Source organism: Callithrix jacchus, chromosome 12, assembly GCF_049354715.1.
Source record: "Callithrix jacchus isolate 240 chromosome 12, calJac240_pri, whole genome shotgun sequence".
NCBI classification, from domain to species: domain Eukaryota; kingdom Metazoa; phylum Chordata; class Mammalia; order Primates; family Cebidae; genus Callithrix; species Callithrix jacchus.
This window is the reverse complement of record NC_133513.1, coordinates 28,970,210-29,079,717: the sequence shown is the minus strand read 5'-3', so window position 1 is coordinate 29,079,717 and position 109,508 is coordinate 28,970,210. Positions and strand designations below refer to the sequence as shown.

General features: G+C 52.1%; 6 protein-coding genes, 1 long non-coding RNA gene and 1 pseudogene across 34 annotated transcripts; 5 read left to right on the top strand and 3 right to left on the bottom strand.

Annotated features, from left to right (window-relative positions):
• Positions 1-1,392: 1,392 nt before the first annotated feature.
• ATP2A1 (ATPase sarcoplasmic/endoplasmic reticulum Ca2+ transporting 1) lies at positions 1,393-24,842 on the top strand. Of its 2 annotated transcripts, XM_078345059.1 has the most exons (23): positions 1,393-1,687; positions 1,997-2,014; positions 2,395-2,477; positions 3,795-3,899; positions 5,309-5,447; positions 7,451-7,531; positions 9,747-9,832; positions 9,984-10,281; positions 11,088-11,254; positions 15,739-15,827; positions 16,089-16,191; positions 16,426-16,557; positions 18,600-18,725; positions 18,850-19,068; positions 20,841-21,176; positions 22,252-22,472; positions 22,573-22,775; positions 22,962-23,047; positions 23,131-23,264; positions 23,376-23,493; positions 23,670-23,787; positions 24,040-24,083; positions 24,520-24,842. In XM_078345059.1, exons 1-22 carry the CDS (start codon positions 1,570-1,572, stop codon positions 24,042-24,044), a joined length of 2,985 nt encoding a protein of 994 aa, XP_078201185.1. In that variant the 5' UTR covers positions 1,393-1,569; the 3' UTR covers positions 24,045-24,083; positions 24,520-24,842. The 2 variants fall into 2 exon arrangements, with proteins under 2 accessions (XP_078201185.1, XP_035123166.1); XM_035267275.3 differs by lacking the exon at positions 24,040-24,083.
• LOC144578609 (uncharacterized) lies at positions 17,109-20,952 on the bottom strand. The gene is made up of 2 exons (XR_013524765.1): positions 20,814-20,952; positions 17,109-17,256 (listed from the first exon to the last, which is right to left on the bottom strand). It is a non-coding gene; the product is annotated as an uncharacterized LOC144578609 (long non-coding RNA).
• Positions 24,763-41,723, bottom strand: RABEP2 (rabaptin, RAB GTPase binding effector protein 2). 10 transcript variants are annotated; one of them, XM_035267281.3, is made up of 13 exons: positions 41,110-41,723; positions 40,409-40,621; positions 36,332-36,489; positions 33,312-33,422; positions 32,877-33,227; positions 30,337-30,432; positions 30,139-30,237; positions 28,670-28,825; positions 26,418-26,595; positions 26,266-26,277; positions 26,103-26,158; positions 25,741-25,854; positions 24,763-25,389 (listed from the first exon to the last, which is right to left on the bottom strand). In XM_035267281.3, the coding sequence occupies exons 1-13, from the start codon at positions 41,168-41,170 to the stop codon at positions 25,288-25,290; spliced, it is 1,707 nt and encodes a 568-aa protein (XP_035123172.1). In that variant the 5' UTR covers positions 41,171-41,723; the 3' UTR covers positions 24,763-25,287. The 10 variants fall into 10 exon arrangements, with proteins under 10 accessions (XP_035123172.1, XP_035123173.1, XP_035123176.2 ...); XM_035267282.3 differs by having other exon boundaries at positions 40,409-40,618; XM_035267285.3 differs by lacking the exon at positions 41,110-41,723 and adding an exon at positions 40,917-41,041.
• A 5,773-nt stretch (positions 41,724-47,496) lies between these two features.
• On the top strand, positions 47,497-55,035 carry CD19 (CD19 molecule). 2 transcript variants are annotated; one of them, XM_035266075.3, is made up of 15 exons: positions 47,497-47,609; positions 47,871-48,140; positions 48,456-48,659; positions 48,782-49,060; positions 50,846-50,956; positions 51,842-51,890; positions 52,213-52,301; positions 52,721-52,834; positions 52,968-53,072; positions 53,154-53,222; positions 53,324-53,380; positions 53,468-53,524; positions 54,357-54,449; positions 54,553-54,659; positions 54,822-55,035. In XM_035266075.3, exons 1-14 carry the CDS (start codon positions 47,522-47,524, stop codon positions 54,642-54,644), a joined length of 1,677 nt encoding a protein of 558 aa, XP_035121966.1. In that variant the 5' UTR covers positions 47,497-47,521; the 3' UTR covers positions 54,645-54,659; positions 54,822-55,035. The 2 variants fall into 2 exon arrangements, with proteins under 2 accessions (XP_035121966.1, NP_001254698.1); NM_001267769.1 differs by lacking the exon at positions 54,822-55,035 and having other exon boundaries at positions 47,520-47,609; positions 54,553-54,657.
• A 5,986-nt stretch (positions 55,036-61,021) lies between these two features.
• Positions 61,022-61,953, bottom strand: LOC128929198 (small ribosomal subunit protein uS2 pseudogene; annotated as a pseudogene).
• Positions 61,954-66,482: 4,529 nt separating this feature from the next.
• On the top strand, positions 66,483-82,629 carry NFATC2IP (nuclear factor of activated T cells 2 interacting protein). 3 transcript variants are annotated; one of them, XM_035267273.3, is made up of 9 exons: positions 66,483-66,876; positions 67,614-67,686; positions 70,295-70,412; positions 71,941-72,021; positions 72,114-72,300; positions 75,017-75,161; positions 75,290-75,399; positions 79,857-79,953; positions 80,964-81,917. In XM_035267273.3, exons 1-9 carry the CDS (start codon positions 66,490-66,492, stop codon positions 81,032-81,034), a joined length of 1,269 nt encoding a protein of 422 aa, XP_035123164.1. In that variant the 5' UTR covers positions 66,483-66,489; the 3' UTR covers positions 81,035-81,917. The 3 variants fall into 3 exon arrangements, with proteins under 3 accessions (XP_035123164.1, XP_002756056.1, XP_054098702.1); XM_002756010.6 differs by having other exon boundaries at positions 79,857-82,629; XM_054242727.2 differs by lacking the exons at positions 75,017-75,161; positions 75,290-75,399; positions 79,857-79,953; positions 80,964-81,917 and adding an exon at positions 72,579-73,101.
• Positions 82,630-89,444: 6,815 nt separating this feature from the next.
• Positions 89,445-99,871, top strand: SPNS1 (SPNS lysolipid transporter 1, lysophospholipid). Of its 9 annotated transcripts, none has more exons than XM_078345024.1 (13): positions 89,445-89,757; positions 89,845-90,049; positions 90,154-90,219; positions 92,837-92,973; positions 94,395-94,546; positions 94,651-94,717; positions 96,405-96,550; positions 96,848-97,003; positions 97,275-97,464; positions 97,779-97,844; positions 98,114-98,212; positions 98,878-99,049; positions 99,279-99,617. In XM_078345024.1, exons 2-13 carry the CDS (start codon positions 90,028-90,030, stop codon positions 99,371-99,373), a joined length of 1,368 nt encoding a protein of 455 aa, XP_078201150.1. In that variant the 5' UTR covers positions 89,445-89,757; positions 89,845-90,027; the 3' UTR covers positions 99,374-99,617. The 9 variants fall into 9 exon arrangements, with proteins under 9 accessions (XP_078201150.1, XP_078201151.1, XP_078201147.1 ...); XM_078345025.1 differs by having other exon boundaries at positions 89,841-90,049; XM_078345021.1 differs by lacking the exon at positions 98,878-99,049 and having other exon boundaries at positions 99,279-99,865.
• Positions 99,872-105,976, top strand: LAT (linker for activation of T cells). 7 transcript variants are annotated; one of them, XM_078345031.1, is made up of 13 exons: positions 99,872-99,998; positions 100,463-100,604; positions 100,797-100,824; positions 100,927-100,961; positions 101,208-101,289; positions 101,428-101,492; positions 101,586-101,615; positions 101,703-101,766; positions 101,845-101,939; positions 105,085-105,147; positions 105,324-105,389; positions 105,483-105,569; positions 105,719-105,976. In XM_078345031.1, exons 2-12 carry the CDS (start codon positions 100,505-100,507, stop codon positions 105,560-105,562), a joined length of 708 nt encoding a protein of 235 aa, XP_078201157.1. In that variant the 5' UTR covers positions 99,872-99,998; positions 100,463-100,504; the 3' UTR covers positions 105,563-105,569; positions 105,719-105,976. The 7 variants fall into 7 exon arrangements, with proteins under 7 accessions (XP_078201157.1, XP_009007614.1, XP_009007613.1 ...); XM_009009366.5 differs by lacking the exon at positions 99,872-99,998 and having other exon boundaries at positions 100,228-100,604; positions 101,431-101,492; XM_009009365.5 differs by lacking the exon at positions 99,872-99,998 and having other exon boundaries at positions 100,228-100,604.
• Positions 105,977-109,508: the final 3,532 nt, after the last annotated feature.

Genomic DNA, 109,508 nt, shown 5'->3' with positions numbered 1-109,508 from the left:
CTGGTGGTAACCAAGAGACGCCCCCATCCTGGAGCAGGGGTTGGGAGGAGCAGCTCAGAGCAGCTGCTTCTCTGAGGAAGCTGACACCAAGGCCAGCGGCTCAGCAACAACTTGTGGCTTTGCACCCAGTGCCGGGGTCCCCGCCCACCTGGCTCCCTGCTGTCCCTCTTCCCTAGGGCTACTTGGACTTCCTTCTGACCCTGGTGGCCCTGAGTCTCTGCTCCCTCTCCCTCCAGCTCTAATCTGTCCTCATTTCCTCCAGACCTGTCCCTAGAAGTCCATCCCTCCCTATTCCTTTGGTCTGGAGCCCCTGCTTGGTCTGGCTTTCCCAGGCCCCGATGCCTTTCTGTGGGACCTGCCTAGCTTCTGGGCACGTAGCATGGGCCTGATCTTGTTCCCCTCATGGACAGATGCAGCAGGGCAGAGTGCAGCACAGACTGCAGGCCTCCAGGGCTGGCCACAGAAACCCCATGGGTTAAAGAGAGCACAGTGTAGGATGAGGTGACCCTCACTGCACGACTTGGGGTGACCCCTACCTCCATCCTGAGACAGTTCCTCTCCCCCTCTGCCATCAGCACATTCTGTAGCCTCTTGGGTTACTTGGCTGCCTTGGTGTCCCATTTTCTTGGGGGTGGGGGTGGGGATTCCCTGTCCAGGATGGGGGGGCCCCAAGGGCTGTGTTCCCAGAGGCTGAGTTAGAGCGATGGGGAAGGGGGGGCGGTTTCTGGGAGAGACAGGCAGTGCTGGCTTTGCTCACCAGGGCCTGGACACTAAATCCCTTGTTGATGGCTGTGGCAACCCCTCCCTAGGGTAGGGTTACCATCTTCGGCCCTGTCCCCTTGACCCTCTCCCCTCTTCACTTCCCCTTGTCCCTCTAGAGCCACTTCCTCTGGCCCCCAAAAGATGTTCTCCCTTCATCAGTCCCCCAAAGGCTTGGGGAATCTCTGCCCCTCCTCCAGCAAGCTGGGTGGGGAGGACGACTATGGCAGTGGAAACAGGCTCTGGGCAGATGAGGCAGGAAAGTGGGTGTGGGGAAAGGGACAGGTGAGGCCGGGGATGGAAGAGGGCTCAGGGAAAAACTCGGAGGGTGAGTTTGGAATGGGAAATTCAATGCTACTGGGGAAGTCGAGGCAATGGGAGGGGCGGAGTCAGTAGCAGATGACAAAGTGAAGTCTCTTCCCTACCCCACTTCCCTGGGGCTGGGGCCACCTTTGCTTCCCTCATGAGTGACATCTCAGGCTGCAGCCCCACTGTTCCCCCTCTGTCAGCAGAAATATCTCTCTCTTCTGACCCCTCCTGCTGGAGTCTCAGCCAGCCAATCCCTGATCTGGAGGACGGGGGAGCCCAGCCCCCCACCGCTCCCTCATAAGGACCAGCTGGGGGCTGGGGGGTGGCCGGCTGCTCAAGTGGGACGGGGGTCAGAGCTTCGTGGAGGGAAGAAAAACCTGGGGGGGGCAGGAGAGTAAAAAACCCAGGCAGACAGGCAGGTGGACACACTGAGGAAGACCCCCACGAGTGAGAACCCCCTGGAAGGAACACACCGGCCCCGGCCCCCAGGAAGGGAGCGCGATGGAGGCCGCTCACGCTAAAACCACAGAGGAATGCTTGGCCTATTTTGGGGTGAGTGAGACCACGGGCCTCACCCCGGACCAAGTTAAGCGGCATCTGGAGAAATACGGCCCCAATGGTAAGTGTCCCTTGGAAGAGGGTAATTAATACCCTCCTGCACTCCCAAAACACACCCACACGAAGGCACATGCATGCATGCGTTTCTCCCTCCAGGGTATCTTAAGGAAGAGCTGGGCCGTTGTCCAATGCTCGCAGGGGGAAAGGATACAGAGTCCCAAGATCCAGAGTTTTGGGAAGTTTTAATGGGATAACCTTGATGAACCTCAAGGTGGCCTGATTCTCTTACCTTAGCCACAAAGTCTTGGGTTGGGGGGACATGAGGTTGAACCTCAAATGAATCTGTCCTTTTCTTCTTTTTCCTGGGTAGAGCTGCCTGCTGAGGAAGGTAAGTTACTGGAATCCCTGAATTCTCATAAATGACTCTTCCCTCCCCTCTGTCCCACTCTCTCCTCCCTGCCCTTTCTTTAGATTCCTTGGGCAAATATCCCTTCCCAAAAGGCAAATCTCCCTCCCCAAAGGTTAGAGTCCTGCCCGGAGCAGAAGTCTCCCAGGCACTTTCTCCTTGAAGCATCCAGCCCTTGAACTGCCACTTTGCAGAGTCTGTTTCTGGACTCCAGGCGAGCTTCTTAGCCCTTCTCTGGTCACCAAGCTGTCTGCACACCACCCTAGAGCCTCCTTACTGCAGGCTAGAGTCCAGGGCGCTCCATCCCAGACCTTCATCCTCTAGACCTTAACCCGGGGCCCTCCCCTTGCCTCCTCCCCCAGGGAAGTCCCTGTGGGAGCTGGTGGTAGAGCAGTTTGAAGACCTCCTGGTGCGGATCCTCCTTCTGGCCGCCTGCATTTCTTTCGTAAGTGTGGGAGCGTCTCTGGGGATTAGCTGGGGGTATGGGGCGGGGATCGGGAGACTGCGGAGCTCGCGGTAACTGGGTCCTCGGTTTCGAGCCCCGAGCATCCCATTGTACATACAAGGAGGGCTGGGGAGCAGCGGCGTGTGTGATTCGCGTCCTTTTCTCTCCTCCCCCGCACCCCACAGGCAGGTTTTATTTTAAGCTTTAAGGGTGTTCTCAGCCAAAACACCGAAGCTAAGCCACCCTCGCGGCTTCAAGAGCTTGGAGGGCTCGGGTTAACCCCCCCGATCGCCGGGCTCCCGGGCCCGCTGCGTTGCCGTCTGCAGCTCGGGGGCCACTACCACTACCAGCATGCCCCTGGCGGGCGGCAGCTCCGCCAATCCCCGCGCCCGCCGGCGCCCCTGCCCCGCCCTCCCCGGCCGCCCGACGTTGATTGGTCGAGGGGAGGACTCACTCCTACTGGCGGGAAAGGGCGGCAGTGCGAGCATGACTCCAAGAAGCCCGGCGCCCGGTCAGGGAGGGCACTGGCATCCCTCGCCTCACCTGCCCAGCCTGCCCCTAGCCCTACCCCGCGCTTCCCAGGTCCCCCCACGGCGGCGGGGCATCCCCAGGGCCCTGCCTCCTCTCCTGCTCTGGGGGCCGCCTCCCAAGCCGCAGTCCATCTGCATGTCACGAGTTCTTCCGCAGCATCTGAGTCTTGCTGAGGACTCTGGAGGCAACAAAAGCCTCCCTGTGCCTCGGTCTCCTGAACGCAGGCCCCGCCGCGTTAAGTACAAGCTGGCAGGGCCTCTATTCTCCCTTCTCAGATTTGCTCCTTGACATTTGCCTGCTGCCTGGCGGTGGCAACAGCTGGGGCGGGGCGCGCGCAGGAGGCCCTGTAACCCTATCCCCGCTCAGGCTCCCTCGTGAAACCGGAGCTTCCCTGCCTTGGCCGAGGGGGAGGGCTGCGGGGGCCAGGCCGCCTGCGAGGACCACAGGGTTTTTCCTCTCGGGTTTTGGCTCCTGTGGGATGGATGTGGCTGTAGGGGGAGTTGGCCTGAGCTTCGCTTCTAAGCCAGCAGCTTGGTCAGGGAAACCTGAAAGCATTCACAGCTAATCCTCCAAGTGGCAAGTCTGTGCCCGCCCATCCCGCTGAGTAAGGCGGTGGCAGGATCTGTGGGGGGTGGGCAGACCCTGGGATGTGGGGCCACAGCGCCCCCATGCTGTCCTGCCCTCCTGCTGGCTCCCGCACAGTTCTCCCCTCTGCAGTGGCCCATTTCCTTTATCTGCCCCTTCTGGGGCTTCATTTCTTGTCATTCTCCTTTCCCTGCTCCCCAGGTGCTGGCCTGGTTTGAGGAAGGTGAAGAGACCATCACTGCCTTTGTTGAACCCTTTGTCATCCTCTTGATCCTCATTGCCAATGCCATCGTGGGGGTTTGGCAGGTTAGCTTTGACCCTTCCTCACCCCTTCATGTCCCAACACTGAAGGTGAGGCCAACCCTCCCTCCAGTCTCCTCTTGTTCCATCACCTCCCCTGTACTCACCTCCTCCTCTGGTCCTATCACCCTGTCTGGAATGAGATGGAGTGTGGGGAATAGGTGGGAGACTGAGACCCACTGTCACTTCCTGGCTGTGTGACCCTGAGCAAGTTCCTTCATCCCTCTGAGCCCGTTTCCTCATCCATAAAATGGGACTAGCAATCCCATGTGAAATCGACCAAGATGATGTGTGTGGCTGATAGACAGTAGGAATTCAATAGATGCTAGCTTGATTTCCTTCTTCCTCTGACCTGACCACCCTCTACATGTCCTGTCCCCTGCTTTCTGTTTTTTTTTTCTTAAGGTCGTTTCCAAAGTGAAAACCCAAATGCTACCTTGCTTTGGCTCTAAGAAATGTCAGGCTATAAGCCACTTTTTAGTGCTCACTGGTTTCTGAACACTGAGGATTGAAATAGCCACTTTTGCACTTTGTGAGACCAAGGCAGGTGGATCACTTGAGATCAGTTCAAGACCACCCTGGCCAACATGCTAAAACCTTTCTTTACTAAAAATAAGAAAAAAAAAATTATCGAGGAGTGGTAGCAGGTGCCTATAATCCCAGTTACTCGGGAGGCCGAGGCATGAAAATTGCTTGAACCTGGAAGGCAGAGGTTGCAGTGAGCCAAGATCACACCATTGCACTCCAGCCTGGGCAACAAAGTGAGACCCTGTCTCAAAAAAACAAAAAAAGAGAAATAACCGCTTTCTCTTTGCCCTGATGTCACAGGCATAGCAAAGCCACTGTGTCTATGGTGCTGGCAGGTCCAGGACAGCATCTGCAGGGCAGCCTCTGATTTTCTTTGATTTATTTACTTTTTTCTTTTTGAGACAGGGTCTCATTTTGTTGCCCAAGCTGGAGTACAGTGGCACAATCTCAGCTCACTGCAACCTCCACCTCCCAGATTCTAGTGATTCTCCTGCCTTAGCCTCCCAAGTAGCTGGGATTACAGGTGTGAGCCACTGTGTCTGGCTAGTGTGTGTGTGTGTGTGTGTGTTTTCTTGGTAGAGATGGGGTTTTACTGTGTTGTCCAGGCTGGTCTTGAACTCCTGACCTCAAGTGATCTGCCTGCCTCGGCCTCCCAGAGTGCTGGGATGACAGGCGAGAGTCACCAAGGCTGCCCTGATTTTCTTTGATTCTTCCTTCTTCTCTTCCCAAAACCCTCTCACCTGTTTTCAGCTGTAGGTGACAGTTTCCTCAACACACATGCACTCCTGCCCCCTGTGTGGGATTTTGTTGTCTCCCCTGTACCAGAGGCCACAGCTCCATAACCCTGCCTCCTGTGTATAACCCTGCCTCCTCCACCGTCTCCTCAGGAGCGGAATGCAGAGAACGCCATCGAGGCCCTGAAGGAATATGAGCCTGAGATGGGGAAGGTCTACAGAGCTGACCGCAAGTCAGTGCAAAGGATCAAGGCTCGGGACATCGTCCCCGGGGACATTGTGGAGGTGGCTGGTGAGTGACAGGGACGGCTGGTCCAGGATGGGAGGCCTTGGGGCCGAGGCCCAGGAGACGCTGGGGGCTGGTGAGGCCTGGATCTCAGTGTCCAGGACGATGGCGGAGCCTGCTTCTTCCGACTCCTCAGAAGGTCATCCCAGGCCACTCTGGCCAGGGTCCCCCCCTCCCTAGTGGAGTCTCAGCAGGAACAGTCAGTCCTGTCCCTGAGGCTGCAGGCAGACCCCCTGCTCCCCATCCTCTCATCCCGCACTTGCAGGCAACAGGTGGAACCTGGTCCCTGCCAATGGCCCCGTCTCCACCCCCTCCCGGGGCCTGGCTACCTCCTCCTTCCACCCACCCCCAAGCTTGGTCAGCTTTCAGTCTTGACCTCTCTGTGCCCTTGAGGCCTCTCAAAGGGGAAGGAGCGAGGGCAGAAGGGAGGAGGGAGGCTGAAGGCTCAAGCCCCCAACCATGTAAGGGAAACTCAGGCCCAGCACGGAGCACGGGACCGGGGAGGAGGGAGCTCAAGGAGGGCCCCGCCCGTGGTGAGGGACACTTAATGCCTGGCCAGGGAGGGTGGGGGCCGGGTGGCTAAGATTACTGGGATTCTGCCCCCTTCAGCGGTTTTTATATTTGCCCTGAGCAGGCCTTCCCGAAGCTCCAGGCCCCTGGCAGAGGGAATGGCTCCTCCAAGGCCTCCTTCCCTGTAAGGGACACCCAGACACCCGAGTCACCACCCCAGGGAGCCTGGGGAGAGGGATCAAAGGCAGGCTGAAGACCCTGGCGCCCCACTACAGGGCAGCTTTGCTGCCGTGACAGCGTGGAGTCAGCGCCATGAATGTCTATAAATATCACTCGGGCTTGGGTGACAGGGTGTCCCGCCTGTCTCTATCCTGACCTCCTCCCTTCTCCCTCCTCCCTCCTCCCTCCATTTCCTCTAGCACAGGAGGGGGCCTTAGAAACAGAGGGAAAGGAAAGTGATTGGACCCTGTCCCCAGTACTGGCTATGGGACTACTAGGACGGAGTTAAGCAGTGGCTCTGGGAAGTTCCTAGCATCCTCCTGAGGTCTCTGAGTCTGGCTGGGCATCCACCTCTCCAGCTGCCTCCCCAAAGGTGGTTTCTGTGTGCCCACCCACCCACCTGTGCTCTCCCTGGCCTCATCTCCCCCCATTCACTCTCCAGCCTGTGCTGCTCACCAGCTCCTCCACACCTGTTTCCTGTCCACACCCCCTTCTCTCAGCCCCATCCCATTCTGGCCTGTCCTTGTCCCAGCCCACTCTCCCCGGCTCCCCACCTCCCTGAGATGCTCAGGCCAGGCTGTCAGGTTCCTGATATGTGGTCCCCTCCATGACCACCCTGTGCCCCCTATTGCCTTATGTCCTGCCCACTCACACCTTCCACTCACTCACTTCTCTCCCTCCTCACCCTCAACTGTTCCTCTTGGTTGGCCTCGATTTTCTCAATTTCTATATTTTCCCTTGCTTCTCCCTGCCTTCCGTGGTCGTCCACTTCATTCTCTCACTCCATCACCCCTTCTCTCTAACGCATCGTTTTTACTGAGTTCTTTCCTTACTTTTCCTCCTCGCCTTTCTCATTCCTGTCTCCCATTCCCAATTCTAGCTTCTTGTCTTACAGTGGGACTGTTCCTAATTTCCCCTCCAGTCATTCAGTGGGCATTTATTCAGCACATACTATGTGCTGAGCAGTATGCCTGCCTATCCCTTCTCAGGGCTCACAGCAAGTGGGAAGAGATGTGGGAGTTCAAGACCAGCCTGAGCAACATAGCGAGATGGAGTCTCACTATGGACACGGGGGCAGAAGGGATGGGTGTCATGATGTGTGCTTGCCAGCTTCAGGAGCTCATGCTGAGGGTCTGATGCAAGCCCAGGGTGAGATCTGGAGGCCTCCCTGAGACATGAAGGATGGATGAGGAGAACGAGTCAGACACAGATTGGGTTTTTCTTAGGAAGGAAGAAAATTCCCTGCCTAAGTGACCTCCTATTCCCTACTCTCTCCACAGTGGGGGACAAAGTCCCTGCAGACATCCGAATTCTTGCCATCAAATCCACCACCCTGAGGGTTGACCAGTCCATCCTGACAGGTCTGCTGGCCTGGGTGGGAAGATGCATGGGGGTGGGATGTGGGGAGGAAGAGGCAACAAGGGGGAGGTGAGTGGAAAAATAGGGAACCCTCACTGTCTGAGCAAGATAGCGAGAACCTGCCTTTACAAAAAAATTTTAAAAACTAGCTGGGCACGAGTATTGTTGACTCCTAACTACGTCAAGGTGTGTGTGGCCCTTGGGATACTGTGGTGGGAGGATTGCCTGGGTCCAGGAGTTCAAGGCTACAGTGAGCTTTGAAAACACCACTGCACTCCCTCCTGGGTGACCCTGTCTCTATCAAAATAAAAACAAAAGGCCAGGCACAGTGGCTCATGCCTGTAATCCAAGCACTTTGGGAGGCCGAGGTGGGCAGATCACTTGAGGTCAGGAGTTGGAGACCAGCCTGGCCAACATGGTGAAACTATGTCTCTACCAAAAAATATAAAAATTAGTCTGGCATGTTGGTAGGCACCTGTAGTCCCAGCTACTCAGGAGGCTGAGGCAGGAGAATCACTTGAACCCAGGAGGTGGAGGCTGCAGTGAACTAAGATCACATCACTGCACTCCAGCCTGGGCAATAAGAGCAAGACTCCATTTGAAACACCCCCTCAAGAAAAAAAAAAAAAAAAAAAAAAAAAAACGAGCACTGGGCCCTCCCCTGGCTTGCTAGTAGCGGCTATGGCAGTGGCAGCACTGCTTGATGTTTTTATTCTGTCCTAAGCCTGAAATGGGAGGGGTAGTGGGGGAAGGCTGGATGCTGGCTCTCTAGATGGCCGCCAGCCCACCCCCTCTACTTGGACATAGGGCCACACACACCATGAGAACTGTCCTTTCTCCTTCATCATCTTTAAAAATCCTCCAGGGAGGAGCCATGAGATTCTAGGACAACATGGAGGGTTCAGATACACTGAAAACTGTGGCTGTTAGGCCAGGTGTGGTGGCTTATACCTGTAATACCAGTGCTTTGGGAGGCTGAGGCAGGAGAATCACTGAGGTCAGGAGTTGGAGACCAGCCTGGGCAACACAGTGAGACCCCATCTCTAATTAAAATAAAAATTTTTTTATTAGCTGGGTGTGGTGGTGTATACCTGAAGCCCCAGCTACTTGGGAGGCTGAAGTGGGAGGATTGCTTGAGCCCAGAAGTTTGAGGCCACAATAAGCTATGATTACCAAAGCAGTCCAGCATGGACAACAGAGCAAGAGCCCACCTCCACACAATTTTTTTTAAAATTAGCTGGGCATTGTGGTATATACTTGTAGTTCCAGTAGTTTGTGAGGCTGAGGTGGGAGGATCATTTGAACCCAAGAGTTTAAGGTTGCAGTGAGCTGTGATCACACCACTGCATTCCAGCCTGGGCAACAGAGCAAGACCCTGTCTCAAACCACTGTTGCTGCTTCTGTTTCTGCACTGGCAGGGAGAGGCAAAGAAGAGGCAAAAAATATTCCCCATGGTTTCTGGGGGTGGGTCCTAAGGGTGGGTCTCCTTCCTCCCAGAAACATGTTTGAAGTTGAAAATGTGGTTCCAAATACATCTGCTTATTTCATTTTTGCCCAAGACATTGTTCTGCAGTTTACATGTCCTTGTCCCCATTTTACAGAGGAGCACATGGAAGTTAGATGATCAAAGTCACACAGCTTGTCAGTGGTCAAGCTGGGTCTCAGGTCAAGGTCTTTTTAAGAGCAGTGGACCTCTGGCCGGGCATGGTGGCTCACGCCTGTAATTTCAGCACTTTGGGAGGCCAAAATGGGCAGATTAATTGAGGTCAGGAGTTTGAAGCCAGCCTGGCCAACATGGTGAGACTGCCTCTCTACTAAAAATACAAAAATAATTAGGTGTGGTGGGACACACCTATAATCCCAGCTACTTGCTACTTGGGAGGCTGAGGCAGGAGAATTGCCTGAACCCAGGAGGTGGAGGTTGGAGTGAACTGAAATGGTGACTCTGCACTCCAGCCCAGTGACAAGAGTGAAACTGTCTCAAAAAAAAAAAAAAAAAAAAGAAAGAAACAAAAAAAAGATAACATTAAAAAAAAAAAAAGCAATGGACTTCCTAGCTGTCCTTCCAGTGGCTTCTTCCAGAGTCCAGACATCCCCCGGGATGACTCCTTGGTCTTTACCAGGAGCCATACTGATGAGCAGGGAGGGAGTTAGGATTGGGAAGTCAGGGAGGAGGACATGATGTCATCCAAAAACCGCTTGGCCCCTTCTCCACAGGGGAGTCTGTGTCTGTCATCAAGCACACGGATCCTGTTCCTGACCCCCGAGCTGTCAACCAGGACAAGAAGAACATGCTCTTCTCGGTGAGCAATCCGGGACCAGCTGTCACATGCTCAGTCAAGCCAGGCGGCCGGGTTGGGGACAGACATGGCGGCATGAGAAGAGATGGCATGGGGGGATGCGGCATGAGGGTCACTTCTTGCCTGATTTCCTGCCTCCTCTTTCCCTTCCCAGGGCACCAACATTGCAGCCGGCAAGGCCTTGGGCATTGTGGCCACCACTGGTGTGAGCACCGAGATTGGAAAGATCCGAGACCAAATGGCTGCCACAGAACAGGACAAGACCCCCCTGCAGCAGAAGCTGGATGAGTTTGGGGAGCAGCTCTCCAAGGTCATCTCCCTCATCTGTGTGGCCGTCTGGCTCATCAACATTGGCCACTTCAACGACCCCGTCCATGGGGGCTCCTGGTTCCGCGGGGCCATCTACTACTTTAAGATTGCTGTGGCTTTGGCTGTGGCCGCCATCCCCGAAGGTATGAAAGCCTCTTTTTTCTACTCCCAGTTGCTAATCCCATCCACAAAGACCACTTCTCTTTTCCTTTCTTTCTTTCTTTTTTTTTTTTGAGACTGAGTCTCTGTCACCCAGGCAGTGGTGTGATCTTGGGTCAATGCAACCTCTGCCTCCTGGGTTCAAATGATTCTCCTGCCTCAGCCTCCTAAGTAGCTGAGATTACACCACATGCTTGCTGTTTTTTGTGTTTTTAGTAGAGACGGGGTTTCCCCATGTTAGCTGGGCTGGTCTCAAACTCCTGGGCTCACATGATCCACCCACCTCAGCCTCCCAAAGTGCTGGGATTACAGATGTGAGCCACCACGCCTGGCCCAAAGACCCCTTTTCCAAGTAAGGTAGTATTTACAGCTCTAGGGATTAGGATCTGGTGTCTTTAGGGGCCATTTTTGTTTGTTTGTTTAATAGAGACAGAGTCTCACTCTTGTTGCCCAGGCTAGAGCAAGGTAGCACAGTCGTAACTCACCGTACTCTCAAACTTCTGGATTCACACAATCCTCTTGTCCCAGCCTCCTGGGTAACTGGCACCACAGGCAGTCACCACCATGCCCAGCTAATTTTTTAATATTTTCATAGAGAAGGAGTCTCGGTGTGTTGCCCAGACTGGTCTCATATTCTTGGCCTCAAGCAATCCTTCCACCTCAGCCTCCCAAAGTGCTAGGATTACAGGTGTGCACCAGCATGCCCAGCTGGGGGCTATTATTTAGTGGACCACACACCACATTCTCCCTCCCCTTGTGGGTTCCCTCATGCCCTCTTCCCTCCCCACAGGTCTTCCTGCCGTCATCACCACCTGCCTGGCTTTGGGTACCCGCCGGATGGCAAAGAAGAATGCCATTGTGAGGAGCTTGCCCTCTGTAGAGACCCTGGGCTGCACCTCTGTCATCTGTTCCGACAAAACAGGCACCCTCACCACCAACCAGATGTCTGTCTGCAAGGTCAGGAGCGGTGTGGGCAGCATGCTCGGTCAGAGGCTGCCTGTGGGGTGAAAGGGGCCCTCCCTTCATCACTGTGGCTTCTCATGTGGGCCTGCGAAATGCTCAAAGGGCAGTAGAACGCCATCCTGTCTGCTATGAAGGGGATCAGAGAGGACCCTTGTGCTCCAGCCAGACAGCTCACTATGGCCACGGTCTGTGCACCAGGCACTGCCACACATTGTCTCTCATCCCACAATAGCCCATTCAGGGAATGGTCTCATTAACTTAATTTTTTAAAATTAAAAATAAAATTATTATTATTATTTTGAGAGAGAGGCTCACTCTGTCGCCCAGGCTGGAGTGCAGTGGTGTGATCTTGCCTGACTGCAACCTCTACCTCATGGGTTCAAGCGATTCACCTGCCTCAGCCTCCCTAGTAGCTGGGACTATAGGCACCCGCCACCACACCAGGCTAATGTTTTGCATTTTTAGTAGAGATGTTGGCCAGGCTGGTCTTGAACTCCTGGCCTCAGATGATGTGCCCCCATCCTTGGCTTCCCAAAGTGCTGGGATTATAGGTGTGAGCCACAGTGCCTGGCCTAACTTCCCTTTTCAGAGGAGGAAAAAGGCTCTAAGAGATTCAATGACTTGCCCCAAGATGCAGTTAATAAGTAGCAGAGTTGAATTTCAAACCCAAGTCTCTGTGGCTCCAGAGCTCCTGCCTGTGGAGTGGACAGCTCTCCAGAATGGTCACCTGTAAGGGGGCCTGGCCAGCCTACCAACACTGACTGTGAACAGCTTTTCCTAAAACAGGGCTCTTACTATTTTATGTGCCTCACACCCCTTTGCAGTTGGGCATCTTCTCAGGATAATATTTCAAATGTGTATTTAAAACAGGCTGGGTGCAGTGGCTCACGCCTGTGATTCCAGCACTTTGGGAGGCTGAGGTGGGCAGATCATGAGGTCAGGAGTTCAAGACCAGTCTGGTCAACATGGTAAAACCACGTCTCTACTAAAAAAAATAAAATTAGCTGGGCATGGTGGTGCTCGCCTGTGATCCAGCTACTCAGGAAGCTGAGGCAGGAGAATCACTTGAACGCGGGAGGGTTGCAGTGAGCCGAGATCATGCCATTGCACTCCAGCTGAGGCAACACAGTGAGACTCTGTTTCAAATAAAATACAATAATAAAACAAAACAACAGACCAGGCATGGTGACTCACACCTATAATCTCTTTGGGAGGCCAAGGTGGGAGGATTGCTTGAGCCCAGGAGTTTAAGACCAGCCTGGGCAACACAGTGAGACCCTATCTTTATAAAAATAAAATAGAAAATTAAAAAATAATAATAAACAAAACAGGATTCTGGGGTTTTTTTTTTTGGTTTGTTTTCTGAGATGGAGTCTCACTCTGTTGCCCAGGCTGGAGTGCGGTGGCATGATCTCAGCTCACTGCAACCTCTGCCTCCTGGGTTCAAGAGCTTCTCCTGCCTCAGCCTCCTGATTAGCTGGGATTACAGGCTCATGCCACCACACCCAGCTGAATTTTGTTTTTTTAGTAGAGACAGAGTTTTGCCATGTTGGCCAGGCTGGTCTTGAACTCCCAACCTCAAGTGATCTGCCTGCCTCAGCCTTTCAAAGTGCTGGGATTACAGGAGTGAGCCACCTCGTCTGGCCAGGATTCTGTTTTAAAAATACATAGGAGGCTGGGCACAGTGGTTCACGCCTGTAACCCCAGTATTTTGGGAGGCCAAGGCAGGTGGATCACCTGAGGTCAGGAGTTCGAGACCAGCCTGTACAACATGGTGAAACCCCGTCTCTACTAAAAATACAAAAATTAGCTGAGTGTGATGGCGGACGCCTGTAATTCCAGCAACTCAGGAGGCTGAGGCAGGAGAATCGCTTGAACTTGGGAGGTGGAGGTTGCAGTGAGCTGAGATTGTGCCATTGCACCCCAGCCTGCGCGACAAGAATGAAACTCTATCTAAAAAAAAAAAATTAAAAAGTAAAAAACATAAAAACACATAGGAAAAATACATAAGGTTACAGAGGAAACCAATGATTGTGAAATACAGCTCTATCAAAATATTTTAAAAACAACTTTATAATTTGGCTACATACATGCTTCTTTATTAAGGCATTAAATAGGGAGTTCTCAAAGTGGGTCTAAGCACTATCATAATGTTGAAGCAGTGGTAAGCATAAATTATGCTATTTTGAGAGATCTACAACAACGGTAATGTGATAGGAGGAAAGTATCTGTGATTACATTGGTGACGGTCACAGGTTTTGCTAATACTAATGTGGTCTGTTGACAACATGCTTAACTGGAAGGAAATGCCAAATGTCAGCTTGAGGGAAAAAAGCTGTCATTTTTTTCTTAGCTGTCTCAGTTTAGGACTCCTCGAGGAGTCTTCCACTGAGCTCAGGGCAAGACCCCTGCCCTACACAGAGTTCTGTGAAAGAGTACACCTGTGAACTGGAAATTGTGGTTCTAAGAAGCAAGGGCTGTGTATCAGATCAGGGTGAGAATGGCTGTAACCTTGGCTCCTGGGCAAGACCCACGCCTGCTGGCATTTGAAAGCCTCAGAGGAGGCTGCCTGTGTAAAGAAGATGGATTCTGCTTTGTTTTACGCAGAAATTCCCAAGTTGTTTTATTTTTTATTTTTTCTGAGATGGAGTTTTGCTCTTGTCACCAGACTGGAGTGCAATGGTGCAGTCTCAGCTCACTGCAACCTCTGTCTCCCGGGTTCAAGTGATTCTCTTGCCTCAGGAGCTGGAATTACGGGCACACGCCACCACACCCAGCTAATTTTTATATTTTTAGTAGAGACTGGGTTTTGCCATGTTGGCAAGGATGGTCTCGAACTCCTGACCTCAGGTGATCTGCCCACCTCAGCCTCCCATAATGCTGGGATTACAGGCATGAGCCACCAGGCCTGGTGGTTCCCAAGTTTTGTTTTGACCACAGAACCTTTTTGTCTTGGAACCCATCGTAACCATCTCTCTTCATGAGAATGAAAAGCCTAATCTCTGTTGCGTTTGCCCGAGGTTCAGGGTAGCCCACTGCCTCCCAGGCATTGCATTCTCTAATGCACATAGGCCACAAACCCAGACCACAGACTTGTGTGACTTGGCTCCTGTTGTGTTTCATAAAAACAATTCTTGCACCTGTAAGTCCCAGCACAAGCCACCTTGGGAGGCCAAGGTGGGTGGATCACCTGAGTTCAGGAGTTCAAGACTAGCCTGGCCAACATAGTGAAACTCCGTTTCTACTAAAAATACAAAATTAGCTGGGTGTGGTGGCATGTACCTGTAGTCCCAGCTACTCTGGAGGCTGGGACAGGAGAACTGCTTGAATCTGGGAGGCGGAGGTTGCAGTGAGCTGAGATTGCACCAGCTTGGGCAACAAGGATGAAACTCCATCTCAAAAAAAAAAAAAAAGAATTAATTGCCCATATTTTTGAAAGTCAAGAGGCTGGGCATGGTGGTTCATGCTTGTATTCCCAGCACCTTGGGAGGCCAAGGCAGGTAGATCACTTGATCCCAGAAGTTCAAAACCAGCCTGGGCAACATAGTGAGACCCAATTTCTACCAAGAGAGAGTGAGAGAGAGAGAGAGAGAGACAGGCATGGTGGCATGTGCCTGTGGCCCCAGCTACTTGGGTAGGCTGAGGTGGGAGGATCACTTGAGCCCGGGAGGTCAAGGCTGCAGTGAGCTATGATCACACCACTATACTCCAGCCTGGGCAACAGAGCACAAGCCTATCTCAAAAGAAAAGAAAAAGTCAAGAGATTTCACAGGAAAATAACCTGAATTTCTAGCTCTTCCTGCAAAACTGCCAGATTGGAAGATCTAGCCACATGCAGTTGGAGCTACAGATGGTCCAGGTGCCAATAGGTGGGCTGTGTGCCACAGTCCCTGCAACACCTTGTTGTGTTCCATCTTATTTTATTAACTGATCTACAGAAGCTGCAGCACAGCCTGCAGTCACTCTTGTTTCTGTGGGTGTTTGTTTTTTTTTTTTGAGAGTTTGGCTTTTGTTGCCCAGGCGAGAGTGCAATGGCACAATCTCAGCTCACTGAAACCTCTGCCTCCTGGGTCAAAGCAATTCTCCTGCCTCAGCCTCCCAAGTAGCTGGGATTACAGGCGTGCACCACCATGCCTGGCTAATTTTTGCATTTTTAGTAGAGACAGGGTTTCAACATGTTGGCCAGTCTGGTTTCGAACTCCTGACCTCAGGTGAATGCCTTGGCCTCCCAAAGTGCTGGAATTACAGGTGTGAACCACCTGGTCCAGCCTCAGTAACTATTGTTTTAAGGCAGGTGATGGAGAATGATTGCAACAGCTTGGTGGGAAGTGGGTGGGGTGTACGGGGAGGGCAAGGAGGGGTGAGTAGGAGGGAATGGTGGGAGGGTAGATGTTGGTAGCTTGGGCCTCCCTTGATGCAGTCACCGGCCTCGGGATGGGAGAGGTGGACATCTGTGTGCCTGCCCTTCTCCCCCACAGATGTTTATCATTGACAAGGTAGATGGGGACATCTGCCTCCTGAATGAGTTCTCCATCACCGGCTCCACTTATGCTCCAGAGGGAGAGGTGTAAGTCACCCAGGCATCTTCGCCCCATCTCCTCACACCCCTCCCCACACCCCCTTCCTCCCTGGGGCCCTCCAGGTGGTTTTGCTTTCCTTTCTCTCTCCTCTCCCTCCCTGACCTTGTTCTCTCTCCTGATATCCAAGTTGGCTCTCCCCACTGTCTTTCCTGGCCCCCTGCTGCCTGCTCTTCCTGTGCCCTCTCTGCATCTCATTCCCTGTTCTTCTCCACTGTCTCTGTCCCTTCCTCCCCTGACCCTGCTGCCAGCTTGAGGAATGATAAGCCAGTCCGGCCAGGGCAGTATGACGGGCTGGTGGAGCTGGCCACCATCTGTGCCCTCTGCAATGACTCCTCCTTGGACTTCAATGAGGTAACCTCCCCACCCCCAAGGCAGCCTCTCTTTCCCCTTCCAGTTGGCTCAGAGTCTGGGCTTCCTCCACAGGCAAGGAGGAAGGGGTTGGAGGAAGGGGACCCAGTACACCCAGTCCTCTGCTAGGGTGTAAGGGAGGCAGTGGTTTGCTTCCTTCTTGCACTAGGTGGAAGGTGGGTGTGACAGGTGGGAGCCCAGGGCACCGACTTCCTCTTCCTCCTCTGCCCATCTCAGGCCAAAGGTGTCTATGAGAAGGTCGGCGAGGCCACTGAGACAGCGCTCACCACCCTGGTGGAGAAGATGAATGTGTTCAACACGGATGTGAGAAGCCTCTCGAAGGTGGAGAGGGCCAATGCCTGCAACTCGGTGAGCCTGGGGAGCCCCTGCCGCAGGGCTGTCTCCATTCTAAGCTGCACAGACCAGAGGAAAGACAGAGACCCTGGCTGGGCTGGGCAGAGCCTAGTGCCTGTGCTGGGACCCCACTCAGGCAGTGGACGGCCCCTCACAGCTTCTCTGCAGGCTAATGTGGGTGGGACCCAGTGTTCCTGGGGCTGCTTGGCAGCTATGCCCTTGACGGATCTATGATCACTTCTGCCTGCTGTGTCCTGAGTTGAATTGGGCAAAGCTGGACACAGAAACCACAAGGGACCCATCCAGGGGCAGTCCCAACTTCATCCGTTATCCCTTTGTTTCTAGAAGCACAATTGTTTTCAGCAGGTCTTGAGTTGTGGCTGCTGTACCTATAGGGAAAGCGTTCCTTGTCCAGATGAACCTGGCCAGTTCTGGGACTGTCATTCCCAGTTATTGCTGTTGATACTTCCTGAATGTCTCCATTAAGCTCCTCTCTCTGGGGAATTATGTTCCCCACATTTCTCTCTCTCTCTCTCTCTCTCTTTTTCTTTTTTGTATGTGCAAAATGCTCATTGCTACTTTATTTAATATAACAAAAAAGCAGGCCAGACAAAGACTCATGTACTCATGTAGCCTCAGCGCTTCCTGACGTGGGAGGATCACTTGAGCCCAGGAGTTCAAGACCAGCCTGCGTAACAGAGCAAGAGCCCATATCTACAAAAAAAGAAAAGAAAAGAAAAAAATTAGTTGGGTGTGGTGTTGCCAAACTGTACTCCCAGTAACTAGGGAGGCTGAGGTGCAAGGATCACTTGAGCCCAGGAGGTCAAGACTGCAGTGAGCAGTGATTATACCACTGCACTCCAGCCTGGGCAACAGAGAGAGACCCTGACTCAAAAACAAACAAACTAAAGCAACTTCAATACCTATCAATAGAGGATTAATTTTTAAAATTTATAAATGATAATACAAAACATAAATTTTTATTTATTTTTGAGATGGGGTCTTGCCCTGTTGCCCAGGCAGGAGTGCAGCGGCTATTCAGGTGTGATCATAGCACACTGCAGCCTTGAACTCCTAGGCAGGCCTCCTGTCTCAGCCTTTCAAGTAGATGAAGCTACAGGCATGCACCACTTCTCCTGGCTATTGATTTTTTGTTCTCTCTTTTTTTTTTTTGAGACGGAGTCTCGCCCTGTTGCCAGGCTGGGAGTGCAGTGGCACATTCTTGGCTCACTGCCACCTCTGACTCTCTGGTTCAAGCAATTCTCCTGCCTCAGCTTCCCAGGTAGCTGGGATTACAGGCATGTGCCACCATGTCCAGCTAATTTTTATAATTTTAGTAGAGACGGGATTTCACCATGTTGGCCAGGATGGTCTTGATCTCCTGACCTTGTGATCTGCTCATCTTAGCCTCCCAAAGTGCTGGAATACAAGCATAAGCCACTCCGCTGGGTCTGTTCTATTTTTCTATTATTTTGTGGAGAAGTATAAATGATACACTTGGTGAAAAAGGCTTTCATTTTTTTTTGTTTGTTTGTTTTGAGACGGAGTCTTGCTCTGTCACCCAGACTGGAGTGCAGTGGTGCTATCTCAGCTCACTGCAACCTCTGCCTTTCAGGTTCAAGCAATTCTCCTGCCTCAGCCTCCCTAGTAGCTGAGATTACAGATGTGAGCCACCACAGCCAGCTAACTTTTAGTAGAGATGAGGTTTCATCATGTTGGCCAGGCTGGTCTTGAACTCCCGACCTCAGGTGATCCACCCACCTTGGCCTCCCAAAGTGCTGGGATTATAGGTATGAGCCATTGCACCTGGCCAATAATGAAAGTTCTATGGGACAGTGCCACAATAGGCCATCCTGTTTCTTCTGTGCTTTAAACTGGGACCCTATGGTCCCAGTTAATGAGGCACCGTGGCAGCATTAGCCTTGGGATTTTCTCCTTTTGTGCTATAGGGGCCAGACTTAGCGTTCATCTCAGCCTTAGCTTGGGGTCTGCTCTGACCTCCAGATCCTTTTTGACGGTTTAAGAGGCCTGGTCTTCCCTCCCTGTCTCCTCTCTAGGTGATCCGCCAGCTAATGAAAAAGGAATTCACCCTGGAGTTCTCCCGAGACAGAAAGTCCATGTCTGTCTATTGTTCCCCAGCCAAATCTTCCCGGGCTGCTGTGGGCAACAAGATGTTTGTCAAGGTCAGAAATCGGAATGTGCCTCAGCCCCCTCTTTTTCCTACTCCTGGACCCCTGTCCTATCCCTGCCTGTCACTGTGCCCTGGAAGGAAGGTGGTGGTCTCTGAATGCTGCTCTGGTTTCCTAGGGTGCCCCCGAGGGTGTCATCGACCGCTGTAACTACGTGCGAGTTGGTACCACCCGGGTGCCACTGACAGGGCCAGTGAAGGAGAAGATCATGGCGGTGATCAAGGAGTGGGGCACTGGCCGGGACACCCTGCGCTGCTTGGCCCTGGCCACCCGGGACACTCCCCCGAAGCGAGAGGAGATGGTCCTGGATGACTCTGCCAGGTTCCTGGATTATGAGGTAAGCAGCTGGGAGACCCCCACTGTCATGGAGCTGGTAAAGGGCCAGGTCCCAGCCATCCACTCGCAGCCTCCATCACCCTTGTCATTTCCTACCACGTCAGTCAAGTCGATGGCTCCTTAGTATAGGCCATGGAATCACAGGACACTAGAGTTTCAAAGAACCTTGGGAGGCTGGGTGCAGTGGCTTATGCCTGTAATCTCAGCACTTTGGTAGGCCGAGGTGGGAAGAGCACTTGAGCCCAGGAGTTCAAGACCAGCCTGGGCAATGAAGTGAGACCCCATCTTTATAAAAAAAAATTTTTTTTAATTAGCTGGTTAAATTCATGGGGGTCTGGGTAAAAAGTAAAAAAACATTTTAAAAAAAATTAAAAGAAAAAAGATGAAGTGGACATGGTGACAAACACCTGTAGTCCCAGCTGCTGGGGAGGCTGAGGTGGGAGGATCGCTTGAGTCCAGGAGTGATCCTGGCTGCAGTGAGCCATGATCACACCACTGCACTCCAGCCTGCAGGACAAGCAAGAGGCTGTCTCTAAAAACAAAAGCAAAAAAAGAGAAAGAATGAATGAAGCTTGGGAATGTCTAGCCCAGTGTTACTCTAAGTGTGATCTGTGGTTGGTGACAAGGTGAGTCAATTGTACCAGGATGGAAGCCCATGCCACTCAGCACAAAGCGGGTGGGGTTCAGCTGTTTTTTCCTATAGCGAGTCTTGAGGCAATTGATCTGTGTTCTGGCAAAAACCAGCACCTGGAATGGCACCAGAGTCCCTCCTTTCTTTTTATACAGGGGATTTCCTCTGAGTTGCGGGTCATGTGGTGGCACTGCCAAAAGTAGAAACCACTACCTCACTTCCAGTTCACGTTCTTTCTATGAAAGACATGATTTGGGGCCACATGTGGGGGCTCACACCTGTAATGCCAGCACTTTGGGAGGTCAAGGCTGGCAGATCCCTTGAGGTCAGGAGTTTGAGATGAACCTGGCCAACATGGGAAAACCAAGTCTCTACGAAAAAATAAAAAAATAGTGGAGCATGGTGGTGCACACCTGTAATATCTCAGCTACTTGGGAGGCTGAGGCAGGAGAATCACTTGAACCTGGGAGGCGGAGGTTGCAGTGAGCTGAGATCGTGTCATTGCACTCCTGCCTGGGTGACAGAGCAAGATCCCATCTCAGAAAAAAAAAAAAAAAAAGGAAAGATATGATTTGGGCTGGGCATGGTAGCTTACTCCTGTAATCCAGCATGTTGGTAGGCCGAGGGTGGAGGATCAATTGAGCCCAGGAGTTTGAGACCAGCCTGGGCAACACAGCAAGATCCTTTTTCTACTAAAGATAAAAAATAAAATAAAAATTAGCTGGACATGGTGGTGCATGCCTGTAGTCCCAGTTACTTGGTAGGGTGAAGTTGAGTCCGGGAGATACAAAGCTGCAGTGAGCTATGATCACACCATTGCACCATAATGCATTCTAGCCTAGATGACAGAGTGTGACCCTGTCTTTAAAAAAAAAAAAAGCTATGATTTGGACCCATGATGGGCCGGGCACCATCAGCACCTGCAGGTACTTAGATGAATGAGACGTTTCCTGCCTCTGAGCTTCCAAGGCCCCGCTGAGGTCTGACACCAGGTCCTGAGGCTGCAAGCCCAGGGTTCAGGCTTCCTCCTGCCCCCCACCACCACTTCCTGACCTTTAACCCCATCCCCACCCCCACCAACTTCCTCCAGGTGGTTTTCCAGATCCCTGCCTGACCTGTGGCTCTCTGCTGTGTTTCCCCAGACGGATCTGACATTCGTGGGTGTGGTGGGCATGCTGGACCCTCCACGCAAGGAGGTCACGGGCTCCATCCAGCTGTGCCGTGACGCCGGGATCCGGGTGATCATGATCACTGGGGACAACAAGGGCACAGCCATTGCCATCTGCCGGCGAATTGGCATCTTTGGGGAGAATGAGGAGGTGGCCGACCGCGCCTACACAGGCCGAGAGTTCGATGACCTGCCACTGGCTGAACAGCGGGAAGCCTGCCGACGTGCCTGCTGCTTCGCCCGAGTGGAGCCCTCCCACAAGTCCAAGATCGTGGAGTACCTGCAGTCCTTCGATGAGATCACAGCCATGGTGAGGGGCCCCAGACAGCTACCGTCTTCTTAATGTCCAAGGACATGACCACATGACTGTGCTGGGGAGACTGGGGCCCAGGCAGGAGGGCGCTCGTGAGATGCCAGAAGGGTGGGGATTCAGAGAGGAGTCTGAAGGAGGAAATGTGGGCTGGGCTTGTAATCCCTGCACTTTGGGAGGCTGAGGTGGGTGGATCACTTGAGGTCAGGAATTTGAGACCAGCCTGGGCAACATAGTAAGACCTCATCTCTACCAAAACAAAATTTTTATTATTTATTTATTTTTTAAAGATGGGGTTTCACCATGTTGGTCAGGCTGTTCTTGAACTCCCGACCTCAGGTGATCCGCCCGCCTTGACCTCCAAAGTGCTTGGATTTGAGGCCACCCCGCCCGGCCTCAAAACCAAATTTTAAAAATAAATTTAGCCTCATGGTGGCACGTTTGTGTCTCCTAGCTACATGAGAGGCTGAGGTGGGAGGATCACTTGAGCACAGTAGTTTGAGGCTGCAGGGAGTTACGACTGCACTTCAGCCTGGACAACAGAGTGAGACCCTGTCTCAAAAAAAAAAAAAAATGCCAGGTGCGATGGCTCACGCCTATAATCCTAGAACTTAAGGAGGCTGAAATGGGCAGATCACCTGAGGTCAGGAGTTTGAGACCAGCCAGGCCAACATGGCAAGATCCTATCTCTACCAAAAAATAGAAAAATTGGTCAGGGTGCGGTGGCACGTGCCTGTAGTCCCAGCTACTCGGGAGGCTGAGGCATGAGAACTGCTTGAACCTGGGAGGTGGAGGTTGCAGTGAGCTAAGACTGCCACTGCACTCCAGCCTGGGCAACAGAGCAAGAGCCCATCTAAAAAAAAAAATGTGCCGATCTTTGTTCTAAACTGAGCTTTTGGCCAGGTGTGATGGCCCACACCTGTAATTTCAACACTTTGGGAGGTTGAGGCAGGAGGGTTGCTTGAGCCCAGGAGTTGAGACCAACCTGGGCAACACAATGAGACCTCGTCCCTAAAATAAAAAAAAGAAGGGATGTGTGAAGGTGCCCTGACCCCACCTCCTTCTCCTCCCTCAGACAGGTGATGGCGTCAATGATGCCCCTGCCCTGAAGAAGGCCGAGATTGGCATTGCCATGGGATCTGGCACTGCCGTGGCCAAGACTGCCTCCGAGATGGTGCTGGCTGATGACAACTTCTCCACCATCGTGGCTGCTGTGGAGGAGGGCCGCGCCATCTACAACAACATGAAGCAGTTCATCCGCTACCTCATTTCCTCCAACGTGGGCGAGGTGGTCTGGTGAGCAGCCCAGTGGGCGTCCAGGAGGAAGCCAGGGTCAGGGTGGGGCCGCTGCAGGTCTGGGAGGCAGGACAGAGGTGTGACCATCTCCTTCCCGCAGCATCTTCCTGACCGCCGCTCTGGGGCTGCCCGAGGCCCTGATCCCAGTACAGCTGTTGTGGGTGAACTTGGTGACTGACGGACTCCCGGCCACAGCCCTGGGCTTCAACCCACCAGACCTGGATATCATGGACCGGCCCCCCCGGAGCCCCAAGGAGCCCCTCATCAGTGGCTGGCTGTTCTTCCGCTACATGGCAATCGGGGGTGAGCTGGCGGGGCTCTTTGATCTTCCCCAGCCCTCGGGACTGACCCCTTCTCTGGGATACCAGCTCCCCCACACAGGCCCTGAGAGAGCCTTCTTCCTCGGCTAGCCTGTCTATGGCCACGTGAGGCCCTCGACATCCCCCATCTTCCCAGCCCTGACCCCTGACTCCTTTTTCTCCACCACAGGCTACGTGGGTGCAGCCACTGTGGGAGCGGCTGCCTGGTGGTTCCTGTACTCAGAGGACGGGCCTCATGTCAACTACAGCCAGCTGGTAGGGGGAGGCCACAGAGGAGGGGACCAGGAGGGTGGCATGGAGGTGGCCCTGGACATCAGTCTCCCATCCCTTCCCTGCAGACTCACTTCATGCAGTGCACCGAGGACAACGCCCACTTTGAGGGCATAGACTGTGAGATCTTCGAGGCCCCCGAGCCCATGACCATGGCCCTGTCTGTGCTGGTGACCATCGAGATGTGCAACGCACTCAACAGGTGGGCCCCTGCCACGCCTGCCACCCTCCGAGGCCACCACCCATATCCTCTACCTTGCTGCCTGCCTCCTCCCTTCTCACCGCATCCTCTCCCTGCCCTTCCCCTCTGCAGCCTTTCTGAGAACCAATCCCTGCTGCGGATGCCACCCTGGGTGAACATCTGGCTGCTGGGCTCCATCTGCCTCTCTATGTCCCTGCACTTTCTCATCCTCTACGTCGACCCCCTGCCGGTGAGACTTCTTCCACCCAGGACCACCCACCCTAGTGCTAGGGAGCCCAAGGTGGACCCATGACCGCTCCCACCGGGGGCACTGATATGGGAGGTCGGCGGGAGCAGGCTGGGCAGTTTGGGTCTCCGGCTCCCGCTCCGCCCCCCTCCTGAGAGGACGCTTGTCCCCTGCCCCAGATGATCTTCAAGCTCCGGGCCCTGGACCTCACCCAGTGGCTCATGGTCCTCAAGATCTCACTACCGGTCATCGGGCTTGACGAAATCCTCAAGTTCATTGCTCGGAACTACCTAGAGGGTAAGAAGTGCCCTCTCTGTCCCTAAGCCCTGGTCCCAGCACAGCCCCCTCCCCACAGCGCCGCCCCCACCCCATCCCCCTACTTTGCAGGTGGTAAGTTCCTCAGCCCTAGCAGGACTTGTGTCTCTTCCGTTCCCCCTGCGCTTGGAGGGGCCACATCTCCAGGGTAGTCCCACTGCCTCCTCAGCCCCCATGGTCCCCACACCACCTCCTTGCCTTGATAACGGTGCCTCTTGTCCTCTCTGGTCATAGGATAACCGTTCCCCCTCCTCCATCTCTTTGAGTCCGTGTCACAGGTATCACCCCCCTCTTGCCCTCGCCCCAGCTGCTGTGCCCCCGCCGCCCGCGCCCCCCAGCCCCTTGCACATCGCATCCAAGGTCACTTGCGCTCGCAGCTCCACCCGGAGCCATTGTCGCTGCTGCTGCGGCCGTCGCGCTTCCAGTTGGGGTGGGCCACTGGCCTCTCCCTAGGCAGCTGGGCTCCCAGGCCTGAGCAGTGCCAGCCTCTGGGCCCATCTGCTGCGCAGCGTCGCGCTGGCTGTGTGCTGGGCTGTCTCTGCTGTGGGGCTGCAATGGGGAGCGGGGTGTCTGGGGGGGGCAGGTAAATAGGGAAGGAACTGTGGGTGGTGAGCCTCTGAGCCTCCAGGTGAGTTTCGTGCCTGGGAGATGTAACTGGGAGGGACTTTGCTGCCCTCCTGCCGCCTGCCTCATCCCTTTTCTTTCCCCTTCCAGATCCAGAAGATGAAAGAAGGAAGTGAATGTCCTTTTGCCCTGTCCTCCCCACCCTGATAGTGACGCATCTTCAGGCAGAGCTGTGGCACAGACCCCTGTCCGTCCCCACACTCCCCCGACATGTTTCTGTTTATAAACACAATGTCCCCTTCCCTTTCCTTCCCCCTCAGCCACCCACCTCCCTCTGAACTGTGTAAATCCCCCTTCCCAACCCCAAGGGGCTTGCAGGGACAAGGCGACCGACCGCGCTGAGCTGCTTATTTATTGAAAATAAATGACAGAAAAGTCCGGCCTCGCCTCTGCACGGTTGGAGGCCCGGGTCACTCCTATGGTCAAGCGTCTTAGTGTCATGCAGACCAGAAGGCAGCTGCCTGTCCCAGGGCCGAAGCCCACCTCACTGCCTCTGATGGGGACTCCCAGCCCCCATGACTCGGCTGTGCCCAGGACAGGGGATGAGCTGGGGGCAGGGGAGGGCTGGCGCCCAGGAGGCAGCACAGCAGCCAGAAAGCCGCAGGCCTGAGCCTGCACCTTTGGTTCGGGGAGGGGCTTGGGCCCCTCACCCAGGTGTGATCCCTGAGAGCAGGAGGCCCAGCCACCCTGGGAGGAGGCACTGGAGGGCTGGGCAGTGGTGGCCCTGTCCGTCCCCTCAACCCCAGGCTCAGGGACAGTGGAGATGCCATCCAAGACCCCAGAGCCAGGCCTCATGGTTCTGGAGTGGGGAAAGGCGTCTTTCCCGGGGCGGGGTGGGGGTGGGGTCACCCTGACCCCTCAGGTATCCTTGATGTCCCTGATGTCTGTGAGTGGCGCCTCATCCATGATGCTGCGCACCTGCTCCAGGGTCTCTGCCTGGCGGATCCGCTCCAGTCGCACCTGCAGGGTCGGGCCAGGGGAGCAGAGGGCACTTGGTGGAGAAAAGCAGCCCCTACACCATCTGTCAGCCCCCAAGGGCAGGGCCTGGGACCAGTAGACCCAGAGGCCACCTCTGGGGGGCTAACACCACAAATGCCGAGCGTCCACACCATGCCCTGCACTGAAGGCTTCAGGTGACTGACTTGCACACGTGAGAACTTCAGGGTTTTTTGAGCAATAGCTCAGGACAGGACCATGCCAGCCTCAGGAGGAGGAAAGGACTCCCCTAACCAGGAGACTGCCCTTGCAAGACCAAGGAGAGGTCATCCAGAGTGGAGCCAGCCAGCTTGGTGGGGCTGGGACAGGCCGTACCTGCAGAGCCTGGGACAGTCGCACGAAATCCCTCTGCACTTGCTCGCTGGTCTCCAGCTCTGCCTGCAGCCGCAGCACCTTGGCCCTCTGTTCTGAGAGGTCTGGGAGCTGGGCCTGCAGGGACATGACACTGACCTGGGCCTGGCTCACCCTGGGCCAGATGAGAGGGTGCATGGCTCCAACATGGGAGGTCCCAATACAGTGCCCCCTTCTACACTGCCCCTGACTCCGACGACCTCTGGCTTAGCAAAGCCCGGCCATTGCCCCAGGGCTTCCTCCCACCTGGCCTGAGGGAGACACAGAGGGCGGAAGGGGTGGGGGAGGGTCTTTTCCAGTTACCCAGTCCCTCTCCTCCCCTTCACCTTGCTCTGTTCCTGCTGCACCCGCTCCACCTCCGTCCTCAGGCTGCACAGGGAGGCTGGGAAGTCAGGGCAGGGCAAGACGTCAGGGCCATGCCCTCTCCCTTTCCCCACCTACCCTAGCCAGGGTGGGCGATCCACAAGATCACCTCCAGCACACACTCACCCTCCAGCACCTCTGTGGGAAGGAAAGAAAGAGAGGTCAAGGCCAGTGGGTGCACCAATGCCTCTCTCCCCTCCCCGCTGCTATCCTTGCCCTGTGGCTCCCTGCAGGGACGTCAGGGGTCCTGGGCCCCCAGCTCGAGCCGTTCCCCTCACCTGTCTCCTCCCGCTGCACCCTCAGCTGCCCCTCCAGGCTGGCTCTGGCCGCTGTCTCCTCCTCCAGAGCCTCCCGCAGCGTCACAATCTCGATCCGTAGGCGCTCGGCCCCATGCTCCTGGGCCTGCAGCCGGGCCTGCGCCTCCTGCTGCGTGTAGCGCAGCAGCTGCTGCAGCTCCTGGAAGGGACACGAGGAGTCACCTGCTGGGCCGTGTACAGGGCAGGAGGGCAGAGGCCAACAGACAGATGGCAGAAGGGGATTGTGGGGAGGAACAGAAAAGGAAGGAAGGAAGGAAGCAAATGGCTAAAACAGGGAAGAACCCAAATGCCCATCGTCTGGAGGGTAGATAGGCGAGTTCCGACCCAGCAGAAGAAACTCAGGCACCACGGCCATGCCCCACACCGTGGAGAGTGCTCAGGAAGAGTATGAACGAAAAGTTCAGCAGATTACCTACAGCAAAAGTCCCTTGTCAGGCACGGTGGCTCACGCCTGTAATCTCAGTACTTTGGGAGGTCAAGGTGGGCAAATCAGTGAGGTCAAAGGTTCGAGACCAGCCTGGCCAATATGGTGAAATCCTGTCTCTACTAAAAATACAAAAATTAGCCAGGTGTGGTGGCCCACGCCTGTAATCCCAGCTACTCAGGAGGCTGAGGCAGGAGAATCACTTTAACCAAGGAGGTGGAAGTTACAGTGAGTCAAAATCAGGCCACTGCACTCCAGCCTGGGTGATAAAGCAAGATTCTGTCTCAAAAAATAAAAATAAAATAAACCCTTTTGTAAAGCTCAAGAACAACTAAAATTAAGCACCGCTCTGTTCATGTAACAAAAACAACACCAAAGAAGAGCTCAAAGGCAAAGCAGAGCCAAGGAATGGGGAGGGGGTGCCCAAAGTGGACGGATCTCAGGGTGGGGAGGGCGCCCCAGGAATCTTTTGCTTTTTCTCTTTTTTTTGAGACAGTGCTCACTCTGTGACCCATGCTCACTCTGTGGCCCAGGCTGGTGTGTAGTGGCACGATCACATCTTCCTGCAGCCTTGACCTCCCAGGCTCAAACAATCCTCCCGCCTCAGACACTTGAGTAGCTGAGACTACAGGTGGAGACCACCGTATCCAGCTAATTTTTGTATTTTTTTGTAGAGACAGGGTCTCAACTATGTTGCCCAAGCTGATATTGAACTCCTGGGCTCAAGTGATCCTCCTGCCTCAGGCTCTTGAGTAGCTGAGACTATGGGCACAAGTCACCAAGCCCAGCTAATATTTGTATTTTTATTTTTTGTAGAGATAGGGTCTTGCTTTATTGCCTAGGCTGGTCTTGAACTCCTGGCTCAAGTGATCCTCCTGCCTCAGCCTCCCAAACTGCTGCAATTACAGGCGTGAGCCACTATGCCCAGCCACCTGGTGGCTGTTTCTATTACTAATCAATTTATTAATAAGCCATATTATTATTTTTATTTTTGGAGATGCAGCCTCATTCTGTTGCCCAGGCTGGAGTGTAGTGGTGCGATCTCAGCTCACTGCAACCTCCGCCTCCCAGGTTCAAGCGATTCTCCAGCCTCAGCCTCCTAGTAATCCAGCTGGGATTACAAGTGCCCACCACCATGCCTGGCTAATTTTTGTATTTTTAGAAGAGATGGGGTTTTGCCATACTGGCCAGGCTGGTCTCCAACTCTTGACCTCCCCACCCACCTTGGCCTCCCAAAGTGCTGGGATTATAGGCGCGAGCCACCGCACCTGGCCCCGACTAATTTTTGTTGTATTTTTAGTAGACACGGGGTTTTACCATGTTGCCCAGGCTGGTCTCGAACTCCTGACCTCAAGTGATCCGCCTGCCTCAGCCTTGCAAAGTGCTAGGATTACAGGTGTGAGCCACTGTGCCCAGCTAATAAGCCGTATCATTGAGAAATTGAGTCGACAAAGGCCAGGCATAGATCCATGACGGCAGCTTGCTATGAACCAAAGATTATGATGAATTTGATCCTGTGGCTCACATGTCACTTAAAAATAGCAAACCAACCAAATGATTGCTTGCTTCCTGCAAAGCATTCTCTTAATTCCTTTTCTCTTGCTGCCAACACTGGAAAGGGCATATGATCCCACTTCTCAGATGAGGAAACCGAGCCTTGGAGAAGGCAAATGAGTTGGACAAGCAAATAACACAGCAGCCTGGCTAGTCCTGACCAGTGCTCAGCTCTGCCTGGGAAGGAGGGGACCTCACGGCGCTCCCAGGCTCTCAGTGCCCACACCCAGCTTACCGGCACAGAGCTGGGCAGTGATTCCTCCTCGCCCCGCTCCTGCTGCAGGCCCTGGGGGGCTGAGGATGGTGGTTGCTCGGCCCGGAGCCCTTGGTTTTCCTCATTCAATCGCTTTACCTCATTGTGAAGGCACTTGTGGGTGGTGACCAGCTCTGCCTGGGGACAGACAGTTAGTACAAGTCAATGAGGAGGACAGGGTGTCTCCAGTCCCTAGGAGGCCAAACCTTAAATCCTCCTCCCAGACTGACAGCAAGAGAGCCCATGGCCCCTCTGCTCCTGAGCAAGGAAGGAGTACTTTTTGCTACCAAGCTCTTTAGACACCCCTGTCCCTGCTGACTCAGAGGTTACATGCTGCTGCCAGAGCCCAAGGGGGTATTTATTTGGTCCATATATATATATATATATATATATGGACCAAATAAATATATATATATATATATATATATATATATATATACGTACACACACGTATATATTTAAATATGTGTGTGTGTGGTGTATTTTATATATATATATATATTTTTTTTTTTTTTTGAGATGGAGTCTCCCTCTTTCACCCAGGCTGGAGTGCAATGGTGCAATCTCAGCTCACTGCAACCTCTGCCTCCTGGTTTCAAGTGATTGTCCTGCCTCAGCTTCCTGAGTAACTGAGATTATAGGGGCCCGCCACCACACCCAGCTAATTTATATATTTTTATCTATCTATCTATCTATCTATCTATCTATCTATCTATCTATCTATCTATTTATTGAGATGGCGTTTTGCTCTTGTTGCCCAGGCTGGAGTGCAATGGTGGGATCTCAGTTCACCGCAACCTCTACCTCCCCGATTCGAGTGATTCTCCTGCCTCAGCCTCCCGAGTAGCTGGGATTACAGGCATGCTCCACCACACCTGGCTAATTTTGTAATTTTAGTAGAGGTGAGGTTTCTCCATGTTGGCCAAACTGGCCTTGAACTTCTGACCTCAAGTAATCCACCTGCCTCGGCCTCCCAAAGTGCTGTGATTACAGACGTGAGCCACCGTGCCTGGCCTAATTTTTGTCTTTTTAGTAGAGATGGGTTTTTGCTGTGTTAGCCAGGCTTGAACTCCTGATCTCAGGTGATCCACCTGCCTAGCCCTCCCAAAGCGCTAGGATTACAGGCGTGAGTCACCTCGCCCAGCCTGATTTGCTTTTAATCCTCATGACTCTGCAAACTAGGCCCCATTATGTCAGTTTTACAGATGGTGAGGCAGAGGCTGGAAGTCTGGGATTAGCTCAAGATCTAACAGCTCTGTGTGGCTGCAGGGGCCCTGTTCTGGCCACTGCACCAGCTGCCCCAAAACCCTCTTAACCTACCTGGCACTGGCTCCAGGGTGTGGCCTGGGCAGCCGGGGACAGGACAGTTGCCTTGACTTCCCACATGACCCCCTCCACCACATGCAACTGGTTTCTGCCAGACTTTTCACCCTTTTGCCCCAGGTACTCACCATCTGCAGCTGTACCCGCTCCTGGGCCTGGCTCACGGTCCCCTGCAGGGTCCGCAGCAGCTGCTCTGAGTTCTGGACCTGGGCCAGGAGCACCTGCATCTGTGTTGAAGGGAGGACGAGGGTGAGGGCAGGCGGATGTCAGGGGGTGGCATGCAGCCCAGAGGCCCGGGTGGTGCTGCAGCAGCAGCAGGGACCCACCTGCTTGGCACAGTCCTCGTTGCTCCGTCTCAGGCCCTCTTGCAGCACGTCCCGCTCACGGCTGATGCTCTCCAGGTCCTTCTGCAGCTGTCGGCCCTGCCACAGACCCTGCCTTCAGCCTGCATCTCCCAGGAACTCAGGCCCCCCTCGCCGCACTTCTTGTGGCCTGCCTCTGCAGGGAGGCGCCCTCATCGATACAGTCCCTTGAGTTAGAGGCCCAGGCATCCATTCTCTTCCCTTCACTCCCCACCCAACAGCAGGCCCTGCTGGGTTTACCTTCAAAGTGGATTCCACAGGGCTATGCGCAGTGGCTCACGCCTGTAAACCCAGCACTTTGTGAGGCCAAAGCGAGTGCATCATTTGAGGTCATGGGTTCAAAACCAGCCTGGCCAACATGGTGAAACCCCATCTCTACTAAAAATACACAAACTTAGCTGGGTGTGGCAGCAGGACACCTGTAATCTTAGATACTCAGGAAGCTGAGGCAGGAGAATCGTGTAAACCTGGGAGGCGGAGGTTGCAGTGAGCTGAGGTTGTGCCACTGCACACCAGCCTGGGTGACAGAGCGAGACTCCATCTCAAAAAAAAAAAAAACAACAGGGCTGGGCGCAATGGCTCATGCCTATAATCCCAGCACTTTGGGAGGTCAAGGTGAGTGGATCACCTGAGGTCCGGAGTTCAAGACCAGCCTGACCAATATGGTGAAACCTTGTCTCTACTAAAAATAAAAAAAAACTAGCCGGGTGTGGTGGCAGGTGCCTGTCATCCCAGCTACTCTGGAGGCTGAGGCAGGAAAATTGCTTGAACCCAGGAGGTGGAGGTTATAGTGAGCCAAGATTGGGCCACTGCACTCCGGCCTGCGTGACCGGGCAGAACTCCATCTTAAAAACAAAAAACAAAAAACAGTGGATTCCACATCCACCCATTTATTCCTGTCTCTGCACCCATCCCCTGGTCCAAGGTACCACGTTCTCCTATACCAGAGTCCCAGCCTCTTAGCTTCTCCTATGGCCCCTATCCCAACACAGGCCCGCCCAAGTAAGCTTTCTTTCTTTTTTCCCAACTAAACTTCCTTGCAACTAAACACGATCATCTGGCTAAGTTCCAGCTACTGAGACAGAAATAGATGAGCCAAGGGCAACTTCCAGGACAACTCTTATTTGATTATTACTTTTTTTTTTTAAGACGAAGTCTCGCTCTTGTCGCCCAGGCTGGAGTGCAATAGTGTGATCTTGGTTCACTGCAACCTCTGCCTCCTGGATTCAAGTGATTCTCCTGCCTCAGCCTCCCAGGATTACAGGAGTCTGTGGCAGGGATTACAGGCACCTGCCACCACGCCTGGCTAATTTTGCATTTTTAGTAGAGACGGGGTTTCGAACTCACAGTTCCTTGTGCCCTGGTCTTTAAGTGTGCCTCCTCCCACCCTCTGGGTCTCAGCTCCAGCTTGAGCCTGGGTCAGTCTCCCTCACCGCCAGTCTCTACCCCATAACCCTGTTCAGTTTCTTTTTCTGGGTATCTCCCTGGTTGACAAGGTCTTCCTCATGCATCCATGTGCATTTTTTTTTAAAGCAGCTTTATTGAGTTATAATTTATTTACTATATAATTTACCCACGTGAAATGTACAACTCAATTTTTTTGTATATCACATTATTATTATTATTATTATTATCTTGAGACAGAATTTCACTCTTGTTGCCCAGGCTGGAGTGCAATGGCGGGATCTCGGCTCACTGCAACCTCTGCCTCCCAGGTTCAAGTGATTCTCCTGCCTCAGCTTCCCTAGTAGCTGGGATTACAGGCATGTGCCACCACGTCCAGCTAATTTTTGTATTTTTAGTAGAGATAAGGTTTCTCCATGTTGGTCAGGCTGGTTTCACACTTCTGACCTGGGGTGATCCACGTTGGCCTTCCAAAGTGCTGGGATTACAGCTATGAGCCACCGCACCAGACCTTTTTTTTTTTCTTAAATAGAGATGGGGTTTCACTGTGTTGGCCAGGCTGGTCCGGAACTCCTGACCTTGTGATCCACCTGCCTCGGCCTCCCAAAGTGCTGGGATTACAGGTGTGAGCCACCTTGCCCGGCCCTTGTTTTTTTTTGAGACAGGTTCTCACTCTGTGACCCAGGCTGACGTGCAGTGGCATGATCTCAGCTCACTGGCGCTTCCACCTCCTGGGATCGAGCAATCCTCCTGCCTCAGCCTCCTGAGTTACTGGGACTACAGGTGCATACTTGGCTTAAAAAAAAAAAAAAAAAACTTTTGTAAAGAGATAGAGTCTCACTATGTTGCCCAGACTGGCCTTGAACTCCTAGCCAAAAACAATCCTCCCACCCAGCTTCCAAGTGGCTGGCATGGCAGGTGTGAGCCACCGCACCTGGCCCGTGTTCACATTTACATCTGCCTGCCTTCACTAGGAGGGGGCCTCTCTTCTCCCTATGGAAGCTCCAGCTCTAGCTCTGTGTCTGAACACAGGAGGTCGGGGGGAAGCATCCAGCAGAGAGGGGGACGGTGCACCCCACCCCCCTGCCCACTGCACTCACCTCCATCTGCAGCTGCTCCCACTGGGTGTCTGGGACAAGCTGATAGCCAGGAGGGGGCAGGTAGATGCCCTCGGGAACCAGGGTGCCCGTGGACACCAGTGAGGCCGTCTCTTCCTGCTCAGGGCTCAGGCCCTGGCGACTGCGGGGCAGGGAGGCACTGCTGCCAGCCCCACCGCCAAGGGAGAAGGAGGAGATGGAGGCGCTGTCGTCACAGTTGTGGGCGAAGGCCTCGGCTGCCGGACCCCCATCTCCGCTCAGCTCCTCCAGAGGCTCCAGCGGGGGTGATGGGTCCCGGGACAGGGGCAGCAACTCGGTGGAGCCATGAAGGGAAGGGGCATGCTGGGGACGTCTCTAGGGAAGAGGGCAGGGACAAGGCTGGGGGGCCAGGGTCCTCTGGCATCACTCCTTCCCCAGCGCCCCTGGCCGCGCCCTCACCTGGATCTCCTGAATCAGCTCCTCAGCCCTCAGCAGCTTCGCCTTCAGCTCCTCGATCTCCTGCTCCATGGGCAGTATGATCTCACGAAGCTTCTCCGAGTCCTCGTGGGCCTGAAGGGAGGCGGGTTTGGCAGCAATAGCTCCCCCTTCCCGATTGCTGGAGCCCCAGGCCTGCTCAGAGTTTCCTCCCCAAGCATGGCAGCTCCTCCCTAGAAGATGCTGTCCACCCCAAATCCAGAGATAAGAACACAGAGATTCTGGAAGCTTCCATGACTTGCCTCAGGGCATAAGGGCAAGGATGAAGGTCACAACCTCTTCCTGTGGCCCCATCACTCACCATACCTTCCTTCCCAATACCCATTTATTCTTTTGTCATAGAACTTTACCTTTTTTTTTTTTTTAAGAGATGAGATATCAGCTGGGTGTGGTGGCTCACACCTGTAATCCCAGCGCTTTGGGAGGCTGAGGTGGGTGGATCACCTGAGGTCAGGAGTTTGAGACCAGCCTGGCTAACATGGTGAAACCCATCTCTACTAAAAATGCAAAAATTAGCTGGGCATGGTGGCTCCCACCTGTAATCTCAGCTACTCAGGAGACTGAGGCAGGAGAATCGCTTGAACCTGGAAGGCGGAGGTTGCAATGAGCCGAGATTGCACCACTGCACTCCAGCCTGGGCGACAGAGCGAGACTCCATCTCAAAAATCCAAAAATTAAAAAAAAAAGAGATGAGGTCTCGCTCCATAGCCCAGGCTGGAGTGCAGTGGCGAAATGTCGGCTCACTGTAGTCTCCACCTCCAGGACTCAAGCCATCCTCCTGCCTCAGCCTCCTGAGTAGCTGGGACTACACGCATGTGCACTGATGGGCTAATTTTTGTATTTTTTTGTGGAGGCAGGATCTTGCTATGCTGTCCAGACTGGTTTTGAACTCTTGTCCTCAAGTGATCCTCCCACCACCTTAGCTCCCAAAGTGCTGGGATTACAAGTGTAATTCCCAGTATCTGGGTTGGGATTACACCAATGCCCAGCACACCTCACAGTTTTAGTCGGGCATGAGGTCTAAATCCTAGAATACCATCCACATTTCTGAGCTTCCTTGCAACTAAACACGATCATCTGGCTAAGTTCCAGCTACTGAGATGGAAACAGATGAGCCAAAGGCACCTTCCAAGACAACTCTTTATTTGTATTATTACAATTTTTTTTTTGAGACAGAGTCTCACTCTGTCCCACAGGCTGGAGTACAATGGCATGATCTCAGCTCACTGCAACCTCTGCCTCCCGGGCTCAAGTGATTCTCCTGCCTCAGCCTTCCAAGCTGGGACTACAGGCATGCGCCACCACACCGGGCTAAGTTTTGCATTTTTTAGTAGAAACGGGGTTTCACCATGTTGGACAGGCTGGTCTCAAACTCCTGACCTCGTGATCTGCCTGCCTCGGCCTCCCAAAGTGCTGGGATTATAAGTGTGGGCCACTGTGCCTGGCCTATTATTACTTTTTTTTGAGATGGAGTCTCTCTCTGTTGCCTAGGCTGGAGTGCAGTGGCGTGATCTCAGCTCACTACAACCTCCACCTCCAGGGTTCAAGCAATTCTGCCTCAGCCTCCTAAGTAACTGGGATTACAGGTGCCCGCCACCATACCTGGCTCATTTTTGTATTTTTAGTAGAGACTGGGTTTCACCATATTGGCCAGGCTGGTCTCAAACTCCTGACCTCATGATATACCCACCTTGGCCTCTCAAAGTGCTGGGATTACAAGCATAAGCCACCGTGCCCAGCCCAATCCACTGTTAATTTGAGCTTTCAATCACATGCAGCCAAATCTCATCCTAATCGATTTGTTCTCCCACACTCCCATCACCACCACAGAGCTGACCTGGGCAAATTTTTTTTTTTTTTTTGAGACGGCGTCTCAAAAGCAGTGATTGAATCTCAGCTCACGACAATCTCCACCTCCCAGGTTCTCCACCTCCCGGGTTCAGCCTCCCAAGTAGCTGGAACTATAGACACATGCCACCATACTTGCCTAATTTTTGTATTTTTTATAGAGATGGGGTTTCACCATGTTGGCCAGGATGGTCTTGAACTCCTGACCTCATATTTTCCCATTTCTTTTCAAGCTTAAGATCCTGCTGACCTTGAGCAGCCAACAGCCTCTACACATCTCCACTAGTATGCCCCACAGGCTCCTCTAACTGTAGACAGTCAAACAAAACCACTCAGTGATGCTGTTCTTCCTACCACAAGCACTCAAGTCAGTGAGAACGGCCCTGCTGGCCACCAGCTGTTCAAGGCAGAAATCTGCCAATCATCCCTGTCTCCGTCACTTCCCACTTCTAGTTCATGCCCTTTCTCCTTCTTGAATTACTCAAAATCTTCTCAAGAAAGCTCACTTTAATCATCCAAATCTCTCTCTTTTTTTTTTTTTTGAGATGGAGCCTCACTCTGTCACCCAGGCTGGAGTGCAGTGTTGCGATCTCAGCTGACTGCAACCTCCGCCACCCGGGTTCCAGTGATTCTCATACCTCAGTCTCCCAACTAGCTGGGATTACAGGTGCCTGCCACCATGCCCAGCTAATTTTTGTATTTTTTAGATTTCACCATGTTGGCCAGGCTGGTCTTGAACTCCTGACCTCAAGTGATCTGCCTGTCTCGACCTCCCAAAGTGCTGGGATTACCATGAGCCTCTGCACCTGGCTGAGAGGTAGCAATAGATTACCAAGAGGTAATATATACCGGGGTAGTTAATAACAGTAAGAATTTTTCTGCTACCCTTAAGTGTAAGTTCCCTTCCCTCTATACAGCTTAAGTTTGGAGGTCAGTGACCTTGGTCACCCACTAATAAGGAGCAAGCCAGGACCCTACGGAGCACGGAGCCAAGCTCTCAACAACACATGGTAACTCTATTGATTCCAAGGATCACTACTGGGTTCCCTGTACCCCATGACCAGGGAACGGGACATCCACAATCCTCAAAATCCTTCCAAATCCCAACGCTGCGGGGAAGCCATCCCCACCCCAACCTTTTCCATCTGCTTCTCCAGGGAGTCCAGGGGGTGGGCCCGGGACAGCAGCTGCTTTAGGCGGCCCAGCTCCCGCTCCTTCTCCTCACAGTCCTGCTGCTGCTGCTGTCGCTCCTGCTTCAGGGCGGTGATCTGGGCCTCATAGCTGCTGATGGAGTCTGGCAGGGGAGGAAGGGCAGGGAAGAGGAAGGGTCAGCGAGCAGGCCCTGCCTGTGGGTGAGCAGCGGACTCTTGATGCACTGACTCTTTCTGTGAGACTGCACCATAGCAGTTGCTATGGCAGGCTTTGCAGAAATTGACCTGGGCAATCACTCAGGCTCTCAGTGTGCATCCGTGTCCTTAGGTGCAAAATGGGGAAACTACTGATCACCCTTCTGGTGGCTACGGATTAAATGAGATGACATACCTGAGATAAATACTGTACAAAAAAATAAAAAATAGATGAGATGACATAGCTCTTTCTCTGGTACACAGAAGACATCATACTGTTCCTATTAATATATACCAGGAACAGTCAATATTTAGCATACATATTGCTAAATATTGAAGAACCGGAAGAATTTTTTTTTTTTTTGAGACAGAGTCTCGAATGCAGTGGTGGAATCTCAACTCACCTCAACCTTCGCCTCTCTGGTTCAAGCAATTCTCCTGTCTCAGCCTCCCAAGTAGCTGGAACTACAGGCACGTGCCACCATGCCTGGCTAATTTTTGTATTTTTAGTAGAGATGGGGTTTCACCATGTTGGCCAGGATGGTATCGAACTCCTGACCTCATAATCTGCCTGGCTCAGCCTCTTAAAGTGTTGGGATTACAAGCATGAGCCACCATGCCCAGCAAAAACAGTAATTTTTTGTTATTATTATTATTATTATTTTGAAACAGAGCCTTACTCTGTCAGCTAGGCTGGAGTGCAGTGACACAATCTTGGCTCACTGCAACCTCTGCCTCCCTAGTTCAAGCAATTGCCATGCCTCAGCCCCCTGAGTAGCTGGGATTACAGGTGCCCACCACCACGCCTGGCTATTTTGTATTTTTAGTAGAGACAGGGTTTCGCTGTGTTAGCCAGGCTGGTCTCGAACTCCTGACCTCAAATGATCCACCCACCTTGGCCAACCAAAGTGTTGGGATTACAGGTGTAAGCCACTGCTCCCAGCCTTATTTATTTATTTATTTATTTCTTGAGAAAGGGTCTCACTCTGTTGTCCAGGCTGAAGTGCAGTGTCACAATCAAGACTCACCGCAACCTCAGCCTCCTGGGTTCAAGCAATCCTCCCACCTCAGCATCCCTAGTAGCTGGGACTACAGACACACACTACCACGCCTGGCTAATTTTTGTATTTTTTGTAGAAATGAGTGTCTCACCATGTTTCCCAGGGTGGTCTCGAAATCCTGAGCTCAAGTGATCCTCCCGTCTCAGCCTCCCAAAGTGCTGGGATTTACAGGCATGAACCACCACACCTGGCCCTTAATCATAATAGTAAATATGTATGCTGAATCAGACTCTGAGCTGGGCTCTGGAAATACAGAAATAAACACAAAGCTTGCCGCCGGGAGCTCAGAGTCCAATGAGGATGGCAGCTGTGGCCATAGTTAGGATGTGGTACGGGAGGATAGAGGTACAGGAAAGGACCCTTCCTGGGCTTGGGGATCCCAGAGGAAGGAGCCCTCACTCTGCCTGCCTGGCCAGGCAGGAGAGGACACTGGTAATAATAATAATAACACTAACAGACAGTGAAGGAGGGAAAGGATGCATGAGCTAACAGGACCAGTATGAGCAGAGGAAGAGTGGCTGGCATGGCCGGGGCATGGTAGGGTATGTTGGAGGGGTTGGAAGAGTAAAGGCGCCCAAGGAGAGACACTGGAAAGGAGGAGAGGATGGCAGTGGATGGCTCCCAAAGCCTTGAATGCCATGCCAAGAGGTTTGGAACTTATCCTACAGGTCAGCAGGAGATGGAGGTGATGTTGGCTAGAACATAGACTTTTTTCTTGGGAGTCAGGGCCGGGCATGGTGGCTCATCTCTATAATCCTAGCACTTTGGGAGACAGAGGCGGGTGAATCACCTGAGGTCAGGAGTTCGAGACCAGCCTGGCCAACATGGAAAAACCCCATCTCTACGAAAAACACAAAAATAAACTAGGTATGGTATTGGGCACCTATAATTCTAGTGACTTGGGAGGTTGAGGCAGGAGAATTGCTTGAACCCGAGAGGTAGAGGTTACAGTGAGCTGTGATTGTGCCATTGCACTTCAGCCTGGTGACAGAGTAGGACTCTGTCTCAAAAAAAAAGAGAGAGAGAGTCAGGATCTCCCTTTGTCACCCACGTCACCCAGGCTGGAGTGCAGTGGCGCAATCAGAGTTCACCACAGCCTTAAACTCTTAGGTTCAAGTGATCCTCCTGCCTCAGCCTCCCAAGTAGCAGGCACCACAGGCACTTGCCACCATACCCAGCTAAGGGTCTCACTTTGGTGCCCAGGCTGGTCTCAAATTCCTGACCTCAAGTGCTCCTCCCAGCTGAGTAACCTGCACATGTTTTATTTTTGGTAGAATGTGGTCATTTTTTGTTTGTATTATAGATATTGATTTATTATTGTACACTAACAGTAGAAGCAAAGGCTCAGCTTGCAGGCTGCTTGGTTTCAAATCTCCGGCTGTTTTCCAACTATATGACCTTGGGCAAGTTATTTAAACTCTCGGCCTCAGAGCTTCCTCTGTAAAATGGAGATGGATAATAGCTCCTGCCTCACAGTTTGTTATGAAGATTAGTTACTCATAAAGCATTTAGCTCAGTACCTGGCACACAGTGAGTGCTCAAAACGTGCTAGCTGGCCGGGCGCAGTGGCTCACACCTGTAAATCCCAGCACTTTGGGAGGCCAAGGCAGGCAGATTGTTTGAGCTCAGGAGTTCAAGACCAGTCTGAGCAACATAGTGAGACCCTGTTTCTACAAAAAATTAGCCAGGCATGGTAGCATGCACCTATAGTCCCAGCTACTTGGGAGGCTGAGGTTGGAGGATCTGCTTGAGCCCAGGAGGTGGAGGTTTCAGTGAGCTGAGATCACATCACTGCACTCCAGCGTGAGCAACAGAGCAAAACTCCTACTGACTCAAAAAACAAAACAAAATTTAAAAAAGCTAGCTATTGTTATTATTTAGAACACACCTGGTTTTCCTTATACAGTAGAGATAACAAGTTTCCCTTAATAAAGATATGTAAGCTTTTAAAATGTGGACCCATTTAAAGAACAAATATTAAGTAAACAGCAGGGTAAGTTGTACAAAGACATGACTACATTGCGCAGGCACGTGGATCCTGAAATGCAGGAAATACAGCCCCAGAGAAGTCTGCAGCCAGGAGTGGCTGTAGGGAAATCAAATGGTGGGAAGGAAATTTTAGGAAGTTTATCTGGAAGCCAGTGTCAAGGCCAGACTATAGAGGGAGATCTGTGAGAAGGTTGGGACAACAGTCCAGGAGAGAGTTGACGAGAGCCCCACTATAGCAGGGGCAGAGAGGTGGGGGCAGCTCTGACATGTTTCAGAGGCTCTGGCTTCTGCTAGAGGAAGGTGAGTAGAAAGGACGAGCAGCTGGGGCATCTGGGGCTAGAGGAGCAAGTACAGATAATGTGAGGCCGAAGGAGGGAAGCTGGTACACAGCCTGGGGAGGAGGGAGTGTCTGGGGAAGGCTGGAGAGCAGAGCATTAGACTCACAGAGACTGGGCCAGGCCTGATTCTATTTCCCGGAGGCCCAGACTAAAACGAGGCTGGTTTGGGGAACTAAGCAGTTTCTCACTTATCTTCAGGGTTGATCAATCATCAGTAAGGGACAAGAAATGACATGGGGCAAGGCAACAGATGGAAGCTGGGAGCTAAACTTAGCTGTCTGACTGAACTGCTGCTATCACATGGAGTGCCTCTATGCAAATTTTAAAAGGGCGGCCCTTCCTCTGGGCCATAGTCATGCCCTGTGCTAGGCAACCCTGCTAACCTACTCAATTGCTTATCTGTGCTCCTCGACCCTTTTCTCGTCATTCACTTCCCAGTATGGGGCTGAAGGGGAGTCTAGGTGAGACCCCCGTCTCACCTTTCAGGATGGCCTGCAGCGAGGCCACCTCCTCTTGGCACTGCCGCTGAACCGCAGCCACAGCCTCGGCCTTCGTGCTCTCGCTCACCTCCGCCACAGCCTTCATGGTCTCCATTTCTGCCAGGGCGCCTGCCAGCTCAGCCCGAAGCCGGCTGAGCTCACCTGACTCGGCCTCAACATTCGCCCCTTCCTGGGGCTGGGGGCCCTCCACTGCTGTGGGGGACAGAGATCAGTCTCTCTTCCCATCTCTTAACACGCCAGGCCACCTAACGACTTAGCAAGTCCTGCAACCTAGTACTGTTGCCTTCACCTGGGGCCGCCTTCACCTGGGCCGGTCCCGCTCACCTAGCCCTGCCCCTGCCCCGCCCCCTTCCCACTCGCTCCGCCGGGTGCTGCCTACACTCCATCTCTTCGTGGTTGCCAGTTTCACTCAATCCTCTATTCGCTCTAATCCGGCCCTGCCCTTCCAATGGCCACGCCCCTTCCTCACTGGGCCCCCACAACGCACCTGTCACAGGCCCTACCCGTTGAATGGCCTGGCCACGCTCCCTTCGCCGGTGGCTCTGGGACCCGCCCCCTTTCGCGCGGCGTGGCCCCGCCCCTTCCTCCATCTCCCCTCTCCACCCCCCATTCGCAGGTGGCCAGCTCGGCCCCGCCCCTAGTTTCACCGCTCCCCGCGTGCACGGTCGCCCTTCACGTACCAGCCCCTAGCCCCCGCCGCCGCTGATTTTCGCCCGCGGCCACCGGCGCAGCTGCCGCCATCGCCTCAACGCAAACGGCGGATTCTCGCACTCCCTGGTGACGGAGCGCACCGCTTCCGGGTCCGCTCGGCAGTTTCCGGATCCGCTCGGCTGTTTCCGGATAGGCTCCGGGCTCGAGGCCCCGGACGGAGCTTGAGGGGGATTCCGAGCCTCGGCCGGAGATTCCCGAGTCAGCCCCCTGCTCCGGCCCCGCCCCAACCCTTCCTGGCTGGACCGTGCGGTTCGGGAGGACCGCTGTCCGTCAAGCCCGGAAGAAGATCTTTCTTAAGAGGTCTTTTTAGGCGTCTCTCCGTGACCTTGGAAGCCCTGCTCCGATTATGCCTCCTCCGGGACGCTGGCCGAGCAGGCCGGAGCGCTCCCCCTCGCTCCCTCGCTGCCCCTGCCCGGAGGCTTTAATCCGCTCTGGCCGTCCTTCCTCCCGAACCTGGCTCGCGTCACAGCGAATTGTGGCGGGGCCCTCCCTGCACCTCCGCCCTCGTGGAGCGTCCCTCCGGGCAGGGCCAGGTCCGCTTCATTTTTCTGAGCGCCTCCGAGTCCCCGCGTAGTCGGAGTCTGAAACTTGCACGTCCCCACCCCCATTTTGTTCAGCCAGTCACCGCTTCCTGCTGGTCCCCCTCTCCCCCTCCCAGCGCCCTCAAATCCCTCCTCTCCTCTCCGCCTCTGTCTAGATCAGGCTCTTTATCATCTGTGACCTCCACCCGGACGGTGACAGGCTATTCAGATTTATGTCCAGAGCTTTGGTTCCCCTTCCTCCAAACTTTTTTCTCCCTCTGTAGAGGGCACGCCAGGAACCTGGAAGTCCTTGGTTTTTTGTGTCCTGCAAGTCCCCTAAACTCTACTTCCAGTGTGCCCATTATTCCAGAATGTGCCCCTTTTTCTCCATCCCCAGCGCTAACACTCCGTCCCAGCTCTCATCACTTCTCTCCGGAACTTCCACAGTGCTGACTCTCGGCCCTTTAATTAATTAATTAATTCTCTGTAAAGCAGCTGGAGTGATTTTTGTAAAACAGATAATGCAGTTTGAAAATGGACAGAGGTAGAACGCTTTTACACTGTTGGTGGGAATGTAAATTAAGTCAACCATTGTAGAAGACAGTGTGGCGATTCCTCAGACCTAGAACCAGAAGTACCATTTGGCCCAGAAATCCCATTACTGGGTATATATCCAAAGGAATACAAATCATCCTATTACAAAGATACATACACGCGTATGTTCATTGCAGCACTATTTAAAATAGCAAAGACTTGGACTCAACCCAAATGCCCGTCAGTGATAGACTGGATAAAGCAAATATGGTACATACACACCATGAAATACTATACAGCCATCAAAAGGAATGAGATCATGTCCTTTGCAGGGACATGGATGGAGCTAGAAGCTATTATCCTTAGCAAACTAATGCAGGAACAGAAAACTAAACGCCGAACCGTATGTTCTCACTTTAAGTGGGAGCTGAACAATGAGAACACACGGAGACAGGGAGGGGAACAACACACACTGGATCCTGTGGGGGTGAGGGTTAGGAAGAGTAGCTAATGCATGCTGGGCTTAATACCTAGGTATTGGGTTGGGTTGATTACCTTAATACCTAGGTATAGGTGTTGGGTTGATAGGTGCAGCAAATTAGCATGGCACACATTTACCTATGTAACAAAGCTGCACATCTTGCACATGTACCCCAGAACTTAAAGAAAATGGACAGGCCGGGTGCGGTGGCTCACACCTGTAATCCCAGCACTTTGGGAGGCCGAGGCGGGTGGATCATGAGGTCAAGAGATCGAGACCATCCTGGTCAACATGGTGAAACCCCGTCTCTACTAAAAATACAAAAATTAGCTGGGCATGGTGGCCCATGCCTGTAATCCCAGCTACTCAGGAGGCTGAGGCAGGAGAATTGCCTGAACCCAGGAGGCGGAGGTTGTGGGAGGCGGAGGTTGCGGGAGCCGAGATCATGCCATTGCACTCCAGCCTGGGTAACAAGAGCGAAACTCCGTCTCAAAGAAAAGAAAAGAAAAGAAAATGGACAAAGGACATGAATAGACATTTCACTGCTGTCACAGTGGGCAATATGTGCATGAAAAGGTGTTAAGCATCATTAGCTATTGATTAGGGAAATACAAATTAAAGCCACAATCCATTTCATCACTAAGCACTTCTTGGAATGGGTAAAATAGGAGTACTAGGCTGGGTACGGTGGCTCACACCTATAATCCCATCACTTTGGGAGACAGAGGCAGGTGGATCACCTGAGGTTGGGAGTTCGAGACCAAACTGACCAACATGGAGAAACCCTGTCTCTACGAAAAATGCAAAATTAGCCTGGCATGGTGGCACATGCTTGTAATCCCAACTACTCAGGAGTCTGAGGCAGGAGAATCGCTTGAACCCAGAAGTGGAAGTTGCGGTGAGTTGAAATCACTCCAGCCTGGGCAACAAGAGCAAGACTCCGTCCCCCCAAAAAAAAAAAGTGCTAACACTAAATGTTGGTGAGTACGTGGGAGAAATTGGGTTTCTCATATATTGTTGATGGGAATGTGAAATGGTATAGCCACCTGCAATTTCTAACAACACTAAACATGCACTGACGTTTTCATCAAGTATAAAACCAAGTGTTTTCCACCAAGCTTTTCACCACCTGAGGTCTCGGCTCAAACGTTACCTCCTCAGTGAGGCCTTCCCTGATCACCCTAACTAAAATAGCCACCTCTGGCTAAATTGGTGGCTTACGACTGGAATGCTAGCACTTTGGGAGGCCAATGGTGGGAGGATCACTTGAGCCCAGGAGTTCGAGGCAGCATAGTGAGACCTCATCTCTTTTTTTCTTTTTTTTAATTTTTTTTTTTTTTTAAAGACGGGGTTTCACCGTGTTGGCCAGGCTGGTCTTGAACTCCTGACCTCAGGTGATCCACCTGCCTCGGCCTCTCACGGCCACCGTGCCCAGCCTGTGAGACCTCATCTCTACAAAAACTTAAAAAATTAGCTGGGCATGGTGATGTGCATCTATAGTCCTAGCTACTTAGGAGGCTGAGGTGGGAGGATCACTTGAGCCCTGGAGGCCGAGGCTGCAGTGAGTGTGATTGTGCCACTGTACTCCAGCCTTAGTAACACAGAGCAAGATCCTGTCTCAAAAAAAAAAAAAAAAAATTAAATCCAGACTCCCTGTTCGTGCAGCAGGGTTTCTGGGGGAGGGTCTGAAACCATGACTAGAAATTAGCCTCCAGTCAGTTTGGGAGGGACTTCCTGACAGCTCCTGCGGGCCCTGGGAGCAACTGAAGGCCATGGAGCAGGAGAGGCACAAAACTAATATCAAAGAAGTTCTCTCGACATTTGGAGTATCCATGGGAACCAAAAGACATTGGGGACCGGTAGGCCAGGAGAGAGGCTGTTGACTTGCTTCTGATTGTGAAGGAAGAATTCAAAGACGGGGAAAATTGATTCTATCAGTATTTAGGATATAAAATGGACTAACTAGCCTTGATGACAGAGTTCATGTGGGGGTAGAGAAAAGGAAATTTTCAGCCAGACACGGTGGCTCACACCTGTAATCCCAGAACTTTGGGAGGCCGAGTTGAGCAGATCACCTGAAGTCAGGAGTTCGAGACCAGGCTGGCCAAAATGGTGAAACCCCATCTCTACTAAAAATACAAAAATTAGCCAGGCATGGTAGTAGGTGCATGTAATCCCAGCTATTCAGGAGGCTTATATATTATAACTTCAACTGGTGCATATGATATATTCATATATATATATATATATATATATATCCCATATATATGAGAGAGAGAGAGAGAGAGACAGAGACAGAGACAGAGAGAGAGACAGGGTCTTGCTCTGTTGCCCAGGCTGGAGTGCCATTTCAATTCAGCCTTTGTACCCCGATCCTCCTGCCTCAGCCTCCCAAGTAGCTGGAACCACAGTCATGTGCCACCACACCCGGCTAATTTTTTTGTATTTTTGGTAGAGATGGGATTTTGCCATGTTACCCAGGCTGCTCTCCAACTCCTGAGCTCAAGCAATCTGCCTGCCTTGGCCCCCCAAAATGCTGGGATTACAGGCCTGAGATATACTTTTGAAAATAATAATACTTATTTTTTTTAAAGCACCAGGGGCCACAGGGAGGGCCTCTTTGAAGAAGTACCAGTTGAACTGAGACCTGAGTGATGAAAAGAACCAGTCCGGTAAAGAGCCAAAGAGCCCCCAGCAGAGATCCAGGAAGAAGGGCCGCAAATGCAAGGGCCCTGGGGCAGGGAAGCACTCGGCAAGGAGAGTGGTAGAGGCATGAGGTGGAAAATTAGGTAGATCAGCAACACTTGGCCTACTAGGCCTTTGGTTGGAGTTTTTATTTTAGATAGATGAAAAGCAACTGACTTTTTTAGGTTTTTTTTTTTTACATTTCTGTAGAGATGGGGTCTTGCTTTATTGCCCAGGCTGGTCTCAAATTCCTGTCCTCAAGGGATCATCTCACCTCAGCCTCCTAAAGTGTTGGGATTACAGGCATGAGCCTCTGTGCCTGGCTGTAACTGACATGTTTTAAACAGAGTAAGGACATGCTCTGGTGAGGGCTAGTCCAGGCAGCTGGGAAGCTAATGAGGGGATTAGAGAGATTTTGTTGAATGAAAGGCAGATTGAGTCCTGCTACTTGCCCTCTTCCTTCCCCAGTGCCTCACTCTTCCGCCTCCCAGCCCCCTCAACTGGCCAAAGGGAAGTGGGGGCCCTGCCACCTGTAGGGAGGGTCCCTTGGGGCTTGCCCATGGCAAACAGGAAGTTACAGTCTGTAGTGAGATGGGCCTGGGAATCAGCCACTGAGAAAGTGAGAAAGTGGGTCTCTTGGGTCCCTGAACTCTGTTTCTGAGTGCCTGCAGCAGTGAGAAAGACACAGAGGCAGAGAGAGAGAGAGAGAGAGAGGGAGGGAGGGAGGGAGGGAGGGAGGGAGGGAAGGGGAGGGAGAGAGAGAGAGAGAGGGAGAGGGAGAGGGAGAGGGAGAGGGAGAGGGAGAGAGGAGGCATGGGGCAGAGTAAGAACAGATTTAGAAGTTAAAACTTTAGAACTCCTGGGTTCTTTCAAAACAATTGTTTTTATAGACAAGCTCTTCCCGTGTTGCCCAGGCTGGAGCACAGTGGCTATTCCCAGCCACAATCATGGCACACTGCAGCCTGGAACTCCTGGGGTCAACCGATCCTTCTACCTCAATTTCCCAAGGATCTGGGACCATAGGTGTGCACCACTGTGCCTGGCTTTTGCCTGGTTTTGAACTGAGGCAGTATGACTTGAGCTCTTAGCCATTACTTGATGCTATATCTCATTAACTGAGGGCTTACTGTGTGCCGGACACTGGGGTAATGGTGCCAAACATATTGTCCTTTTTAATCTTTACAAACAAACAATATTTGTATAGAACTGTTTTCTCTTCTTTTCTTTTTTCTTTTTCCTTTTTTTGAGGCAGAGTCTCACTCTCAGACCCAGGCTGGAGTGCAGTGGTGTGATCTCAGCTCACTGCAACCTCTGCCTCCCAGGTTCAAGCGATCCTCCTGCCTCAGCCTCCCAAGTAGGTGGGATTACAGGCCCACGCCACCATGTCCAGCTAATTTTGTATATTTAATAGACACGGGGTTTCACCATATTGGCCAGGCTGGTCTGGAACTGCTGACCTCCAATGCTCCTTCGGCCTCGGCCTCCCAAAGTGCTGGGATTACAGGCATAAGCCACCACGCGTAGTCTGTTTAGAGCTATTATTATCCCAGCTGATAGAGAAATAAACTGAGGCTTTGAATGATGAAGAGGTTTAGCCAAATGGTGGAGGCACAAGATTCAAACTCACGTCAGCCAGAACCCAGAGTATGTTAGGGCGTGGGTGGGTGGAGGTGAAAGGAGAACCCGTGAAATGTTTGCTGAATGAATGAATGGGGTTTGTGTGAGTGAAGAGACATGGATTCAGAGCCTGGGATTCAGAAGAGGAGGTTGAATCTGCTCATGCAGCAAATATTTATCAGGTGCCTACTATGTGCCCAGCACTGTTCTAGGGCACTTGGAATTAGTGGTGAACAACACAGTCTCTGCTCCAAGGGGCTCACATTCTTGTGCAGAAAACAGAAGTGAACAAGTAAACACACAAGATCGTTTCCCATGGTGCTGAGTGCTGGGATGAAAATAAAACAGCGTGGCAGGGAGGAGGCAGGTTGTGGGGGGCTGGAGGGGTTCCTGGAGAAGGGGGCCTGAGGCGTGACCACCCCCTTCCTCTCCAGGGGGACTGCCTGCCGCCCTTGCAGACACTCATGGTTCAGTGCCCTCCAGGCCCCTGCCTGCCCCAGCATCCCCTGCGCGAAGCTGGGTGCCCCGGGGAGTCTGACCAGCATGCCACCTGCTTGCCTCCTCTTCTTCCTCCTCTTCCTCACCCCCATGGGAGTCAGGCCCCAGGAACCTCGACTGGTGAAGGTGGAAGGTATGTCCAAAGGGCAGAAAGGGAAGGGCTTGTGTCTGGAAACTTGGGTTGTGGCTGAGTGTCCTCAGCTGAGTAACTTACCCTCTCTGAGCCTCCATTTTCTTATTTGTAAATTTCAGGGAGGGTTTGGAAGGACTCTGCTGCCTCCTCCACTCCCAGCTTTTGGAGTCCTCTGCTCTGTAACCCAGTGTGAGGAGTGACGGGGGCTCAGAGGTCCCCCCACCTATCCCCACACCTCTCTCCCTGTCTGTCTCTCCACAGAGGGAGATGACGCTATGCTGTTGTGCCTTGAGGAGACCTCACAAGACCCTGCTCAGCAAGTGGCCTGGTGGCGGGAGTCCCCATCGCTCGAACCCTTCTTAAAACTCAACCTGGGGCTGCCAGGCCTGGGATTCCACGTGGGGCCCTGGGGCATCTGGCTTTTCATCTTCAATGTCTCTCACCAGATGGGGGGCTTCTACCTGTGCCAGCCAGGGCCCCCCTCTGAGAAGGCCTGGCAGCCTGGCTGGACAGTCAGTGTGGAGGGCAGTGGTGAGGGCCGGGCTGGCCGGGCTGGGATGGGTACAGGAGGAGAGGAGGGGGGCCACCGTGGACGGAAGAGGTGAGGCGGCCCCAGAGGAGCTGGAGAGAGGGACTAGAGGGGCTGAGAGCCAAACTCAGCTAGGTGGGCGACGCCTGTGGCTCTGTGGCCTCAGCATGAGCTGCTTCCTGTCCCTCCACGTCTCACTGTCTTCTCTCTCTTTCTTTCTCTCTCCGGGTCTGTGTCTCTGTTTATCTCTGCCTTTGAGTCTCTATCTCTCTCCCTCTCCTGGGTGTCTCTGCATTTGGTTCTGGGTCTCTTCCTAGGGGAGCTGTTCCGGTGGAATGCTTCGGACCTCAGTGGTCAGGGCTGTGGCCTGGAGAACAGGTCCTCAGAGGACCCCAGCTCCCCTTCCGGGAACCTCATGAGCTCCCAGCTGTATGTATGGGCCAAAGACCGCCCTAAGATCTGGGAGGGAGAGCCTCCATGTGGCCTACTGAGGGACAGCCTGAACCAGACCCTCAGCCAGGGTAAGGAGATGGCCTCACCCCAGCCGGGAAGGTGGGGGTCCGGAAACAGGGAGGGGAGTGGAAACTGAAGAGGTGAGACCCGGAGGATCAGGCTTTCCTCGTCTTATCTCTCCCTGCCCCAGACCTCACTATGGCCCCTGGCTCCACACTCTGGCTGTCCTGTGGGGTACCTCCTGACTCTGTGTCCAGGGGCCCCCTCTCCTGGACCCATGTGCGCCCCAAGGAGACTAACTTCTCATTGCTGAGCCTAGAGCTGAAGGACAATCGCCCAGCCAGAGACATGTGGGTCATGGAGAAAGGTCTGTTGTTGCCCCAGGCCACAGCTCAAGACGCTGGAAAGTATTATTGTCACCGTGGCAACCTGACCATCTCATGGCACCTGGAGATCACTGCCCGGTCAGGTAGAGTTTCTCTGTGTGGGGGTCCGGGAAGAACTGGAAGCCAGTCAATCTTAGATTCCCCCAGCCTCAGGGCTACTCCCAGCCTCACCCCAAACCCCAACTTCCACACAGAACACTGACCCCAAGTCTTTTTTTTTTTTTTGACGGAGTCTAGCTCTGTCTCCCAGGCTGGAGTGCAGTGTCGCCATCTCGTCTCGGCTCACTGCAACCTCTCCCTTCCAGGTTCAAGAGATTCTCCTGCCTCAGCTTCCTGAGTAGCTGGGATTATAGGTGCCCACCACCACACTTGGCCAATTTTTCGTATTTTTAGTAGAGATGGGGTTTCAGTATGTTGGCCAGGCTGGTCTCGAACTCCTGACCTCGTGATCCACCTGCCCTGGCCTCCCAAAGTGCTGGTATTACAGGCATGAGCCATTGTGCATGGCCAGGCCTAATTTTTGTATTTTTGGTAGAGATAGGGTTTCGCCATGTTGGACCAGGCTGGTCTAGAACTCCTGACCTCAGGTGATCTGCCTGCCTTGGCCTCCCAAAGTACTGGGATTACAGGTGTGAGCCACTGCACCCAGCCTAGACTTCAAATCTTTCTTCCCTTGCTTCCAAGAGACTACTTTTCTGGGCCTTCACCTACCACTGCTTGCTTCTGCCCACCAGCTGGGGTGGAGCCTTCCTTCCTCCCCAATTCCTCCCTCTTGGAGCCATGGGCCCTCTTCTCATCCCTCTCTGCATGCTTTCCCATTTGACCTTAATTTCTAGTGGCTTCTTGGGTCACCATGCCTTGGTGACTCTATTCTAGGCTCCATACTCAGCCATCTCCTGTGCCATTTGATGTCCCATGGACACCTCAGGCTCAACAGATACAAAATCAAACTCAATGTCTTCCCCAAGTATAGTCTTCTTGGTGGCCCTGTGGAAGCAGAGGGCACCACCACCTGCTCCCTTGCCCAGGCTGAGAACTCGGGCATCCTTCCCTTCCTCACCTTGTCCAGCACATTGGTCACAGTGTCCTGCCAGTTCTCTCTCCTTCATACAATCCTACCATGCTATCCTGGCCACAATTCTCAAACCCAACCCCAACTTTCAGTGCAAACTTGATCCAAGCAATGTGCTGGGTCCCAACTGTAACCTTGCCAACTCAACTCTGCCCTTCACTTTGGCCATGACTATCCTTACTGCAGCAGGAAACTGATCATGATGCTCCCCTCAATCCACACATTGCCTCTGAATACAGCCGTGGATTGTCCATGATTTGCTCAAAAGACACTGCCCCATGTCCTGTGCCAGGCTCTGTGACAATCCCTGACCTCCTGGGACATGGCTCCTTAGAGAGAGGAGAGCCTTTCTCACAGTTTGGGACTTTGAGTCTGTCTCTGTCTGTCTGTTTGTCTCTCTCTCTCTCTCTCTCTCTGTCAATGGAGTTTCACTCGTTGCTCAGGCTGGAGTGCAATGGCATGATCTCAGCTCACCGAAACCTCAGTCTCCAGGGTTCAAGCGATTCTCCTGCCTCAGCTTCCTAAGTAGCTGGGATTACAGGTGACCGTCACCACGCCTGGTTGATTTTTTTTTGCCTTTTTAGTGGAGATGGGGTTTCACCATTTTGGCCAGGCTGGTCTTGAACTCCTGACCTCAGGTGACCTCCTAAAGTGCTGAGATTACAGGCGTGAGCCACCACACCTGGCTAAGTCTGTGTCTTGCCTCTGAGCCCCAGACTTGTGGTCCTTTGAGGTCTCGGGATTGGGATATAAGATGCCAGCCTCGGGTCCTCATCTCATAGCCCCTTCCCCCTAGCACTATGGCACTGGCTGGTGAGGACTGGTGGCTGGAAGGTCCTAGCTGTGACTTTGACTTATATGATCTTCTGCCTGGGTTCCCTGGTGGGCATTCTTCATCTTCAAAGAGGTGAGTCATGTCCCCAGTGGATCTGTCCAAACCCTACTCCATCTTTCCCAGGATAAGCCTGCTCTGGTCAGTCTGACAACCATCTTTCTTTCCTCCCATCCCTCCCAGCAAGACCCTAGACTCCTGTTCCCCCCATCTCCCTCTACCCTCCCTCAAACTTCCCAGGCCTCTTGCAATTTTTTTTTTTTTTTTGGTGAGACAGGGTCTCATTCTGTCACCCCAGATGGAGTGCAGTGGTGTGATCTCAGCTCATTGCAACCTCTGTCTCCTGGCTCAAGTGATTCTACTGCCTCAGGCTCCCGAGTAGCTGGGACTATAAGCATGTGCCACCACACCCAGCTAATCTTTTGTATTTTTAGTAGAGACAGGGTTCTGCCATGTTGTCCACGCTGGTCTTGAACTCCTGAGCTCAGGCAGTCCGCCGGCCTCAGCCTCCTAAAAGTGCTGGGGATTACAGGTGCGAGCCACCACTCAATGCTCCCTTGAATTTTTTTTTTTTTTTTTTTGAGACAGAGTTTGCTCTGTTGCCCAGGTTGGAGTGCAATGGTGCGATCTCGGCTCACTGCAACCTCCGCCTCCCGGGTTCAAATGATTCTCCTGCCTCACCCTCCCTACTAGGTAGGCTTACAGGCACCTGTCTTAGTAGAGATGAGGTTTCACCATGCTGGCTAGGCTTCTTGAACTCTTGACCTCAGGTGATCCACCCGACTTGGCCTCCCAAAGTGCTGGGATTACAGGCAGGAGCCACCAAGCCCGGCCGGCCCCCTTGCAATTTGAACTCCCATCTCCTCTGTTGAACCAACTGACCTCCCCAGCACCCTGCCCCCCAAATCCTTACCCAACCAAGCAGCCTCTCCTCTGATCACTCCCTTTAACTCCCACCAGCCCTGGTCCTAAGGAGAAAAAGAAAGCGAATGACTGACCCCACCAGGAGGTAATGCAATCCGTTCCCTCCCCAGCACCCTCCACCTTCACTCTATGTCTTGCACTTAATATTTCCTCTGCCCAGGGGGTCTTTGCTCCGTCTCTACTGTTTCAAATACTGCCCAACCTCAAAGCCCAGCTCCAAAGCTACCTCCTCTGTGAAGACCTCCTTGGAAATGATCATCCCAGACTCCTCTATCGGCTATCACAGCACAGAGGAGCTAATCACAAGTGATCACGTTTAACCTCTGAAGGCCTGGACGGAATTTTGAGTGGGTCCGCCATTCCTTTCCAAGTCAGCCCTCACCGTGCACCTTCCCTTCTCCCTCCAGGTTCTTCAAAGTGACACCGCCCCCAGGAAGCGGGCCCCAGAACCAGTACGGGAATGTGCTATCCCTTCCCACACCCACCTCAGGCCTCGGTAAGAGGTACCGCCCCTCCAGCCTATATAGTTCCGCCCCAGAGCCAGGACTCCGCCCCTAGTCTCCCCATCCCTCCAATCCGCTGTGCGCCTAGCCTTCTGGAGCTCGGAACTCCGCCCCCGGGATGGAGAGTCCCGCCCAGACAAGAGCCCCTCCCCTAGAAGCAGGCCCCGCCTCCAGGGCGCAGAGCCCCGCCCCCAGAACCCAGAGCCTGAAGTCATGTTCAAAAGCAGAACCTTGCCCCAGAACTGGAGGCCCTAGGTTTAGATCCCACTCCATGGTTCATGGCCAGGTTCCTAGACTCAAGAGTCCATTCGCAGAGCCCAAAGCATCCTCTTCTCGTGCCCTGCCGCGCGGATCTTTAGCCTTAACCGCCCCCATCTCTTCTGATCCCTCTTTACAACGCCCCTCTCGCCAGGACGCGCCCAGCGTTGGGCCGCGGGCCTAGGGGGCACAGCCCCGTCTTATAGAAACCCGCGCAGCGACGTCGAGGCGGATGGAACCGTGGGGTCCCGGAGCCCCCCGGGAGCGGGTGAATGACTGGGGGAGGGAGGGGTCGTTCCCCACATGGAGGGGGTTGGAGCGGTCTGTGGCTGGAATAGTGGACTGGGGCAGGGAGGAGAGGGGGCCTGACTCGGTTCCAATCCCCATCCCCAAATCCCCAGGACCAGAAGAAGAGGAAGGGGAGGGCTATGAGGAGCCGGACAGTGAGGAGGGCTCTGAGTTCTATGAGAACGACTCCAGCCTTGGGCAGGACCAGCTTTCCCAGGGTAAGGCTGCCCTCCCCCGTGGCCCTCCACTTCTCTGTGGTGAACTGTGGACACCCATGGACATTCTTCCTTCTCCACCAGATGGCAGCGGCTACGAAAACCCTGAGGACGAGCCCCTGGGTCCTGAGGATGAAGACTCCTTCTCCAATGGTAACTTGGGGCCTTTGTGGGACCTTGAGAGACTTAGGTGTAATTGCAGTGCTGTGATACCCCTAGAAGGGGTCCCTGGAGTTCTCTCTCTTCTGCCGCAGCTGAGTCTTATGAGAACGAGGATGAAGAGCTGACCCAGCCAGTCTCCAGGACAATGGGTGTGTGTGAGGATGGTAACAGTGCAGGGGGAAGGTGGAGGATGCTTGGAGGCCAGGAGGAATAGCAACCCCCTCTTCCCTTTCCAGACTTCCTGAGCCCCCATGGGTCTGCCTGGGACCCCAGCCGGGAAGCAACCTCCCTGGGTGAGAGCTGCTTGCCACCAGACTGCCTTACACAGCTTGGGTGACCGGGACTCAGCTCTGACACCAGACCCAACTTTGACCGGCCTCTGACCCCAAACCCAAACCCAATCCTGACCTTAGATTTCACTCCTAACTCTATCCTCAACACTGATCCCCATTCCCCATCCTGACCCCCGAGTACTTACCCCCTCCCTAACTGTGAATGTCAACACGGATCTCAATCCAGTACCATCCTGGACTTGACCTCTGCCTCACCTCAGCCCCAGTGCAGACTGAAACTTGGACCCCAGCTCACTCTGTGGCTTCTTCATGACTCTGACTCCCTCCAGTTTTTTTTTTTTTTAAGACTGAGTCTTACTCTGTCACCCAGGCTGGAGTGCAGTAGCTCACTGCCACCTCTGCCTCCCAGTTTCAAGTGATTCTCAGGCCTCATCCTTGTGAGTAGCTGGCATTACAGACGTTTGCCACCACCCTTGGCTAATTTTTCTATTTTCAGTAGAGATGGGGTTTCGCCATGTTGGCCAGACTGGTCTCAAACTCCTGACCTCAGGTGATCTGCCTGCCTCAGCTTCCCAAAATGCTGGCATTACAGGCATGAGCCACTGAACCTGGCCAGTTCTGTTCTTGACCTCTTCTCTAGCCATAATCTAACCCATACCTAAAGCTGAACCTATAGCTAACCAGGGCCCCAAACCCTATGCTGGCCGAATCACCCCTTCCCAGCACAGCATGGGTGATGCCCCTCACCTTCCTCTGTCCCCCAGTCTCCCTCCTTACCGTAGGCTGTACTTTCCACACCCAAGCCTCCAATTATCCATCTCCGCCCAAGCAGGGTCCCAGTCCTACGAGGATATGAGAGGGATCCTGTATTCAGCCCCCCAGCTCCGCTCCATTCGGGGCCAGCCTGGACCCAATCATGAGGAAGGTGGGTGATTCTGCTGCTGTCCCCTCCTGTCCCCTGGGCTGACTTCACCTCCCAGCCTACTTCCATTGCTACCCGTGTTCTCCTCCTCCCTGGTTCTGTCCAGATGCAGACTCTTATGAGAACATGGATAATCCTGATAGGCCAGACCCACCTTGGGGAGGAGGAGGCCACGTGGGCACCTGGGGTGCCAGGTGATCCTCAGGTGGCCAGGTGAGCTGGGACTGCCCCTAGGGAAAGGGGGGAGGGAGGGAGATAGGCAGGGATGGCAGTGGTGCTGGCTGTCAGGGAGGAAGAAGGAACAGGGCTCCTAGGGCCTGGTGGCCAGGGGGAGGGACTGCTGGAACCCTCCTCATCACTGTTTCTTCTGCATAGCCTGGATCTCCTCAGGTCCCCAAGATTCACACCTGGCTCTGAAATCTGAAGACCTCAAGCAGATATGATGCCAACCTCTGGAGCAATGTTGCTCAGGATGTGTGCATGTGTGTGCGTGTGTGCGTGCATGTGCATGTGCGTGTGGTGTGTATACATGCCAGTGACACTTCCGGTCCCTTTTGCATTCCTAAATAAACTCAATGAGCTCTTCCAATCCTATGAAGTAGTGCCCTTGTGTGGGAAGGGAAGGGAAGGCATCTTGAGTCCCATGGAGGAGGGAGGGCTGCCTTCTGCATACAAAGGGCCTTTTCCTGGCTCGGTGGCCCACACCTGTACTCCCAGCACTTTGGGAGGCTGAGGCCAGGGTCTTTGACTTCTTTGTGTTTCTCCTGCCTATGACAGTCTCCTGGGTTCCTGGGCCCCTACTGACAACCCCTGGGGCCAGCTTGCTTTGGCTCCTGGCACAGTATTACAGGCTACACAAGTTTCTATTTTATTTATGAGTTCCTCAGAACAGGTTTCTACACCAGAGGTTTGGGCTGACTCCAAGCCTATACTTCAGTCAGCCTTGGAGTTCTGAGTGCCTGGATGGCTTTTTCCATCCATTGCCTGACAGGTGGCTCACTTCCACATTGTGTGCCAGGGCCTGGGGATGGATTTTTTTTTTTTTTTTTTTTTTTTGAGAAGGAGTCTTGCTCTCAAAAAAAAGTCTTGAGTCTTTTTTTTTTTTGAGAAGGAGTCACCCAGCTGGAGTGCAGTGGTGCCATCTCGGCTCACTGCAACCTCCACCTCCTGTGTTCAAGCAATTCTTCTGCCTCAGCCTCCTGAGTAGCTGGGATTTACAGGCATGCGCCACCACGCCCAGCTAATTTTTGTATTTTTAATAGAGACTGGGTTTCACCATATGGGCCAGACTGGTCTCAATCTCCTGACCTTGTGATCCACCTGCCTTGGCCTCCCAAAGTGCTGGGATTACAGGTGTGTGCCACTGTGCCTGGCCAAGATTTTTCTTTTTTTGAGATGAAGTCCTGCTCTGTTACCCAAGCTGGAGTACAGTTGTGCGATCTTGGTTCACTGCAACCTTTGGCTCACTGTAACCTCCGCCTCCCGGGTTCAAGCGATTCTCCTGCCTCAGCCTCCCAAGGAGCTGGAATTAGAGGTGCAGGCCACCATACCAGCTAATTTTTGTATTTTTAGTAGAGATGGGGTTTCACCATCTTTACAAGGCTGGTCTCGAACTCTTGGCCTCAAGTGTTCCACCCACCTCAGCCTCCCAAAGCCCAAAGTGCTGGGATTACCAGCATGAGCCACCGCGCCTGGCCTTGTTTTGTTTTTATGAGATGCGGGGGCGGTCTTGCTATGTTGCCCAGGCTGGTCTCAAACTCCTGGGCTGAAGAAATCCTCTCTTATTATCACTAAGTTTAAGAAAGGGAGAGAGAAAGGGAGGAAGGTGGGGGCGGTGGGAGTGGGGAAAGAGAGAGAGAGAGAGAGAGAATCCTCCCACCTCACTCTCCTGAGTAGCTGGGAATACAGAATCTAAGACAGCCCTTTTTTTTAGCTTCCAGCCTTTTGCAGGGAGCTCAGTTCTGGCTCTCCCCATTTCCTGGGGCCTCAGCCTTGACCTCTGTCCCCATGGGGGTGTTTTTTTGTTTTTTGAGATGGAGTCTCGCTCTGTCACCCAGGCTGGAGTGCAGTAGCTCAATCTCAGCTCACTGCAACTTCTGCCTCCGGGTTCAAGTGATTCTCTGCCTCAGCCTCCTGAATAGCTGAGATTACAGGCACATACCACCATGCCTGGCTAATTGTTTTTGTATTTTTAGTAGAGATGGGGTTTCACCATGTTGGCCAGGCTGGTCTTGAACTGCTGACCTCGTGATCCACCCGCCTCAGCCTCCCAAAGTGCTGGGATTACAAGTATGAGCCACTAGGTGCGGCCCCCATGTGGATGTTAAAACTCCAGTGGTAGGGGGATTTCTGCATTCCCATAGGCTGCTGGACCTGACTGTCCCCACTGCCCCCACCACTGTGGCTTTGATTTTCTTCCTTATTTTTGGAACCAGAAAGATTCTGTCTTCCTTTTGATCTTAGCTACCCATCAAAAAAAAAAAAAAAAAGCAACACTGCTCCTTATATTTTGCTTAGTGTATGCATGCATTTGGAATACAAACCTCTAGTACTAGCCAGGCGTGGTTGCTCACACCTGTAATCCAAGCACTTTGGAGGCCAAGGCAGGCGGATCACCTGAGGTCAGGAGTTCAAGATCAGCCTGACCAACATAGTGAAACCCCGTTTCTAAAATAATAAAACAAAACAAAACAAAACCCAAACCTCTAGTACTTTAGGCTTGCATCTTGAACACAAGTCTCTGAGACTCAAAAAAAAAAAAAAAAAAAAAAATCCAGATCATCTGGTGCAGGATTTATCTGCTCCCCACCAGCTGTTTACATTGCCATAATCCCCTACATCAACCTTTAGCTAAAATAAGCTCTCACGTGGCTGTAATCCCTGCCATTCCCTATTGCCGTTCTCCCAGCCTGCTTCATTTGTCTCAATTTCCTGACTGTCTGAAGCATCTGAGCCTGTGACTCCTAGTGAAAACATCCTGCCAGCCAGGCATGGTGTCTCATGCCTGTAATCCCAGCACTTAGGGAGGCCAAGGCCAGTGCATGGCTTGAGGCCAGTAGTTTGAGATCAGCCTGGCCAATGTGGTGAAACTCCATCTCTACCAAAAATACAAAAAAATTAGCCAGGCCTGGTGCTTGTGCCTGTAGTCCCAACTACTTGGGAGGTGGAGGCATGAGAATTTCTTGAACCTAGGAGGCAGAGGTTGCAGTGGGCCGAGATGGTGCCACTGCATTCCAGTGTGGGCGATAGAGTAAGACTCTGTCTCAAAATAATAATAATAATAATAAAAGAACACACCCTGTCTTCCTGGGGTTGGGTCCATGTCCAAGTCATCTCTGTGCCTCTGCTCCCTCGCTGGGGGATGAGAAAGGTCAGGGAATGAGTGGGGAAGGGAAGGTGGAGGAGTGAATGAAAGGCTGTGGGAAGTGTTCTGATGGGCTCTTCATGCGTTTGGGGTGCAGAGGAAGGAGACTGTGGGTTCTGCCACTCTGGGGAGTCTCCCAGGAAGTTGAAGTTGGAATAGAGGTGTGTTGCCTCCCACCAGGTGCCCTGGAATCAAACTAGCTGGTTTTGTTTTGTTTTTAGATGGAGTCTGGCTCTGTCACCCAGGCTGGGTGCACCCGGCTCACTGCAACCTCCACTTCACAGGTTCAAGCTATTCTCCCTTCTCAGCCTCCTAAGTAGCTGGGACTACAGGCATGCACCACCATGCCCAGCTAGTTTTTTTTTTGTTTAGTAGAGACAGGGTTTCACTAGGTTGGCCAGGTTGGTCTTAAACTCGTGACTGCAGGTGATCTACCTGCCTCGGCCTCCCAGTCCTGGGTTTACAGGTGTGAGCCGCTGTGCCTGGCCCAGACTAGCTGGGTTTGTGTGAATCCCACTTCATCCCTTTTCAACTATGTGACTCAAGCTCTCTGCGCTGCAGTTTCCTGGTCTGTACAATGGACCATGAAATAATAATTAAGAAAATGAGAACATTATTAGTGAGTCTTAAAAGACATGTAAAGCACACAACAGTGCCTTAGCAAAGACTCAAACATAAACTCTTATTATTATTTGACATCCTTTTTTTTTTTTTTTCCAGACAGGGTCTCGTTAGGCTATGCTAGGCCAGGTTAGAGGGTAATGGCACAATCATAGCCAACCGTAACGTTGAACCCCTGAATTCAAGTGATTCTCCTGCCTCAGCTTCCCAAGTAGCTGGGACTATAGATCTGCACCATCACACCCAGCTAGCTAACTCTCGTATTTTTTGGTAGAGAAGGAGTTTTGCCATATTTCCCAGGCTGGTCTTGAACTCCTGGCCTCAAGTGATTCTCCCACCTCCACCTCCCAAAGGACTGGGATTACAGACATGAGCCACTGTGTTTGAACCGTTTAGCATCTGTTGAGGACCTACTGTGTGCCAAGAGGCAGAGGCACCAAGGCCATTGTGCAGTGAGCCACATGCCAAGGAAGAAGCCATACTTTAAGGCATCTCAACTTCCTGTCTCACGACTTGTTTCTTTGGCAGGGCGTTGACCATTTTTAGCTCTTTTTCTTTATTAAAAAAAAATAATAAAGACGAGATTTCACCATGTTGGTCACGCTGGTCTTGAACTCCCGACCTCAGGTGATCTGCCTGCCTTGGCCTCCAAAGTGCTTGGATTACAGGCGTGAGTCACCTTGCCTGGCCTGAGATTGCACTACTGCATTCCAGCCTCAGCAAGTGAGCGAGACTGCATCTCAAACAACAACAACAAAAAAGATGAGGTCTTGGCTGGGTGCAGTGGCTCATGTCTGTAATCCCAGCACTTTGGGAGGTTGAGGTGGGCAGATCACAATGGCAAGAGATCAAGACCATCCTGGCCAACACGGTGAAACCCCCCCGTCTCTACAAAAATACAAAAAATTGAGCAAGGTGTGGTGGCTCACGCCTGTAATCCGAGCACTTTGGGAGGCTGAGGTGGGTGGATCACCTGAGGTCAGGAGTTGAGACCAGCCTGGACAACATACCGAAAACCCATCTCTGCTAAAAATACAAAAAATTACTCGGGCGTGGTGGTGGGTGCCTGTAATACTAGCTACTAGGGAGACTGAGGCAGGAGAATCGCTTGAACAGGGGAGACGGAGGTTGCAGTGAGCCAAGATCGCACCATGGGACTCCAGCCTGGGCAACAAGAGTGAAACCCATCTCAAAAATAAATAATTAAATGAATAAAAATACACAAATTAGCTGGATGTGGTGGTACACGCCTGTAGTCCCAGCTACTTGGGAAGCTGAGGCAATAGAATCACTTGAACCTGGGAGGCAGAGGTTGCAGTGAGCTGAGATTGTGCCATTGCACTCTAGGCTGGTGACAGAGTGAGACTCTGTCTAAAAATAAAAAATTTAAGAAGGTGAGGTCTTGCTCTGTTGCCCAGGGTAGCCTTGAACTCCTGAACTCAAGCAATCTTCCCATCTCAGCATTCCTACTAGCTGGTTCTTAGAGGTGCACTTTCAGCTCTTGAGCAACGTTTGGGGAAAGAAGAATTGAAAGTTTCAGGCTCTCAAGGCCACCTCTTGCTTGCAGTTTGCAGTGGCCTCCGTGGGGGTGCCCAAGGCTGGCTACAGAGGGGCTGAGAAGTTGGTGAAGTCCAGGAGCCTCCGTTCTCTGGAAAACAGCTCCACCTGCTGGCGGTTGTGCGCCTGCAGTCTTGACCTTGGCCGAGTCTGCACTGGGAAGGGAAGTGCGGGCTGAAGCAGTTCGGGTGGGCTTGGAGGGGACATCGGTGCCGCGGTGGGGACGGAGGCATATGGGATAGAACCCGGGGAGGGTTCGTGATGCCGTTCTGGGTGGATGTGTGAGGCCCGAGTTTTGTGAGCCCCGTGGGTGCGCGAGCAGCATGTGGTATTGGGTGTGTGCCGTGTGGGTATCCTGCGCGGCGTGTGGCGTGGGATGGAGGTGTGAAGCGGCAGGGGTTATGCAGTTGAAGGCAAAGTGGGAAGTGGGAAGTGTTGAAGGGCGTGTTTGTGTTGTGTTTGGATGTATGTTGTGCAGGAATCGCCAACACCGTGGATGTGTGGCGGGTGTGTAGTTTCTGAGGTGCACAATATTGTTGGTAGAAGGTGTTGGCGAGTGTGTTCCCGGAAATATAATTAAGAAACAAAATCTCCCAACCCAGCACACTTCTCCACAATGATAGTAGAGACAGAAGACAGTTTTATTATTATTTTTGGTTAAAACGCTTTAGGCCTGGCTTGGTGGCTCACGTCTGTAATCCCAGCAGTTTTGGAGGCTGAGGTGGGCAGATTGCCTGAGCTCAGGAGTTCGAGACCAGCCTGGGCAACATGGTGAAACCCTGTTTCTACTAAAATACAAAAAATTAGCCGGGCGTAGAGGCGAGAGCCTGTAGTCACAGCTACTCGGGGGGCTGAGGGAGGAGACTCACTTGAACCCAGGAGGCGGAAGTTGCAGTGAGCTGAGATCACACCACTGCACTCCAGCCTGTCTCAAAAAAAAAAAAAGAGTTATTTTTATTTTTATATTTTTAGAAACTCGACGTTTATTTTCCACGAATCTTATATGTTGCTTAAGAGGCCACGCAAGAACAGCTTAAGACCACTCAGTGGTTGCTCCTACCCATTCAGTGGCCTGAGCGTTGGGAGCTGCAGATCAGTCTTCGTGGCGGGCTGGGCACTCCAGTCTTCAGTAGGGAACTGCTGGATAGGCACAGAGGGCACCTGCCCGCCTTCAGACCAGTCGGCAACCTCAGGCTGAGTAGCAGTGAACTCAGGAGATGGAGCAGTCCATTCGCCCTGAAATTCCTCCTTGGTCACAGCCTTGTCAGCAGCAGCCGGCTCTTCTTTTTCAATCTCTTCAGGATCTCTGCAGAAGTAGAGATCAGGCATGACCTCCCACAGGTGTTCACAAAAAATGGTGCCACGCATGCGCAAAACTTCCCGAGCCAGCATCCACCACATCAAACCCACTGAGTGAGTCCCTTGTTGTTGCATGGGATGACAATGTCCACATAGCGCAGAGGAGAATCTGTGTTACACAGAGCAATGGTAGGTAGGTTGACATAAGACGCCTCCGTGAGAGGCTGGTGGTCGGCCCTTGGGTCAGTAACCGCAATCAGCCGTGGCTCCTGAAGGCTGCCTGGATCTGGTTGGTGAAGGTTCCAGGAGTGAAGCAGCCAGCAATTGGAGTGGCTCCAGTGGCAGCAGCAAACTTCAGCACGGCCCTCTGGCCAGTATTCCTGGAGGATATAACACTGACATTAGCAGGGTTTTCAATGGCAGCAATGGCACGAGCTGCCAGGAGAAGCTTCTCCCAGGTCCTCCTCAGATTTATGATGTAGATGCCATCACTTTTACTTTTCTAGATATACTGCTCCATCTGGAAGTCAATGTTAGCGCCACCTAAATGGGTTCCTGCTGCCAGGAACTTAAGGACATCCTCCTCCTTCCTTTGCAGAACATCAAGGGCTCCGGACATTGTGAAAGTTTCCCTTTAAGTTACGACGGGAATCCAGTACAACGCCGTATGGAGCCCTCAGCAGGTAGCGTGGAAAGGCAAAAAAAAAAAAAAAAAAAAAAAAAGTTTTAAAATGTATTGTTATTTTTTTGTAGAGCCGGGGGTTTTACTATATTGCCCAGGTGGATCTTAACACTCAGCCTCCCATCTTGGCCTCCCAAAGCCAAAGTGCTAGGATTACAGACATAAACCACCACACTTGACCTTAAATGTCATATGTATTTACTTATTTTTAGAGAGAGGGTCTCGCTCCATTGCCCAGGCTAGAGTGCAGTGGTGAGATCATAGCTCACTGCAGCCTTGAACTCCTGGGCTCAATCAGCCTCCTGAGCAGCTAGGACTTCAGGTGTGCATCACCACACCCACTAATTATTATTTTTTTTTGTAAAAACAGGGTCTTGCACTGTTGCCCAGGCTGGCCTCGAACCCCAGACCTCAGATCTTCCCACCTCAGGCTCCTCGTGCTGGGATTACAGGCATAAACCACCATGCCTGAGCTGGTTTTATTATTGAACAAGAATTATTTTTTCTTTTTATTTTGAGAAGGAGTTTTGCTCTTGTTGCCCAGGCTGGGGTGTAACAGCACGATCTCAGCTCACTGCAACCTCCACCTCCTGGGTTCAAGTGATCCTCTTGCCTCAGGCTCCCCAATAACTGGGATTACAGGTGCCCACCACCACGCCTAGCTAGTTTTTTGTGTGTTTTTAGTAGAAAAATATACCACCATGCTGACCAGGCTGGTCTCGAACTCCTGACCTCAGGAGATCCACCCGCCTTGGCCTCCCAAAGTGCTGGGATTACAGGCATGAGCCACTGCACCTGGCCTGAATAAGCATTAAGTTAGAACGTGATACACATTGCTGGCAATCTGCTAAAAGATTGCAAAGGCAAAAAGAAGTATATCATCCTTCATTACAGCCAAGCAGGTAGAAACCATTATCCTGTTTTCAAGATAAAATTTCTTTTTCTTTCTCTTTCTTTCTTGCTTTCTCACTTTCTGGCTTTCTCACTTTCTTGCTGTCTTTCTCTCTCTCTCTTTCTCGCTTTCTTTCTTTTCTTTTTTGAGACAGAGTCTTGTTCTGTTGCCCTGACTGGAGTGCAATGGTGCAATCTCAGCTCACTGAAACCTCCACCTCCTGGGTTCAAGTGATTCTCCTGCCTCAGTCTCCTGAGTAGCTAAGATGACAGGCATGCACTACCACACCCAGCTAATTTTTGTACTTTTAGTAGAGATGGGGTTTCACCATGTTGGCCAGGCTGGTCTCAAACTCCTGACTTTGTGATCCACCCACCTCGGCCTCCCAAAGTGCTGGGATTACAGACGTAAGCCACCACATCTGTTAAGATAAAATTTCAGATCCCATATTGTTACAGGAAGAGCAGGTTTGTATGCTCACTGTGCAGTCACAGCTCCATGACTCTGAGACAGCAGGGATGCAGCAGAGAGAGTTTAATGATCGCAGAGGTGCCGAGCGAGGTGATGGGAGGAGACATTCAAATCTCTCTCCAAGCAGTTCTGGGCTTTTAAGGGGTTGGTGAGGGTGATGGGCTGGTTTTATTATTGAATACGCATTATTTTTTCTTTTTGTGAGAAGGAGTTTCGCTCTTGTTGCCCAGGCTGGAGAGCAATGGCACGATCCCAGGGGGATGAAATCATCAGGGTGTAGAAGCTGCATTTTGGGGGGAGTCAGCTCCTCGTGGGGTCCTTCAGGTCAGCTGAGTCAGTAGTTCCATCAACACCCGAAGGAATATCTAAAAGGGAACACTTAATGTTGTGTAATGTCCAAGCTGTGATCCGAGAGAAGTTAGGGGGAAGAATAATTTTGTGACAGGGGCTACATACTGTGGGACAACAGGCACCAGCTGCCTATGGGGAAGCAGGTCAGGGAGCAGCTGTCCTGAGATCAATGCTAGCACACTGCAAACCTGGTTTCTTTTCATTTCTCCCTCTCCTTTCTTCCCAAGTTTATAGGGAGGTTGCAATACCATGTTTTCAAGATAAACAATGACTAGTCCTCAAGTAAGAGGACTTGACAATACCTTTAGTCAAATGTAGTTCAGCTTTTTTTTTTTTTTGCGACAGTCTCCCTCTGTTGCCCAAACTGGAGTGCAGTGGTTCACTGCAACCTCCACCTCCTGGATTCAAGTGATCCTCCTGCCTCAGCCTCCTGAGTAGCTGGGAATACAGGTCCGTACCACCCTACCCAGCTACTTTTTTTTGTATTTTAATAGAGATGGGGTTTCACCATGTTGGCCAGGCTGGTCTCCAACTCCTTACTTCAAGTGATCCACCCACCTTGGCTTCCCAAATTGCTGGGATTACAGGCGCGAGCCACCATTGCCTGGCCCCAGTCTAACTTTATAATGGTAAGTGGGGCGACTACCTGTGTTAGTGAATTGGCTTGTATGTTAGGCGTGGGTAGACACAAACTTTTCATATCTTTAGGACAGAAAGTAGTCTGCATCTTGGAGCATGACTAGAAGCCAGGCTCTTACCCTCTTGGGGGAACTGGGAGGCAGGGGAGCTAACTCCCTTGACCCCTGCTTTTTCTCAGGGCTCCCAGGTCCTTGAGTTCCTGAGTTCTGAGACTGGCAAGAGGCTTATGTAGCCATCATAAAGATTTACATATGCTGGGCTGAATGTGATCACCCTGACCAACATGGAGAAACCCCGTCTCTACTAAAAATACAAAATTAGCGTAGCATGCCTGTAATCCCAGCTACTCGGGAGGCTGAGGCAGGAGAATTGCTTGAATCCGGGAGACGGAGGTTGAGGTGAGCTGAGATCCTGCCATTGCTCTCCAGTCTGGGCAACAACAGTGAAACTCTGTCTCAAAAAAAAAAAAAAAAAAAAGAAAAGAAAAGAAAAGAAAAGAAAAAAAAGAAAAAATTGGTCCCGGTGCAGTGACTCAATCCTGTAATCCCAGCACTTTGGGAGGGCGAGGCGGATGGATACTTGAGGTCAGGAGTCTGAGACCAGCCTGACCAACATGGTGAAACCCCGTCTCTACTAAAAATACAAAAATTCACTGGGCGTGGTGGCACATACCTGTAATCTCAGCTACTCCGGGGGCTGAGGCAGGAGAATCACTTCAGCCGGGGAGGCGGAGGTTGCAGTAAACCGAGATCATGCCACTGCACTCCAGCCTGGATGACAGAGCAAGACTCCGTCTCAAAAAAAAAAAAAATTTATTTTTTCTTTTTTGAGTCAGAGTCTCACTTTGTCGCCTCTGACTCCCGGGTTCAAGCAATTATTCTGCCTCAGCCTCCGGATTAGTTGGAATTACAGACATGCACCACCATGCCCGGCTAATTATTATATTTTTAGTAGAGATGGGGTTTCACCATGCTGGTCAGGCTGGTCTGGAATTCCTGATCTCAGGATATCCGCCCGCCTAGATCTCCCAAAATGCTGGGATTACAGGTGTGAGCCACTGAGCCCAGCCTTATTATTTTTTAAAACTATTTTTGAGACAGAGTCTGGCTCTGTCACCCAGGCTAGGGTGCGGTGGTACGATCTCCGCCTCCCAGGCTCCAGCGATCCTGAGGTAGCTGGGACCACAGCGGGGTGCCACCACGCCCGAGTATTTTCTGCACTCTTTTTGTTTTTTTTGAGACAGAATTTCGCTCTTGTTGCCCAGACTGGAGTGCAATGGCACGATCTCGGCTCACTGCAACCTCGGCCTCTTGGGCCCAAGCGATTCTCCTGCCTCAGCCTCCCGAGTAGCTGGGATTACAGGCATGCGCCACCGTGCCCAGCTAATTTTTTGTATTTTTAGTAGAGACGGGGTTTCAGCATGTTGACCAGGATGGTCTCGATCTCTTGACCTCGTGATCCACCCGCCTCGGCCTCCCAAAGTGCTGGGATTACAGGTCAGGCTGTTTTTGAACTCCCGACCTCAGGTGATCTGCCTGCCTAGGAACCCAAAAGTGCTGGAATTACAGGCATGAGACACCGCGCCCAATTTTTGCCTTCTTAGTGGAGACGCGGTTTCGCCACATTGGCCAGGCTGGATTCAATTCCCGAGCTCAAGCGATCTGCCGCTTCAGCCTCTCAAAGTGCCGGGACTACAAGCGTAAGGCTCTGCGCCTGGTCATATCCGCAGTTTCTCCAAGGAATTCTCACTGTAGAAGAGAATTCTCACCAGGCCCGCTTTCTTCCTTCCGGAAGCCTTAGCGCTTGAGGACTACATTTCCCAGGACGCCCCGCTCCTAACTAAGCAAGAAGATCGGTGTCTTAGATGGGAGGGTCCGGGAGAGGCTAGTCTGTGGAGAGGGGACCCAGCCAATGAGTGAGGCCGACTGAATCGAAACCTACGCTGATTGCGCCGAGGTGATTGGAATCTTTGGCGCCTTGGTTTCAGTGGTGGACGCATAATAAGCGGGTACAGAGACCAATGAAAAGGCGGAAAGGCGGATCCTGAGCGTGTGGGCGTGAAGAGGTGCTAACGAGCAGGCTGTTTGTCCAATGAAAGGCGAAAGTCTCTGAAGTGGGCGGGGAGAGGCGTGAGGAGGCGGGCGTGTGTGGTGGCGGAGCGTGTGCCATGGCGGAATCTGGGGGGAAGCGGGGCCGCTGGTCCCGAGGTAGCGGTGCCGGCCGAAGGGGTCGAGGCGGCCGGGGCGGCCGGGGCCGGCGTCCTCGGGCTCAGCGGTCTCCAGCCCGGGGCACTCTGGACGTGGTGTCTGTGGACTTGGTCAGCGACAGCGATGAGGAAATTCTGGAAGTCGCCACTGTTTGCGGTGCAGCTGACGCGGTTGAGGTTGCGCCCCCGGAGATTCCTGGGCCGGCCGCGTCCCGGGATGACAGCGACAGTGACAGCGAAGGGGCGGACGCGCGACCCGCTGGAGCCCCACGGGAGCCGGTCAGGCGGCGGCGCCGGCTGCTGCTGGATGCCGGGGAGGCGCCGCTGGTTCCGGTGTACTCGGGGAAGGTGCGGCCGGTCCCGGAGAGGGGACGGGCGGAAGGGCCAGGGGCTTGGTCTCCAGGGAGGGGCCGGCGTTCGGGGAGGGTAGGGTTGTAGGAGTATTGGGGCTGGGGTTCTGGGGCTGGCCCTGTGGTGCTAGGGTGTTGGAGGCAGGGAGAGACAGGGCTCCGGGACTTTCTGTAGACCGGGGTGGTGAAGGAGGTTGGGATGCATTGCAAGTTTAGGATTCCTAGGAGTTAGAGTCTTGGGGGCATAGCGAGGCTGAAGAGCTGGGGTTCCTGTGGATTTAGAGGGACTGGAAGAACCCGAAGCGGTTGTATTTTGAGGTTGGGGCCCATGGCTAATGAAGCCAGGGAGCTGAGGTATTGGGGGTTGGGGTCCATGCAGGTTCAGAGAGGACAAGGTGGCTCCAGGAGGCTGGGGTCCTCCGATGGTCATGTGAGCTAGGGGGCTGGGAGTCCCTAAGAGTTCCGTGATAGAGGGGCGGCTAGTAATCTAGTTAAAAAGGACAACAAAACATACATCTTCAGAGTGCCTTAGGCAGACTGAGGAAAGGGCGAAGGGATTCCATTCTGAATCCTGGAGAATCTGGACTCCTAAGTCGCCAGGAGAGGGCCAAGGTGTCCGCGATCTTAGGAGGGATTTAGGAGCTGGGTGTCGGGAGAATTACCCCTAGGTTTTTCTTTCCGTAGAGGGAAGGACTTGACTTGGGCTTGACCCCCTCTCCCTTCTTGTCTTTGCAGGTTGAAAGGAGCCTTCACCTTATCCCAGACGACCTATCCCTCCTGAAACTCTACCCTCCAGGGGCTGAGGAAGGTAAGAGAGGGCCTCCAGGGAGAAACACTAAGCGCTGGCTTCTCTTAGGAGTCTTCCTGGGGTTTATATTCCTGCAGTCACTTGTTTCCTGAGGCTCAAGAAAAGGGCATGGGAGAGGGGACTCCTGCATCCTAGCCACAGGAGCTGGATTAACAGGCATAGTATGTGTTAATGTATACATTTCTGGTGCCACCCGCAGGAAGGCTGATTCTGTAGTCCTTGGGGGCAGGATAGGGGGAGGTGTTGAGTATCTGTGACATCTTGTTACATCTGCAGCAAGTTTCTTGGGAATACTGGAGCCAGCAGGGTCTTCTCTGAATCTTATCAGGGCTGCCCTTTGTCCTCCCCAAGTGATATATATATTTTTTTGAGATGGAGTTTTGCTCTTGTTGCCCAGGCTAGAGTGCAATGGCATGGTCTTGGCTCACTGCAACCTCCGCCTCCCGGGTTCAAGTGATTCTCCTGCCTCAGCCTCCCGAGTAGCTGGGATTATGGAAATGTTCCACCACGACTAGATAATTTTGTATTTTTAGTAGAGACAGGGTTTCTCCATGTTAGTCAGGCTGGTCTTGAACTCCTAATCTCAAGTGATCTGCCCACCTCAGCCTCCCAAAGTGCTGGGATTACAGGTGTGAGCCACTGCGCCCAGCCCAGTGATGCATTTTTTGCAAACAACTCAAGCACAGAGAATAGGAATCAAGTCTAATAAGGAAATAGTCCACTGGGCAAATGGAGACCTTGGACCAAGACTCTTATACCATAAGGGAGTATGGTAGGGTGATTGAGGGCAGACAGGAGTTATTTAGCTTGGGTTTGAATCCCAGCTCTATTTCTTAATAGCTATGTGACCTTGGGCAAGTTTCTTTGCTTTTGTTTTTTGTGACAGAGTTGTGCTCTGTTGCCCAGGCTGGAGTGCACTGGTACCATCTCAGCTTACTGCAACCTCCATATCCCAGTTTCAAGCGATTCTCCTGTCTTGGTCTCCCGAGTAGCAGGGATTACAGGGGCCTGCCATCATTCCCGGCTAATTTTTGTATTTTTAGTAGAGATGGGGTTTCATCATGTTGGCCAGGCTGGTCTTGAACTCCTGACCTCAGCTGATCCGCCCACCTCAGCCTCCCAAAGTGCTGGGATTACGGGCATGAGCCACCATGCCTGGCCTGGGAAAGTTTCTTAATTTCTCAATTCTTCAATTTCCTCGTTAGGAAAGTGGGGATAGTAGTAGAATCCCTTTTAGTGCAGATTTTGGTGAGAATTAACAAAAGGGAATGTAGAGAGAGTGGTCTCTTGGCTGGGTATGTGGTTTAGGACAGTACCTAGGACATAGAAGTACTATGTAAAGGTACCTCTATTCCTGCTACTCAAAATGTGGACCCAGCTGTATATGGCATTTCTTGGAAGCTTGCTAGAAATGCAGGATTGGCTGGGCACAGTGCCTCACAACTGTAATCCCAGCACTTTGGGAGGCTGAGGCGGGAGGATTGCTTGAGCCCAGGAGTTTGAGACCAGCCTGTGCAACATGGAGAGACCCTGTTTCTACAAAAATAAAAAATAAAAAACAAATCAGGCATGGTGATGTCTACTTGTAGTCCTAGCTACTCAGGAGGATGAGATGGGAGAATCACCTGAGCCCAGGAAGTCGAGGCTGCAATGAGCCATAATGCCATTGCACTCCAACCTGGGTGACACAGTAAGAGTCGGGTGTCAAAAAAAAAAAAAAAGCAGAATCACAGGCCTCTGGCAGCTGTCATATTTAGTTAAGAGAGGATTTCACGACTTTAGCATTACCGACATTTTTTGGACTGGAAAATTCTTTGGTGTTGGAAGCTGTCCTGTACTTTGTAAAAGTTTAGTGGCATCCTGACTTCCATCCCTGGGAAATATTACACCTCAGCCCCCTCGCCCTCCACATTTTGATAAGCAAAATTTTCTCTAGACATTGCTACATGTCCCCTGATCTTGGGTTTCTTACCATTTTTAATTTTCATAGTATTTATTTTCGTGGTTTGTAATGATCCTTTATTGATGGCAGGCAAATGGACAGAAATTTCTATATTATAGAATATAATACCTGGTTTCTTTTCATGAGAAATTTAAGTTGATATGAGCGATTTTTTTTTTTTTTGAGATGGAGTTTCGCTCATGTTACCCAGGCTAGAGTGCAATGGTGCGACCTCGGCTCACTGCATCCTCTGCCTCCCGGGTTTAAGCGATTCTCCTGCCTCAGCCTCCTGAGTACCTGGGATTATAGGCATGCGCTACCATGCCTGGCTAATTTTGTATTTTAGTAGAGACGAGGTTTCTCCATGTTGGGTAGGCTGGTCTTGAACTCCTGACCTTAGGTGATCCTCCCGCCTTGGCCTCCCAAAGTGCTGGGATTACAAGCATGGACCACCGCACCCAGCCAATATGAGCGATCTTTATACTAAAATAGCAGTCTCATCCCCTGCCGCCTTTCCAGATATTATCATTTTTCTCTGTGTGTACCAGGGGCTCCATGGTCTCCTCCTTTTTAGGGACCTTCTTGAAGCCTCTGACTTGTTTCTCCTTGGCCTTCGCTGGCCACCCTTGGCTAACCCCCTTCTACTTTCTCTTCCTCTGCCTTCAGAGGTGGAGCAGGCAGATTTGAGTGGTCTCTACCATGAGGACTCCCCATCACCAGGCTCTCCCTGGAAGACAAAGCTGAGGACTAAGGATAAAGAAGAGAAGAAAAGGACAGAGTTTCTGTGAGTGAGGCCAGGGCCCTTAGGCCCTGGGAGCAGGAAGTGAGTTGGAGGGGTAAGTTGAGGTAGGCAGGACCCTTGGGTGACTTCTGAAAGGGTAAGAAGAAGGGATAGAAGGACTGTTGAGGTTCATGTGGGGATTGAAGTGCTTGGGAAAAGAGGTGGCTTACTCCAGAGGGTGACAGTGAACCCTTCAGGACCACCCTTGGGAGTGGATTCTCAGACTCTAGTAATGCCAGTTTAAGGCGTGGTTCCAAGCCAGCTTCCCTGTCCTCTCCATGCTTCTCTTTCTTCATCTATAAAACCCTGTTTTATAGCCTGAGTAACATAGAGAGACCCTATCCCCCCCGCCACATACACACACACACACACACACACACACACGCCTGGCATGGTGGTGCACACTTGTAGTCCCAGCTGCTCTGGAGGCAGAGGTGGGAGGATTGCTTGATCCCAGGAGTTGGAGGCCGCAGCAAGCAATGATCATGCCACTGTACTCCAAGCTGGGCAACAGAGTGAGACCTTGTCTCTAAAAAGCAAACAAACAAACAAAAAACCCCCAAAGCCAGGGATAATAGTGGCATTTGTGTCAGTGAATTGCTGAGTCAATCAAGAGTTAACATTTGACTGGGTACAGTGGTCCCAGCACTTTGGGAGACTGAGGGGAGTAGATTTCTTTAGCCCACGAGTTTGAGACCAGCCAGGGCAACACTGGACATATAGTAAGTGCTTGTTCTCTGTCAGATATTACTGGATATTTTCCTGGAAGTGATTTAATCTCAAAAGTGAGGCATTTTCTTCCTTAATATTTGAATATTTGAATGATACACAGTGTCATTTTTATGTAAATATAAAAATAATGCTGACCGGTTGTGGTGGCTCATGCCTGTAATCCCAGCACTTTGGGCAGCCGAGGCTGGTGGATCGTGAGGTCAAGCAATTGAGACCATTCTGGTCAACATGGTGAAACCCCTTCTCTACTAAAAAATAAAAAATTAGCTGCATGTGGTGGCAGGCGCCACTACTTGGAGTCTACTACTTGGAGGCTGAGGCAGGAGAATTGCTTGAACCCGGGAGGTGGAGGTTGCAGTGAGCTGAGATTGCGCCATTGCACTCCAGCCTGGGCAATGGAATGAAATTCTATCTCTAAAAACGTAAAAATACATTTAAAAAATAAAAAGGGAGCCCCATTTCACTGGAAGGCAGGGGTAGGGGACTGGGAAAGCCTGAGGCATTTTTTTTTGGAGACAGAGTCTTGTTCTGTTGTGCCTACAGCTGTGTGCCACCATGCCTGGTTAATTAAAAAAATTTTTTTTAGTAGAAGTAGGGTCTCCCCATCTTGCCCAGCCTGGTCTTGGACTCCTGGGCTTGAGCGATTCTCCTGGCTCAACCTCCCAGAGTGCTGGGATTACAGGTGTGAGCCATTGCGTCCGACTGTGCTCCTCTCGATTATCCAGGAATCTGGTTCCTAGGGATTTGTGGGGTCAGGCTCTCTCCACTGCCTCCATCCTGCCTTCTCTTGCTTCTGCAGGAATCAGGACAGCTGTCCTCTGCCCACATCTTCACAAAGGACCAAAAGCAGAAAGCATACTCGGGCACTCAAGAAATTAAGGTGCCAAGTGCAGGGGTTCTGGCTGGGATGGAAAAGGGCAGTTTGGGAGGGTGGCTGACTCCAGCTGACCCAGAGTCCTGTCTGCACCGCAGAGAGGTGAACAAGCGCCTCCAGGATCTCCGTTCTTGCCTGAGCCCCAAGCCACCTCAGGGCCAAGACCAACAGGGCCGAGAGGATGAAGTGGTCTTGGTGGAAGGGCCCATCCTCCCGGAGACTCCCCGACTCTTCCCCCTCAAAATCCGGTGCCGGGCTGACGTGATCAGGTTTCCTGTCAGAATGGTGAGTGCCTGAGGCCCATGGGAGAAGGACCCAGGAGATGCCTCTAGAGAGATGGTGGTGTCCAGCAGGGGTGTCCTGGCAGAAGGGACTGTGTCATCCTTTTCCCAGCCTGCTCTCTGGAGCTGCCTGTCATTCTTTTCAGTCCTTCATGCCTTCACACTTTTTGTTTCCTCTGTCTGCATTTTCCCAGTGCTCCCCTCTCTGGCAAACTTTCTATCCATTCTTCAAGGCTCCACATAAGCATCCTGTGTCTTTCTTTTTTCTTTTTCTTCAAAAAGCGATTTCACTATGTCCAGGTTGGTTCTGAACTCCTGGGCTCAAGCGATTGTCCCTCATTGGCCTCCCAAAGTGCTGGGATTTCAGGTATGAAGCATCTTATTTATTTATTTATTTTTGCAACTGAGTCTCACTCTGTTGCCAGGCTGGAGTGCAGTGGCTGGTGCAGTCTTGGCTCACTACAACCTCTACCTCCCGGGTTCAAGAGATTCTCCTGCCTCAGCCTCCCAAGTGACTGGGACTGCAGGCGAGCGCCACCCTGCCGAGCTAATTTTTGCATTTTTAGTAGAGACGGGGTTCCACCATGTTGGACAGGATGGTCTCTATCTCTTGACCCCGTGATCCACCCGCCTTGGCCTCCCAAAGTGCTGGGATTACAGGCATGAGCCACTGCACCTGGCCACATCTTGTCTTCTGAGAAACTTTTTTTTTGGGAGTCCTTCCTACTTTCCCTCCTAGGACCCTGGGCTTCCTTCTTGGGCTTGCTCTCAATGCCCTGGACAGAGCAGATGCCACTCAGTCACCCTGAGCTTCCCCAGCTTCCTGGTCAAGCCTGATAGTTTTGTAGGGATGACCCTGTTTCAACACCAAGAATGATAACAGATGTTTACCATTACTGACGCATCATGTATCATTCAAGCAACTAAGCCAGAGGTTGCTAACTGGCAGCCCATTGCTTTTTCAGCAGTGTGTCTACTTTTTTTTCCCTGTAGACTTTTATTTTATTATTTAATTTTTATTTTTTGAGATGGAGTCTCACTCTGTCACCCAAGCTGAAGTGCAGTGGCATGATCTTGGCTCACTGAAACCTTTGCCTCCCAGGTTCAGGCGATTCTCTTGCCTCAGCTTCCTGAGTAGCTGAGACTACAGGTGCCCCACACCACGCCCGGCTAATTTTTGTATTTTTAGTAGAGATGGAGTTTCACCATGTTGGTCAGACTGGTCTTGAACTCCTGATCTCAAGTGATCCACCTATCTCAGCCTGGCAAAGTGCTAGGATTAGAGATATCAGCCACCATGCCTAGCCTATTTTATTTTTGAAACAGAGATGGGGGCCAGGCATGGTGGCTCACGCCTGTAATCCCAGCACTTTGGGAGGTCAAGGTGAGAGGATCACTTGAGGCCAGGAGTTTAAGACCAGCCTGGACAAAATAGTGAGACCTTGTCTCAACTAAAAATAAAAAAATTAGCCAGGCATGGTGGCGCACACCTGTAGTCCCCTGCACTGTAGCCTGGGTGACAGAGCAAGACCCTGTCTCCAAAAAAAAAAAAAAAAGAAATGGGATCTTGCTTTGCTGCTCAGGCTGATAAATTCCTGACCTGAAGCAAGCCTCTAACCTCAGCCCCCTAAAATGCTGAGGTTATAGGTGTGAGCCACCATGCCTGGCCGAGTGCTTTAAAAATATACAAGTTTGTTGTCAGCTTTGTGATGGGTAATTTCATACAAAGGTCCAGATTTCTGGCCAGGTACGATGGCTCATGCCTGTAATCCCAGCACTTCGGGAGGCTGAGGTGGGTGGATCACCTGAGGTCAGCAGTTTGAGATCGGCCTGGCCAACATCTTAAAAACCCTGTCTCTACTAAAAATATAAAAATTAGCCAGTTGTGGTAGTGGGCGCCTATAATTCCAGCTGCTTGGGAAGCTGAAGCAGGAGAATAGCTTGAACCTGCAGGGCAGAGGTTGTAGTGAGCCAAAATGGTACCTCTTCACTCCAGTCTGGGTAGAAGAGCAAGACTATGCCTCAAAAACAAAAAAAAAAGGTCTGGATTTCTGGCTTCTCTTAAAAAATAGGAAGATTCAGCCTGGCACGGTGGCTCACGCCTGTAATACCTGTATTTGGGAGGCCGAGGCGGGTGGATCACCTGAGATCAGGAGTTCGAGACTAGTCTGGCCAACACGATGAAACCCTGTCTCTACTAAAAATATTAGGCGGGTGTGGTGGTGAGCACCTGTAATCCCAGCTACTCAGGAGGCTAACGAAGGAGAATTGCTTGAACCCAGGAGGCAGAAGTTGCACTGAGCCAAGATCATGCCACTGCACTCCAGCCTGGGCAACAAGAGTGAAACTCTGTCTCAAAAAAAAAAAAAAAAAGAGAAAAATAGGAAGATGTAGTCACACTGGCCCACGTTCCCACATAGTGCCAATCAGCTGGAACTCCATAACAGCTAGCTTGTCTGGCTGGCATGTGAGTTCCAGTTTGCCACAATCCCCACCACCCCTTTCTTTGTCCTAACCTATGGCTGCTGTATTTCTTTATGTTACTTGCCAGTATCCCTTGCTAACACAATTTTATTCTATACCTTACCAGGTAAATATGATGAAACTCACCGATGAGGAGCTTAGCAAGTAGCTAAGGCCAGAGCTTGTGTTTGGTGGTGGTGGTGTGGGGGTGGATTTCGATGCAGGAAGACCTCTTCTGCTTTTTGTCCCATCCCTAGTCGGAGCCCCTGCAGAGTGTGGTGGACCACATGGCTGCCCACCTTGGGGTGTCCCCAAGCAGGATCCTTTTGCTCTTTGGAGAGACAGAGCTATCCCCTACTGCCACTCCCAGGACCCTAAAGCTCGGAGTGGCTGACATCATTGGTGAGAGGGAGGCAGGGAGGTGGGGCCTTGAGATGTTTGCCAGGGGAAGGGGATATGGGGAGATGTTCAGCATGGGCCCTGCTTCTAAGCCCCAACTTAGCCTGGCTTCCTGATTCTGCCCCCCACAGACTGTGTGGTACTAGCAAGTTCTCCAGAGGCCACAGAGACATCCCAACAGCTCCAGCTCCGGGTGCAGGGGAAGGAGAAACACCAGACGCTGGAAGTCTCACTGTCTCGAGTGAGTGGGAGAGATGGCTCTCCACACCCCTCACCCTCTCCTCTGCCGCCTCTTGTCTCTCTTGCCAGTTAATGCAGGATGGAGTCCCCTAATCTTGACTTGCAGGAGACACTGCCCTCCATGTTCTTGGGTTCCCAGCCGTCCTAGCCAGTGGGAAAACCCATTGTTCAACTTCCCTCCCTGCTTCTGCTGGCACTGTCTGCCCTAGTCTGGGTGCCCTCTCAGTCTCCTGACTCTTGATTAAAACAGAAAGGACCCTTGGACAGTAATCAATAAAACCCATCAAAATAATAACAAAGGCCATGTGGCTAAGTGTCAGATCCCATGCTGAGGATTTCCTCACATTCAGGATCTTACTTAATTTCACAACAATCTGATGTGGGAACCCACTGTTGTTATCCTCATTTGGCAGTAAGAAGACTGAATTCTAGAGAGGTGGAATAAGCAACTTGCTAAAGTTGTTTTATTTATTTATTTTTTGAGACGGAGTCTTGCTCTGTCACCCAGGCTGGAATGCAATGGCATGATCTTGGCTCACTGCAACCTCCGCCTTCTGGGTCCAAGTGATTCTCCTGCCTCAGCCTCCTGAGTAGCTGGGATTACAGGTGCTCGTGGCCAGCTAATTTTTGTATTTTCAGTAGAGACAGGGTTTCTCCATGTTGGTCAGACTGGTCTCAAACTTCCGACCTCAAGTGATCCACCCGCCTCGGCTTCCCAAAGTGTTGGGATTACAGGCGTGAGCCACTGTGTGCAGCCTGTATTCACTTTTTAAGGCCACTGCAACAAAATACGCAAACTGGGTGGCTTAAAACGATAGAAACTTCTTCCCTTACACTTTGGAGACGAGAGGTCTGAAATCAAGCTGTTGGCAGAGCCTTGTTCCCTCTGAGACTCTGAGTGGAAACCTTCCTTACCTCTTTGTAGCTTCTGCTAGTGGCCAGAGTTCCTTGGCTTGAAGCTGTGTCACTCCAGTCTCTGCTTCTGTGATCACATGGTGTTCTCCATGTGTCTCTGTCTGTGTTTGTTCTCTCTTCTTGGAGGGACATAGGTCATGTTGGGCTACCGCACCCTAACCAAGCATGACCTCATCTTAACTTGATTATATCCACAAAGTCCCTGCTTCCAAATAAGGTCGCATTCACATTTACCAGGGATTAGGACCACAGAATACCTTTTCAGGTGATACAGTTCTCATGGCCTTCCCATTTCCAAAATATATTCATCCCATTCCAACATCCCAGCATCAACTCTTAAGTCCAAAATCTCATCTAAATAGAATCAACTCAAGAAGTCCCAATCTTATTTTCTAAATCATTAAATCAGTTTGGGATGAGACTTTGTATGGTTCATTCTGGGACAAAATTCCTCTCTCTCTGTGGATCCATAAAATCTAGAAAATAAGTATTGGCTTCCAAAATACAGTGATGGGACAGACATAGGATAGACATTCCCATTTCAAAAGGAAGAAATTGGGCCAGGTGCAGTAGCTCACACTTGTAATCCCAGCATCTGTAGTCCCAGCTCCCCAGGAGGCTGAGGCAGGAGCATTGCTTGAGCCTGGGTGATTGAGGCTATAGTGAGCCATGATTGTGCCACCTTTATTGGAAACTTTTATTCCAGTTACCAGTAACACATTCCTCATTTCCTACAGAGACCTCACCAGAAACGCCTTTAATATTCATATTGCTAACAATATATTTATCCTTGTAAGATAATAGGAGCTTTCTCTGCACCTGTTCTCTTCTTGAGCCTGCAGGGACTTTCCCTTTAAAGTCCATATTTCCACGAGCAGACTCTTCAAGGCAGTCTAGGTTTTTTTCTAACATGCACCTCAAAATTCTTCTAGCTTTGGCCAGGCGTGGTGACTCACACTTGTAATCCTAACACTTTGGGAGGCCGAGGTGGACAGATTGCTTGAGCTCAGAAGTTCAAGACCAGCCTGGGTAACATAGTGAAACCCTGCCTCTACAAAAAAAAAAAAAAAATACAAAAATAAGCCCAGCATGCTAGTGCATGCCTATAGTTCCAGTTACTGAGGAGGCTGAGGTGTGAGGATTGTTTGTGCCTGGGAGATTGAGGCTGCAGTGAGCTGAGATTGTGCCACTGCACTTCAGCCTGGGGCACAAATAAGACCCCATCCCAAAAAAAAAAAAAAAAAATTATACCAGCCTTGATCCAATCCCAAAGCCACTGTTACATTTAACCATTTATTCCAGCAGCACCCCACTTTTTTGTATTTTGGCCTTTGTAACAAAGTACTACAAATTGGGTAGCTTCCCTCTCGTTGTTCTGGAGGGAAGAAGTCTGAAATCAAGATGTGAGCAGAGCCAGGGTCTCTGAAGATACGGGGGAAAAAACTAAGATTTTTTTTCTCTCTTTTTTTGTTTTTTAAAAGAGACAAGGTCTCCCTGTGTTGCCCAGGCTGGAGCGCAGTGGTGCAATCATGCCTTACGATAGCTTCAAACTCCTGGGCTTAAGTGATCCTTCCACCTCAGCCTCCTGAGTAGCTGGGACTATGGATGTATGCCACTACCCTTGGTTAATTTTTTAAATTATTTTGTGTAGATGGAGGTCTCACTATGTTGCCCAGGCTGGACTCAAACTCCTGGGCTTAACTAATCCTCCCACCTTGGCATCCCAAAGTCCTGGGATTACAGGCGTGAGCCACTGTGCCTGGCCCCTTCCTTGGGTTTAATTTACTAGAGCAGCTCATAGAGCTCACGGAGACACTTATGTTTACTGGTTTATTATAAAAGGATGTTACAAGGGATTCAGATGAAGAGATGCATAGGGCACAGCATGAGAAAGGGCGCAGAGCTGCCATACCTTGCCTGAGCACCACTCTCGAGGAACCACCACATAGTCAACTGCTGGGAAGCTCTCCAAACCCTGTCCTCTGGATTATTATGGAAGCTTTGTTATATAGGCATGACTGATTAAACCACTGGCCATTGGGGGTAGCTCAACCTTCACTGTCTCTCTCCTTCTTAGAGGTTGGGGGGTGAGGGTGGGAAAAAGTCCCAACTCTCTTATCCTACCTTGGTCTTTCTAGTGACTGTCACCATTCCTGAAGCTCTCTGGAGGCTGCCAGCCACCAGTCAACTCATTAGCATGCAAAAAGCTACTTAACTCTTTGAAGAGCCCAAGGATTTTAGGAATTTTATACCAGGAAACATACAAAGACCAAATATATATTTGACAACATCATGCAGTCCCTCAGGGACTCTTCGTGGAACCTGCCTTCTTTCTTCTTGGCTCCTGCCGGTGGCCCACAGTCCTTGGTGTTCTTGGCGTACAGGTGCACTCCATTCTGTCTCTGTTATCGCGTGTGCTCTCCCCTTATGTCTGTGTTTCTGTGTCTGTTTCTTTTTTTTGAGACAGAGTTTTGCTGTTGTTACCCAGACTGGAGTGCGATGGCACGATCTCAGCTCACCGCACCCTCCGTCTTCTGGATTCAAGCAATTCTCCTGCCTCAGCCTCCCAAGTAGCTGGGACTACAGGCGCGCACCACCATGCCCAGCTAATTTTTGTATTTTTAGTAGAGACGGGGTTTCACCTTGTTGACCAGGATGGTCTCGATCTCTTGACCTCGTGATCTACCCGCCTCGGCCTCCCAAAGTGCTGGGATTATAGGCGTGAGCCACTGTGCCCGGCCTGTGTCTGTTTCATGAGTATACCAGTCCCAGGCCAGTGCAGGGGCTCAAGCCTGTCATCCCAGCACTTTGGGAGGCCAAAGCGGAAGTTTGAGACCAGCCTGGTAGAGAAATTCTGTCTCTACCAAAAATACAAAAACTTAGCTGGGTGTGGTGGCCTGTGCCTGTAGTCACAGCTACTCAGGAGGCTGAGGCAGGAGAATCGCTTGAACCCAGGAGGCGGAGGTTGCATTGAGCGGTCTACCAGTCCCTTGGCATTAGTGCATCCTAATCCAGTACAAGCTCAATTTGATTCCATCTGCAAAGGCCCCATGTCCAAATCACATCACATTCACACTTACCAGGGGTTAAGACCTCAAGGTGTCTTTTCTGGGGGACATAATGGTTTTTAAGGTCACCTATCTAGTAGGTGGGAGAACCTGCCCTCCAGCTTGGCTCAGCCTCACTCTAGAATCTGGGTTCTCTTATTGGTACACACCTCCATTTCATAGAGGAGGAGGCCGAGCCTAGCAGGACTTGCCTAGCTTGAAGCCTACACTCCTAAGGCTTGGGCGTGTGGCCCCCACCCTCTACTTGAGCAACTTGGAGCCCAGAGGGATGAGGGGATTTGTCCCAGCTCCCAGAGAGGAGCCAGCTAGGCTGGCTTTTTTGTCCTCTCATGATTTCCCCCATGGGGCCCTGACTTTATTGTCCCCTCCCCCCCCACCGACTTCCCTGTCCCAAGTTCCCTGTTTGTCCCTACGGGATTCCCTCCCCAACCCCGTTTTCATGCTCTGACATCCATTTTCGTTTCTCTCCATCCAGGATTCCCCTCTCAAGATCCTTATGTCCCGCTACGAGGAGGCCATGGGGCTCTCGGGACAGAAGCTCTCCTTCTTCTTTGATGGGACAAAGCTTTCAGGCAAGGAGCTGCCGGCTGACCTGGGCATGGAATCTGGGGACCTCATTGAGGTCTGGGGCTGACACCCAGGGTGTCAGGGTATCTCAGTCCAGGGTATCTTCCTGTTTGAAGGCCCAGCCTGGACTTGGGGAGAATGATTCCCCCTTTTTGCCCCGTAAGGGCTAGCAGACGCTGAGGTAGAACTTATCTTTAAGCTGCAGCAAAATCAAGGAGTGACCTTTGTCCTCTCTCCTGTTGACTCCCGTTTAGAGCCGTTAACTACTTGGTGAGTTCTGTGGGTGTTGTTGCTCTGAGTGGCCTGTGGCTCCGTCTACAAGTCATACTGGGTTTTGCAGCCCTGTGACCTGGAGATGTCCCCTTACCCTTCCCCTTTCACCATTATCCCCTTACCCTCATGGAAAGGTCTGCTCTATGAAACTATGCACATACTGAAAGTGAGTTGAAATAAATGAGGGTTGGGTATGAGCTTCCAGGCCTGGGAATTACACCATGTCTAGCCCAGCAGAGGCCTTAGTCCCATCTGTGCCTTGGGACTGACATTTGCTTGAGGCTCATACACTGGTGTGGTTGCCTGGCTTGCAGGAAATGACCAAGCTCACACATGTTGGCTGAAGCATAAGCAGACAACTGGGGGACTCTATTGAAGGGTAAAGGTGGTGGATTCTCAGCCCAGGGTGTCTTTCTCACCCCAGGACCCTTCAGAGCCACCCTTTCTAGTTTACACTTCCTGGTGCACACATTTAAGGCATAACAGCACATTCAGCCCTTTGGTTTTAGATCTCAGGAATACAGTCCCATATGAGGATTCTCTGGTTTTATGGCTTTTTTCCATTTCTTTATACCATCCTCTCCCATAAGCGCCCATGTCTTTAAATATGAATGTAGTATTGTAAAATACCAAATTTCATGTGTGAATATGTGCTTTTACTGTACATAGTGCTATTGTTCAATAGGTCTTATGCCATTTTCACCCAATGTGTGTTAAGATATAGCCCTATTCCCTCTTCTAGAAATGCACCATTGCTTTGACCTGCCACATGGCACTCCACAGTGTCAATTGGAATTTACACACATTGCCTAAAGTGGGGGATACCTGGGTGCTTCCGACCTGTCGGCACCGGACACAAGGCCACGATAAACATCCTTTCGTGTGTCCCCTTCTGTGCTTGTGTGAAACGTTCACCGGAATATGTACCCAGGATGAGCTTACAGGTCATAGAGATCAGTTTCTTTATGGTTTTCCAGATTTTTCTTTAGAATGGTGACTGACCCTCCTACTTGAGACCGCCCATTTCTCCTAATCCTCGCCAGCACTTGTATTGCTGGACTTCCTGATTTTTGTCAGTCTGATGGGTAGATAGTGGTGCTGTGCTTTAATGTAGATTCATCTGATCAGCATTCATTTGGGGAATTTTTTCACCTATCAGCATTTTTTCACCTACCAGCCTTTCTGGTTTCCCTTTCTGTTCATTGCCTGTTTTTTCTTGGGGTTTCTTGTCTTTTTTTGGGTTATTTTCAGTAGTGGCTTGTACATTCCTGGGCAACTGCAAATAACTCCAAGAATGCATATTTGGGCTGGGCATGGAGGCTCACACCTATAATAACAGCACGTTGGGAGGCCGAGGTGGGAGGATCGCTTGAGCCTAGGAGATCAAGACCAGCCTGGGCAACATAGTGAGACCTCGTCTCTACAAAAAAAAAAAAAAAAAAAATTTAAAGTGGGGGAAAAAATGGAAAATTTCTGTGTCTAAGGGTATCCTTCACTGATAAGAAATTCTTAATTTTGAATGGGTGTGGTGGCTCATACCTGTAATCCCAGCACTTTAGGAGGCCGAGTTGGATGGATCACTTGAGGCCAAGAGTTCAAGGCCACCCTGACCAACTTGGTGAAATCCCGTCTCTACTAAAAATACAAAAATTAGCTGGAGGTGATGGCGCATGCCTGTAATCCCAGCTACTGGGGATTACTGAGGAAGGAGGAGCACTTGAACCTGGGAGGTGGAGGTTGCAGTGAGTCGAGATCGCATCAGTGCACTTCAGCCTGAGTGACAGAGTGAGACTGTCTCAAAAAAATAAAAGATAAAGAAATTCTTAGTGTAGACCGTATGAACTATAATCCTGCAGCTGGTTGCTTTTTGATTGCTTATTTAATAGCATTAAGATATTTTACATTTTCTCCTTTTAGCTATTCAGCTTTTCCTTTCATACTGAGAATACTACACAGGACTGAAAGCTAGCTGGTACACACAGGGCTGGCGCCTTGGCTGCATCTGTTCTCAACAGTCAGGCACTTCTTCTGATAGGTTAATGCTGGGCTATACTGCTTGCTAAATATTAAACATTACTTTAAAACTATTTGAGATGCACTTTTGTACTCGGGAGGTAGAGGCAGGAGGATCGCTTGAGCCCAGGAATTTGAGACCGGTTTGGGCAACACAGCGAGACCTTTTCTCTTAAAAAAAAAAAAAATCCAGTGAAATGCGCCTTTGCATATTAGATCCAAGTTTCACTTTTTGTGATATAATGAGCCAGTTTTCTCAGTAATGTCTACTAAAAAAATAAGCCATCAATCTTTCTCTGATACTTGCATGATTATAACAAAAATATGTCAACTTCTTAAAATGTTTTGTTGGAATGTCGCATTTCTTTGATGACATTAAAATCATCCATAACATGGTACAGTGCTCCACTTTTTCAGTTTTTTAAATGTCCGTTAATCATTTTGAATATGTTAAAATGATATATTTAACCTCAACAGAATAAATGGTAATATGTTCAACTTGTGTATACTGCAGGAGTTTTGTCCTTGTGGCCCTAATGTGACCCCCACTAAAATCCTTGTGACAAAGATCGTTAGTTATTCCTTTATATCCATTCTTCCTCCTTCTGCGATACTAGAACCCATCGTTTTTAGTGAAGCACAGATACTCAGAATAAACAGTGGCTGGGTAGCGGGGCACACACCTGAAATCCTATCTAGTACCCTGGGAGGCTGAGGTGGGAGGATCCCTTGAAGCCAGGAGGTTGAGGTTGCAATGAGCTATGGTTGTACCAACCCCTTCCAGCCTGAGCAACAGATCAAGACCCTGTCTCAAAAAAAAAAAAAATTTAGAATACTTCTTGGCCTCCATTGTAGCTAGATGTAGCCAATACAGGCTCCTGGGGTGTAAGTGGAGTAAGGTACCACTTCCCAGAAGTGTGCATAGCAGGAAGCTTGTACTCTGCTTGCCTCCTGCCTTACTGGTAGTGGAGCAGCCCTACTGACTTGTGTCCTCTGGAACAGAAGCCACACGGGCCAGGACAGTGAGAGAAGGTGCCTGGATTCACACCTGGATACAACATTCATATAGCACCTCATTGGCCTGGCAGTGCTAACCTCTGAGCTTTCCCGTGAAAGAGGGACTGCTGTCCTTTTAAAATCACAGTTATTTTAGGGTTTCTGTCATTTATAACTAAGTTCTAATTCCAGGATGTCACTATTGCAAGCAATGTTGTAGTGATCCCCTTGGGGTACCTGTGTGCGATTTTTCTTGGGAGCTTCCATCCGGGAGTGGAACCACTGGTCACTAATTCTTGAATACTGTCAGATTGCTAACCAAAGTGCCTGTACCTCTTTACATGTCCCCTAGCAAGTGCTGGAAGGTTCCAGTTTCCTCATACCTTCCCCTGAGTTAATCTGGGAAGGATATGGGATAGAGCACTCATTGTAAAAGACTTTGCATTTCTTCTATGATGAGATTGTTCATCCTTTCACATGTCTAAAAGAATCTCTAGAGTGATCTTTCTTTCCTCTTTTTTTGAGATAGGGTCTTCTATCATCCAGGCTGGAGTGCAGTGGCACTATCTCAGCTCACTGCAACCTCTGACACCCAGGCTCAAGTGATATTCCTACCTCAGCCTCCTGATTAGCTGGGGACACGTGCCAGCATGCCTGGCTAATTTTTTTTTTTTTTTTTGTATCTTTTGTAGAGGCGGGATCTTGCTATGTTGCCCAGGTTGGTCTTGAACTGCTGAGCTCAAGCAGTCTGCCTGCCTCTGCCTCCCAAAGTGCTGGGATTATAGGTGTGAGCCATCATGCCCAGCCTTGTTTTGTTTTCTTGAGATACAGTCTTGCTCTGTCACCCAGGCTGGAGTATAGTGGTGCTGTCATAGCTCACTGCAGCCTTGACCTTGTGGACTCAAGCAGTCCTCCCACCTCAGTCTCCTGAGTAACTGGGACTACAGGTGTAGGACACCACACCTGTTAATTGTTAAATTTTTGTGTAGAGATGGAATCTCCCTAGGTTGCCCAAGCTGGTCTGGAACTCCTGCCCTCAAGCAATTCTCCTGCCTCTTCCTCTCAAAGTGCTGGCATTATAGGCATGAGCCACTGCATCTGGCCCTGGATGTTCTTTCTCAAACTCCTGATTTAAGTTCTCAAACCCTTGAAACTTTAATGTGCCTTTACTAAGTGTCACATACCAACCTTGGCGCTTTTCATAACCTCATTCATCCTCAGAGCAATCCTGTGAGACAGGTGTTCTTATTCCCATTTTACAGAAGAAAAACAGAAGCTTGGGGCCGGGCACAGTGACTCATGCCCATAATCCCAGCACTTTGGGAGGCTGAGGCAGGTGGATCTCCTGAGGTCAAGAGTTTCAGACCAGCCTGGCCGACATGGAGAAACCCCATCTCTACTAAAAATACAAAAAAATTAGTTGGCCGTGGTGGTGGTGACCTGTAATCCCAGTTACTCGGGGGGGCTGAGGCAAGAGAATCCCTTGAACCTGGGAGTTGGAGGTTGTAGTGAGCCGAGATTGCACCGTTGCACTCCAGCCTGGGCGACAGAGCGGGACTCCGTCTCAAAAAAAAAAAAAAAAAAAAAAAAAAAAATATATATATATATATATGTATGTATATATACACACACACACACATATATACGTATATACGTATATATGTGTGGATATATATATATATATATATATATATATCTCGGCTGGGCTGCAGTGGCTCATGCCTGTAATCCCAGCACTTCAGGGGGCTGAAGTAGGAGGATCATTTGAGGCCAGGAGTTCCAGATCAGCCTAGGCAACCTAGTGCAACCGCATCTCTACAAACAAAAAATTACCAAGTGTGTGGTACATGCCTGTCGTCCCAGCTACTCAGGAGGCTGAGGTGGGAGGATTGCTTGAGCCCAGAAGTTCGAGGCTTCAGTGAGCTGTGATTGCACCACTGTACTCCAGCCTGGGCAAAAGAGCGAGATCCCATCTCAAAAAAAAAAAAAGTATCTTGGTGTCTGACACCTTGACACAGTAATATTCTGACAAATGTTTGTTGAATGATTAAATTCCTGTCTCAAAGAATCCCACCACCATCCATCTCTGCACAAGCCAGAAAAGCTTCACCCTCTATCCCTCTTCATCCCCCATACCCACTGCATCACCCATTCAACTTAACGGTCCCAGCTCCCTCCCAAATCAGCTCCCTCTGTCCCTCTCCAAGCCACCACTGCCTGCAGCCTAGGCTAGTGCCACAGCCACTTCACAGGTGGCTGTTTTCCCTCTGGCCTCTCAAATCTATCTTCCATTCTGCAGCCAGATGATCTTTTATTTTCTTTCCTTTTTTTATTCTTTTTTTTTTTTTTTTTTTTTTTAGGTGAAGTCTCCCTCTGTCTCCCAGGCTGGAGGCAGTGTTGCGATCTCAGCTCACTGCAACCTCCACCTCCTGGGTTCAAACCTCCTGCTTCAGCCTCCCAAGTAGCTGGGATTACTGGCGTTCACCACTGTGGCTGGCAAATTTTTATATTTTTAGTAGAGATGGGGTTTCCCCATTTTGGCCAGGCTGGTCTTGAACTCTGGACCTCAAGTGATCCGCCTGCCTCGGCCTGCCAGAGTGCTGGGATTACAGGTGTGAGCCATCAGGCCTGGCCTATTGTAGTTTAATTAATATGCCTAAACATTGACTCATTTTAAGTATACAGTTAAATGTGTTTTTTAAAAAAATTGTTTACGAAGAGACAGAGTCTTGCTGTTACTTAGGCTGGAGTGCAGTGGTGCAATCATAGCTCACTGCAGCCTCGAACTCCCAGCCTTAATCTTCCCGTCTCAGCCTCCCTAGGCACTGGAATGACAGGTGTAAGCCACCATGCCTGGCCTCAGTGAGTTTTAGTAAATGTATATAAGTATGCAAAGGTTTCCTTCTCCTGCTTGTGACCCTAGGCAATGACTAATCTGCTTTTTGTCACCTTACTTTTGCCTTTTCTGCGTGTTCATATAAATGGAACAACACAGTATGCAGTGTTTTGTGTCTGGCTTCTTTCACTTAACACAATATTTCTAGTTTGTATCAGTAGTTCTGTTACAGGACAGGGGTCCTGATACAGACCTCCAAGTGAGGGTTCTTGGATCTCACCCAAGAAAGAATTCAGGGTGAGTCCGCAGTGCAAAGTAAAAGCAAGTTTATTAAGAAAGTAAACCAGTAAGCTGGGCATGGTGGCTCATGCCTGTAATCCCAGTACTTTGGGAAGCTGAGGTTGGCAGATCACAAGATCAGGAGTTCAAGACCAGCTTGACCAACATGGTGAACCACTGTCTCTACTAAAAATACAAAACTTAGCCAGGCGTGGTGGCGCATGCCTGTAGTCCCAGTTACTCTGGAGGCTGAGGCAGGAGAATCGCTTGGACCTGGGTTGTAGTGAGCCAAGATTGCGCCACTGTACTCCAGCCTGGGCAACAAAGCAAGACTCTGTCTCAAAAAAAAAAAAAAAAAAAGTAAACCAGTGAGAGTACAGCTACTCCATAGACAGAGTAGGATATTCCTGAAAGTAAGAGGAGGAAGGTGTCTCCTTATGTACAGTACTTGTATATATAGAGATGTGCTCGGCTACAAGGGTTCGTGATAAAAATTAATTCGTTTTTCCTCCTCCTCCTCCTCCTCTTCTTCTTCTTTTCTTCTTCTTTCTTCTTCTTCTTTTTTTTTTTTTCCCGAGATGGAGTATCACTCTGTAGCCCAGGCAGGAGTGCAGTGGTGTGATCTCGGCTCACTGCATCCTCTGTCTGCTGGGTCCCAGTTCAAGCAATTCTCCTGCCTCAGCCTCCTGAGTAGCTGGGATTACAGGAATTCGCCACCATGCCCAGCTAATTTTTGTATTTTTAGTAAAGATGGGGTTTCACCATGTTCATCAGGCTGGTCTTGAATTCCTGACCTCAGGTGATTTGCCCGCCTTGGCCTCCCAAAGTGTTGGGATTACAGGTGTGAGTCACTACACCCGGCCTAGTAAACATTATTAATTTTTTCCCTTAACCATAAACATCTAGAGGCTAGGAATGCCTTACTTTCTGGAATTCAGTCCAGCAAGTCTCAGCCTTATTTGCCTAGCCCTCACTCAAGATGGAGTCATTCTGGTTTGAATGTCTCTGACAGGTCATTCCTTTTTATTTCTAAGCAGTATTCCCATGGTATGAATATATTATTCCCCTGTTGATGGACATGTGGATTCTTTTCATTTTGGGCTATTATGAATAATGCTTTTATGAACAATCATATACAGGTTTTTGTTTGGATACATGTTTTCATTTCTCATTGGTGGATACTTAAGAGTGGAATTGCTGGGTCATATGAGACATGTATATTTCATTTTCATTTATTTAGCTTTTTGTAGAGATGAGTCTTGCTTTGTTACCCAGGCTGGTCTTGAACTCCTGGGGTGAAGTGATCCTACCACCTCAGCTTCCTAAAGTGCTAGGATTACAGGGCTGAGCCACTATGTCTGGCCAAAAACATGATTTTTAAAATGAACAAAAGAGCCAGGTGCAGTGGCTCACACATGTAATCCTGGCATTTTGGGAGGATGAAGCGGGAGGATTGCTTGAGGTCAGGAGTTCCAGACTAGCCCGGACAACATAGCAAGACCTCATCTCTACAAACATAAAAATGAAGACACTGGGCATGGTGGTTCACGCCTATAATCCCAGAACTTTGGGAGGCTGGGGCAGGCAGATCACTTGAGGTCAGGAGTTCAAGACCAGCCTGGTTAGCATGGTGCAACCCCATCTCTACCAAAAATATAAAAAATTAGTCGGGCATGATGGTGCATGCCTGTAATCCCAACTACTTGGGAGGCTAAGGCACAAGATTCATTTGAACCTGTGAGGTGTAGGTTGCAGTGAGCTGAGATCCCACCACTACACTCCAGCTGCAGTCTGGGTGACAGAGCAAGGCTCTGTCTCAAAAAAAAAAAAGTTCTTTACATGGACCAAGTCCTTTGGCAGATATATGCTTCGTAAAAATTTTCATCCAACATGTAGCTTGCCTTTCATTCCACAGGTGTAATTTACAATGTGTATCACTCTCTAGATAAGCTCCAGGAGGGAAGGGAGTAAGTCTGCCTTTCCCTGAAACCTGGTGAAATGCCAGGCACATAGTAGATGTTCAATAATATTTTGTTGAGGGAATTAAATGGCTGCAATCTGAATTTCCTGTCCATCAGGGGAAACCAAGCTTACGGTTCTGAGACACGAGGCACCTAGTATGGGCGGGGAGCAGGCGTGGAGAGCAAGGCCAGTTATGGCTATTCGGACTCAAAATAGTTTCCAATAAGGCGTCTTGGGGTGGGGGATTCTCTCCCCACGAGACTCCAGAATTTCAGTAGAGGGTCTTCAAGGGCTGGTTGAAAGATGGGTCTTGAAGCTGTGTTTGCACAGAACTACACTAATTTTACTTAGAGTGCCTGTTAGATGTAGCTTGGAGATTATAGGGTGCCACTAAGGAACCACTCCAAGTTATCCATTTGACCCTAGTCCTGTATCGGGGAGTCTCCTTAGCTCGGAGTCCCCGCCTGCGCTACAAAGCCCACCGAAGGGCATAAGAGCTCCAATCCCTCTTGGAATGAGGAAAAACATGCTCCAGGAGGGGCGGGTGGAGATGCTTCTTTAATAGGTATTTAAGTGTCCACGGTAAAGGCTCAGGAGTTTATGAGGCTAGCAGGGTTGGGGAATCCCAACAAACGGCGGGGCGCTGCTCAAGCTCCATCCGTCCGTCCATCCGCCCGTCCGTCCATCATCCATCATCCATCCATCCACCCATCCCTCCATCCATCCCTCCATCCATCGCGCTGCTCAAGCTCCATCCATCCATCCATCCATCCATCCATCTACCATTTTAGAAGTATCTACCTTGGCTTTTAGAGGTATCTACCATTTCCAAAACCTTTTGAGACCCCATTATCCCGTTTGTTGAAGGAGGAGTATGTCACGTGGGCCTTCCAGATAAGGCAGCTGAGATTCGGAAGGACAGAAGACTCCAGCAAGTCTCCGGGACGCCCTTTTTGACGCTCCTGGGACTGCAGGGTCTGGGAAGGTTCCTGGTTACCGTGGCAACCGGCCGGCAGTCACGTGAGGCGGGCGGCCGGGCGGAACGCCTAAGAGGCTTCCGTAGTCGGGCGGCCGATCACGTGTCGAGGGCTTCCCCGCGGGGACCCCCCTCCACCCCGGCTCCCGCGTCACATGATCGGCTTTAAGCAATATGGCGGCCGCCCTGATGCAGGGCTGGGGCTGAACGGCAGCGAGTGCAGCGGCCTACTATCCGGGGTGACGGGTGGCCTCAACGTGGGATCCTGCCCTCTTCAGCCCGCCCTGTCCCCGACATCACGTGTATTCTGCAGGTCCTCTCCGTGCTGTGTCTACTGAAACGGGGAGGCGTGAGAGGGCCCCTCCTCCCTTCCAAGTCGTGCTCTGTGCTTCGGGGCAAGCCACCCGTCTCCGGGCGCTCTTCCCTTGCCTGGGTTCCGTCCATCCTCCTTTCTCCAGTCTCCTCCCCTCGCAGGTGGGATCGTCGGTGGGACTGGAGCGCGGGCGGGCGCGGCCCCCCGGGACCATGGCCGGGTCCGACACCGCGCCCTTCCTCAGCCAGGCGGATGACCCGGACGACGGGCCGGTGCCTGGCACCTCGGGGTTGCCAGGGTCCACGGGGAACCCCAAGTCCGAGGAGCCCGAGGTCCTGGACCGGGAGGGGCTGCAGTGCATCACCGGCCTGTCTCCGGGCCATTCGGCTCTTATAGTGGGGGTGCTGTGTTACATCAATCTCCTGAACTACATGGATCGCTTCACCGTGGCTGGTAGGGACTGACTTCTGGGAGGAAGCTAATCTAGGAGAAGGGAGCCAGGGTCCCGAGGGTGGCGCTACTTTGCCGGCCCATCCTGAATTTTCTCCTTTTCCCAGGGGTCCTTCCTGACATCGAGCAGTTCTTCGACATCGGGGACAGTAGCTCTGGGCTCATCCAGACCGGTGAGTGGGGACCCCTCCTGGTCCCACAGCCGCTCTTCTTATTCTGTCCCGACTGGGGCCAAGTGCTGGCCTGCCTGCGGGCTCATTAATGATGGTTTTGTGGCTAGTTAGGGGAGGTGATGGCTCTGATGTCGCTCAGGAGTCAGACGGGACACCACATTTAAAGAGGGAGTCAGTGGCCGGGCGCGGTGGCTCAAGCCTGTAATCCCAGCACTTTGGGAGGCCGAGGCTGGTGGATCACGAGGTCAAGAGATCGAGACCATCCTGGTCAATGTGGTGAAACCCCGTCTCTACTAAAAATACAAAAAATTAGCTGGGCATGGTGGCGCGTGCCTGTAATCCCAGCTACTCAGGAGGCTGAGATAGGAGAATTGCTTGAACCCAGGAGGTGGAGGTTGCGGTGGGCTGAGATCACACCATTGCACTCCAGCCTGGGTAACAAGAGCGAAACTCTGTCTCAAAAAAAAAAAAAAAAAAAAAGAGGGAGTCAGTTTAGTATAATGGTGAAGACAGACCTGGGTTTAAATCTCAGCTCTTCCACTTATTGTGTGGTGGTAGGCAAGGCACTCAACTTCTCTAAGCCTCATTTTCCTTGTCTATAATATGGAACGAGTAATAACACGAATCATCTCTTAGGACTGATGTGAAGATTAACTGAAAGATTGTCTGTGAAGGGCTTAGTGCAATGTTTGGCACATGGTAGACACCCAGTAAATAACGGCAGGAGGGCCGGGCGCGGTGTCTCACACCTGTAATCCAGCATTTTGGGAGGCTGAGGTGGGTGGATCACCTGAGGTTAAGAGTTCAAGACCAGTCTGGTCAACATGGCAAAACCCCATCTCTACTAAAAATACAAAAATTAGCCAGGCATGGTGGTGGACGCTTCTAATCCCAGCTACTTGGGAGGCTGAGAATTACTTGAACCTGGTAGGCAGAGGTTACAGTGAGCTGAGATCGCACTACTCCACTGCAGCCTGGGTGACAGAATGAGACTCCATCTCAAAGTAAGAATAAGAATCAGAATAACGGCAGGAGAGGGTGTCTGGAATGGGGAAAGGTGCATTTTACTTGTTCACAACATTGGGGCTGGTGGGAGAGGCAAAGCTTGAGCCAAGCCCTTTTTTTCTTCCTTCCCTTCTTCATTAATTTCTCAACCATTTCTGAGTACTCACTGTGTGTCCGGCGTGGAGGAAGTGATGATTACCTGTAGGACTTTGCTAAGACCATTTATGCCCGTTGTCTTCTAATCCTTCCATCAGTCAAAAATAGGTGTTATTGTTCCTATTTTAGAGAGGAAGTAGGCAGTGATATCTACAGCTTATAAAGAAACTGAGGCTTGGAGAAGAGTTAAGACTTGCCCAGGGTCACACCACCAGTTGGAGGCAGAACAGGAATTTGAAACCAGGTCTTGCAGTGCTCTTTTCTTTAATCCAGACCAATGAGGAACTGGAGGTATTTGAGGTGAAGGCTGGAGCAATGAGAATGGGATCATAGGGCAAGGTCTGCAAACCTCTGATGAGCTGTTGAGTTACAGCAGCAGCTCTTTATTTTTTTGAGACGGAGTCTCGCTCTGTTGCCAGGCTGGAGTACCGTGGCGCAATCTCAGCTTACTGCAACCTCTGCCTTCTGAGTTCAAGTGATCCTCCCTCAGGAGGCTAAGGCCTCCTGAGTAGCTGGGATTACAGGTGTGTGCCACTATGCCTGGCTAATTTTTGTATTTTTAGTAGAGATGGGGTTTCGCCATTTTGGTCAGGCTGGTCTTGAACTCCTGACGTCAGGTGATCCTCCCACGTCAACCTCCCAAAGTGGTGGAATTACAGGTGTGAGCCACCGTGCCTGGCCTGGAGCAGCAGCTCTTTCTAGACAGCCACATTTATCCACTTCATTATTCAGCACGTGCTTACTGAGCACCTATTTTGCACTAGGCTGTGTGTTAAGTGAGTGAAGAAACACAGTCATGGCCAACACAGGCAAGGGTCTTGCCTTGGGAGCTGATACTATGCTATACATGAGGGAGCAACAGTCAGTAAAACCCTAAACTAAAATGGGACCGTTTTCCCATAGGGATAAGTGTTATGTAAGAGAAACCAGGAAATGTGAGAGTCAGGGACTGGATGTGTGCTCGCCTGGGCAGGCTTGACCCTGGGCAAGTATCTGAGCTGGGTTTCAGGGGAGAGGAGAGACTGTCCCATATAGAGGAGGCAGCAGGTACCCAAACCCCTAATGGTATTGACCTTGACAATTGGGCCACTGGGATGCAGAGAGAAGAAAGGAAAAAGGCTGGCCGTGAGTTTGGAGAGGTAGGCAGGGGCTAGGTCAGATGGGGGCATTGTGAGCCATGGTATGTATGGAGTTTGGAGCTTGTCTTGGCTAGGGGGGAGGAACTGACAAGTAGTAGGACCCTCCATTGTACAATGGGAAACTTGGAAAGGTATTCAAGATGTGGCTGGACCATAGTCTGGCAGGAAGCTCTGATGGGCTTCAGGCAGGGATGTGGGGGTGTTGTGAATTCCGTGAGGAGAAGGTGGGCATCTCTTGTGCTTTAGTGGTTCCAGCTGGGGTGGGAGTGGGAGGTAGGGGTACCTGGGCTGGGCTGTGACTCTCTGCTTCCCCCTAGTGTTCATCTCCAGTTACATGGTGTTGGCACCTGTGTTTGGCTACCTGGGTGACAGGTACAATCGGAAGTATCTCATGTGCGGGGGCATTGCCTTCTGGTCCCTGGTGACACTGGGGTCATCCTTCATCCCCAGAGAGGTGAGGCCCCGAGCTGGCTCCTGCTTCTGCCCACACCCACTCCCTGTCAGTCTCTGCTGGTGTTCCTTGGAGCCATGGCAGACTGGACCCCAGGGACTCCTGCAGTTTCCCTGGTCCGTGCCATTTTGTACCCCTCCTGGCCTGAGTTAACTTGGCCCACCCAATCCTCTCCCCTTTTCTTCCAGAGAGTTCTCTGTCCATTATCCGTTCTTCCTCTGGCCCCTGGCTCCTCCTACTCCATACCTAAACACTCCAAACCCTACCTGGCCTGCCCTGTCTCCCTCCTCTCCTTCCTGATCAGACTTCCTGAGAGGCCCCAAGAGCACGGCGCCAGTGTGGGTGAAAGAGCGGCTGGGGAGATGCCGTCATCTGCCTGCACTTCCGCACTCCCGCTCACCCCTCGAGTACTGCTGCTGACTTCTGCTCCCACCACTCCATGGACCCTGCTCTTGCCAAAGTCAACAGTAGCCTCCTGGTTGCTAAACACAGCTCCTACTTCCGAGTCACATTTGCACTAGGTCTTCCAGGAGCCTCTGGCACTGTTGACCCACTCTTCCTTCCTGAACCTGCCTTTGTGATGCCATCCTCTTCTGGTTTTCCTCCTGCCTCCCTGGCTGTTGCTTCTTTGCTCCTCTGAAGCCTCCTCTCTGTTCTCACGCTGCCCCAGAACTCTGTCCTCAGCCCCAGGACCTGCATACTTCCCTTGGGCAATAGTACCTGTCCTTAGCTTCAGGTGTCTTTGGTAGACACATAAACTCCCATCTAAGGTCATTATTGTTATTTTTATTATTATTTGAGACGGAGTCTCGCTCTGTCACCAGGCTGGAGTGCAGTGGTGCAATCTTGGCTGACTGCATGCAACCTCCGCCCCCTGGGTTCAAGCGATTCTCTTGCCCCAGCCTCCCAAATAGCTGGGATTACAGGCATCCGCCACCATGCCCAGCTAATTTTTGCGTTTTTAGTAGAGGTGGGGTTTCACTGCGTTGGCCAGGATGGTCTCGATCTCCTGACCTTGTGATCTGCCCACCTCGGCCTCCTAAAATGCTGGGATTACAGGCATGAGCCACTACTAAGCCTAAGGTCATTATTGATTTAAAAAAAATTTTTTTAAATTTCCCATATCAGGCAAGCAGGGGTTGTCTTATTTAAACCTTTTATTATCCAGTCCTTGCAATAGCTCTGTGAAAAGTCGTTGTTACCCTCCTTTTGCAGATGAGGAAACTGAGGCTCAGAGAGGTTAAGTTATTTTCCCCAAGTGGCAGCTAGTAAGTGGTGGAGCCAGGATGCAAGCTCAGGTCTGTCTGATTCTCAAACCCAGGCGTCTCCCGCCGTCCCTGCTGCCTCCCGTTAGCCGGCTTGTGCGGTGTCCCGGAGGCTGGCTGCAGGCTGGGGTGCCACTTCTCCTCGGTCTCTCTCCGCAGCGTTTTTGGCTGCTCCTCCTGACCCGGGGCCTGGTGGGGGTCGGGGAGGCCAGTTATTCCACTATTGCACCCACCCTCATTGCCGACCTCTTCGTGGCTGACCAGCGGAGCCGGATGCTCAGTGTGTTCTACTTTGCCATTCCGGTGGGCAGGTGAGCGGGCCTGGGGCCTGGGGCCCAAGGGAGGCAGAAGGGCCTGGCCTGCGGGACCTGACTGACTGGCTGTCCCTTCTTTTTCCCCTCTCTCCCTCCTTCAGTGGTCTGGGCTACATTGCAGGCTCCAAAGTGAAGGATGTGGCTGGGGACTGGCACTGGGCCCTGAGGGTGAGTCTGGTCTTGGCCTGGGGTAGGTCAGCGACATTCTCACTGATCCCTGTTTCCTACCTTCATACACCTTCCCACCACCCATTTTTCTTTTAGGAGACAGGGTCTCACCCAGGCTGCAGTGCAGTGGTGCAATCATAGCTCACTGCAGTCTTGAACTCCTGGGCTCAAACGATCTTTCCACCTCAGCTTCTCAAGTAGCTGTGACTGTAGGTGCCTGCCACCATGCCTGGCTAATTAAAAAAAGGTTTTTTTTTTTTTGTAGGTTTGGTGTGGTGGCTCACACCTGTAATCCCAGCACTTTGGGAGGCTGAGGCAGGTCGATCAATTGAGGTCAGGAGTTCAAGACCAGCCTGGCCAACATGGTGAAACCCTGTCTCTACTAAAAATACAAAATTAGCTGGGCATGGTGGCGAATGCCTGTAATCCCATCTACTTGGGAGGCTGAGGTAGGAGAATCGCTTGAACCTGGGAGGTGGAGGTTGCAGTGAGCTGAGATAGTGCCATTGCACTCCAGCCTGGGCAACAAGAGTAAAAACAACGTCTTAAAAAGACAGGGTCTTTGTACGTTGCCCAGGCTGGTCTTGAACTCCTGACCTCAAGCAGTCCTTTTGCCTTGGCCTCCTAAAGTTCTGGGCTTACAGGTATGAGCTGTGCACCTGGCTCCAAATACTCCCCCCCCCCCTTTTTTTTTGAGACAGAGTCTTGCTTTGTCACCAGGCGCCAGGCTGGAGTGCAGTGGCGCAATCTCGGCTCACTGCAATCTCCGCCTTCCGGGTTCAAGCAATTCTCCTGCCTCAGCCTCCCGATAGCTGGGACTACAGGTGCGCGCCACCATGCCCAGCTAATTTTTGTATTTTTTAGTAGAGACGGGGTTTCACATGCTGGCCAGGATGGTCTCGATCTCTTGACCTCGTGATCCACCCGCCTCTGCCTCCCAAAGTGCTAGGATTACAGGCGTGAGCCACTGCGTCCGGCCAACACCCCTTTTTTGAGGCAGTGCTCTGTCTGCTGAGTCTGCAGGAAGCTGGCTGTCCTCACCTGGAATCCATGTGCTAGACAGAACTCTTCCATGCAGGTGCTGGAAGCCCATTGTAAAACTGCAAGCCCCCTAAAGGGGTTGTCTTGGCTTTCTTCCTGAAAGTCCCAGGGTGGCTTCAGTCAGGTAAAGTTGGATCCAGGGCTTCCACACTCTGCTTCTCTTCTGAGCTTCACTTTCCTCCACGTTAACATCATTCCAAAGCACATGAGAGCTCCAGATCATTCCTTCCCTTTTAGCAATATTGGTACCTTGGACCCTGGGGCCATGTTTCCAGGATGGTGTCTGACTAGAGGAACCTGTGTCATGTGGCCACTGTGGAATCTGTCACCGAGGCTGGGGTGGCTAACAGTCCTCTTGTCGGCCAAGTCTGGGATCCTATTTAAACCAAGAGGATTGAGAGAAGTAGGGGTACTGGTTTCCCAAAAGAAAATTACAAAGAGGAAGCAAAGCTGGGCTTGCAAAAATGGGGTGTTCCCTAGTGGCAACCCCTTTCCTCCAAATTGCAGGTTTGCCTTCACGACAGTTTAACTTTAACTGGGTGTTTTAGGTCTCAGGCTGGAGTTATCTGGACCCCACACTCTCCCCCAGCCCAGGGCTTGAGTGTATCTCTGCCTGTGCCTGTCGTGAAATCCTCTCTCTCCCCAGGTGACACCGGGGCTAGGAGTGGTGGCCGTTCTGCTGCTGTTCCTGATAGTGCGGGAGCCGCCAAGGGGAGCCGTGGAGCGCCACTCAGATTCGCCACCCCTGAACCCCACCTCATGGTGGGCAGATCTGAGGGCTCTGGCAAGAAAGTGAGTTTATTCCCACCCTAGACCACCGTCTGAGGCCCCAGGGAGGCCTTGACCTCTGGTTTGAGGTTTAAGTGGGCGGTGTTCCTGTTCCTGGCCACACCCCAAGGCCGGGAATTCAGTCGCTACTGTCCCCTTGTGGCAGCTGCTTGAATTACAGGCCCAGATCCTGGGAGCCAGAACTGCCTCTGCAGCTGGTGGTGTGAGCTTACTAAAATAAACCAGGAAGGGAGAAGAGAGGACCCCTCCTACTTTGACACCTCTGTGGGGTGTGACTCTCTCCCTCCCAACTCCCTGCAGTCCTAGTTTCATCCTGTCTTCCCTGGGCTTCACTGCTGTGGCCTTTGTCACGGGCTCCCTGGCTCTGTGGGCTCCTGCGTTCCTGCTGCGTTCCCGCGTGGTCCTTGGGGAGACCCCGCCTTGCCTTCCTGGAGACTCCTGCTCTTCCTCTGACAGGTGCCTAGATGGGGCTAGGCTGGGGGGCGGCCTGTGGGTGGCAGGGCTGGAGTGAAGAGCCTCCGTGGCTCAGACCCAGGCAGGGAGTTTGACTCCTGACTTCATAATCTGCCTGCTCTCCTGGAATCTCTGTTTGCTGGTCTGGGAAATAAGTGATGGATGTTGTCTGCCGCTCGGGGCTGCCTGAACCATGCGGTGGTGTGTCTGGGGGGACCTTGGTTGTGAGGGCGGCTGGGATGGACAGACCCCTCTCCCCCTTCCTCACCCTCAGTCTCATCTTCGGGTTCATCACCTGCCTGACCGGAGTCCTGGGTGTGGGCCTGGGTGTGGAGATCAGCCGCCAGCTCCGCCGCTCCAATCCCCGGGCTGACCCCCTGGTGTGTGCTGCTGGCCTCCTGGGCTCTGCACCCTTCCTCTTCCTGTCCCTTGCCTGTGCCCGTGGTAGCATTGTGGCCACCTATGTGAGTAGCCAGCAGATGTCATGGGGGGTGGCATGGGTCCAGGGTGGAGAAGCAGTCAGCATAGTGGCCACTTGAGATGGAATGCCTGGTTTTCAATCACAGCTCTGGTTCTTCTCAGCTGTGTGACATTGGGCAAGTGGCTTAACCTCTCTGTGCTCAGTTTCATCATGTGTGAAATGGGAATATTAGTAGCACCTGTCTTATTGGGTTGTGGTAAGGATGAAACGAGTTAATAGATGAGCTGGGGACATGGTCAACCCTCCATGTGTTTGCCCTTACTGTCACGAACCCTCCACCCCTCTCTCATTCCCCAGATTTTCATCTTCATTGGAGAGACCCTCCTGTCCATGAACTGGGCCATCGTGGCTGACATTCTGCTGGTGAGTTGCTGGTTACCTCCAGGGTCAGCCTAGAGGCTGATGAGAGGAAGGTTGGAGGCAGGAGTGTTACCTTTCCCCCTCCAAGCCCAGCCCCAGCTTACCTTCTACAATAAATAATATCTGTAGTGAACCCCCGGCCTGCCCTGTGACCTCAATCCCAGGCACACCTTTGACCCTGGCCTAGGTGGACCCTCGGCGTTCTCCTGGCCCCCTACCTCCTGCTCCCTGGAGCTCAGAGCACCCACTGAGCTCCACCAATTCTTCCATAGTACGTGGTGATCCCCACTCGACGCTCCACCGCTGAGGCCTTCCAGATCGTGCTGTCCCACCTGCTGGGCGATGCTGGGAGCCCCTACCTCATCGGCCTGGTGAGCATTGTTCCTCAGCTGGCATGGGGCGGGGAGTGGGAGAACTGACATTTCCAGCCCTGGCCAGGGGCCTGGCCCTAGTGGAGTGTTTACGTCCTGTGTGCCGGGCGCTTCTCCCCTTCCATTGCCAACTGGGCGGGAAAGATGATGTCTTTATTTCTACCAGTAAGGCCAGGAACCTCAAATTGGTGGTCCAAACCCCTCTTTTCCTTTCCTTTCCTTTCCTTTCCTTTCCTTTCTCTTTCCCTTTTCCTTTTTTTCTTTTCTTCCTGAGACAGGATCTTACTCTGCTGCTAGAGACCTCACCCTGGTGGTCTAAACCACCCCCCTCCTCTCCCTCTCCCCTCCCCTTCCCCCCGCCCCCCTTCCCCTGCCCTCCATCCTCCCTCTCCCTCCTGAGACAGGATCTCAGCCTGTTGCCCAGGCTGCGGTGTAGTAGCACGAACACAGCTCACTGCAACCTCAACCTCCTGGGCTCAAGCGATCCTCCCACCTCAGCCTCCCAAGTAGCTGGGATGATAGACATGAGCCACCGCGCCTGGCTGAAACCTCCTTTCCTTTGCTGGGCTCCACTTGTCTTTCTTCCTGGATCTCAGGACATACCCTCCCGGCTCTTCCGCAAGGCTCTCTGACTTCCCTGGCTCTCCTGTCTCCTCTCTCCGCAGATCTCTGACCGCCTACGCCGGAGCTGGCCCCCCTCCTTCTTGTCCGAGTTCCGGGCTCTGCAGTTCTCGCTCATGCTCTGTGCGTTTGTCGGGGCGCTGGGCGGCGCGGCCTTCCTGGGCACCGCCATCTTCATTGAGGGCGACCGCCGGCGGGCGCAGCTGCACATGCAGGGTCAGTTAGGGGCTGTCCTCTGCCCAGCTTCTTGATCTGCCTGTCTGTCCGTCCATCTGTCTGCCCACTTCTGTGCACCTGGTGGCTCAGTCCACAGTTTTCTCCTCGTGTCTGCGTCTACCCCTTGGGCAGCTCTGTGACTGCCCCATCCATTTCCCGCTGCCTGTTTGCCCTTCTTTGGCTTTGTCTGTCCATCCGGTTCACCCTGGCTCTGACCCTCCCTCTGCAGGCTTGCTGCGCGAGGCAGGGCCCACAGATGACCGGATCGTGGTGCCCCAGCGGGGCCGCTCCACCCGGGTGCCTGTGGCCAGCGTGCTCATCTGAGAGGCCGCCGCTTGCCTGCCTGCACATCTGCCGCAGCTGGCCCTGGGTCCACCCCACAAGGGGCCTGGGCCTAACCCCTTGGCCTGACCCAGCTTCCAGAGGGACCCTGGGCCGTATCCCAGCTCCCAGACACTACATGGGCAGCTCAGGGGAGGAGGTGGGGGTACAGGAAGGGGATCCCCCTCCACAGGGGCAGCCCCAGGGGCTCGGTGCTATTTGTTATGGAATAAAATTTGTAGCCAGACCCCAGGTGCCTGCTCTTGTCTTTCTCTGGGTGACCTCTGATCTTGCGTCCCGTCTTCACCCCAGGGCTCCTGAAGACTGTGGGTCACCCCTTGGGGCTCTGAGTGAGTCTCTGCCCTTCTGGTCTGGGTGACTGAGAGCGGAGACTGCTGTCCTCTGTGTGAGCTGGCTTGGTGTGACTGTGAGTCACGCCCCTGCTTCCCCGGAGCCTGCCCCTTGCCTCTCAGGACTGGCTGAGGTGGGGGTGGGCACTGCCTTCTGCACCCCAGAATTCCTGCTGTCAGGGCCTCCCCGCTTGCTGCCTCCCCAGGCCCTGGATGTGGAGGCCGTGGCTGCCAGCCAGCAGGTGGCTGTCCCATTCCTGGGGGCCCAAAGACCCCTGGTGAGAGCCTGGGGTGGCTCCCGGGCCTCCTCCTGCCCCCTCCCCAGTGGCAGGGTGGAGTGGGAAGGGGGCGGGTACAGCCGACTGAGAGCTCGATGATTTCCTGCCCTCGCCTGGTGCTCACCACAGCTTCCTGCCGCAGGCAGGCGGGTGGGCAGGCACAGGGAGAGGCGGGCGCTGAGGAGGGGCGGGTAGGGCTGGGACACGGGTGGCTGGGTCCCCCAACTTCAGTCTGGGCCCTGGTCTGACCACCCGGGGAGCAGAGACTTCCCACAGCCAGCTGGACGCCCACTCAGCCCAGAAAAAGAGGGGACCCATCCAGGGAGCCCCGGGGAGGGAACTGCCGCCTCCTCCTGGGCTCCCACGCCACCTGCTGCCTACCTGCCCCCTGCTTGGTCCGATCTTCACCCAGTCCTCACCTGGTCCTCACCCTGTCCTTGCCTGGCCTTGGCTCTGCCCTTGAGGGGCCTGTGGGGTAAGCCGGCCTGCTCCGAGCTCCCCTGCAGATGGAGGAGACCATCCTGGTCCCCTGCGTGCTGGGCCTCCTGCTGCTGCCCATCCTGGCCGTTTTGATGGCGCTGTGTGTCCACTGTCACAGGCTGCCAGGTGAGTGGGAATGGTGGGGTGCCTGGGGCCTGGGCACAGTGACGGTATCCTCACCACTCCCAGCCCCTGCGTCTGTCCTGGCTCTGGCCCTGCCTCCGTTCCAATCCCAGTGTCTCTGAGAGCCCCTGGACTCCCCACACCTTCTGCCCTCAGCACCCCGTGTTCCTGCCTTAGCAGCCCTCTCTTTCCCAGGCTCCTATGACAGCACCTCCTCAGATAGGTGAGTCTGCCCTGGCTGCCCTGGGTCTCCCTCCACTCCCCACGGTGGGGCAGGACTGGGGCCTCTCCCAGCCCCAGCCCCAAGCTGTGTCTTTTTTACCAGTTTGTATCCAAGGGGCATCCAGATCAAACGACCTTGTGAGTACATTGAGGGTCCCCTACCTCCAGTGTCGGGGAGAGGGTCCCCTGGTGTAGGAGTGTGTGTGAACCTTCCCTCAGCCCCTGCCACCCTGGGGCTGCCCACATGGCCTTGACCTGAGCTGGGAGAGGGGAGATGGCACCCCCAGGCCTGTCCAAGGTGCACCGGTTTCAGGAGCTTAGTCTGTTCTTTGAGGCCTTGACGATGTCTGGAGTCCTTCTTTCAACTTGGTTCTGTGTCCTCAGACACACTCGCCCCCAGGCCGCCCACCTACCCACCTGTCACCTCCTACCCACCCCTGAGCCAGCCAGACCTGCTTCCCATCCCGTGAGTAGCTGCTCCCCTACCCCTCCAAACGCCCCTCCACCCCCTCACTTTCTTGGATTGGTAGCCCCTTTCCCTTTTGCAACTGCCATTGCCCCCTGAGCCCCACCTCAGCCATGACCCCTGACCTTTGACTCCCAGAAGATCCCCACAGCCCCCCGGGGGCTCCCACCGGATGCCATCTTCCCGGCGGGACTCAGATGGTGGTAAGTGTGGGGAAGGGCCGAGGAGGCTGGGGCCGGGAAGAAGATCGTCCTGGCCTGAGCTGACTCAGTCTCCCTCTCTCCCTGTCTCTGAAGCCAACAGCGTGCCGAGCTATGAGAACGAGGGTGCGTCTGGGATCCGAGGTGCCCGGGCTGTGGGGGGAGGCTGGGGCCTGTCCTGGGCTAGGCTGACCCCTGTGTTGTTACCCCCAGAACCAGCCTGTGAGGATGCGGATGAGGATGAGGATGAGGATGACTATCACAACCCGGGCTACCTGTGAGTGGCCAGGTGGGAGGTGGGAGGTGGGGGCTCAGGCTGGGCCTGAGCTCACCAGCCCGTTTCACTTCCTTTCAGGGTGGTGCTTCCCGACAGTGCCCCGGCTGCTAGCACTGCCGCCCCACCAGCTCCTGCGCTCAGCACTTCTGGCCTTCGAGACAGCGCCTTCTCCAGTGAGTCGGGCATTTGTTTTTATTTTTTAATTATTTTAGGGACAGGCTGGAGTGCAGTGATGCCATCGTAGTTTGCTGCAGCCTCGAACTTCTGGGCTCCAGTGATTCTCCCAAGTAGGCTACTCGGTCAGCCTCAGCCTCCCAAGTGGCTGAGACCACAGGCGCATACCACCACACCTAGCTTATTTAAAACAATTTTTTGTAGAGACAGGGTCTCGGTATGTTGCTCAGGCTGGCCTTGAACTCCTGGGCTCAAGTGATCCTCCCATCTCAGCCTCCCAAAGTGCTGGGATTACAGGCATGAGCCACCGTGTCCAGGCCTGTTCTTCTGATTTTCTTAACTTTCTCTCTCCTCTTTCCTACCTTACTGTCCTTTCCTTATATCATCTGGGAGATTTCCTTGACTTTATTCTTCAACCCTTCCACTGCAATTTCATTTATCCTGTCCAGAAACTCTTTCTTGTTTTCTGACTGTTCTTTTTTTATAGCCTCCTGTTCTTGTTTCATGGAGGCAATACCATCTTATACATCTCTAAGGATATTAATTAGAAGCTGGTGTGTGTGTGTGTGTGTGTGTGTGTATGTGTGTGTGTGTGTGTGTGTGTGTGTGTGTGTTTTCTTCTGCTCCCTGCACTGCCCGGTTTCCTTTGAGCTGTTTTTCTTCCTTCCTTCTGGTCTCATCCTGCCTGGTCATATCCTCTGGGCTTTCCTCAATGTCCAGCGTTCTTTAGTTTTCTGTTGCTTTGCTCTCTCTGTATATACTTGTCCTGGGCTATCAATTCTACACCCTGGCCTTGTTTGCCATCCAGATTCCTAGTTTGCTCTCTTCTGAACTCCAGACTCTCCAAGTACTTCATTCATTCATTCATTTATTCATTCATTCCTTCAGAGTTTACTGCGGTGCCCTCTACTGGGCTAATGCTATGAATGTAACAGTTCAGGGGGCAGACTGTTCTGATAAAATAGCTGGCTGGGTGTGGTGGCTCACTCCTGTAATCCCAGCACTTTGGGAGGCCGAGGAGGGAGGATTGCTTGAGTCCAGGAATTCAAGAGTAGCCTGAGCAATATGGCAAAGCCTTATCTCCACAAAAAATAAAAAAAATTAGCCAAGCCTGGTGGCACATGCCTGTAGTCCCAGCTGTTCAGGAGGCTGAGGTGTGCGGATCACCTGAGCCCAGAAGGCAGAAGTTGCAGTGAGCTGAGATTGTGCCACTGCGCTCCAGCCTGGGCAACAGAGTGAGACCTTGTTTTTTTAAAAAAAAAAACAAACAAAACAAAAGAAAGAGGCTGGGTGTGGTGGCTTATGCCTGTAATCCCAACACTTTGGGAGGCTGAGGCAGGTGGATCACAAGGTCAGGAGTTTGAGACCAGTTTGGCCAATATGGTGAAACCTACTCTCTACAAAAATACAAAAAATTAGCTAGGGATGGTGGCGTGCACGTGTAATCCCAGCTACTCTGGAGGCTAAGTCAGGAGAATCACTTGAACCCAGGAGGTAGAAGTTGCGGTGAGGGGCGATCACGCCATTGCGCTGCAGCCTGGCGACAGAGCAAGACTCCATCGAAAGAAAGAAAGAAAGAGAAAGAGAGAGATAGAGAAAAGAAAGGAAGAAAGAGAGAGAGAGAGAAAAGAAAGGAAGAAAGAGAAAGAGAGAAAGGAAGAAAGAAAGGAAAAGGAAGAAAGAAAGAAAGCTAACATTCACTGAGGGCCTTCTGCATGCCTTGCTGAGAGTCTGACGTGTTCACTCACCTCACCACCCTGGGGCTACCTTCCTGCCCTTGCCCTCCTGTGCTCCAGCTGTCCCCTTTGTGTGACACAGAGTTTATCTGTTTATCAGCACTGCTGTGTGACAGGCCCTATTTTACAGAGAAAACTGAGGCACAGAGAGGTGAGGTCCCCGGGCTGAGGTTACGTGGTTGTTTAGTGCTGGAGCTGGGATTGAACCAGGGCAGTCTGTTTCTGAAGCCCGCCTTGTCCACGTTTGCATGGAGAAACAAGAAACACGTAAAAGAACCAAACAGGCCAGGTGCGGTGGCTCACACCTGTAATCCCAGCACTTGAGGAGGCCAAGGAGGGCGGATCATCTGAGGTCAAGAGTTTGAAACCAGTCTGGCCAACATGGTGAAACCCCGTCTCTACTAAAAATGCAAACTTGAGCTGGGCATGGTGGTGCGCACCTGTAATCCCAGCTACTTGAGAAGCTGAGGCAGGAGAATCACTTGAACCCAGGAGGTGGAGGTTGTAGTGAGCCAAGATCATTCCACTGCATTCTAGCCTCGACGACACAGCAAGACTCTGTCTAAAAACAAAAGCAAACAAAACAAACAAAAAAAACAAATAGGCTGGGTATGGTGGCTTATGTCTGTAATCCCAGCAGTTGGGGAGGCCAAGGCAGGTGGATCACCTGAGGTCAGGAGTTCAAGACCAGCCTGGCTAACATGGCAAAACCCTGTCTCTACTAAAAATACAAAAATTAGCAGAATGTGGTGGTGGGCACCGGTAATCCCAGCAACTCAGGAGGCTGAGGTGGGAGAATTACTTGAACCTGGCGGCAGAGGTTGCAGTGAGCCGAGATCGTGCCACTAAACTCCAGCCTGGGCGACAGTGAGACCCTGTCTCAAAAAAAATAAAACCCCCCAAATAACGTGGATGGTGACAGGCGCCACAAGGGGCTGACATGGGGTGGGACACGGGCAGTGGCTGGCAGGGGGTGGGCCCGTGTCCCACCCCATGTCAGCCCCTTGAGAGGAGGAGGCACCCGCTTGGCCGAGGGTGCCATGTCCCCTCCACACACGCCATCAAACTCCCACTGCTTCGAGCCGCACTCCATCCCTGCTCCCCAGCCTAGAGGCTGTGCTGGGGCCTGACCCTCCCTGAGCGCGCCTCAGTCCTGGTCACGTGGACCTCCTCTCTCCCTCTCTATGGCTCTCACCCTTGTCCAGGCCACCATCACCATCATCATCACCATCCTTGCCAGCCTGGAGTGCCCTCTCTCCATTCTGTGGGGCTAATGGGGGTAGCTGTGTGGGGAGCCTCTGGTGTCTGCTGTTGGGGAGCTCTGCGTGCCTGAGGTTGGGGGTTCTCTGGGAACCCGTGGCCGAGGGTCTCTGGTCATAGTGCTGGGGTGGGGCTGGCTTTCCCACAGTGGAGTCCGTTGATGATTACGTGAATGTTCCGGAGAGCGGGGAGAGCGCAGAAGCCTCTCTGGGTGAGTGACTGGTGCACCCTGGTGACTGCCCATGTACCCCGCCGCCCTACCACCCTCTCAGTGTCACCAGACCCCATCCTAGGGTTACCCACACCCTCTGCCCCCTCTGTCTGGGGGCTCTCTCTCCCTCCTGACCCCTTTGCATGACCACCCCTCCTTCTGATCTGTCCCCACAGATGGCAGCCGGGAGTATGTGAACGTGTCCCAGGAGCTGCATCCCGGAGTGGCTAAGATGGAGGCCGGTTGGTGCTGTGGGAGGGGCTGGAGCTGGGGTAGCTGCCTTGAGCTTGTGGGGCTGGCTTGCAAGCTGGAAACCAACCTCCCCTCCCCCACAGCCACCCTGAGTTCCCAGGAGGCGGAGGAAGTGGAGGAAGAGGGGGCTCCAGATTACGAGAATCTGCAGGAGCTGAACTGAGGGTCTGGTGAGAAGCCTGTCCAGTCCCCACCCTGGCCTGGGCCCTCAGGCTCTGCTCCCTCCCTCCAGGACCCCCTGCCTAATTCCTGCCTGTTACCTCCAGCTTATCCCTCTGCCTGCAGGCGCCTGCTGACCCTGCCCTGCTCTGTTTTTCAGTGGAAGCCGAGTCTGTCCTGGAACCAGGCTTGCCTGGGAGGGCTGAGCTGGGCAGCTGGAAGTGGCTCTGGGGTCCTCACTTGGCATCCTGCTCTGGCTCCAGCCTGACAACAGCCCGAGAATCCCTCCTGTAACTTATTATCACTTGGGGTTTGGCCTGTGACCCCTGAACGCGCTGCATCTTCTGACACAGCCTGAGAGTGACCTGCCCTGGCCCCAGCCGTACTCTGTGTAATAGAATAAAGGCCTGTATGTGTCTTTGTTGTGTGTGCGTCTGTGTGTGTGCACGTGTGCGAGTCTGAGTCAGAGATTTGGAGATATCTGTGTGTGTGTGTGTCTGTGGGTCTCCATCCTCCACGGGGGCTCAGCCAGGGGCTGTGAGTGACAGCAGACAGTGGCTGGGACACCTGCCTTCTGAATGAGGCCTTCTGACCTGGGCTGGCGCTGCTGGGGCTCAGGACGCATCACCCCATGAGACAGTCCCAGGACATGGCAGCTGCTGGCTGTGACAGTGGTTTCACTGTCCTTAGGCCAAGGGACTGGACCCGATGACCTGGGAGGACTCTCTTAGTTCTTACCTTTTGTGGTTCTCAATAAAACAGAACTTAAAAAATTGTCTAAGCAACTGAAAAAGTTACTACGCAGCACAGCATTTTTGAGACTGATGTGTGGGTGACTCACTGCTGCAGGGCGGGTTCTGACTCAGTAGCCTGGGATGGGCCTGAGACTTTGCATTTCTGAGCCGCTCCTGTGTGATTCCGATGCTGCTGTTCCATGAACCCCTCTTGGGAAGCAAGAGTATGGGGGGCGCATCTATTGCTTTTACTAGGCTGGGATCTATCCGCTGCCCCCCACCTGGAGTGCAGTGGCGTTATCACAACTCACTGCAGCCTCCACCTCCCAGGTTCAAGGGATTCTCCTGCCTCAGCCTCCCGAGCAGCTGGGACTAAGGCACGTGCCACCACACCCAGCTAATTTTTGCATTTTTAGCAGAGAGATGGGGTTTCACCATGTTGGCCAGGGTGGTCTCGATCTCTTGACCTTGTGATCTGCCTGCCTCCAACTCCAGAATGCTGGGATTACAGGCATGAGCCACCATGCCTGGCCTTTTTTTTTGAGACAGAGTCTTGCTCTGTCGCCCAGGCTGGAGTGCAGTGGTGTGATCTCAGCTCACTGCAACCTCTGCCTCCCAGATTCAAGCAATTCTCTGGCTCAGCTTCCTGAGTAGCTGGGATTACAGGCACCTGCTACTACGCCTGGCTAATTTTTATATATTTAGTACAGATGGGGTTTCACTGTCTTGGCCAGGCTGGTCTTGGACTCCTGACCTTGTGATCCACCCACCTTGGCCTCCGAAAGTGCTGGGATTACAGGTGTGAACCACCGTGCCCGGCCTTCACTTCCCCTTATTTTGGGAATTTCACCTTGGCTTTCCTCTGTGATTCACTCCTTTTCCAATTTCATTCCATGCAGTTTTAGAGATTGTGCGTTTGTTTTTTCTTTTTCTTTTTTTTTAACAGTTTCTCTCTGTCACCCAAGCTGGAGGTGGTGCAATCTCAGCGCACTGCAAGCTCTGCCTCTTGGGTTCAAGTGAATCCTGCCTCAGCCTCCCGAGTAGCTGGAATTACAGGTGCCCATTACCACACCGGCTAATTTTTGTATTTTTAGTAGAGATGGGTTTCACCGTGTTGGCCAGGCTGGTCTCAAACTCCTGCCCTCAGGTAATCTGCCTGCCTCAGCCTCCCAAATTGCTGGGATGACAGGTGTGAGCCACCACACCCAGCCTGTTTTTTCTTTTTTGGAAACGAGTTCTCACTCTGTCGCCCAGGCTGGAATGCAATAGTGCAATCATGGCTCAGTTCAGCCTTGAACTCTTGGGCTCAAGTGACCCTTTTAGCTCAGCTTTCTGAGTAGCTGACTACAGACTCATGCCACCACTCCCCGCTAATGTTTTATTTTGTTTTAGAGATTGGGGGTCTCACCGTGTTGCCCAGGCTGGTCTTGAACTCCTGAGTTCAAGTGATCTTCCTGCTTTGGCCTCCCAAAGTGCTGGGATTACAGGCGTGAGCCACTGTACTCAGTGTCTTCTTGGGATTTAAGGTCAGTAACTACACCTGGCCTGGAGATTGTTGAACACATGACCCAGACGTGGGCCAAGGTCACCATCTTTTTCCTGGCCATCACGACTGACTCAGGTATGGGCATGTGACCTTGCCTGGGCCAGTGAGGAGCAGTCTTGGGATCTGGGCAGGAAGTGCTGGGCAGAAGTTCCATCTGCTCAGGGCAGAGATTAGCTGGACAGATGCAGGCCTGGAGCCACCACTTGGAGAGCCTGCTCAGAATGAAGCCTGCATGGAGGAGACAGTGGCCTGGAGAGGGGCAGAGCCAGCTTCCTAACCGTGTCATTAAAATTCCTGGATCTGGGTACGGTAGCTCCTGCCTATAATCTCAGCACTTTGGGAGTTGGAGGTGGATGGATCACTTGAGGTCTGGAGTTTGAGACCAGCCTGGCCAACATGGAGAAACCCCATCTGTACTGAAAATACAAAAATTAGCTGGTTGTGGTGGTGGGTGCCATAATCCCAGCTACCTGGTGTGCTGAGGCAGGAGAATCACTTGAACCTAGGAGGTGGAGGTTGCAGTGGAGTGCACACCACTGCATTCCAGCCTGAGCAACAGAGCAAGACTCTGTCTCAAAAAAAAAAAAAAAAAAAAAGACTCCTGGACCTGGACATACCTGAAGCATTACGTGGGCCAATAAATGACAGTTTGTCTTCAGTCAGCTTGACTTGGGGCTTCTGTCACTACAGCCAAAGTCATTCTGAGATGCAAAGTTGTTGGCAGTTCTCTGTGGACCCCAAGGTGCTGAGTCTGACTGGCAGACTCTGTCTGGGGGACGGATGACAGAAATACACAAACACAGATATTTTGCCTGTGTGAACGTGGCCAGGGGACCCCCGGCTCACAGATCCTGAAGAGGGAGTCTGGCTGTGAAGCCCCCATATGTTGGAGAGGCTTGTATTTATTTTAGAACAGATTTAATGAAAAGGTCTAAAGCAAACACCATTATTGGGTAATGAACATTGCTGACCCCAGCCCCCCAGTAGACAGCAGTTCTGCATGAGTGTGATCAAAGGTTGGTTTCTGGAGAAATAGGTAAACAAGCTATTTAGATAAACTCCTCTACATTCCCTTGTCATCTGCTCTTTGCTATTAGCTCAAGGTAAGAGGATTAGGCTGCCTTCAGCCATAATTCTCTCCCAAGGGTTTTGCAAAAACTTCAGCCTTCCAAAAAGCTTTGTGTCTTTATTATAATTTTTCCCACCACCCTGATGGATCTCCTACTCAAGGGCCATAATAACAGTGCCTCCATTCAAGGTCAGCCAGGTGCAGTGGTGCATGCCTGTCACAGTGGCTCCTCTGGGAGCACCCACTGCATTGCCATGCTCATTTCATGTGATCGTCATGAACCCTATGTTGTCAGTTACAGGTCAGTGTCCCCATTATGCAGGGGAGGAAACACAGGCTCAGAGAGGTGAAGTAACTTGCCCAAGGGCACACAGCTGAAGTGGTACACCTGGGATTCGATCTGTGGCCATTGGACCCACCGGGTCACTGCTGCTCTGACTGGCAGCCTTCTTGTTCTGATGATGGTGATGATTTTCTTGAGACAGAGTTTCACTCTTGTTGCCTAGGCTGGAGTGCGTTGGTGCGATCTCAGCTCACTACAGCCTCCATCTCCTTGGTTCAAGCAATTCTTGGGATTACAGGCGTGAGCCACTGTGCCTGG

Excerpts from the sequence above, each read along its gene's own strand:
- SPNS1 (XM_035267269.3), top strand. The coding sequence starts at position 89,809 with ATGGCCGGGTCCGACACCGCGCCCTTCCTCAGCCAGGCGGATGACCCG. Across the intron at positions 97,004-97,274 it reads TCCTGCTCTTCCTCTGACAG|TCTCATCTTCGGGTTCATCA; the intron begins GTGCCTAGATGG and ends CCTCACCCTCAG. Across the intron at positions 98,213-99,278 it reads GCCCCTACCTCATCGGCCTG|GCTTGCTGCGCGAGGCAGGG; the intron begins GTGAGCATTGTT and ends CTCCCTCTGCAG.
- CD19 (XM_035266075.3), top strand. The coding sequence starts at position 47,522 with ATGCCACCTGCTTGCCTCCTCTTCTTCCTCCTCTTCCTCACCCCCATG. Across the intron at positions 53,073-53,153 it reads GCAGGACCAGCTTTCCCAGG|ATGGCAGCGGCTACGAAAAC; the intron begins GTAAGGCTGCCC and ends CTTCTCCACCAG. Across the intron at positions 53,525-54,356 it reads CCGGGAAGCAACCTCCCTGG|GGTCCCAGTCCTACGAGGAT; the intron begins GTGAGAGCTGCT and ends CCGCCCAAGCAG.
- ATP2A1 (XM_035267275.3), top strand. The coding sequence starts at position 1,570 with ATGGAGGCCGCTCACGCTAAAACCACAGAGGAATGCTTGGCCTATTTT. Across the intron at positions 9,833-9,983 it reads AGAAGAACATGCTCTTCTCG|GGCACCAACATTGCAGCCGG; the intron begins GTGAGCAATCCG and ends TTCCCTTCCCAG. Across the intron at positions 23,265-23,375 it reads ATGTGCAACGCACTCAACAG|CCTTTCTGAGAACCAATCCC; the intron begins GTGGGCCCCTGC and ends TCCCCTCTGCAG.
- RABEP2 (XM_035267285.3), bottom strand. The coding sequence starts at position 41,019 with ATGGAGGAAGGGGCGGGGCCACGCCGCGCGAAAGGGGGCGGGTCCCAG. Across the intron at positions 30,433-32,876 it reads GGGAGCAGCTGCAGATGGAG|GGCCGACAGCTGCAGAAGGA; the intron begins GTGAGTGCAGTG and ends GGTCTGTGGCAG. Across the intron at positions 25,855-26,102 it reads TGCAGCAGGAACAGAGCAAG|GCCCAGCTCCCAGACCTCTC; the intron begins GTGAAGGGGAGG and ends ATGTCCCTGCAG.
- NFATC2IP (XM_035267273.3), top strand. The coding sequence starts at position 66,490 with ATGGCGGAATCTGGGGGGAAGCGGGGCCGCTGGTCCCGAGGTAGCGGT. Across the intron at positions 72,022-72,113 it reads CGGGCACTCAAGAAATTAAG|AGAGGTGAACAAGCGCCTCC; the intron begins GTGCCAAGTGCA and ends TCTGCACCGCAG. Across the intron at positions 75,400-79,856 it reads TGGAAGTCTCACTGTCTCGA|GATTCCCCTCTCAAGATCCT; the intron begins GTGAGTGGGAGA and ends CTCTCCATCCAG.
- LAT (XM_078345028.1), top strand. The coding sequence starts at position 100,505 with ATGGAGGAGACCATCCTGGTCCCCTGCGTGCTGGGCCTCCTGCTGCTG. Across the intron at positions 101,940-105,084 it reads TCGAGACAGCGCCTTCTCCA|TGGAGTCCGTTGATGATTAC; the intron begins GTGAGTCGGGCA and ends GCTTTCCCACAG. Across the intron at positions 105,148-105,323 it reads GAGCGCAGAAGCCTCTCTGG|ATGGCAGCCGGGAGTATGTG; the intron begins GTGAGTGACTGG and ends CTGTCCCCACAG.